The sequence below is a fragment of the Tasmannia lanceolata genome, unplaced genomic scaffold (assembly GCF_043159265.1).
Source record: "Tasmannia lanceolata isolate RefF3 unplaced genomic scaffold, GAP_Taslan_0.1 ptg000006l, whole genome shotgun sequence".
In the NCBI taxonomy this organism is placed as follows: domain Eukaryota; kingdom Viridiplantae; phylum Streptophyta; class Magnoliopsida; order Canellales; family Winteraceae; genus Tasmannia; species Tasmannia lanceolata.
The window spans coordinates 2036021-2180199 of record NW_027518683.1 but is presented as its reverse complement, the minus strand read 5'-3'; the positions used below and the strand labels follow the sequence as shown (position 1 = coordinate 2180199).

Sequence of the window (144179 nt, the reverse complement as noted above, 5' to 3'; positions counted from 1 at the left end):
CACTTGTGCTAAGATGAGGGATCTAAAAATCCAAAATCCTAAGCTCCTCAGTTCGGAATTGCTCTGCACTCCTGCTCATACTGACTTGAGTGTCGAAGCGCCCGTCCGGAGCACCACTCCGGACTGGTCTTCTGATCCTTTGTGTTCTTTTCTGTGCCCTTGTGCAGCTCAGGACTCCATCAGCCCTTCAGCTGTGGCCTGCCAGATCAGCCCTTCCGGCCCTACCATAACCTGTTACCAATTTTAGACCTAACACCGAGCATCTTGAAATTGGCGCCAAATTGTCCTAGAAAGAGAGATATAAACCAAACTATGAGTTTTGATTTTCTGAAAAAATACATCTAGAGTAAGAAATAAAGAAGAAGCAAAACACACACAAGGAGACTGTTGAGAAAATCCATAGGTCAAATCCGATCCGATCATGCACAACTAAACACAAGTAAAAATTAGAAGCAAAGATTTTACATGCAAAGATCCCTAGCTATATCAAAGGGTGAGAACACGATCTTCACTATGAGAAAGCAAAATTACTAGGATTACAATGAATTTATCCTAAACCTACAAACCCAATCCTTTCCCTTGCTCTCTTAACCAAGATCGTACACAAAGAGTAGTCCGAGAAGAAACTCGAGAGAAAATTCTAAGAAGAACACCCTATTAGAGAATGAAATCAAATCAAGATCAAATATTCTGAGATTAGAAGATTTGATTTGAGTAGGCTATATTGGTTGGTTGGGTTACATTAGACAAGTGAATTAGAAGAGGCAAGTGTCTTTCCATAATTATCTTATTCTCTTGCTGTGTTTATCATTTGAGTGTTCTATAAAAACACTCTTTGTTCTTAATGCAAGATTAATATAATTTTCTATTATTTTACATGGTATCAGAGCATGGGCAGAAATTCAACTAGGAATTATATAGAGAGCGGAAGAAGGTGAAGAGATTTGGGCCGGGTGGGAGGGGGGGGGGGGGTTGTTTATTTTCTCCGTGTAGAAGATATTGTTGTTTCCATTACTCTTTTTGTATACCGGTAAGAAAATGCAAGAAAAGTACAAGTAGGCAGAAGTTCAAGTGAGGCCCGCTTGTCCATTTACAGGGGTTACTCGAGAGGGATTTGCGCGAACTTGTGCGGATTTCACGAATAACGCGTTAGTCGTGCACGACTTGTTGTCCGCGTCTTAAAATTAGGTGTTAGTGGCGAGTCCCCAAAATCGACGAAATTCGTATTGCACCGGACTTATAGTCACCGCGTATAAGCTAAAACGACCCACGCTAGAGTTCCGCTCAAACAGGTGAAACTTCAAATACACCCCCATTCTCAGCTATTTCGTCCCGTGGAGAAAAAAACCCAGCCTCTCCTGGTACGATTTCCCCCTCTTGAACATCATAACCATTTTCTCCCCCAACATCAGGAGGCTTCACCCAAAGGCCCCTCCCTCTCGTATCCCACATGTCTGCTTCTCTCTCTCTCTCTGCTTGTTATTATTGGATTTGCTTTTGATGATTAATTTGTGGTTTTTCTTCGTGGTTATGTCTTCTTGTTATTTCCATGTGGTATGGTTTAATGGTATTTCTCTATTGGTTCTATATTTCTCTGTTTAAATGGTGGTTCAAACAATTTTTTTAGGGTTTAAAAAATGCAGGTCCTTAGCAATTCAAAGCTATAACTGAGTTTAATAAAAAGCCCTGTTCATTTAAGATTTAAACTAACTGTGTTTAAACTCTAAAAAAAAATTTAGGTTTTAGGCTATAAAAGGTTGTTCGTTTTCATACCAGTATCTGTGTTTTTTTTTTAAAAATCTAATGCAAAATATTAAATGGGAGATTTGGATCCATTGTTTTTTTTAAACCCAACTACTGTCATGAAAAATAAAAAAAGGGTGTTCAGTTTCATACGACTAGCTGGGTTTAAAAAATCCAATGGGGGTTTTGGATCCGATGCTTTTTTAAAACCCTTTCGAAAAAGAAAATTGGGGAATTATATAACTGGGTTATTTTTTGTAAGCACAAAGCTATAACTGGGTTTTTTCTACCCAGCTACAGTCAAAGAGGCTATTTTTCTCCATCTTATTCAAATTTATGGATTCTGAAACTTGAGATATGACTAGATTGTCGCACATTAAAGTTCCCAGAGTCCCAAGTGTCAGAGTCCCAAGTGTCTGCACATTAAAGTTCAAGCCCCGAAGAGTCATGGACCATATAGAAAAGTCCACACATCAATGTCCGCACATTAAAACCCCGCGCTACTAACCTTACCTACCAGGCCTTTCTGTAGAAAGCTTCCACAACGGATGGTTCTAGCCCTTTAATTTGTTGAGGCTTCCTCATGAATATAGACTGTTGCTTTTTATCACCAGACATCCCGTTTAAAACCCACAAATTTGGGGCTTAAAATTCTCTCTCAAGAATTGGATTTTGTAGCATGGCCCAATCCATAGCAAAGCCTCTTGGATAAATTAATGTTTTGGGTCATTGAACAAGTAGCCTCCAATTCAACTTATTTTCCTTTATAAACCATGCAAGTACATCAGATATGGAACAGCCCCACTTTAGAAATAAGGTTGGGGGTAAACATACACAAATTTCGATCATCATGTGTAACTACTAAACAATATCCATATAGAACCAAGCAAATGTTAAACAAATTTCAATCTACGCATATAACTACTAACCAATATCCATATAGAACCAAGCAAATACTAAACAAATTTCAATCTACACATATAACTACTAACCAATATCCATATAGAACCAAGCAAATATCCCACAATATGTCACTGAATTAAAGGGCAACCTTCAGCCGAAATCCCGGGGGCTGTAGGACACGCTGCTAGAGGGCAATGATCATCCTGCTGCTGCCCCCACCAAGTTATCCCATTGACATTGTTATTTTGGAGAGCATAAAATATAAGGAGACCCATGAACGCAATTCCAGCATCTAGGCCAGCTGAGAGAACATAGTTATGCCTTGCCCACCACCCCTTGAACCTCTTATACACAACCAAATTGAAGAAAAGGCCTACTGCTCCCCACGTTATGTAATTCACTGTCCTAGCGGGGGGCATCATTGCTGTGCCCCCTAAGATGATGGGCATGTTTACCAGTTTTAGCCACTTCACGTTTGGGAACATTCGCGTGAGGACCCAAAAGGGGATAGGTAAAATTAGACCGACGAGGAAGAAGTAGTTCATCTTTTCGTATAGGCCTTGGCTTCCGAACATGCGGAGTGGACCCACGAGACCCCAAATAATGGAGGCGTTGTAGAAGACTCTGTCTCCGGGGCATGTCCAGGGGCTCCCAATTGGCAACTTTGACCGATCACATATGTGTTCGACAGATGTCAGCAGCCACCATGCCGTGAAGAAGTAGGTCGTTGATGCGACCACTGTGCCCACCAACTGTGTCAAGGAAACCAACACTTACTTGTAAATTAGCTGTATAAGTAGTCAATAGGGAGGAGACAGACATTTGATTAACTTAGCATTTATCCCGTAGAATAGTGATAAGTAGTGTTTGGATGCCAGCCCCCTAGAGTAGTGGGAGGGGGTGTCCTTACCAGTATATATATATATATATATATATATATATATATATATATATATATATATATATATATATATGAGGAAAATGATTGTGAAATTGAGGGCCCAAACACATCGGTCCCACATTTTTTGTGGTGATCCAAACCATTCATTTACAAGGCCTCATCATAGATAGGGTGTACCAAAAATCAGCTTCATTGGATCATCCTACCAACTCCAAAAGCGAAGGCCAAAAATGGGCAGATTTGTGGCAAACGGTGTCTGTCCATTTTGCCCTCCACTTTTGGATGGGTTAGGATGATCCTATGGAGCTGATTTTTTGTACACACCATATCTATGTAAGGGCATTTCAAATAAATGTTTTGGATCATCCTATATATATAGAAAATGATTGTGAGCTTGAAGCTCATATAGCTTATATGAGCTTGAGGGCCCAAACACATGGGTCTCACATTTTTTGTGGTGATTCAAACCATTCATTTGCAAGGCCCCTGCAAGAATGGATAGACACGTTTTGCCCACAAATCTGCCCATTTTTGCCCCCACTTTTGTAGGGGTTAGGATGATCCAATGGAACTGATTTTTTGTATACACCCTATCTATGAAGGGCCTTTCAAATGAATGCTTCGGATCATCCTAACAATGTGGGCCCCTTCTGTTTTGTGAGAGCCACCTCATATAAGCTTATATGAGGGCACCCTCAGGAACTCTATTCTCTCTCTCTCTCTCTCTCTCTCTCTCTCTCTATATATATATATATATATATATATATATATATATATATATATATATATATATATATATATATATATATGAGAAAAGTTTCTCTAGTCCGCCGACCCAAAACACAGTGGGCCCACAATGTTTGGATGATCCAAAGCATTCATTTGTAGGCCCTCACATAGATAGGGTGTGCCCAAAAAATCAGTTCCATAGGATCATCATAACCCTTCGATTTGTGGAGCTAAAAATTGGACAAATTAGTGAAGTTTTATACCCATCCATTTTAACCTCCACAAATCGTAGGGTTGGGATGATCCTATGGAGCTGATTTTTTGGGCACACCCTATCCATGTCAGGGCCTATTAAATGAATGCTTCGGATCACACAAAAACTGTGGGCCCGCACGTATTTTTTGGCGGACGGACTAGAAAACTTTTCTAGTCGGCCGACTAGAAAAATCAACCCCATATATATATATATATATATATATATATATATATATATATATATATATATATATATATATATATATAGAGAGAGAGAGAGAGAGAGAGAGAGAGAGAGAGAGAGAACATTTCCTACACACTTGTGTAGGTAAGTTACCTACACACTAGCTTAAAATATAGTGGGGGCCCACATTGTTTGGGTGATCCAAACCATTCATTTGAATGGTCCTCACAGATATAGGGTGTCCACAAAAAATCAGATCCATAGGATCATCCCAACCCTACGATTTGTGAAGGTAAAATGGACGTGTATAAACCTTCACAAATTAGTTCATTTTTTGCCTCCATAGTTTGAATGGTTGGGATGATTCTATGGATCTGATTTTTTGTGGACACCCTATCTATGTGAGGACCATTCAAATGAATGGTTTGGATCACCCAAACAATTGGGCCCCCACTGTATTTTAAGCTAGTGTGTAGGTAACTTACCTACACAAGTGTGTAGGAAATGTTTTCTCATATATATATATATATATATATATATATATATATATATATATATATATATATATACAACGTTACGTTGGCAACCAGACAAGTGACTTTGCTTGTGTGACACCCAAATGCAAAGCAAAACCCCGAAACTCACCTGGCTTTTGTGCAACCAAACATATGTTATAAATGCAATTGGGTGACATGGATCTAATGAGGCGCCCTTTTGGCTGGATTTTTGCATGGCCATGCTATGCATGGGTGTAAAATGGGGGCCCTTGCTTCATCAAAACATGAGGTGTAAAATGATGGGCCCAACCATATGCATGGGTTTGGCTGGAGAGGTGAGGACCCACCCATGACAACATGAGGTGTGAAATGTGGGCCCCATACCATTAACATGATGTGCAAAATGGTGTACCCAACCCTAGGCATAGTTTGGGTGGAGAGGGTGGCCCACCCCATCAAAAAATATGAGATGCAAAATAGTGGGCCCACCATATGCAAGGATTTGGGTGGAAATGAAGGGACCCACCCATCAAAGATGGGTGTAAAATAGTGTGCCCTATCTCAGAATGAATGAGGTGTAAAATTGTGAGCCATAGTCTATGCATGGTTTGGATGGAGATGGTAGCCCCACCCCATCAAAACATGAGGTGTAAAATGGTGGGTCCCACCCTTGATATGTAGGATGTGCAAAAAAATTCCCTGAGAAATAATATTCAACGGAAATAATCCAAGGTCTAGTATGGCAATGGAAAGAATCATGTTTAGTGTATGTATGTGTCTGCGTGAAAAATTGCTAAGACTCTCCATTCTATAGGATATAAACATATACTTGTTCATACCGATGTAAACCAATACCATGGTTTTAAGAAGCATCCATCAACGGCCTACGGAACTCCCAAAGGCTTTGATAAACTAATTCGGATTTAGTTAAAATAAAAAACTTTACCAAGATTACTCTCTAATCTTCAACCGGCAGAAGCATGGACGTACCTGAACAAGGAACATGGATTTTGGAGGAATCTTCATGTAGTGGCCTAGTTTGAAGTCCGACAGAAACGTTAGAGCTTGGGCCATGCTAATATAGCCATACGTCTTGAAAGCCATATTAGCAAGAGGCCTTCCAGGGTACATGTAACCTATGATCATCTCCGTAATCACATTTAGCCCTGGGGTCTGCACAGCAAATTTGCCAAATTTATTGGGAAAATGGGTGTGAGACTCAATTTTCCATGCCCCCAAAAAAATTCCAAAAGTGATAAATGATTCAATTTATAGATTATACACCAAGTCCAATGTGAGAAAGAAAGTATTAGTATTGCATAGATCATTTCTTTCAACGATTTAGAGGGATACTATCATAAATTGAAGGGCCCTAAGTAAAAAAAATTGAATCGCGTTGCTTCTGGTCATCGTTTTTTGTGCGTAAAAATGTAGGAAATTTTTGAAATATTTTCCGTTCCAAACAATTTCTAGAAAATTGTTATAATCTCAACATGGCCTCATGTGGTGCACAAAAATGCATCTTTGGCTAAGCTAAAAAAGCTTTTCTTTGAATTTTCAATTTTTATTCTGTCTTTTTTTTTTTTTGAATAATGATATGGTAACCGAGTAGGGAACCAAGAGTGGAACCGAACAAATAGCCTCTTAACACATTAGCAATCTTTCCCTTGCTTTTTGACTGTTTTATTCATGAAAATGAAAAACCTACCCCTCCCATGCCATGTGGCATGTGGCGATTTGTTAGGTTACACTCTCAGTTCCACTCTCGGTCTCCATAGCAGCGCTCTTTTTTTTTTATTCATGGGTATTTTTTCAGTTTTTTGTTTCCAAGAAAAACTTTTACCTGAAAAAATGGGCTAACAAACTTCGTTACACCAGATTTTGAGGAAAAAGGAATCCCAGGATAGCCTAGTCATTCCCTAATTAAAACTTGCCTGGTTTGTGGTAGCTGTAATGATTCCAATGGGCAGGGTGAAAACAAGTGCCAAAGCGCATGCTAGTAGGATCCCCCAGGAGGGAAGTTGGATTTGCTTTCCAAAGCCTTCGCAAGTGAGAATGGAAAGAGCGAAGACCACAACAAAGATTAAATGAAACCACCATTGAGGAACCCCCTCATAATTCTTCTTCATCAGCCTCGTATGGACATCACCCTCCTGATCGCCCAAAGCCGCCTTCGTTTGTTGCCAAATTGTTCTATAAAAATGGAGACAGGGATATTGAGGTGAAAGGGAGTCTTAATTTCCATGCATAACATGCTTACTTATCATGAAGCTTAATCATCCGTAAGTAACATGAAACTTTATCATAAAATTGAGAAGAGAAATGAAACCATGAAAAGAATTTGTCACCATGCATGATCATGACCGTTCACCTGGTAAGCCCGATCATTAATATTCGCTCATTCGATAATCCTACCCCTTGATTGTTATATTGTTAGAAAACATTGAGTGGATCACACTCAAATCCTTTAATCAAACGGTTAGGATAAAGGGGTCCATTGGTTGACCAAATGAATCACCGCATGAGTGGGCCCAATTACATGTTGGCCTAAGAGTGGCAATATTAGAATAAATGCTTTTGGGTATAAGTTGGGGAAATGAAAAAAGAGATCATACATTTAAGTATATATGAAAACCATCATCCCCGCCATGAGACACACTTGATAAACAAAGGACTCAAATGATCCTAAAATACTAGAGACCTATAAGCGGCGAAGAAATAGATTTTAAGCTCATCAGATTGAGTTTGACCCCAAAGGAGCTAGATGTGCCCGTTTTTCCACATGGCTGTAGTTAGCTTGAGCCAGATTTTGAGCATGGGAGGGATTAGTACCTTCCTGGCATGATTTTCCAGGTTTGGGAGAGAAATTACCTTCCGTGAAAGAGGGCAACATGAGAGAGAGTGGCGGCCAGTGTTGCGAAGCTCAACCCATAAGTAAATGAGAATAGGACACTGAGATTGATTTTGGTGTAATTGTTGTACCCTTCTTTATTTAATGTGAAATCTTTAGAATTAATTACTCGTGAAAGATTGTAGGGTTGGCCATTGGCATCGAAGACGTCCGACGAGTAGATAGGAAATTTCTTCGCTTCGTAGGCATTAGTCCAATAGGCAATGGGGACGACTATATAGATCATTAAGCAGAATCCGACCATAATGTTGACAATGGCAAAGGCCGGAGTGGCTAAGGGACTTCCAAGGAAAGCAACAATTTGAGACCAATCCAAAGAGAAGGAGCCAATGCCTAGGCCTTGGAGACCGGACCCGATTTGGTGAGCAGTGATGGACTTTTTCCAGATCAAACAAACCAAAGAGATGGCAGTTATGGATCCAAAGAGATAGCCTGGGACTATATAGTAGCAGAAACTTGTGATGAGGACCATGAGGAAGAATTGGAGCCTCGTAGATCCTCCCTTAGGCCTCTTCTCCTCCTCATGCAATGCTCTGCACAAGTTTATAAGAAACAGTTAATTAATAAGCAAGAGGGAAACTCAAATTGGATTTTGAGTTTTGGGTATTTTTTGCATATATGTACTCAAATAGGAGTGAAATACCTGAAAAGAGAGACTTGAACGAGGTTAAAGGGCCACCACATGTAAGGTGAATCAATAAGGAACTTCCTAAAGAGACCAGCCCACCCATATCCAAGCAACTAATCCACCATCAAACACAAAGAAGCTTAGAATGGTCTTTATGATGAACTATACATTTCAATTTACTAGTCCTCTCTCAAGAGGCCAAAATCAAGGGACTTTTAATTACTATAAGCCAGGTGGACCATACACTTTTTTTGTACTTATATTCAAGTAAGGAAAAAGATGACAGTGGTTCCTTTCAATTTGTAGGACACACTATCACCACAACTTGAATATGTTGTTTTGCAAATAAATAGGCAATTTTGTTGCCAAAAGCTCACCTGTGTGGTTTGTACTAGTAACAGAGCAGCACCACGGTTCAAGCTCCTTTTGTAGAAAGCCATTACTGCAGTAATAATACCCACTGCATAAACTGTACCTGCTCCGCAATTAGCAAAGATGGTGATCAAGACATGCTCTTTTATGTTGAAAGGCCCCGGATTCATTGAAAATGCCCATTTCGTCATTGGAACTCGAATGGGTTTGCTCGGGAGTGTGGCCGCCATCAGTTTTCCAATTGGAAGGACTACAATTTGTACTGGAACTGATGATATGAAGATTGGATTTTGGCGATAACCGAAGAATTGGTTCAGGAATGCGAGCAGGGCACAAGAGATCACCCCCAAAATCCATGTTCGGAATGTCAAAACAGGCATCGTTGGATCATCATCGATGGGAACTGTGAGCCTGACTTGCTCGATCGGATTATCGTTAACTTCATCACAATTCATTAGAGTTATGATTTCAAATCCGAAAACGCAAGCTTGGCACTAAAGAATCAAAACTTGACGACAACAAAGATTCAAATGTATAATGTGAAAGAAAAGATTTATTCTAATCATGAATGCCTTACATAGAATCAGGGTCCTTGATTTTATAAAGCACTTGGGTGACAAACATAGAACCAAATAGAGATACTATGAGTACAACCTAGTTGACTAATCTGCTTAGGTTACCTTATCTACCCCACTTGCCACTTCGTCTAGGTAACCGTATCCAACACACTTGCCTAATCAGCCACAAAGATTAACTAACGGTGAGATTTCTCACTCTAACAGGGGGCCCCCCTCAAATGTATGTTAAATCAACAGACATTTTTATATATATGGAAGTGTTATATGCTCTCTCTCTCTCTCTCTCTCTCTCTCTCTCTCTCTCTCTCACACACACACACACGCACACACACTTTTTTCCACTACTTTTATATTTTCTTTGAAATTCTTTTCTGTCTCTGAGATTAACTTTCCGTGAAATTGCCTAGCAAATCCCGTTTTAGCATGATTAATGTTTGAGCATAATTTTAAAAGAAATAAAGATGCTATAAATAGTAAAAGTGGCACTGGCATTGATTTTCTGCCATTCTGTTTGAATCCAAGCAAACAAAATAAAAAATTATTTTACTACCAGTAAAATATAATGCAATGGGGACTGACTAGGCAATTTCGCAGAAGATATTTTATTGTCCCTCTTTTTCAGAAGAGAAATGCCACCAGGTATGAACCTCATTTGAATTCAATGAAAAAGATAAATTCGGTTAAAAAGGTCTCTTCTCTCCTGAAAAAGAGCACCAGACGAAATGGCTTTTGCATCGTGCAATGCAGTATGAGATTTTATATGATGAGTGCGATTCGCTAGGCAATTTTGCAGAACAGCCACAAAGGCTCACAATTTAGCAGATTTTGTTTAAAGTGCGCAGCGAAATGGGAAATGGCTAACTGCAAAATTGCCTTGCAAATCCCATGTTTTATATATAGAAAACATATTAAATTTATGCAGGGAGCCCCGTTATCATTTTCATTTGTTTCCTAGACTAGATCATTACCTAATAATAATGGCGTATGCCTAATTATTCAAAGGGAGTCCGGCACATTGCCGTTGAACCGACCTCGATACAAATGACTAGAACCCTTGATCCATTGATTTTAGACCCTGTTTGTTTTGGATTTTGAGAAACAATTGTGAGTCCTTAACTGATTATTGGACTCAAATTTATGTTTAATTTTGAGTTCAACAATAAATTTTGGACTCACAATCGGTTTGCAAAACCCACAACAAACAGGGCCAAAGTGGTCCGGTGTGGTGGCTAACTGTCACCCCTTTGAAATGTTGGCACACAGATTGGTTTGTGGTGGCACCTTACACCCTTGCCAACGTGCACTTGGAACATCAAGGTGGGAAGAAAGCCAGGAGACCAAGGCTTTGGTATGGCTTAGAGCATAGGTGTGGGCTATGCACAACTTGCACGGGCAAGCATTAGTGGGAACCTAACCTAACTCAAGTATGGACTAGTTGGGCACTGAACTAGTTGGGCACTGGATAGTGGGCACTGGACTGGTTGGGTTGGATACTGGATTGGTGGACACTGGATTCGTGGGCACTGGATCGTTGGGCACTGGATGGTTAGCACTGGCTAATTGGCCCTGGCTAGTGGGCATTGCATAGTGTGCACTGGTTGGTGGGCACTGACTGGTGGACAACAGATAGGCAAAACCAGGGCACCAGTATGCATGTGACAATTGGCAAGCGCCTGGGTGTGTTGGCACATGGAGGCAACGGTTGTAAACGGTTATGATTCAAACCAAGGCATTGCTTGGTCGTGTTCAAAGGTTTGGGCACAAGGAGGGCAAAGCAAAGGCAACTGGTGGGCGTTCTTGCACACATGGCAGCAAGGCATTGGCATGCACTTGCACATTGTGAAGACTTCCAAAGGCAATCATGGCTGGGTGATTAGGCAACTGTTATGCCACATGGCGGCTTATCATTTGTAAGTGTTTAGATACACGGATTGTGCAATTTGTATGTAATGGGCGTTTTATGTGCAAAATGCCCAAGTTTGTTGATAAGCAACAACAGGAAGGAAGATAGGCTGTTGATATGCAACAGGTAGGTTGTTGATAGGTAATAGATACGTTGTTGATAGGCAACAGATAGGCAATAGATAGGCAATCTGTTGTGAGTTTCCTTTGTAATGGCTTTTGCCTAAAGAGTTTGAGAAAGATGATGGCAATGGAGTTGCCCGTGGAGTAGGCATTGTTTAGCCTAACCACGTTAAAAAAGTCTCTTTTGTTTTTGTTGTGTGTGTTTTCTTGTGTTGTTGTGTGATCTTTGTGTGTGCAAACTTGGGTGGTTGACTAGTGTAGTGCTAGGCCATCACGGACAACCCCTTATCAAAGGAATTTTTATTTTTGGTGAGTCGCCCCGTGACACTAACCATATCAGAGTGCCCCAATCACCCTTAGACCCTGTTTGTTTTGGATTTTGAGAAACAATTGTGTCTCCTTAACTGATTATTGGATTCAAATTTTAGATTAATTTTGAGTTCAATAATCTAGTTTGCACTCACAATCGCTTCTCAAAATCCACAACAAACAGGACCATAGTGGTCTGGTGAACTTAATCAACGGTCGGATCAAAAGATATTGGACGGCGTTTAAATCAACGGTCCACGTTGATTACTAACTTTGATTTATTTGGCCTTTTTTTATTTGAATTTGAATTTTCTAAGAGTCAGTCGTATGAGACTTCTTTTTAGAGTAGGATTTGATTTTGAGAAATTGTAGGAAAAGATTGAGTTGGACGAATTTTAGTTTAGAGTTACAAAATTTTAGGACGTTGGATATTGTTTAAGAGTTTTAGAATTTTAGAAAGTTTCTTTTTTTTTCCTTGTTTGAGTAGGATTAGGAAGCTTTTACAAAGTATATAAATAGACTACTCGGATAGATTTGATCAATAAAATTTTATTTTGGTCCCTCAGTTGTAGGGTTGCAACTCGAGCCGGGTTTTACCCTACCCGCATCGACCCGACCCGAAATAGCCTGGGTTGGGTTCAGGTTTCATGGGTTTCGGGTCGAGCCGGGTTGAGCATTCAAAAGCCCGCATGAATCTCGAGTCGAGCCGGGTTTGAAGGGGCCCGACCCGACCCGAGTTACATAAGTTATAGTATGTACATTTTTTTCTATTGTTAATTAAAAGTTAAAAGTGAAAACCCACGCACTCATTGTTATTGTATGTGAGTGTAATTTCTGCTTCTATGAGTTGAGTTGATTCAAGTGTTTGATTCAGCATTGTTTGATTGTAATTACAACATTGTTTGATTACAACATTGTTTGATTCAAGTGTAATGTGAGTGTAATTACATCATTGTTTGATTCAAGTGTAATGTGAGTGTAATTACATCATTGTTTGATTCAAGTGTAATGTGAGTGTAATTTCTGCTTCTATGAGTTGAGTTGCCTTGCCAAACAAGAATCTTCCTTAAAAAATTGCGTCAATGTGAAAAAACCTGACCCGACCCGACCCGAGATTTATCATGGGTAGGGCCGGGTTTGGGAATTGTGGGTTTTCCGAAAAAAAACCCGACCCGACCCGAGATATTTCTCGCGTAGGGTTGGGTTCTCCAAAACCCGACCCACCCGACCCGAGTTGCAGCCCTACTCAGTTGTCCCTCGGATTTGTCCCTTTTCTGCTCGCCGGATAATACACAGCCATCTGCTGCTTGTGTTGCCGTTCTTGCAAGCCACCCGCTGCTTGCTATTGTTGCTACGAAAGATCGTTCTCTGATTTCAGCCCATTATCTTTAGTTGAAATTCCCCAACCATTTAGCCGTTCACCTAGCAGCCCATCCATCCTTGAATTCCATAGTTTTCTTTTATTTGTCAACCAAGCAACCTTTTGATAATAGCCCTCCCTCCAACCTATTAGCCCCCTCACTTTTATTCCATCCGAGAACACCTACCCAACATATGATAACAGCCACAAAATACCCTCCAAAGCACATCTAAAACCAGCCCACAATCTTTTATTCCCAGCCAGCCGATTCCCATCCCTTCAATCAAATATAATTCCCTCTTGCTTAGTCTATTCTCTCACTTTCCAAACTCAGCCAAAACCCTCCTTAATCCCCATGATTAATAGCCTATTAATTTAATCCTATACGCCCCTGCATTACTAACCATATCAGAGGACCCCAACCACCCTTAGGCCCTGGTCGTTTGAGATTGTGGCAACCGATTGTCACCCCCAAATCTGATTATTGGACCCAAAAGTAATGAAATTTTTGGTCCAATAATTAGATTGGGGGTAGCAATCGGTTGTCATAATCCCAACATGTATATGTTGAGCAACAGGCATGAATAAACTGATGGCATCACATAGATTAAAAAAATAAAGAACTAAAATGGAGAATGGCTAGAATTTGATGGGTAGAAAGAGAGCTCTTACCAATGTCCTTATCAATGACGTTCTCCATTGAGAGAGAGAGAGACTTGGAACCTTGAGGAATAGTATAGAACTAGTGGGTGTCCCGTGCGATGCACGGGGCGAGAAAAAACATGCTTTGCAAAAAGGACAGATATTTCTTCTGGCTAATTTTTCTTATATTTGAAGTGGACACCTGAACAATGGTATAGTTAAAATCATCTTATAAAATAGAGCTGAATATTTGAATAACCGAAATACTTATACAGTAAGGACTGAATAGAAAATGAGAAGGTGATTGGCAAATTCGGAAATAAAAGATCATAAATTTTTTTCTGAATTTCACTTTGTATAAAAAGAATAACCGACGGCATGTGTGTGCTAAGTGCCAACAGCTGAATATAAAGGCCCATAGTCCCCCTTCCCGTTTCAAGTTGCGAGCAAGAAGAATAAAGGACAAAGATAATGACAAATAGTAATTTTTTTAAAAATGATTTACACTTTAATTTGATTCCATTGAGTCAAGAGACGCGGTATCACCCTGGTCACTTTACTACAGAATGACTGAAATAAAAATATTTGAACGTGTCCAATGCTGTGGTTGTTTCATGAAATGCAAAGTATTAGAAAATGATGGATAGGAATGTAATAGCTAAGAGATTAGCATAGTGATTAGCATAGTATAAAGGAAATTCATGAGTACCCAACACAATTCATGAGTACCAAACACAAAATCAAAAGAAACTAAAAACCATAAGTTGAGAGTCGAGGCTCAAATCAAGCTTGATAATTTGCCTCTGTCATTTCCTGATTTGTAAAATATTGAAGATTTCCACTAATCTTTGCTTATATTACAATCAAGCCTAATGAGTGTTTCAACACTCAAGAGGATAAACATAGAAAATAGTATCACGAGATTTATGGAAAGAGATTTGACAAGATATGAGAAGATAATCTCAATACCTAATCTAGCTTGCCTACATAATCTTCCCCAATTAATCCAAATCAAATCTTGGAAGATGTGATTTTATTCTACCTAATCAAACCATAGTTGCCTAATCTAACTTATTGGTGAGATCTCACATATTCTAACATGATTCATGCCCAAGACTGGTCGTTGTTTCATGAATAGTAAGTATTAAAAAATGATAGATGAAAGTGAATTGAAAAGAGGTTAAAAAATGATTTTTTATGAAAAATGTTTTTTTTTAAATGATAGAGTAAGTATTAAAAATGATTTTTTTTATAAAAAAACAAATATCCTTAGGGCCCGTTTGGATACCCCTTGGATTTGGATTTGGAGGTGAATTTGGATTTTTAAATCCAAATTCAACATTTGGCAAGCCTTTATGACATCTGGATTTGGATTTGAGTGAAATCCACAAGATTTACAAATTCCTCATGTTAGTGTAATTTTTTGGATTTATAAATCCTTTCTGCGATAGGTTATTTATAAATCTAAATCTAACCCGTAAGGGGTTAAAATGACCAAAATATACCAAAAAAGTGTTTAAATGACTTAAGTACCCACATGATATTAAAAACTGATCAAAATACATCGTACTAGGTAAAATGACTAGAAAACCCCAAGTCAAGCAAAATGACCGAAATACCCCTGTACAAGGTAAAAATGACAAAATACCCCCGAGTCGTGCAAAATGACTAAATACTCTTATGATATAAAAATGATCAAAATAACCTCATACAAGGTAAAATAACTAGAATACCCCAATATCATGGAAAATTACTAAAATACCCCTAGATCAAGTAAAAATGACCTATGGCTCATAAAATGACTAAAATAACTAAAAATACCATCATGAGATAAAAATGATAAAATACGCCATATTAGGTAAAATGAATAGAAATACCCCTATACCCGGTAAAAATGACAAAATACCCCTAAGTCGTGCAAAATGACTAAAATACCCTTATGACTTAAAAATGATCAAAATAACCTCATATATGGTAAAATGACTAAAATACCCCAATATCATGGAAAATTATCGAAATACCCCTATATAAAGCAAATATGACCTATGGCTCATGAAAAATGACTAAAAATACCTTCATGAGATAAAAATAATATAAATACGCCATATTAGGTAAAATGACTAGAATACCCCCCCGGGTCATGCAAAATGACCGGAATACACCTATACCGGGTGAAAATGACCAAATACCTCGAGTCATGGAAAATGACTAAAACACCCTTATGACATAAAAAATGATCAAAATACCCTCATATAGGGTAAAATGACTAGAATACCCCTGGCTCATGGAAAATGGTTGAAATGCCCATATATCAAGTATTTTAGGGCTTTTTAGTTTTGTTAGATTTCAAATTCAAATCCAAAGAGCATCCAAACAAAATAATAATAATTTAGATTTGGAATCCAAATCTATACATGGTCATCCAAACGGCATTATTTATAAATTTATGAATTTTAAAATTCTTGATTTCAAATCCATGGATTTTGGAAATCCAAATTCACCCTTATGTCCATAATCTGTTTGATTAAAAGCCTCTAAGTGTCGAACATTTATTTGAGTTTTTTCTCGGGCCATCTTAGATGTGCTGATTGTGATTTGAGGCTCTATTCTTTGAAGTCATAATACTTTTGTCTTTAAATTGTTAAGACGAGAAAACCATCTATATTACCATGTACTTGTCTCTTTTTGGATGTGTGCTCTCATGCCTCCACCAATTTGCTAACTTTTGCCATCATGTACATGTCCTCCGGTTTTATGTCTAGTAGTATTGGAAGCTATTATCTGTGTTCGGGGTCTTCTTCGGTTCTTCAGGATTTCTATCGCCTTTTCGGAAACTCCTTCTCGGGCTAGGGCGGTGACAGAATGTTTCTTGAGCCACCCCGTTGCCCTTCATGCCTCTTTGCCTAAGGATTCACTTCTTCCCCTCTTCGGGTTCGTCTTTTCACACGTTCCTTGGGATTCTCCTTGCATTTCGGGATCCCCATCGATTTTGGGAACACTTCGTCGGGTTTAGGCTATGACGGACGGCAACCTCTTGAGCCAAAACCCCCTTTCGATCAAAAGGGATAAAAATACATACAAATCAAATAACAAAAACAACAAAAAAATATCAGAAAACAACAAAAGCGTTTTTCGAAAAGCTGTTTCGAACTACGTTGGCTTGATCCCTTTTCACAGGGTACGTAGGCAGCTTGGGACCGTCATCCCAAGTTCAGTCAAACTTTTCAATAAAATTATTTAAACCCTTCAAAAAAAAATCATTTCAGCATTTGAAAATATCTTTCAAGCTTTTCTCAAAAATACAAAAAACCAAAATGGGCAAGGATGGTGATTGCCAGGTCACTCGGAGCCTTCTTTTCATTTCATTACCGATTTCGATCGTGGTTTTTCGGTTTTATCGGTTTTCCGACGTTTTATCGGGTTTTGGGATGGGCGACGACGTAGCGTGGCCCATTTACAGGGATTATCCTCGCTGAGCCCAACGATAGGCTATGACGGTCGCGAGACTTGTCCGATCTTTAGCGGATCAGGATCACTGAGCTCGATTCCTTTAGAATCGCTCCCTGAGTCTATCGTACGTCCCACTTTCTTTTCCCTGGCATTTTGAGTTTGCGCGCATCGTCTATTTTCTGATCCCTTTCTTTCCCCGCATCTTTTAGCTTATTGTGTGTGTCTTTGGTTCCTTGTGTGTTTACTTTCAGCTTGCTTATTCCTTGTGCGTTTAGTTTCACATGCTTAGCTGTAGATATTTACTGTTTTTCTGCTTATCATCTCTGCTATTACTTGCTTAGCTGTAGCTGTGCATGCGAATGTTATTGCTTTCCTAGATGTGATGGGTTAGGATTAGATGCAGTGAGTTAGGATTTGGATGTTTATTTTCTTTTGCCCATCCCCGGGTCATGCATGCTTAGATAGACGTTTCTTCGGGGATACTCGTTCCCATTTCATATGATTTTAGCCCAAAACTCTTCAAAATTAATTAAAAATGGCATAAGAGACCAGGTGCTTGCACTTGGGCGAATTGGGGGCGCTTAACACCTTCCCCATTCGTCATCAGGCACGGACTCTTGTATCTCTGGTTATCCGTTGCAACAGAGTATTTCATGGGATCCAGGGCCTACTTCCTTGGATGGCGACTCTTCTTTGTTATAGGTACATCTTGATTCCGGGCTGGTCCTTGAATCGAGAGGTATCTCATTTACTTCGCCACCCATGCTGTGAGTGGCACCATTTCGAGAGTTCCTTGGTAGAGCTCTCCTTCACATTGTGGAGATCTTAGAGGACCGGCGTGGGATCTCGTGTCCCTCGCCTCATTCGTCCTCGGGATCGGGGTCCACAGGCCGTGTCCCTCGCCCACCCGTCCTCGGGATCGGGGTCCACAGGCTGGCGACTCTGCTGGGGATTGAATTCTTAGATCATTGCCTAACTCTGTGAAAATGCCATTTGTACTAATTTTGAAGAAATTTGACTAAAATCATTTTAAATGGGAACACTTTCCGTTAGAATGCTAGGGGCACCAGATAGGTGCGTAAATAAAACAAGGGTTCACACACCACTTTCATCCATGCATATATTATCTGTTTTGTGGTTACTTTCTGCTATGGTTTGCTGTGGATATGCTATCAGATTACTTACCTCGGAGAGATACTATGAGTAGGAGCCGTGAGGGCTATACCCGCCTTCTAGCGCCACTGCACCAGTAGTATACTCAGCACCTGGACACTTCGTGTGTAAAACGGACATAGTTCGTACATTGGACTCTATGTCACAGTGTACAAGTAACTATGCACCCGGCCAGGTGGACCTCGCACCAGTACCCCTTCTATATATTGCATGGTCCTTTTGTTTGCATTTGTGGGGATGAACATGTGTTGCTTACACATGTGGAGCCTAGAGTTAGGAGCCTTGACCCATTTATAGACTAGGGTAGTTCACCTCGTGTGACTACAAATGCGGTCCCCTAGTACACTCACTTGTCTGTCATGAGTCGAGACTTCCTTGACTCCTCTAGATTAGACTAGGGTTGGTGCCCCTGGTTAGGATGTATATATATATCTATATATATTTATTACTAGATTAGGGCTTGCTTCATGGTTAGGTTTTCTTTCCTAATCTAATCATTTTTTTCCCATTCATCCGTCTTTTGGATTATGATCAGATCATTGGTTTCACATCATTATCTTTATAGCCATGATCTATCTTTCCTGAGCTGGACCCTTTTGTCGATCTTGATCAGATCGCTCCGCATGCCAATCATGAGTCTACTTTGCCATTATCACTACCAGAGTATGTGTTCTTGCTGAGAGCCCTGTTTCATCTTGACCTTGCCGGCGTATTCTTTATGCTTGGTTGCCGAGACCCTCCTTGTACAGTCGTTATGCTGCCGGATTTTCTCCAAAAAACCTTAAGCGTAATCATTATCTCTTAGGGTTATTGATAAACCATGTGCTTACCGTACCACATCTCCATGTACTGCTATTATGCTGCCGGATTTTAGCCAAGAGAAAGATGTGCTTGTGTTACCTTTTGTTTCAATTTGCACATTATATTGCCATGTGATTACTTCTCACTAAGCCTAATGTTTGTGTTGTCCATGACAAGAGACTTGCCCAGTTGCCTATCATATCTCCCAAAAGAGCCTCTCCATCTCTAAACTTTCCTGGTCTAGCCAGTCTGCTGTACCTATTTCCTCTCACCTTGCTCAGATGGTTGAGTCTACTGAGAGTCTCGTCCTGGCCGAAATGAGGGAAATGATGATGAAATCCAGGACCGGATAGATGGGGATCCCCTCATTCTTCTCGAACTCAAATGCTTCCGAGAACCTTGCACCTAACCATGTTGCACCTCTTCCACCCACCATGGGAACCATTCAACTCATTCAACCCTTCACAGATCTTACCACCTTTACCTGTACCACATCGGGGCTGGAAAATGAACGGGAAGGAAAAGGAAAGATGTCATAGCTTGAACCCCTTGAAAACATCACACCAGAGAAAGCCTTGCCATTATCAGGTGTTGAAAATCAGTTTGAGCCAGGTCTATAGAAACCAAAGAGGCTGCCCCTTCCGAGATTCCTATTCCAAGATCGAACTCCAAAGTCATCACCATCATGGAGGAAGGCATGATGTCCATGAATTTTCAGCGCTAGTCCATTGCCTCCAAAAAGTGTCATTTCTTTGAAATTTGTCCTTGTCGTGTGTGTAACCACTCTCTTGTCCAAGTTGGTAGGTCAAATAATCATGTTAGTGTCAAGTCCAAGTATTTTGTGTTTGCTCGTCTTTCTTATGGTGAGTCAGTATTCAACCCATTGTTATGTCTGATGTAAAGCCCAATGTTGCGTGTCGAGTATCATCAATGTACGTAAACGTCTCCATTAAATGTTCATGTGTTTTAAATGTCAATTTTCCTCTGTGTTTCCTCTTGGATCTAATGTTGAACAAACTAAGACACCCTTCTCGGAAGAGGATGCAGACGAAATTCCCCTCGAGATCTGAAAGATGGTCAAACGAGAGGAAGAGCGTCGAGTAAAGCCACTTGAAGACGAAATCGAAACTGTCGATGGGGGTATCAAAATCTGAAACTCGGGAAAACGGATTGGCAAAAAAATTATCTCCCGAAGAGCGCGAAGAATCGATAAGTCTACTAAGACGGTTCAAAGTAGTTCTGCTTGGTCCTACGAGGATAAACGGGAGCATGCCCTAATGCTATTCAATGAAAGAGTCCCTCAGCTTTAGACATCAGGTCGGAGAAGCGAAAATTTCAAAGGAAGAACATTAGACATCAAGTGAAGATAATGAAAAGATTGAGAGAAAACTCTCGGACAACAAAGTCACAATCATAGAACATGAGCCTCAAAAGAACACTTGGGCTATACATTGCGATGTAATTTCAAGTTAAAGCATTCAAGGTGTAGGGGCATTCCCCACATCCAAAAAAAATATCAGAAGAAAACGAACATCCAAAAGAAAGAAAGATGGAATCCAGAACAAAAAGGAGAAGGGAGCGTGCCCCTATGTCAACTCCTTAGAAATATCAGGATCCCAAGAAGTGGAGTCAGTTTTAAAGCATCTCCAGCATATAGAGAAGACCCTGAGTCTTAGAATACTGAGCATCAGTGTAAGATCACAAAGACAAAGTGGGAATTCAATCAGTCAAGTTTGCGCAGTACAGATGAAGTCTTGCCAGGAAATGCCGCCAGACTCCTAAAAAAAAAAATGAAACGAGAAAAAGATTCAAAGCCGTTGAACCTCAATCACTTCAGAAGCCTGTACACCAGAAGGCCATCATTGGCTGTTTGAACCTTCAAAACCAAAAATCCCAAATTCGAAAAATCCTTTTGCAAACTCCTTTGGGCCTTAACAAATCAACATTCTTTTCAAACACCCACAAACCAGGGGCACTTTGCCTTGAACTACGCGCAACCTGATCCTCATCTTTTGGGGGTACGTAGGCAACCTGGTCTTCTAGGTTCGGTCAACCTTTGAGTTAAAAGCTAAATCATTCTTTTCCAAACCCCAAGCGAACTGCGCGGACTTTATCCTCCATTTTTTTGGGGTACGAAGCCCAGATCCAGTCGAAATCGTTTGAACCAAAGAAATATCCAACCCTTTTGAACCCACGCCCACCTAGAAAGTCCTTCTGGTGAACAAGGAAATGTTCGAGGCAAAAGCAGAAAGAAAAGAGAAAAACGATGGAGTCTGAAGACCCGCTAGGCTGAAAACCCGAAAGGGCGGCCTAGGCAAAAGTTAGGGTCATTCACTCGCTAAGTTGAAAATCAAAAAGTCGGCTTAGGCAAAAGTCAGGGTACTCAAGCCCGCTGGACCGAAAACCCGAAAGGGCGATCCAGGCAAAAGATAGGGCACGCGGTCCGCCATATTGAAAACTTGAAAAGACAATCTGGTCAGTGGCAATGACTTCCTGCAAGGCGCGAATCAATGAGGCGGAGGAAGATTCTTCAGTCACAGCAAAATCTCAGAGTTCAGGTAGCGCTGGCAAAGCTTACTTTGACACTCCTCTAAACTAGGGGCATTGAAACCGAGCAATCCGAAAGGGATAATAACCTCAATGGAAACACCGAATGAGGAGAGTAGTGCCTTTTGACACGGTATTCGAAATACTCTAAGAGTGGCTAGGCCATACCCTTAATAAATAACACATTAGATCCAAAAGTCAGCCCTCAGTGAGTTGAGTCCTTGGAGTTATAGTCGTCTTTGGATGAGTCCATTCAAATCCATTCATACTTTTCCATTCGTTTTCTCTTCCCTTCGAAGTCAAAGTCATTGGCGTTGGAAGAGTGGCAGCATGCCCTAAAAAAAAAAAAAACAAAATCATCGGAGTTAGTCCTGGTTTAGGTATAAGAAGGGGCAAGAGTCATCTTATTCAAACCTACCAGAGACCTTAAGCCTCCAGAAGTGAGCAATGCAAGAAAGAGATTCTCAGACTCAGCCATCATGGTGATTGTCCTACTCTCTTCAAAAAAAAAATACAAAAAAAAAACCTGCAACTTCAAGCCTTCACAGAAAGAAGCATCTTTTCTTCAACCGCCATTGTTTTACCTCCCTAAGACTCTCGTCATGGAAGCACTAGTACACTAGGGGCATCTTTTATGAATTCCGTCATAAAAGATGTCAAGCACACAAGGACAATCAGAATAAACCAATGTCTCCAGCAAGTTGAGATAAGAGGGGTACAAGCACATCTCGAGCCAAACCTCTAAACTCCCAGCAAAACCAGTTCCCCAAGGGAGTCTAACATCTATCTCCCAGAGAGTCCGTTGTCAACTACTCAAAGCATTCAACTCCCAGCAGAATCCAATTCTTTCAAAAAGGGTCAATATCCAAAATCCCAGCAAATCATGTGAGTCAAGTCCTCATCAAGGAACTCACAATCCCTTTTTCTCGGCAAGAGACAAGGCAGTGCTCAAGGGGATCAATCTGAATCAATCAATCGATCCAAATCAACCAATCAATCCAGCAAGCATATCAAAAAAAAAGAAGTTCCCGCTTCTTTGGAGAGACAAAGCAATCTCCAAAGAAATCAATCCCAGTCAATCTATTCAAATCAATCAATCAATCAAAAGCGTGAGAGTATCAATCTTTTCATAAGAATTTTACTCTTCAATCAAATTTCCATCGCTTGTTACTGCGTGAGGGTTCCGCATAACAACGCTTTCCCTTTTGATTATTGCGTGAGGGTTCCGCCTAATTAAAATTCCACCTTTTGTTACTGTGTGAGGGTTCCACATAACAAATTTCCATCGCTTGTTACTGCGTGAGGGTTCCGCATAACAACGCTTTCCCTTTTGATTAGTGCGTGAGGGTTCCGCCTAATTAAAATTCCACATTTTGTTACTGTGTGAGGGTTCCACATAACAAATTTCCATCGCTTGTTACTGCGTGAGGGTTTCGCATAACAACGCTTTCCCTTTTGATTAGTGCGTGAGGATTCCGCCTAATTAAAATTCCACATTTTGTTACTGTGTGAAGGTTCCACATAACAAATTTCCATCGCTTGTTACTGCGTGAGGGTTCCGCATAACAACACTTTCCCTTTTGATTAGTGCGTGAGAGTTCCGCCTAATTAAAATTCCACATTTTGTTACTGTGTGAGGGTTCCACATAACAAATTTCCATCGCTTGTTACTGCGTGAGGGTTCCGCATAACAACGCTTTCCCTTTTGATTAGTGCGTGAGGGTTCCGCCTAATTAAAATTCCACCTTTTGTTACTGTGTGAGGGTTCCACATAACAAATTTTCATCGCTTGTTACTGCGTGAGGGTTCCGCATAACAACGCTTTCCTTTTTGATTAGTGCGTGAGGGTTCCGCCTAATTAAAATTCCACCTTTTGTTACTGTGTGAGGGTTCCACATAACAAATTTCCATCGCTTGTTACTGCGTGAGGGTTCCGCATAACAAGGCTTTCCCTTTTGATTAGTGCGTGAGGGTTCCGCCTAATTAAAATTCCACCTTTTGTTACTGTGTGAGGGTTCCACATAACAAATTTCCATCGTTTGTTACTGCGTGAGGGTTCCGCATAACAAGACTTTCCCTTTTGATTAGTGCGTGAGGGTTCCGCTTAATCAAATTCCACCTTTTGTGACTATGAGAGCATCCAAGCCCGTCTCATACGGCACCCAAGCCCGTTCTCGCACGGCAGTCGCCATCCTGAAGCATTCTTTCCAACGTCCCCTGAGGCATCCACTCTGAGTAAGACCCTTGTGGCATCAGACCCTTCAAGAATTTAATCTTTACAAAATCATTTTCTTTACGTTTTCCTTCTTTAACCAAGTTTTCGGGGCAGGTCAAAATGCATTGTCCTTTTGGCTTTGGCATTCGTGTGACAGGCACCCTCTGCCAAAGAGGGGCATCTGTAGACACCCCATTTTGACCTAGCCCTGATTTCAAAAAAATAATAAAAAAATCCTAAAATCGAATAAAATCCCAATCCCGAAGTTGAGTCCGAACCGAATCCCAGAATTCCTGAAGGAGGTGGGCCCTAAGTGCAGAGAAAACTCAAAATGGTACCCACCCACTGCAGTGCAAAATCCCTAAGAGGCTGCTAATATCCCTAGGAGTGCATTTATCAAAGCGTGCGTGTGTTAAATCACTTTCCCATGTTAAGCAGGAGGGGAGTGAATTAGCCAGCTTGGGGTTGCTTGGAGAAGAGAGAGGGAGGAACTCGAGCTGTCACCTTAAATTGTATTTATATGAAATTTAAGAGTTGTCATTAGATGATTTGATGTGGCACACCAAAGAATTCTGTTGCATAAAAATTAAGCAACGATCTAAACACAACTTCCATACATAGCATCAGCAGCAAGGCACCAATAAAATAAGTTTGGGACATTGGAAAACTAAGTTTGATCCGATTGAAGATGGAAGAAAAGAAAACTTATTTATCTCAGATCATTTGTTCTTTTTTGTTGTTAATAATTTAAAGAATTAAAACGGCCAGGAAATTAAAGAACAGATCAAAATGCAGGACAATTGATAGAATGACAATTAAGGAAATACATTGAAGATGAAACAGAAGTTGCCAATACCCCTTGCCTGAACATACACATCATAAACAGAAGATGCCAATATGAAAAAAAAGAAGAGGAAAAGAATGAAAATAATATACGCAGCAAATACCTTTGTGCTCGACATTTCCCCTACAGGGGGAGGAACCTTTCATTAATCGTTGTTGTCATAGCAATGGAGGCTTTTGGGTTTTTGATGTGGTAGATGGATCTTGTGAAAACGCCATGGAAGGGCTTCTTTTAATATGATCGGTTTGTTTTAATGCAAGGTGTAACGGAAAAGGAAGAAAAAGTATTTATAACCGGATATAGAGTTTCTAATAAAACTCTACCACTAAAAGGAAAGATAAGGATGACCAATCCATCTTTAGCTACGCCTTATCTCTTCCAAGTCTTGTGATGTTTCATAACATCCAACGAAATTGAGTTGGGGTAGGAAATTTATTAAAAACTTATCTTTTCCCAAGATTTCACTGGTCTCCAATTAAGGCCCTCTCTGTTTTGGTTTTTGAGAACCGATTGTATCCAAACGGCCTATTAAGGTTCTCTTACATGTTTTGAGGTAGCAAAGATTTTATCCTTCATCCAGGAGCTGAATTTGGATTGACATAGATCTAAGATAGAATGTTATAGCCATGGAAATGTTGGAGCCCCTAGATAGAACTTGGAAATACTTAATCCTCCTTAAAAGGAAAATTAACAAACTCAATTATTAAATGTCGGTGTCATTTGTAAAATTTTATCATTTTGCAAACGGGGTGTTTGGAAGTGGGAAATTTTCTTTCCTTCATAAATGAGTTTTCCACCCGTGTTCCAAAAACAGAACTGTGTCTCCATGTTAAAAGACATCAGATATGTGTAGCCCATAATGAAAACAATTTAAAGTGTACCCATGTTCAAGAAATGAGGCAGAAATATCAAGCAAGAAAAAGTAAATGCTACCAACATGAAAAACACACAAAGGTTTTCCTTTCCCTATTTTAAGAGGAAAAGGAAAAAAACTCAAAGAATGAACCACACAATTAAATATATAGCCCTTTAGAAAATATTTTTTTGTGCTGTAGTTGTTTTGTTAACAACCAATTAACATGGGTCGGGTTGGGTTGAGCTTTTGCTAAAATGAATTGGAATCTACCCGAACCCCTGATTTTAAGCTAAACGCTCAACCTGAATTCCCAAAGTATCAACCCGAGTTGCACCCCTACAAAATGGAGGGCCCACCCAATGCGTGGCTTTGATGGAGATCATGATCGTGTGGCATGGGAGCCATAATAAAAATACAGTGTAAAATGGCGGGCCAAAACAATCATGGCCTTAGTATTTTGATAGTGTTCTGTCCACCACATTATTGCCACTTCAATTGAAGGTCAGCGTGAATTAAACTCGAATTGTGGTGACGTTACTTTTTTCCATCTCAAAATGCAGGAAAGAAACTCTGGAAAAACTTTTCTCTTCCAAACTTTCGGAGAAAAATCTTGCAATCTAAACATTGCCTTTGTATATTTGCCAAACAATGAAAGCAAGTAATTCTGGAATATTTTTTCTGTCACAAACTTATAGAGAAATTTTCCACAATCTAAAGAAGGCCTCGGTATATTTGCAATTGGGACATTAGGACCACATTAACTAAGCTCAACCTAAGACCATAATAACCATCAATTATGTACATTAAGGTGCTATGATGGCAAATTAAAAACAATAAAAGAGAGAGAGAGAGTTTTGGTGGTAGTAGTAAGTGATGAAGAGCTCCAACATGGCAATAAAGTTGTGTAGGTATTCTTTTTCTTCCCATTTTTAATAAAGAGTGATGCATAATCTTTCTAGAGGGTACATCCGTACAAATATGTTATTTTCTTATGGTTCAGAATTCTAGGACACATATCGTATTCCTTTAGTTTGTGGCATTTTATAGTTCTAGACATATGAGCTTTTCCGTTGATTATTTTTGGGAATGGTAATGAATACCATATGTAGAGGGATAATAAGATGTTTAAAGCTTTCAGACGTGATTAATGAGTGGAATCTACTACAATAATAGATTTTTCTTGCGGCACAATTGAATCATCTTCAAGTATGGAATGCATGTACCACATAAAATGCTTTTACATTGAATGATATAGTTCACACTCTTCTCTCCAAATTTCCTCCTCCAATCCATCAGATCCATCTAGAGTTTGTCAGTCATTCCCGTTCATCGCCTATGCAAGTGTTCGGAGTGTAAGATAAGATATTTTGCATCCATGAACCATAGCTTGATGCAAAGACATTAGTACCATACCTATGAGCTAAATTCCTGTTTTTGATAACATAATCTTTTCGGGCAATTCTTTAAAAAATGTGCCCTCCTGCTCCGAGACTATTATTTCATCTCACTATGCTTTTCTAATTATTGGATTAGTGTGTTTCGTTGATGATATGATGCAAATTATCTGCATGGGCCATTCATTTCTTTTTTAAGAATAGGATGGGATTGGATATTTGTTTAAAGTTGAATCGAATGTAATCCAGTTATAAACCATATTGTCTCTTGACAACCATCGATTGTTCCTCTCGATAGCCTTGTAGGGCTGGCAATTAAACCTGTGAAAAGGGGGATCCGCCCCGCCCCGTATTCCCCGAACAAAATTGAATTTTTCGTTATTAAATTTGGATTTCTCGCTTTTAATTTGGGTAGCCGTACTTACCATAGCACAAATTCCATTTAGTATTCCTAAATTTTACCTAATATCATTCTCAAATAGAATTTTCTAATAAAAAATCCATGAAACACATTTCCTTGTAGTGCGTGAGGCGGGGGCGGGGCGGGGATTAGATTTTCCCTGTGGGGCGGGGAAGGGGATTCCCCACAATCCCCGAAGCGAGGGCGGGGATGGGGAAGTTTCTTTGAGGCGGGGACGGGGAATGCAACATCCGGCCCCGCCCCACCCCGTTGCCACCGTATAGACGTGCGTCCAAACAGATTGATACTAGCATCAATTTCAATCAGTTTCATCCATATACAAAAACATCTTCTTCTCTTTCTTTTTTGAAAAAACCAAATTCCAAAATATACTTTTTAATGTCACCCCGTGCATCGCACGGGTGACGTGTCACACTAGTATTATAATAGATAATTAGATAATTAGATATTGAAAAGATTGCTTACTTATATGATATTTCTTCCAGAGACCATTACAGCTGTATGTTATGAGCTTTCTCGTTTAATTGTTGGCTATGGTTGAATGAAAATAGCCATTTTCTCTTATTGTCATCTTTTGTAGAGCAAAGTGGGATGTATTTCACAGCAAAATTCAATTGAAATTACCTTAAAAGGTTTTCCCCCTGCTGTTTCTTTCTCATACCCATTCATTGTATCCGATCAATGGCTAGTAGATAGTAAACATAAAATACGGTACCCGAAACTCTCCATACATGACCTAAATAATTCACTAACTAGTTTCTATAATGGATGGTTGAGCATTGAGTTTTTTTAATCAAAAGATCCTAACCCTCAGTTTCGTTTCATTCTTTTCCTTATAATTTTCTTGAACCGGTTAATACATACCAAAAGTTTTCTTTTTTGAAAAGGGCAACAGAATATATATATATATATATATATATGTAAAAACAGAACCGAGGTGGTCCTGAAGGAACAAAGATAATACAAAGATAGCAGTACAATAATTCAAGGAGGTAGATAGTCAAAGCACTCAAACGCGGCCCGAAAGACTCCTTTCTTGGCAAGGGTGTCTGCTTCCGCATTGGCTGATCTCCTGACATGGCGAAAAAGTATTGAGGAGCCCTTAGCTCTGTCCTCTATTTCCTCTAAGAGAGGCAAAAATCGCCAAGGGGGAGAAGCGTTACCCGAAAGCCAGCGAATAACATTTAAGGAATCCCCTTCGACGATAATTTTGTCGCACTCTAGACGAGGCATCGAGAGAAGCCCGCTATGAACGGCTCGGACCTCTGCCTCGTTTGAGTCTGCCACTCCGATAGGCCCCGAGTAGGCCCAGAGGACTTCCCCTTTGTGGTTTCTACATAACCCCCTTACTCCTGCCATTCCTGGATTGCCGATAGACGATCCGTCAAAGTTAAGTTTCAGGGACCCCGGAGGAGGAGGAATCCAGGAGGGGAGGATTTTCACTTTGGTAGCCGATTCCAAGCATATGATTGACCATCCTTCCCAGAGGTCGAAAGCTGAAACAAAACGAAACAGAGGAAGGCTTCGAGCCCAGGATATGACCGCAGCTATCAACTGAATATAAATCCAATAGGGAGATCTAGCCTTCCCTTCAAAGATACGAGCATTCCTCTCTTTCCACAAGAACCACCATGAGGCCAGGAGACACATCTTCCACAGCGTTCTGCCTTTCCTTTTCCAAGGAGTCCAGGTCCAACTCTAAATGAATTCAGCCATAGAGTTGGAGGGGACCCAACTGATTCCAAAACGAGAAAAAATAAGACCCCAAATATGGCGAGCAACCTTACAGTGTATGAAAAGGTGGTCAATGGATTCCCCAGCGGATAAACATAGAGGACAGTGATCTACCAACCACATTCCTCGTTTCCTCAAAAAATCCATAGTTTGAATGCGGCCCCAGCTAACCGACCACCCAAAGAAAGCAACTCTCGGAGGGCAAGATTGTCTCCAAACCGAGGATGACACATGCTCCACTAAAGAAGGGATCAGATGGTTATAAAAAGATTTGACTGAAAATATCCCCGAAGGATTCCAAATCCAAATCCGACGATCTACGCCCGAAGACTTGATGAAGCAAGAATCCAATAAGGAGAGGAGGGCGCTGTAAGAGTTTAACTCCCTAACAAAGAAGTCTCTGCGAAACTTAGGAGACCAAGCCACCTTCCCATGTTCCCTTGCAAAACATTCCGATACCCAGGCCTCTTTCTGAGATGAAACGATGAATAAGTCAGGAAACATCACTTGAAGATGATCGTCCGAACACCAAGGATCCTGCCAGAACCGAATCCAATCCCCCCTATATAATCTGAATCGGACGCTAGGAGCAAATAACGACTTCAACTTTAAGATGTCCCTCCAAACCGTGAGACCTTTGAGTTTAAAATTATCAACAGAGTCCCAATGCTCATGATCTGAACCATACTTACTTCCAATGACCCGGACCCACAAAGATGATTGTTCTTCGCCAAATCTCCACAGCCACTTGCCCATAAGGGCCTGGTTAAAACTCTGAACCCTCCTGATACCCAAACCTCCATTTTTAGTAGGCAAGCAGACCATATTCCATTTAATCAGGGAGACCCCCTTGGAAGACCCTGATCCGCCCCACAGGAAGCGTCTCTGAATTTGTTCGATGCGTTTAGCAACCGAGGCGGGACATTGAAAAAGAGATAGAAAATATATCGGCATATTGGATAGAACGGCCTTTATAAGCACTAATCTACCTCCTTTGGAAACCAACCGGCGCTTCCAGGTGGCCAAACGTTGCTCAATCCTTTGAATAATAGGAGCCCATAGGTTGTGTTTCGGTCGACCCACACCAAAAGGAAGACCCAGATAGGTTGCTGGAAAGACATCTAAACCACACCCCATAATTCCGGCGAAAAAGGATGCATTGCTCTCAGAAACGTTGATCGCGAACAACCGAGATTTTGCGAAATTAGATCTTTGACCCGAAACCATCTCATAACAACGACGCATAGCTTTAAGGTTAAGAATCTGGGATATGACCGGAGAACAGAACAGAAGAGTGTCATCCGCAAACTGAAGAAGCGATACTTCCACCTTACTCTCGCCAATAAGGAACCCTTGATATAGCCCCAACTCACTTCCTTTTTTTAGCAGTCTGCACAGTGATTCGGCCACAATCAGGAAAAGCAAAGGAGAGAGAGGATCGCCCTGCCGCAATCCTCTAGAAGATTTGAAGAATCCTTTTGCTGATCCATTGATGAGGACAGAAAACCAGGCGGACGATAAGCAGTTCCGGATCCACCCTCTCTACCGACCCCCAAAGCCCATACGACCCATGAGAAAATCTAATGCTGCCCAATCCACTCGGTCATATGCCTTCTCCATGTCAAGCTTGCATAGAATGCCACCTTCCCCCTTCCTCCGATAATAGTCAATGGCTTCATTGGCTGTTAAAGAACAATCAAGAATTTGCTGGTTGCTTATAAAGGCACTTTGACAGACCGATATAATTGAAGGAAGAACCACTTTGATACGATCCGCCAGAACCTTTGCGAGGACTTTGTAAAGGCTGCCCACCAAGCTAATCGGGCGAAAATCCGAGCTTTTTGTTGCTCCTTCAATTTTTGGAATGATGACGAGAAAAGTTGCACCTGTCCCTTTGTCAAGGATGGCTCCCTCAAAAAATTCTATGAAGAATCGAAGAATGTACGATTTTACTGTTTCCCAGCAAGTTTGAAAGAAAGCCAAACAAAAACCATCGGGTCCAGGGGCTTTATCTTTTGCCAGAGAAAATAGTGCTGATCGGATTTCCACCTCAGAGAAAGGGATTTCCAATCCGGCTGAGGCTTCCAGGCTTAAGCTAGCAAAACAAATGTCTTGAGGAATTGGGCGTAACATCCCATCAGCTGAGTATAAAGATCTGTAGAATTCAATAATTTCTTCAATAATTCGCTCCGTGTCAGATACAATCTCCCCCTCCACTTCTAAGGATTCAATTCTGTTCCTTCTTCTGCGAGCACTAGCCATGGCATGGAAGAAGGCCGTGTTTTTATCTCCCTCCAACAACCACTTGACTCGAGATCTTTGGCGCCAAGAGATTTCTTTAAGCATCAACAACTCTTTATGCTCTTGAATTAATCTTCCTTGTTGCTCATAATCCTCCGCCGAGGCCAAACCACTCTCTGCCAATGTATTTATCTCCATCAATCTGTCCTCAAGAATCCTCTTCCTGCCTTGGTCCACTTCTTTCTGCTCCTTATCCCACTCTTTTAATTTCCCCTTAATGAAACGTAATTTTTTGCCTATAACTACGTCCCCTGGACCTTCAAAGACGTTTTCAGACCACCATCGGACTAAGAGAGCCTCTATTTGGGGATTTTCCAGCCAAGCTAATTCAAATCTGAAGGGGGGCGGGCCCCAGAACTCCATTTTAGGAGACAAAAGGAGAGGGCAACGGTCGGAAACTGAATGGGGTAAAGCCTGCTGATAGACTTCAGAAAGAATTGCCAACCAGTCACCCGAGAGAAGAAATCGGTCAAGCCGACTCCGGTTCGAACCTCTGGCCCAGGTGAAAGAGGAGCCACCCAAAGGTAAATCTGCGAGCTCGTTGATTGCGATGAAATCAGCGAAAGATCTCATGCCCGCAGTGACTCGCTGACCCCCAAGTCGATCTCTTGATCCTAGAACTTCATTGAAATCCCCCCCGATACACCAAGGAGCAGAACATAGGCGTCGCGTCTGATTTAATTCTTCCCAAAAAAGACACTTCTCAGAGGATGACAAAGGACCATAGACGCCTGAGAAGAACCAGACTGAATTATCATTGCATTTTCGGAAAGCAACGGAGAGAGAGAAAACTCCACGCCAAACATCCGTGCTGTCCCACAAGACTGAATCCCAAGCCACCAAGATGCCCCCTGAAGCTCCTTTGGATGCTAAGAAAGCAAAATTCCAGTCACTATTGAACCCCATGCTTCTCATATCTATGTTACAGATTTGCTCCATCTTTGTTTCCTGAAGACAAACAACCTCAGGGCGCCGATGTTTAACTAATGCTTTGATTTGAATTCTTTTCTCCCGAGAGCCCAAGCCGTTTATATTCCAGGATAAAATCTTCATTAACAACTGTATTCCGATGAATTCCTCCCCGCCCTGATACCAGACTTTCGTCCTTTTTTCTGGGATGTGAGACCTTTACTATGCGATCCAGAATCATAATTGATATCCGATTGAAGTCTCACCAATTCGCTCCGTGCGTTTCAGGTTTACTTCGGATATGGAGACTGGAGATGACACTCCAGCGACCTCCCGTAGTTCTGCTGCCTTTATGCTAGACCTATATTCCTCAACGGGACCCGGAAATATTAGACCCAGATGAGAACTAATGTGCATGGTATGATCCACCATCAATTCAAGCACCTGTTGGGAAGAAACCAAGCCCGAGTCATTCCGTGGAGGGACATAAGAGAGTTCTGAGGCACAAGGCAGGAGCTGAAAATCCGCCTTGCTACACCATCTCAGTGGACAAAGATGGGAGAAACTTCTAAGCGATACCCTGACGAGCGAGCGAAAGGACCACTCCCTAACTTCACCAGAGAATAAATGCTTCATACCTCCCAAACCACTATAATCAATGATCACCTTCCTTTGCCCCACCCGGCACTGAATGAAGAAACGGTCATCACGAGAGATAAGGATACACCTACTCTTGTGACGTTGCAGACTATACCCCCACACCCGGTTGTCACCGAGCTCCTCCTCAGTCTCAGAATACGTGCGAGTAGCGCCCATTGTGCTTGAGTCTTGGAGGAGGCTCTCCTCCTGGTTCCCAGGGCTCACCAGTGGAGAAGCCCAAAGGTCCTCTGAAGCAACTTCTCTTTCAGAAAATTCCATTGGACCCGAATCGGGCACGTAGATTACATCTACTCGAGGAGAGTCGCTGTGGTGCGGAGGGGATAAGGCTGAGATAATATCTTCAAAGCTGTTGACCTTAGAGTAAGGAGTAGCTGTTGCTGATGAGTCTTGACTAGGACCAGCTACACTGGACCACCTGTATGCATGTGGGGGACCCCCTTTTTGAAATTCAACATTTTTGCCAGGTGAGATGCTGCTAACCGGTGCCGCTTTCTGCGCACAATAGGCTGAATGTGAAGGAATCTCCGACTCCACCAACCCGACGACCCCAGCATTTATCTCCGGCACAGACAGCAATGCTGAGGCTTCATTGATGGCATTGAAGACATCATGGATTGCAGTTATGGGATGGTGAACTACTTCAGCTTCACTTACCCCTTCAGTAGGAGTATTTAAAGGAAGACCCAACTCTTCTTCGGAAACCATCTGCCCAGCCGGAGAAGGAGAGGAGATTTTTGCAGAGTTCGGGTCATCGTCAACTCTTTCCCGGGAGGCTAGAATCCAACGAATTGTGCCATCGATAGAGCTTTGGAGAGATAGTTCACTTCCGGGGCGTCCTTCAGACATGATCAGCATCCTACCCACTTCATATCCGAAACCCGCATAACACGACAAATCTACCTCCACCACCTGGCCTATTTTCCTCCCTATACGCTGAAAATTATCGGCGCACCATGCTTCAGGCGGAACTCCTTCTATTTTCCACCAGGAAGGCTTCCCCGCCTTAGGAAATTTTGTATCCCACTTCTGTAGATCTTCCAGAGGAGAATGGGATGGAGAGCACCAATCTCTGATTAAGTGAGATCGATTAGCGCCCGCTGGGATGGAAATTTGGATTTCTAAAGGAGCAATTTTATACACCACAGCTTCAGTCTCTTGACTGCTATTGCGAGAGAGCCAGTCTTCCAGCACATCCAGATCACCATCCCACCCTTCCTTCATCTTCCCCCATAAGCCTAAGTCTGCATTACTAATAGACTTAAGGGGGACTACTTCAAGGTTGAAAGCTACACCTTCCGAAGTTGCAGGAAGCAACGGCTCCATTCTAACATTCTCTGCTTGAGGCGCTGTTGGTTTAGGAACAAGCCGCCTCCTCGCCACCGGATCCACTGACTGTTCTTGGTGCCCTGGAAAATTGAAGTCCGAACTGGACCAGACTTTATGACACTTCCAACATCTAACCCTCCTTCGAAAATTCCTGAAAGCACATCTGCAACATCTCCAATCTCCCAGTTCTCTATTCTTTCTTTTGTGGAAGGCACTCTCCATTCGTCTTCCCTTCTTGCTTCGGACGGGTAGCCACTCCTCCTCTTCAGATCGGTGAGCCAATTTCTCTGCCCAACTGCCGGCTCAGAGCCAAACTTCTTCCAACCTCCTACAGAATCGCCCAAAAGGCCTGCTTCGGGGTTGATCCGCCGGACCCCAAGAGGGATCAAATTCGCCCCACTGGCCCATCTAGGGCGATCTCCCCCAACACCTCTCACCCCGACGGAGATCATAATTGTCACGGAATCCTCCTCCACTCTGCAAAATGTGCCGACCACCGAGCCGTGAGAATCCACCGGATTCTGGATCAGAAACCCACGCGGAGACCGAGATGGAGGAAGACACCGAATCTGAAGGAGCTGAAGAAGAAGAGGTAGAGGATACAGATGAGAAGAAGATCCCTCTCCCTGCAAAATTATCCTTGTATGAGAATCCTTTTGTAGATGGCGACCAGATTTAATGTCGTGAGGTCCACCTGGCCGGGTGCATAGTTACTTGTATGTTGTGACTATCGCCCAGCATACGAACTATGTCCGTTTTACACACAAGGTGTCCAGGTGTTGAGATACTAATGGTGCGGTGGCACTAGAAGGTGGGTATAGCCCTCACGGCTCCTACTTATAGTATCTCTCCGAGAGTAACCTGTATTAAGTGATTCCTGAATGACCGTCGGCAATCCGTGGTGCAATCGGCTGAGATTGGTGATGATGAATGGGCTATATAAAGACCAAAAAGGGAAGAGATTATATGGGTTTGAGGGAGATGATCGGAGGGAACCGGAGAGGGTGGCTGTTGGGTCGGATTCGTCGGGGCTCCGGCTAAGCAACCGGAGAAGATGGATACCCTCTCTCTCTGCAAGTTTTTCCAGAAAAATGAAGAACTCCTCCCTTCTGCAATTTTCCTTCCTCCCTCTCTCTGTTTCTCTGAGCTGTGAAGAAAAATGAACTGGGTTTGGTAGTAGCAATGGTGGTCGGAATTGGTTTGCCAAAATCGATGGAGACAAAAAGCCGAAATCTCTCCCTCTCTGCTCGGATCTTTATGCTCTTCTCAATCCTCCTTCCCGAATTATCCGATCCAAATATGAAGACCCAGAAGTTGATCTTGATGGTGAGGGTTTTAGAGGGTATTAATGGCGGCAAAACGAATTGGGTTTGCAGTGAAGGTGATGGCTGCAATGGCAGAGGATGATGGAAATGGGAAAAAATGGGAGTGGGTTTAAGGTTGAAACAAAAGGATGGGGGATTGGCCGGATTCCGGCAATCCGGCCGGAGAAGAGGGGTTAATGATGGAGGTGGCTGATGGGAGATTTGCACAGAAGTGGGTTTCAAGTGAAAAACAGGGGGTAGTGAGGTGAATGGGTTTGTAGTGCAGAGAATGGGGTTTCGGATCTTGGGGGTTCGTCGGAGAAGAAGGAGATCGTGGTGGAGATGGTGATGTTGGTGAGAGACTCCGGAAGTTAGGGCTCCGGTGAAGGTGGACGGAAATGGTGGCCGGATATTGGAGAGGTGGCTGATGATGGTAGCTTAAAAAAGGAGAAGATGGAGATGGCTGTGTTGGAAATGGGCAGAGGCCGGCCGGAAATGTGGTTGGCCGGAGGTAAAAGTGGGATTGGGAGATGAGAAGGAGGTTTGATGGTTTGGGAAAAAATGGGAGTTGCAGAGAAGTGATAATCGAAATGGGTTTGGGTGGTTGGGAGTAGAAACGGGTTTGTAAAGAGGGGAGGAGCTTGCCGGCGATGAGGGATCCGGCGGCAGAGAGGGTGGCTGGTAGGGATGGTGGAGGCGGTGGGAGCTGGAGAAGGTGGCCGGAGTTGGTCGGAGGCGCCGTGGCTGGCCGGAATGGGGGAGAGGTTGAGAGGTGGAGGTGTGGTGGTCTTCTGGGTTTTTTTCTCCTCTGTTTGAAAAGGATTCTCAGGTCTTCTTATTCTTATTCTGATGACTCTTCTCCGGAGTTTCTCCCTTCTTCCCTCCCCATACCCTATTGTGAGGTTCAAACATCAAAATATTAACAACTTTACATACCAAAAGTTTTATAGTCATCAAATGGTAATAATCTCTAAGCCGTACGCCAAACCCACCATATGAACGATATAGTTCAATAACATGTCATTACCCACCTACATTTTCTCATGTTATGCTCTAATCCTGTTATTTTTATGGAAGAAATAGGTCATCTTATGCACTACTCATTTGATAATAAGCACAGGATTCTCATTTGCATCTGCCTTCACGGTAATTATCTAATTAAACAGTTGTAAATTTGTTAGGAACGTAGGCAAGGGTTGTGCGTACTTCATAGTTTCCAAACAAGGAAGTTCATGCCCATTTGTGTTGCACACTAATTGATGGTTACTTCACGTTTTCCTAAAGAAATGGAATGTCTAGATTAATCCGGTTCATTCACATTTGTGCTGCATCTACGTGGCTTCGTGGTTGTTAAGTAATAAAACAAGTGTAAATAGATTAAAAAGGTCAAATTGAAATGGAAATGATGTCTGCCCTCCTGCCCATATTATGTATGTGGTCAAGAGACAAATTAAATCAGCATGGCTTTGAAAATTTGGGCGAAAACTCATTTCTTACACTCCCTGCACAACTTAACCTTACTAGATGCGTAGGATCCATGGGCATATTTCGGATCATCAAATCTGGGATCCGAAAAAGTTTGGATTGTGTATGGGCACGCCACATATGCCCATTGGATAGTCACGATCCGAAATGGTTTACAAAAATACCCTCCAAATTTTGTTAATGCTAACCGTTCTATAAAGGGTATTTTGGTCAAAACCTCTCTTATCACTTAATGAATCGTATGGGAATGCGATTTCACTCATTTCAGTCGTTTCATTTCATACTTTCACGAAGGAAAAGAGAGAGAGAGAGAGGGGTTTTGTTCTTTATGCATCATATTCTTTGATAATAGTTATACATTATATTTGTGGGGTTTTTATATGGTGGCCGACCGTCTGACATAAAGGGCAGAGAGAGAAAAAACTCTCTCCCTTGAATTTTGATCCAGTCAAACTCCCCTGTTTTTTACTTTCCCCCTGATCAAAAATCAAGGGGGCTGATATTTTCTCTCTCCGCCCTTTATGTCAGACGGTCGGCCACCATATAATTTCTCATATTGGTGTATGTAATTTTGATTATTTTTATTGTTTACAAGCATTATTATACACATAGATTAAACATAGATAAATTTTTAATTTAGTTGAAGAAAATGCATAGAGACACACCAATAGTGAACTTCCATTCTCTCTCTTTAAAAAAAAAAAAAATTGTTTACTTAGTTTAGTGGGACATAATAGGACACTCCGATGGACGGTCCGAATTAAAATGGATCGTGATCATGACATGGAAAGTGCCAAAGTGGGATTCGAAGAACAATCCGCTTCCGACCCGACCGATAAGGAATTTGAATGGATCGTGACTGTGACATAGGTGGATCCGACCCGAAGTGGATCCGTTGACACCCCTAGGTCCTAGACACTAAACATCTTTTTGTCTGGTAATTGTTAAGGAGGAGCCTAACATCTTTTTTCAGTATTTTTCCAGCTGGGTGTCTAATTTAGATTCGACCATTTTAGTAATTCTAAAGAAGAACGGTTAAGAATATACACTGAACATACATTTTGGCTGGTAATTGTTATCAGTCATCTATCAACAGTATTTTCAAAACACGGGGGGTGATATAAAAAGGTCTTGAATATCCATTTAAGAAGAAACTTAAAAAAATTTCCCCTCCTCCTGTATGGTCCCAACTTTTTATATATAAATTTGCCGATCCGCCCGGGGTCGTTTTCTTTCCGGGTTACAAAAATAATAAGAAGAAGAAGAAACTTAAAAGCTTTTTCTTTTGGGCACCAAGGTCACCAACTAAACCCAAAGTTAAAAATATTTTGCTAAAAATGGTTAGTTTATAAATAGGGATATGTTATCAGCACAACTAAATATTTGCACATACCCAGTTGTCTTTTCTTTAATTGGCCTGTGGGAGCTTTCTGACAGCTCTTTAGATACTAAAATACAAGTTGGTTCGTGAAAATATCAAAATATGGTTGTGCTGATATCATTTCCCTGTAAATGTTAGGACAATTGACCGTGATATGTACAAATTCTACTTTCTCTAAAGTTATGGAAAGAGATCAGTGATGAACAAATGGTTGAGATCTCTTGTGATGGATGAGCCCTTCCCTTCCAGATAGAAAACATACTGAACCAACGGTCGGGCTGTCAACGGATCCACTTACGATATGATCCACCTATGTCTCGGTCACGGCCCGTTTGGATCTCTTATCGGATCATAATTTTTAAGCTTGGATCAAGATCCATTTCAAATCAAATCGTCCATCGGAGGGTCCTAGGTGCTACTTGAGTTGTACACAATTAGAGCTTTAGGGTTAAGATAGAGATGAAGGAAGAAAGCCAAGAGAGAGTAGAATCATCCTCCAAATTGTGGACCCCGATCCGAGGACGGTGCCGAGGGACGCGAGATCCCTCCTGCAATCCTCAAAGATCTCCACGAAGTGAAGGAGAGCTCTACCAAGGAACTCTCGAAACGGATGCCACCCTCACAGCATAGCATGAGTGGCGATATAAAAAAGAAAGAGATACATCCTGATCCGGAGCCAGGGCTCGAAACCGAGATATATCTAGAAATAACTCAGAGTCGCCATCCATGGACATGCCATGGAACCAAAACAAATGCTCTGTTTGCAATGGATAACCAGAGATACAAAAGGTCTGTGCCTGATGACGAATGGAGAAGGTCCGAAGAGCGCCCCCAATTCGCCCGAGTGCGAACACTTGGTCTCTTATGCCAGTCATTATTAACCTTGAAGAATTTTAAGCAAAAATCATATGAAATGGGAACAATGCTCAGGAGTCGTCTATCTAAGCATGCATTTCCTGAGAATAGAAATAATAAGCACACAAAAAATAAATGAGAGAGGTGCCACCTAAATATTGCTAGGTTATGAGTGACATACCTAACTGGTGTCTAAGTTCTGGTGGACGAACACATGCATGTGACAGCTAAAGGTATAGGTCTGCACAAGAAAATAAGAAAACACAACAAAATATACAATATAACACAACAAATTCTAAGACTCTAAATGATTTAGCCCGAGTCCTCGGATGGTCTGGTGTTCATCCAAAGAAGCCTACGTATCCCCGCCTCCACGAGAATCAAGGCAACGTAGTTCTTCGCACCTATTTTAAGCTATGATGCCTAAGACACCTAGACCTCTATCCTAGACTCGATCTAAAAGACCAGACTAGTTATTAAAGCTTCATGAACGATTATTCAGATTTCAGTGAATTGTAGATTTTAGGACACCCTATATGCCCTAGCTAAATGCAGGTTAGCCCTAAGCTAATGCAGGTGGTTCCTACAACCTATGTGTAACTAGGCTGTGTGTCCTAAGGAAAACAATGGGATCACTGACGCATCCTAGACCTAGTCATCAGTCGGCGATGTGAATCGCCAACTGACCGGACGGAGGCGCAACAGACTCCTAACTCTAACACAAACACAAACAAAACACACAACAATCAGACAACACACCAAGGACGAAACTCTTAACTCTAAAACAAACATAAACAAGCACATAACAAATCAAAGACTAAAACCAAAAGACAAAACCCTAACTCTAAAACTCTCCTTCTAGGAGAAACTCCTAACACTAGAGGAAGAGCTTTTGAAAACACGGTTTTAAAGAAAAATGGTTAAAGCATTTATTTACAAGGGTTTGGCTAGACCTGGGATGAGAATCCCAAGCTGCACTACGTACCTCGTGGAAGAGGATCAAGCCAACGTAGTTCGAAACGAACTCTCAAACTACGCTTCTAAAAGAAACACTCAACACTTTAGATTTTTTAAGGTTTTTTATGTTTGTTAAATGTTTTTGATATTTTTGAAGTTTTCAAATGTTTTTGAATTTCAAATTTCTAATGTTTTTGGATTTTAAAGCTTTTCCAATGCTCTGGACCTTTAAATGTTTTCAATCTTAAAGGGAACACGCAAGAACACCTAAGCATAACCACAAACTAGGGCAAAGCCCTAAAGCAAAAGGGGAAACCCCGAATAAGCAACTAGCATCTCAAAGAGACGAACCACAACAAGAAAGATAGTGCCCAAGAACAGAGAAAACGATCCAATATCCCAAGCAAGCAAAGCTCTAACAAGACTGAGTTAGTCTCTAATCAAAGTGAAGAAAAAGGTTATCAAATAAACTCAGATTTCCATTCAATTATTATAAAAATAAATCAAGTGTTAAGCAAAGAAGAATTTTTAATTAAAAAATACACAACCTATAGCAATCATAAAATGATAAACAACATTAATTAGCCCAGACCAGCCGCTGGGTAGCCTAATGAATAATAAAAAAAATGATATTAAACACTTCAAAGCCAACCACAAACCCCAATACGGGGACTCCAACGAAATCAGATGATGCCAAAGTAATCATCTGATTTCATACACATACAATATTTCTACAAACCGCCTTGAAATCAAACAGTACTCATGTCGATAACATCGAATAGAGTAATCATCTGATTTCCTTCTTCAATTAAACAATTTATTTAAATAAAAAATAAGTATGATAAGCTTTCAAGATAGTCTCACCTGAACAGTCCATTCATCTTCAGAACCTAACTCAAAACTTAACATAAAAAGAAGAATCTTAAATTTTCAACAAATTATACAAATGCATGCACTGATATTTCTGATTTTTATAAATTTTGGTGCATAACAGGGGGCATCAACTTGTGTAGATTCAAGTGCAAAAACGGTGAGTCACAAAACACAAAGACGGGCTCCAAGTAACCTCATCATTGCCCAGAGAAGGGTTCTTTTTAAAAAAAAAAAAGGTTAAAAGAAATCCAAAAGGTTGGGTAGGCCTACTAAACAAAAGAGGGGAGCACTACTTGGATTAAGCGAGTCCCCTAAAGATGGGCTTGGGCTAGCGCCTTCATCGCCCCCAAGGCAATGAAGGGGCTACTATGTCTAATGGCATATAAAAGGCTGGACTGACCCGCTAAATAAAAGAGGGGATTGCTACTTAGACTGAGCAAGTCCCCTAAGAACGGGCTTGGGCTATCGCCTTCATCGCCCCCCTCCATCCAATATAACAATCAACATTATCACAGATTTCAAAGAGAAACTTCCAAACAATCATTCTAACAGAGGGGACAAGCTAAGCTCAATTAGCATGGTCGCTGACATGCCTCAGATTCTTGTAGACGAATGCAGCTGGACATGCTTTGAATTCCATAAACAAATGTAACCGAGCATATTTAGAATTTTTATGTACATGTGCGTTAGAACATTACTGATCTAACAAGAAAAATATCCTCAATCAATGGTAACATTACACCAATTATATAGCCATGACTACAGTGATTCTTCTTATCTTCCATTCATCAGCACAATCAACTTAGGAATCAACTTGTGTTATCCAAACCATTGACCGCACTGCTCATTTAATCATACAGGTATCAAAACCGCAAGGAATCTGAAAATGAAGGTTTTGAAATCCACAAAGCTTAAGAGAAGAATATTTCAAAAAAATGCAAATGAGCACCTCCCATTGTTTAAACAAACGTATCACAGACAGACTAATATAGTGCCAAGAATTTGTGAGTGAAGAAACTGTAGAAAACCAAAATTAGTTTCATGTTTCAAAACCACATACTTATAATCTGCAAAAATGAAAAATTATGATAATACATCATCCAACAGATACTCTCAAGGAAGAAATCACACAAATCTTATAGAACTTTCATCAATTCACAAACAAGATTAAGATCCCCATATTGTCAAATGAGCATTATTAAAGAAGTAAAACAGGTAATATACCTCAGTAAAAAAAATCTTGAAATGCAAGGTTTGAAAATGAGGTAACGGATTGATTTTTAAAGCCAGACCACGTACACAGATATTAAGAAGAGTGAGAATCAACACGGTAAGGAAAGGAAAATACCTTGAATGTGAAAAGATGAGAATAAAGGTTAGAATAAAAGATTTGAGATGAAGCCAGACCTCAACCCTCCTCCCTTTTCCCGTGCTGCGATCGATCGATCAGATGATGTGGATATGACGATTGTAGCCGCGGATTTGCCGGAATTTGCAAGGAATTTGGGATTACTAGAGAGTACAGGGGTCGTTGAAAACAAATGGGTTTCTAATTGGATCTAGGGGATGATGGCTAAAATGGAGAAGAGAGGGTTTGGGTTGATGGAGGTGGCTGCTGTGATTGAGGGTGTCGGCTGAGATGAAGATGAGATTTGAAATGGGTTTTGGTTTTGGGGAGGTGGAGATGATGATGGGAAGGTTGTAAATGGTAAAGGTGGGTTTATTGGGTTGATCTGGACATGGGTAGTGGCTCGGTTAGGGTAGATTAATGGGAAAAAAGGGTAAATGAATAAGCAGATAGTGGTGGGATGGTAGCTGAGATGGAGGTGGCCGGAGGTTTGGTGAAATGGGTTTTAAAACAGAAAATCATAGAAGAAGAAGATGAAGAATAGGACAAAATTGGGTGGTTCGGCTGGTGGTGGGAAGGGGATGGGTGATGACCGGTGGAGAAGAAGAAGATGGGGGGGAAGATTTAATGGAAGGTGGCCGGCCGGAGTTGCCGAGAAATGGGAGGTGGGTTTGGGAGATTCTGGGTAAAGAACGAGATGGGTTTGATGGGAAGAAGATGGTCGGAGATGGGGTATTGGCCGGAGAAGATGGGTATCGGCCGGAGTCCGGTGGATTTGAAGAGGGTTTGAGAGATGAGATGGTGGTGGGTGGTGAAGAAAAATAAGAAGAGGCTCTTTAATGGAGGTGGGTTTGGGAGTGGCCGCCGGAGATGGTGGTTAATGGAGGAGGTGATGGGGGTTTACAGAGATGGGTTTTGGAGGTAGAAAATGAAGAAAAAAGAAGGGTTTAGGTGGGAGATGGTGGTTCGGTTGGTGGAGATTGAAGTTGTGAAGGTGGTGAGGCCGGAGAAGGATGGGCTTTGCCGGATTTCCGACGGGAAATGGGGCCGGAGAATATGGGTTTGGGGTGTGTTCCCGGATTCAGGTGGGGTTTGCCGGAGATGGAGGTGGTTCGGATTCTGGTGGTCGACGGAGAAGAAGAAGAATGGAAAGGGGTTGCAGATGGTGGGAGATGATGGTGGTTCCAATGGCTTTGCCGGATTCTGGCGAGGATTGGTTGGAGAAGATGGGTAGGTGGAGGAGGAAAGAAGAAGAAGATTAAGAAGAATAAAAAAAAAAAAAAAAAGAAGAACCAGAAAATGGTGGTGGCTCGTCTTCTCCTCCTCTTCCTTTCTCCCTCTCTGCAAATGAGATTGTTTTCCTTCCTTTTTTTCTAATCGGTCGAATCTCTCCCCTCTCAAAACCCTAATTTGCTTGGGTTTTAAGGAGAAATTGAGACGATATATTCGGCCCCTTTTCCTTCCCAGGCCACCCCCCTTTGCAGTGCATTTACAACTACTCAAAAATTACGGGGTGGCGCCTTGAGTAAGACCAACCCAAGAAAAATGAAATGAGTTTGATACCCCTCCTTCCCCATGGACACCAACCCTAGTGTATTTATAATTACTTTTTATACCAGCAGGAGGGGGATCAAGTAGAAAACAGGGGGAAATAAATTTGCAAAAAATATCTTCTCTTGAAAAATGATCTCAACCATCAAAATCATCTTTTTTATTCAATGGTGAGGATTGGAGCTCTCTAACCACCTAGGAAGCTTCCAGGAAGCTTCCTAAGATTCTCCCATAACCAATTATGCTGCACACTAATCCGCATACCCCCTTGTTTCTGCCTGGACAACCCATTACGGAAAATTTGAACTGGTTTTCTAGATTCCTGCGCACCCTTGCTTCTGGCTGAATCGCCACTCTTATTCCTACACTACACTACTCTACAAATGCCGTCCGTTTGCTAAGCAGACCACGACGGATTTTGATGAAATTTTATGGGGATTCTAGTGGGACCCTAACCTAGCTCTAAGGTAGAATTTGGGGTTCCAATTTAATGATTTGATGCGGTTGTGCTCAAACAGGGAGGGATTAGGGTACGGTCAAAATGGGATGTCTACACAAATAAAGGGATTTGCTGGGTCCTAGGGACCATCACAACAGGCAGTTCGTGAGATCGACAGCTGTTGCATGAGAGAGCAGCCACATAGGCTCACTTTTCAACAGATTTTGTCTTATTCATTTAACTCATCTGAGGTGGCTGCTCTTTCATGCAACAACCGCCCGGGAAATGCCTTCTGTGATGGTCCCCAGCAAATCCCCAGAATAAAAGGTGAAATGAAATGCTATTTGTCTTGCCATTCCAAAAAAAATGCAATGCCATTTGTCATTTTGAGTAGGTTTTTTAATGTTACAAAAATACCCCATAAATAGACATAAATTAAGAAGCAAAAAAAAGAATGGCAATTACGTACATTTGAAATCTAGGATGCTCAATCGGGGCTATGCTTGGGTCTTGGTCCAAATAATTTCAGATCTTAGGATATGGATCCAGTAGACACATGATTTAGGCACAGTAATTGGTCATGGTCCAATTACTGTGCCTAAATCCTGTTCATTAATGTTTGGATTCATCGGATGTTGTAGGTCCATTGACACCCCTAGCAATAGGTGAAGCCCTTAGATTGAATGGTTGGGATCACTGAAGCAACAGAAGGGATGTTGATGCCTGGAACTTCTTAAATACAGCATTTCTAAGCAATATATAACAGGATCTGATATCATCACAACCATATTTTGATATTTTCCCTAACCCATTTTGTCTTTTAGTATTTATTAAAAAGCTGCCAAATGGTTATTACATTTCCCAAAATGCTCTCACTAGCCAATGAAGGAAGAAAGACTGCCTGAGTTTGTGGAAAAGGGCGGCCCAGTGCGCGAGGCTCCCGCCATTGCGGTCTGGGGAGGACTCCCACCATTATTCCCTGAGCTTGTGTAAATATCAAGATGTGCTCATGCTGATGACATTTCCCTGTATAAATCAAAAGGAAAGAAAGACAAGATAGACAAAATGATAGATTGGCTCCCAGTAATTTCTTTTAGAAATGTAATTGGACGTAGTTCCACTTTTGTATAAGTGTGGGGACATCTTGTCCCAACCACTAATCAATAAAATATTCAATAAAATGTCAATTTTCAAAAAAAGAAAAAGAAAAAAAGAAGACTGTCTCCCAGTAGAGAAGCTTACATTTCTTAATAAGATGTGCTACACTTTTGTTTAATAAAAAGGGGGAAACTCAACCTCATAAGGAGGAACTTTCCGCCTGCATAAATGAATGACATCTCATTAACTGTAAGGAATCTTGTAAGGAATCGCACGGGGCGACAAATAATCACCAAATCAAACAGGACTTAATTGATAAGGATGATGTTATCGGAAAGAAAGAGGAAGTTATTAACTACAGGTTGCTTTTTTATATCTGGCACAATAATATGAAAATACTGATCAATTACATCTGGTTCCTTGTACTAATGCACAGAAATAACTATCAAAAGAGATGTTGAACCAGGGGAGCCAGAGGGGGGCACTTGCCCCAGTGCCCCCCCCCCCCCCCCCCTCAAAATTGAAAAATTCTCAATTTCTCAGGATCTATATAAGTATGGACAAAGTGAGGGGATGAGAACATAGTGTTTTTTTCAACATCGAATAATCTGTCTACAAAAGTGTCCAAAACTGTAATTGTCAGAAATTGACTCTTGCAATTGACACCTCTCTCTCTCTCTCTCTCTCTCTCTCTCTCTCTCTCTCTGGGATGAGAACATAGCTTTTTTTTCAACTTCAAATAATATGTGTACAAAATTGTCCAAAATTGTAATTGTCAGAAATTGACTCTTGCAATTAATATATATATATATATCTGGGATGAGAACATAGCGTTTTTTTCAACTTCGAATAATCTGTGTACAAAATTGTCCAAAATTGTAATTGTCAGAAATTGACTTGCTCTCTCTCTCTCTCTCTCTCTCTCTCTCTCTCTGGGATGAGAACATAGCTTTCAACTTCAAATAATGTGTACAAAATTGTCCAAAATTGTAATTGTCAGAAATTGACTCTCTCTCTCTCTCTCTCTCTCTCTCTCTGGGATGAGAACATAGCGTTTTTTTCAACTTCAAATAATAAGTGTACAAAATTGTCCAAAATTGTAATTGTCAGAAATTGACTCTCTCTCTCTCTCTCTCTCTCTCTCTCTCTCTCTCTCTCTCTCTCTCTCTCTTCCTTTTCTTCATCGTTTTTTCTTCCTGTAAACTTGCCACCCACCCTCAACAAGGATTAGTTACTAGAAAGTTTTATCGACACGCACCCTCGAATATTGGAGTTCTTTTCAAAAATAAAATCATATTCTTCATCAGAGTCATAGGTTGTTATCAGATATGGTGACTAATTCTTTTTTGAATTGAGGAAGTTTTGAAGTTCATTTCAAATGGAGAAAGCTGAGATTTTTTTGTTGTTTTGTTAGCGGGACCTACTAGGACACTACGATCGACGGTTCGATTTGAAATGTATCGTGATCAGGACATGAGAAGTAGGATCCGAATCCGATCCGACCGATAAGGGATTTGAATGGATCGTGACTAAGACAAAGGTTTTAAATTTCGGTTTTGGTAGTAATTTCGGACCCCTCCGAATCCTAAATTTCGTATTTCGTGAAATTCAAAATTTCGGTCGAAATTTAAAACCATGACTAAGACATAGGCGGATCCGATCCGAAGTGGATCCGCTGACACCCCTATCAAACGGTGCTCGTTTTGAAAGAGTTCTAACTGCTGAGCACTGCTAGGAAAACGGGATTCCGTTTTGTGAAAAAAAATTCGGGCAACAGTCATTGGGAACACGCCACTAAAAGGCAAAAGACAACAGTCATTTTTAGCTGTTCATTCCCTCACCGCTAGAACTGGTAGCTTACCTGTCACTACTGCTTATTTCCCGCTCTGGGTAAAGTGGGTTACTCAGTTGAGTATTCAAGTTTATTAGAGTTCCTTAGTTCCTATTTGTGGTGTACAATTTCGTGGAATGTGGGTAGTGGTTATGATCGATTTAATAGAAAAGGAGTCGTGTGTATTTTTTCGTTGGGGCGTGAAGTGCAATGCAATTAGATCAATTTATTTGTTGGTTGGGGATCAATATTCTCAATTAGAAGAATAATATTTTCTTAAGTTGAAGTAAATCAACTTTATTTCATAGTTTTATTTCATAGTAAATTAAAAAAATGAGTAATCAGCTGTGACGCGTTCACTAAAAAAATCCTTGCAACTTGGATTATGGAATCGCGAAACATAATTTTTTTTGAGTTGGATTACTTTTGAAATCATGAGGGTTCAAGTCCCTCTATTCCCAATAAAAGAAAAGGCCTATTTTACTCCATTCTATCCTCTTTTTTCGTCAATGGTTCAAAATGAGCTTAGCTATGTTTCTCACTCACTCTACTCTTTCACAGATGGATCCGACCAGAAACTGACCTAGGGAAATCCACGAGTTTGATTCGATTATTCCTTCCTATTCTTAATAATAATCTAAACCCTGAACATATAGTATTATTTTGCGTTTTTTAAATTTGATTTGAATGAAAAAAAATAAAAATTGTAGTGCTATTAGAATCATTCTCAACGAATCCATAAGATGTGATCCAATTTTTTTCATCGGATCTGGAAGTGTGAGAATTTCATTTACAGGAATTTTTTATCAATCCATTTCTATTTCTATCTATCGACTAATAAACAGTCATTGGGACCATGCCACTAAAAGACAAAAGAAGGGAGCACAAATGCCCATAAAAAGCATTAGATACATCTTCGAAATGGTCACATCAACAGTAATGTCACTCCCGTTTTTATTTCCCACACGGTATCCCGTTTTAAAAGTGTTTAAGAAGTTTTTACTTTTGTTTGCTGCCAAGAACAGACTTTTTTTTTGTATAGAGACACGAAATTGTAATCGGGCTCAATCTCCACCGTACATTGGCGCCACTGCTTAGATGGGTTGGATCATCTTCTACGTGCAATTTTAGCACCATGTAAGGTTTGAACGCCCACATTGATATTTCGGTCGTGTCAGAACCATACCAATATATCTGCCAATAGTGGCCATGGGACCATGACCCATTCAGAGTGAGGGCCAAAATGGACAGATCAAACCTTCAGGTATAATGGACATGATTTTGAGTAGGGCTGCAACTCGAGCCGGGTTTTACCCGACCCAAAAATAGCCTGGGTTGGGTCAGGTTTCATGGGTTTCAGGTCGAGCCGGGTTTGAAGGGGCCCGACCCGACCCGAGTTACATAAGTTATAATATGTACATTTTTTTCTATTGTTAGTTAAAAGTTAAAAGTGAAAACCCACGCACCCACTGTTATTGTATGTGAGTGTAATTTCTGCTTCTATGAGTTGAGTTGATTCAAGTGTTTGATTCAGCATTGTTTGATTGTAATTACAACATTGTTTGATTACAACATTGTTTGATTCAAGTGTAATGTGAGTGTAATTTCTGCTTCTATGAGTTGAGTTGCCTTGCCAAACAAGAATTTTCCTTAAAAAATTACGTCAACGTGAAAAAACCCGACCCGACCCGAGATTTATCATGGGTAGGGCCGGGTTTGGGAATCGTGGGTTTTCCGAAAAAAAACCCGACCCGACCCGACCCGACCCGAGATATTTCTCGGGTAGGGTTGGGTTCTCCAAAACCCGACCCCCGACCCTCCCAACCCAAGTTGCAGCCCTAATTTTGAGTGTTCTTGTGGGATGTGAATTATCTGTAATCAAGGGACCGTTTGGATACATGATTTTTATAATCCATGATTATAAATTCTGGATTTTATGAAATGGACGGTTTAGATTAATCCGGTTCATGCACATTTGTGTTGCATCTACGTGGCTTCATGAGAAAAATTATAAAATTAGAAAGTAACAAAGGGTGATGATATTTTCACCCCCAGCAGTACTTGCACACCCCCCTTATAACGTGATTTGACATAAAGTTGCTCACTTTTCACGTCAAATCAGGTTACCAGGGGGTGTGCACATAATGCGGGGTGTGTGAAAATATCATCTCCCCAGATAAAATTGTAGATAAAAGCATTTCAATGGGCATTTAAAAACATAATCCAATTGAACAAAGATAAAATGAATTGCAATCAGTTAAACCAATGAAATACTACGATGGAGAACAATCGTAGTTAGAACAGTAAAAGAGAGAGAGAGAGAGAGAGAGAGTAATGAAGCTAAAGCATGAGTGTAAACCATAAGTTGTTATTTTTTTTCAATAAATTCTCACCTAAGGATCTTGTCGAAGATCTTACCCAAGGATCTTGCTATTACCATGTGAAGAATACCCAGACGATGATCGGAAAAGAACAAGTGTTGTGAAAAAACCCCTCTTCTTACCCAATCTGAGATTTTAATGGGAAAGTAAAAGGAAAGAATAAACACAAGCAATCACACAAAGACGCAAAGATTTACGTGGTTAAGAGGCGATGAGAAAATCCACTATAAGATTAGAGATTACAAGAGAAGATCAGTCTCTCTCTCACTAAATTCACTAGAAACCCTAGCACACCCTTTTCCTTTTCTTTTGAGCTCTCAACCCTCTTTCCCAAATAAGCCCTAAAAGCCCCTTTATATAAAACGGGCCATAAGTTAGTCTTATCAGGCCGAAAAACACATAAAACGGGCTGGGCCAAGCGGTTGCCAAATAAAAGGGCCTAATCCAGGTTGCACTCAATATTTCGGACCCTAAACGGGTTTGAATTCAAGACACCCAACTCAATGGGAAATAAGGCAAAAAGAAGAGGAAATAAAAGGGGGCCCGGAGAATTTGGTGGTCTTTTTACTACCGTTTCTGGGTGGCCTTTCTGCTACCGTTTTTGCTAATAACGATGGTGGTTTTTATATGCTTTCATAACCCGGGGGGGAGGAGATTTTTATATGCTTTCATAAGCCAACCTAATTTATTTTTGGGTTGGGTTAGGGTTGAGGCCGTGGAAACCCAACCCGACCCAAACCGAACCCCACCTCTCTTCTTTTTTTCATGATTTTCTTAGGATTATGTATTATTCCTATTTTATTTTTTTTGTTTGGCCCTAGATGAACCCGAACCCAACCCAACCCGATTTGGAGTGGGTTGGGTTAGGGTTGACAATCCTCAACCCGAGGCTCCGGTTGGGTCGGGTTAGGGTTGAGGAAATGCTATCTCGGGTTGGGTTAGGGTTGGGCTCAACCCGACCCAAGTTGCACCCCTATTTTCTAGCCCTTTAAATTTTTTAGGCTTCCTCATGAATATAAACTGTTGCTTTTTATCACCAGACATCCCGTTTAAAACCCACAAATTTGGGGCTTAAAATCCTCTCTCCAGGGTTGGATTTTGTGGCATGGCGCAATCCATGGATTTTGTGGCATGGCGCAATCCATAGCAAGGCCTCTTGGATAAATTAATGTTTTGGGTCATTGAACGAGTAGCCTCCAATTGAACTTATTTTCCTTCATAAACCATGCAAGTACATCAGATATGGAAAAAACCCACTTTAGAAACAAGGTTGGGGTAAACTTACACAAATTTCGATCAACATATATAACTACTAAACAATATCCATATAGAACCAAGCAAATATTAAACAAATTCTACACATATAACTACTAACCAATATCCATATAGAACCAAGCAAATATCCCACAACATGTCACTGAATTAAAGGGCAACCTTCAGCCGAAATCCCGGGGGCTGTAGGACACGCTGCTAGAGAGCAATGATCATCCTGCGGCTTCCCCCACCAAGTTATCCCATCGACATTGTAATTTTGGAGAGCATAAAATATAAGGAGACCCATGAACGCAATTCCAGCATCTAGGCCAGCTGAGAGAACATAGTTATGCCTTGCCCACCACCCCTTGAACCTCTTATACACAACCAAATTGAAGAAAAGGCCTACTGCTCCCCACATTATGTAATTCACTGCCCTAGCGGGGGGCATCATTGCTGTGCCCCCTAAGATGATGGGCATGTTTACCAGTTTTAGCCACTTCACGTTTGGGAACATTCGCGCGAGGACCCAAAAGGGGATAGGCGAAATTAGACCGACGAGGAAGAAGTAGTTCATCTTTTCGTATATGCCTTGGCTTCCGAACATGCGGAGTGGACCCATGAGACCCCAAATAATGGAAGCGTTGTAGAAGACTCTGTCTCCGGGGCATGTCCAAGGGCTCCCAACTGGCAACTTTGACCGATCACATATGTTTTCGACAGATGTCAGTAGCCACCATGCCGTGAAGAAGTAGGTCGTTGATGCGACCACTGTGCCTGCCAACTGTGTCAAGGAAACCAACACTTACCTTGTAGATTAGCTGTATAAGTAGTCAATAGGGAGGAGACAAACATTTGATTAACGTAGCATTTAGTGTTTGGTTGCCAGCCACCTAGAGTAGTGGGAGGGGGTGTCATTACCAGCAGAGAGAGAGAGAGAGAGAGAGAGGGTTGAGATAGAGAAAAAGCATCATCCTCCAAGCCAAATTCCTTCTTTTTTGAGAAATTTAGCTTGGAATTAAAGGTACAAGGAGGGGACGTGGATGACACGTCACTAGACATGCAATGATTACCTATGAAACTTGTTTGGTAGTGTTCAGGGATTTCAATGTTACATTGGCAACCAGACAAGAGATTTTGCTTGCATGGCACCCAAATGCAAAGCAAATCCTGAAACTCACCTGGCTTTTGTGCAACCAAACATATGTTATAAATGCAATTGGGTGACATGGATCCAATGAGGCACCCTTTTGGCTGGATTTTTGCATGGCCATGCTACGCATGGGTGTAAAATGGTGGGGCCTGCTTCATCAAAACATGAGGTGTAAAATGATGGGCCCCACCATATGCATGGGTTTGGCTGGAGAGGTAAGGACCCACCCATGAAAACACGAGGTGTGAAATGGTGGGCCCCATCCCATTAACATGATGTGAAAAATGGTGTACCCTACCCTAGGCATAGTTTGGGTGGAGATGGTGGCCCACCCCATCAAAAAACATGAGAAGCAAAATAGGGGGCCCACCATATGCAAGGATTTGGGTGGAAATGATGGGACCCACGCATCAAAGATGGGTGTAAAATAATGGGCCCCATCTCAGAATGAATGAGGTGTAAAATTGCGAGCCATAGTCTATGCATGGTTTGCGTGGAGATGGTAGCCCCACCCCATCAAAACATGCGGTGTAAAATGGTGGGTCCCACTCTTGCTTTGAAGGATGTGCAAAAAAATTCCATGAGAAATAATACTCAACGGAAATAATCCAAGGTCTAGTATGTTTACCATTTTCCTTGAAAATAGGAAAAAAACCTTCTTATTTTAGAAAATCTTTTCGGTGGAAAAAATATTCCAAAACTGTTACGTATAAAAAGGTTTCATGAAAAGAAAATTCATGGCAATGGAAAGAAACATGTTTAGTGTATGTATGTGTGCGTGAAAAAATTGCTAGACCCTCCCTTATATAGGATACAAACATATACTTGTTCGTACCGATGTAAACCAATACCATTGTTTTAACAAGCATCCATCAACGGCCTACGGACTCCCAAAAAATCTAAGGCTTTGATAAACTAATTTAGATTTAGTTAAAATAAAAAACTTTACCTAGATCACTCTCTAACCTTCAACCGGCAGAAGCATGGACATACCTGAACAAGGAACATGGACTTCGGAGGAATCTTCATGTAATGGCCTAGTTTGAAGTCCGACAGAAACGTTAGAGCTTGTGCCATGCTAATATAGCCATACGTCTTGAAAGCCATATTAGCAAGAGGCCTTCCGGGATACATGTAACCTATGATCATCTCCGTAATCACATTTAGCCCTGGGGTCTGCACAGCAAATTTGCCAAATTTATTGGGAAAATGGGTGTGAGACTCGATTTTCCATCCCCCCAAAAAAAAAAAAAATTCCAAAAGTGAGAAATGATTCAATTTATAGATTATACACCAAGTCCAATGTGAGAAAGAAAGTATTAATATTGGATAGAACATTTCTTTCAACGATTTAAAGGAAATGATATGATTATGGTTACTTTAGAGGGATACTATCATAAATTGAAGGCCCTTGAGTAAAAAAATTGAATCGTGTTGGTTCTAGTTATCATTTTTTGTGCGTAGAAATGTAGGAAATTTTTGAAATATTTTCCTTTCCAAATGATTTCTAGAAAATTGTTACAATCTAAACATGGCCTAATGTAGTGCACTAAAATGCATCTTTGGCTAAGCTAAAAAAGCTTTGCTTTGAGGCGGGCTCCCGGCTGGAAGGATTGGATGTGTGGAAGGTTATCGAATTTTGGGTGAAAACACAGGCAACACGAGTAATACGAGTAATATCACCACCAGATGTTTGGATCTTGTGATGAGTGCACAAGTACAAACTAAATGATTATCTAGATGGTGATGATGGGCACTTAATTTACCCTATCCCAATCTACCATGGAAGGATTCGAGACCTCAAGCAATAAAGACTTGGGAAGGAAGGGAGCTGCCGTTGTTGGGTGTAGGTCCGAGGTGGTGGATGCCGGAGATCGAATGATGATGTTGGGTGGTCGGCCATCGAGTACGGTTAAGAGGTGCACAATTACTTTTGCAAGATTCGACTAAACTGGGATTATTGGGTATTGTAAGGGGAATGGGTTTTCTTTTGGGCCAAGGAGACTGTTCCTGGGCATCTCATACTATGTAAAACTAGTGGGACCACTGGTCCCCATTGTAATGTTTGGTGGTATGAATATATTTGTCAATTTTCCAAAAAAAAAAAAAGGAGTTTCCTTTGAATTTTCATTTTTTATTCTGTCTTTGTTTTTTTTTTGAGTAATGATATGGTAACCGAGTTGGGAACCAAGAGTGGAACCGAACAAATAGCCTCTTAACACACTAGCAATCTTTCCCTTGCTTTTTGGCTGTTTTATTCATGAAAATGACAAACCTACCCCTCCCATGCAATGTGGCATGTGGCGATTTGATAGGTTACACTCTCGGTCTGCATAGCAGCACTCTTCTTCTTCTTTTTTCACGGATATTTTTTCAAGTTTTTGTTTCCAAGAAAAACTTTTACCTGAAAAAATGGGCTAACAAACTTCGTTACAATAGATTTTGAGGAAAAAGAAATCCCAGGCTAGCCTAGTCATTCCCTAATTAAAACTTGCCTGGTTTGTGGTAGCTGTAATGATTCCAACGGGAAGGGTGAAAACAAGTGCCAAAGCGCATGCTAGTATCACACCCCAGAAAGGAAGTTGCATTTGCTTTCCGAAGCCTTCGCAAGTGAGAACAGAAAGAGCAAAGACCACAACAAAGATTAAATGAAACCACCATTGAGGAACGGCTTCATAGTTCTTCTTCATCAACCTGGTGTGGATATCACCCTCCTGATCGCCCAAAGCCGCCTTCGTTTGTTGCCAAATTGTTCTATAAAAATGGAAACAAGGATATTGAGGTGAAAGGGAGTCTTAATTTCCATGCATAACATGCTTACTTATCATGAAGCTTAATCATCCGTGAGTAACATGAAACTTTATCATAAAATTGAGAAGAGAAATGATACCATGAGAAGAATTTGTCACCATGATCGCGACCGTTCATCTGGTAAGCCAGATCATGGAGATTCAACTAAACAACTCCACTCATTCGATAATCCTAACCCTTGATTGTTATATTGTTAGAAAACATTGAGGGGATCACATTCAAGTCCTTTAATCAAATGGTTAGGATAAAGGGGTCCATTGGTTGACCAAATGAATCAACGCATGAGTGGGCCCAATTACATGTTGGCCTAAGAGTGGCCATAATAGATTGAGTTTGACCCCAAAGGAGCCAGATGTGCCCTTTTTCCACATAGCTGTAGTTAGCTTGAGCCAGATTTTGAGCATGGGAGGGATTAGTACCTTCTTGGCTTGATTTTCCAGGTTTGGGAGAGAAATTACCTTCCGTGAAAGAGGGCAACATGAGAGAGAGTGGCGGCCAGTGTTGCGAAACTCAACCCATAACTAAATGAGAATAGGACACTGAGATTGATCTTGCTGTAATTGTTGTACCCATCTTCATTTAATGTGAAAGCTTTAGAATTAATTACTAGTGAAAGATTGTAGGGTTGGCCATTGGCATCGAAGACGTCCGACGAGTAGATAGGGAATTTCTTCGCTTCGTAGGCATTAGTCCAATAGGCAATGGGGACGACTATATAGATCATTAAGCAGAATCCGACCATAATGTTGACAATGGCAAAGGCCGGAGTGGCTAAGGGACTTCCAAGGAAAGCAACAATTTGAGACCAATCCAAAGAGAAGGAGCCAATGCCTAGGCCTTGGAGACCGGACCCGATTTGGTGAGCCGTGATGGACTTTTTCCAGATCAAACAAACCAAAGAGATGGCAGTTATGGATGGAAAGAGATAGCCTGGGACTATATAGTAGCAGAAACTTGTGATGAGGACCATGAGGAAGAATTGGAGCCTTGTAACTCCTCCCTTAGGCCTTTTCTCCTCCTCATGCAATGCTCTGCACAAGTTTATAAGAAACAGTTCATAAGCAAGAGGGATACTCAAATTGGGTTTTGAGTTTTGTTTACTTTTTTGCATATGTGTAGTCAAATGGGGTGTACCTGAAGAGAGACACTTGAACGAGGTTAAAGGGCCACCACATGTAAGGAGAATCAATGAGGAACTTCCTAAAGAGACCAGCCCACCCATATCCAAGCAACTAATCCACCATCAAACACAAATAAGCTTAGAATGGTATTTATGATGAACTATACATTTCAATTTACTAGTCCTCCCTTTTAATTACTACAAGTCAGGTGGACCACACACTTTTTTTGTGCTTATATTCAAGTAAGGAAAAAGATGACAGTGGTTCCTTTCAATTTGCAGCACACACTATCACCACAACTTGAATATGTTGTTTTGCAAATAAATAGGCAATTTTGTTGCCAAAAGCTCACCTGTGTGGTTTGAACTAGTAACAGAGCAGCACCAACGTTCAAGCTCCTTTTGTAGAAAGCCAATACTGAAGTAAGAATATTCACTGCATAAGTTGAACTCGCCCCGCAATTAGCAAAGATGGTGATCAAGACATGCTCTTTTATGCTGAAAGGCCCCGGATTCATTGAAAATGCCCATTTCGTCATTGGAACTCGGATGGGTTTGCTCGGGAGTGTGGCCGCCATCAGTTTTCCAATTGGAAGGACTACAATTTGTACTGGAACTGATGTTATGGCAATTGGATTTTGGCGATAACCGAAGAATTGGTTTAGGAATGCGAGAAGGACACAAGTGATCAACCCCAAAATCCATGTTCGGAATGTCAAAACAGGCATCGTTGGATCATCATCGATCGGAACTGTGAGCCTGACTTGCTCGATCGGATTATCGTTAACTTCATCTGCATCACAATTCATTAGAGTTATGATTTCAAATCCGAAAACGCAAGCTTGGCACTAAAAAATCAAAACTTGAGGACAAGAAAGATTCAAATGTATAATGTGAAAGAAAAGATTTATTCTAATCATGAATGCCTTACATAGAATCAGGGTCCTTGATTTTATAAAGCACTTGGGTGACAAACATAGAACCAAATAGAGACACACATTTTTTTCCACTACTTTTATATTTTCTTTGAAATTCTTTTCTGTCTCTGAGATTAACTTTCCGTGAAATTGCCTAGCAAATTCTGTTTTAGCGTGATTAATGTTTGAGCATAATTTTAAAAGAAATAAAGATGCTATAAATAGTAAAAGTGGCACTGGCATTGATTTTCCGCCATTCTGCTTGAATCCAAGCAAACAAAATAAAAAATTATTTTACTACCAGTAAAATATAATGCAATGGGGAGTGTCTAGGCAATTTCGCAGAATATGTTTTACTGCCCCTCTTTTTCAGGAGAGAAGTGCCACCTGGTATGAACCTCATTTGAATTAAATAAATAAGATAAATTCTGTTAAAAAGGTGTCTCCTCTCCGTTGAAAAAGAGGAGAGACGAAATGGCTTTTGCGTCCTGCAATGCAGTATGAGATTTTATATGATGAGCGGGATTTGCTAGGGAATTTTGCAGAACAGCCACAAAGGCTCACAATTTAGCAGATTTTGTCTAAAGTGAGCAGCGAAATGGGAAATGGCTAACTGCAAAATTGACTTGCAAATCCCATTGTTTTATATATATATAAAATATTAAATTTATGCAGGGAGCCCCGTTATCATTTTCATTTGTTTCCAAGACTAGATCGTTAACTTATAAAATCAAGGTAGATAACCTAATAATGGCGTATGCCCTAATTATTCAAAGGGAGTCCGACACATTGCCGTTGAACCCACCTTGGTACAAATGACTATAGCCCTTGATCCACTGATTTTAGACTCGGTTTGTTTTGGATTTTGAGAAACAATATTGAGTCCTTAACTGATTATTGGACTCAAATTTATGTTTAATTTTGAGTTCAATAATCAGTTTTGGACTCACAATCGGTTATCAAAATCCACAACAAACAGGGCCATGGTGGTCTAGTGGTGGCTCACCATATCAGAGGGCCCCAATCACCATTAGACCCTGTTTGTTTTGGACTTTGAGAAACAGTCGTGAGTCCCTAACTGATTATTGGACTCAAATTTATATTTAATTTTGAGTTCAATAATCAGTTTTGGACTCACAATCGGTTCTCAAAATCCACGACAAACAGGACCATAGTGGTCTGGTGATGGCTCACTATCAGAGGGCCCCAATCACCCTAAGGCCCTGTTCGTTTGAGATTGTGGCAACCGAATGTCACCCCCAAATCCGATTATTGGACCCGGAAGTAATGAAATTTTGGGTCCAATAATCAGATTGGGGGTGGTGATTGGTTGTCATAATCCCAACATATATATGTTGAGCAACAAGCATGAATAAACTGATGGCATCACAGAGATTAAAAAAATAGAGAACTAAAATGAAGAATGGCTAGAAAGAGAGCAGCTCTTACCAATGACGTTCTCCATTGAGAGAGAGAGAGAGAGAGAGAGAGAGAGAGAGAGAGAGAGTTGGAACCTTGAGGAATAGTATAGAATATTGAAAAGATTGCTTACTTATATGATATTTCTTCCAGAGACCATTACAGCTGTATGTTATGAGATTTCTCCTTTAGTTGTTGGCTATGGTTAAATGAAAATAGCCATTTTCTCCTATTGCCATCTTTTGTAGAGCAAAGTGGGATGTATTTCACAACAAAATTCAATTGAAATTACCTTAAAAGGTTTTGCTCCAGCTGTTTCTTTCTCATTTGGATGAGTTCCAAGAACCAAATCATATTGAGATATTCTAACACATGCACTGCACTCTTTTATGGCAAATATATAAGAGGTCTTACGCGTGAAAATCCCCCCATTCCTCGTTTAAGAACCAAATCATATTCTGATATTCCTTTTTAAGGCAGAGTAAATAACAGGTCTTATAGTGTGACAATCCAATCCTGGTTTGGCTTTTCACGTTTTGCAGGGGAACACTAATTCCCTCATATCGACATTTCTTTAAATGGCCAATTTACCCCATAAACACAAAAATCTCGCCTGCATTTTAAAATGTGAGGACGTTTCACCCTGTTGCAACTAATCAGCACATTCACTTTTCAATTAATAGGCTTTATAAAGGCTTGGTTGTCGACCCTTGGGCACCCTCCCCTTAACAGCTAGCTTTTGAGGGTGAGTTCTACCCAGGTCCAAACAAAATCCTGTCTTAGAATAGATACTGACTCAACATAAAAAATTATGATTTATCCAAAAAAGTATTTTCAATATGTCCCTAAATGCTACTTATGTTATATTAAACATTTCCTTTTGTCTCTGAAGGCTTGATTTTTCCAAAATAAAAGAAAAAAATGTTTTTTGTATCTCTTTCGAAGTGCGATAATTTTTAATTTTTGAAAATGGAAGGCTAAGGCCCAGTTTGATTTAGATTGTGACACCCAATTGTTAAACGGAATCGGTTTAGGGTCGAAATAGGCTGTAACAATCTAAAACAAACAGGGCCTTTATGATGTTTAGCTGAAAAAACTTCATTTTAGAAGTGTCCGAAACGCGTTCTGTCAAAAAAATAAAAATGGTTTGGTGTATTATGTAGGGACTTAAGAAATATTTTTCAATAAGTTGAATATTTTACCGTTTCAAAAGTATCAATAAATAATTAAGATGACATTAATAGAAACACAATCTGGTTTTTACAAAAGAGCATCCATGACTCAGTCTAGGGGTGCAGCTTTGAGGCAACTTGAGCCAGGTTGGGTCGGGTTGAGGCTAACCCAACCCGAGGTAGCATTCCCTCAACCAAAATTAACCCGAAAGTCAACCCAAACCCAATATGGCCCTCCATGCTAATCCGACTCATTTAACCCGTTTTTTTCCCAAATCGGGTCAGGTTTGCTTGGGTTGGGTTGGCCGTGGGAAAAAACATAACCCTGAGATTTTATAAATCACACTATAATTAGAGGATGGGATTGTGTTCGTATTCAGGTAGGGTTACACTAGTGCGAACCCAAACCCAAACAAAATAAATGGTTTTTTCCATCCCTAACCCAAACCAGCACGAGGAAATGCCAACCCAACAGGTCGAGTTAAAATCATGTTGAACCCATCAAACACGAACTCGATCCGAGTTGCACCCCAGCGGATTAACCTTTTCTTGGCAGAGCCTTAAATGTAATTTATAGATCAAGTGCATTTGGATCACCTGATCAAGTTGTTCACAATGGCATAGTTGCTAGTCAAATCAACGGACTCTATCACAATGGCAGAAGAGGCTCCCAAAAATAGCTGTTAACCAGTAGCCTAACATCTTTTTAGCATTTTTCAGCTGGGTTTCTAATTTAGATTCCATCCTTTAGGGAGAAGAATTTCTAAAGAAGGTCGACTAGCGGTAAAGAATATACGCTGAACATTTGCAAAACACGTATGCACCAAAATAGGTCTTGAATATCCATTTAAGAAGAAAGTTAAAGCTTTTGCTCTTCTTTACCATCATTTGGCACGAAGGTCACCAAATACTGATTATTGGACAAGCCAAAAATATCTTGCTAAAAATTGTTAGTTTATAAAGATAGACAATCTGATCGTGATATGTACAAATTTCTACTTTCTCTAAGTAATTGAAAGAGATCAGTGTTAGACACATGACGGTTGAGATCGCTCTTATGAAGGATGAGCCCTTCAGATATTTTCACCAATGCATACAGAAAAAATACTGGACCAGCAACAGGTAGGGCCGTAGGGGTGCAACTCGGGTCACGGGTTGGGATGGGTTATGTTTGAGTTGGGTCGGGTCGGGTTCTTGTTCGGGTTGAGAAAGTTGAACCCGAGGTGCGGTTGGGTTGAGATGTTGTGCAACCGACTCACATCAAATCTGACATTTTTTTTAAAAAAAATTACCATTTTTCAGTTTTGTTTTTTTAGAACATAAAACCTAAAGGGGAAAGAGATACACTTCAAGCATGATTACCAGCAAGATATCACCATAACAGGGTCAACCCGACCCGAATTTGGAAATCGGGTCTGGTTCAGTTTGGCGGTTTCAAGTTTTGGGTTGGCTTCAACCCGACCCTATTTTCACCCCTATTAGGTCCCTTATCAGTCAGATCCTTTTTGGAGTGCTTTTCAGATCATAATTTTTTAAGTTTGGATCAATTTACATTTCGAATAATTTCAGATCTCTGGATATGGATCCAGTAGACACAATTCGGATCCAATTACTGTGCCTAAAACCTGTTCATTAATGTTTGGATCCATCGGATATTCTAGGTCCATTGATACCACTAGAAATAGGTGAAGCCCTTGGATTGAATGCTTTGGGATCACTGAAGCAACGGAAGGGATGTTGATGCTTGGAAGTTCTTAAATACAGCATTTCTCAGCAATATATAACAGGAAATGATACCAGCACAACCATATTTTGATATTTTCGCTAACCTATCTTGTCTTTTACTATTTAAAGAGCTGTCAAAAAGGTAATTACATTTCCCAAAATGCTCTCACTAGCCAATGAAAGAAGAAAGACTGCTGGGTTTGTGCAAATATCAAAATATGGTTGTGCTGGTAACATTTCCCTATATAAATCAAAAGAAAAGGAAAAACAAGATGGAAAAAATGATAGATTGTCTACGAGTAGAGTAGCTTACATTTCTTCATGAGATGTGCTACATTTTTATTTAATAAAAAGGGGAAATTACAACATGCATAAGGAAAACCCAACCTCATAAGGAGGAACGTTCCGCCCTGACCACCGGCCTGCATAAATAAATGACATCTCATTAGCTATAAGGAATTTTGTTCAAAATAATGATGATAGCAACCAAAAAAAAAAAAAAAAAGTATACGTCCAGAAAATATAAGATCTTATTATTAACATATGGCTACTGATATTGGCACTACTATGTTTTGATGATTGCACAAACTCAGCTTGTCTTTTTTCTTCTTTAACTGTCTTTTAGAGCTTTTGGGGAATTTTACTAATCTTGACAGTTGTTTAAATAATAAAAGATAAGAAGTGTTAGTGCAGTTATCAAAACATTGTAGTGCCAATATCAGTTGCATTAACATAGTACACCACATTTATGTATACACCCGTGTGTTGTATAAACTCAATAAACTGGCCAATATCGTGTCCGATCGGCAGCCCATTTAACAGACTTCAACGCCCAATTCAAAGGCAACCATTTTAATAGACCACAACCAAAGAACTGCATTAGTTATAAGATCTCAACCATCCGATTAGTCATTTTCTTTTGAAGGAACAACAAGACAATAACAGCTTGTCTAAGGCCCCTATTTGTTTTGGATTTTGGGAACTAATTGTGAGTCCGAAACTGATTATTGGACTCAAATTTACGTTTAATTTTGTCCAATAATCAGTATGGGACTCACGATCCGTTCTCAGAATCCAAAAAAAATGAGAAGAGCTTGAAGAGAAAGACGGATTTTGAAGAACAATAAATAAAATTGAAATTATCAAAAAAAGAAAAGAAAAGCAAAGATGTGTAGAAGAACATGGAAGACAATGTTATGTTTCCTTTTTCCTTATTCGCCCAATCTTGAAGATGAAGCGTGGAAGATGAAGAAAATAGGCTCTATTCGAGAGGGCCTTTACTCTCCTAATAACAAGAACACAAAATTAACAATTGCCAGACGTTTTTTCCATTCATTGAAAGTGTTTTTAAAATACATACAGAGAATGTCCATATTGATAAGCTTTATCTTATTCTAGATGACTCCTACTATCCACCTCATCAATTATTCCTACTAATTCTCTACCAAACCCAACGACCTAACCCAATAGACATGTCCTAATAAACTGCTACTCTATATTAAATCTTAATCTTATTCACTCTCGTCCACCAAAAGAAACACCCGTATCAGACAAAGAGGCTGAAGAAAAAGGATAATGGATTTTAAAAGGCTGGGTTATATGGACTTCCATTTCTCAGTTGGACTACAACTGTTATCATCTGGTGCCCCTTTTTACTATGACAGAAAAATCACATCAATTTAATCACCCCAACTCTCAGCTTGCAGGATGTTGACCCAAAGATTTCAAATGTCAAATTGCTGTGATTTGGAGCCATCGCCCATCTAATAGTGGGTGAATTTTTTAAGTTTGCCAAAAAGGAAAAAAAATAAGTAGCACATTTGTAGCCTTGCAAGTGACGAGCAAACAATGATTGAACAACATTTTTTCAGGAAACCTGTCTTAAGACGATAATATAGAGCAAGAGAATCTTACCGAACAAAACGCTTACATGAGCTCTAGGGCAAGTGCAGATGCTCCTCCGCCTCCATTGCAAACGCCTGCAACTCCGAATTTCCCATTTTTCTGTCTCAACACCTGTCATACCATAACCAGTGTTAGATTAGTTAGTATTTAAACCAGAAGATCAGGACTAGCTCCTCTCAAATGAAAACCCCAGATGCCCCATACAATGGTTAAAAACATGTCAGCAAACTCATCAAAAAGAACAAACAGGAACAAGATGATGACAGGAACCCAAGTAGAGAAACTATATGATAAACGGCAGGCGGACATGCTCGTATTCATCATCCAGCCCTTGATATTTGGTCTGACAGCAGCAAACTTTTTAAGATGCTGCTGTCGGATCAAATATCAATGGTGGTACATCCGTCGTACGCTGAATAAGAGCTATATGAGAAGATTGCATACCCCTAATAGTGTGACCAAAATGCGAGCACCACTGCAACCTAGAGGATGCCCCAAGGATACAGCTCCACCATGCACGTTAATCTTGCCCTGCAAGAACAAAAGAGAGAGACTAGTCACAAAGGAGGCAACAGTTTAGACATGGCCCCAAAAGAGTATCCGTAGCAAACTAATGGAGATCTGCAACTAATGTTGAAGGATAGGCCTAAGAAATGACAGGTTTAGACTCAATAATCTCGAGTCTATTCAGCAAAGGCAGGTGGAATTATAACAGGCAACCTTGGTGGGGTTTCCATCTTAATTGGGCTGATGGCAATTGGCAAATAGGTGAATCACGTTTATTTTTTTATTAAAAGGGAGCTTGAAGAAATAAAGTAGGATTGTAAAAATAACCAAGCTTTTCGTAGAAGATGAACCTATGGCTACAACTTTCCTAGGAGTTTTGTCCAAATGTTGCAATGGATTCCCAAGGTTTCAGACCTTTTCGTTGCATTTTTAAAGCATGATTTTCTTTTCTTGTAACAGATTAATATTCCTGATTAACCAATTCAGAGCATTTTGCTCCCACGATCCATTTGTCTAGTTGTTTTATTTCTGTTAAGAGCACTGGTCATAAGACACTGCATATTATTACGCATTTCAATATAAACTTTCACAATCAAACATGTAAAAGCCTCTTTCCTTCATCTAATCAAAAGAATCAAATAAGATGCCTTCATTTAGAGCTGAATGGATGGAAACAAACAGGATTTTCATGGAATTGAGTGTACGTCCCAAAGAAGAAGAGTCATGCAACTATAGTTTGAAGAGACAATATTCTAGTCAGGTAGGAAAACTAACCGGATTAATACCAAGAAGTTTCTGGTTTGAGAGAGCTACAACCTGAAGCCAAAAATTAAAGAAAGGTCGCAAAAATAATATAATTAATAAATGTGAATTTACTTGTACATGCATGATATGCACAGGATTTTCTACTAATATTTAAAAATAAAGCACAAGAACTTACAGCGAAAGCTTCGTTTATTTCATAATAATCAACTTGAGAAGCCTGCAAGCCAGCATTTGAAATGGCTTTTGGTATTGCAAGGGCTGGAGTGGTAGTAAATAACTCAGGTGCCTGCATCGCAAATCTTATTTCAGTACCAATCACACACAGGAAGAGAAGGAAATCCACATTTTCCAGTTCAAATGATTGGCTAACCGAGGACTTCGAAGAGAAAAAGAATGGTTAACTTTTCCTTCTACCAAAAAAGTTCTCTACTCTTCCCAAAAATACCTGAGCTGCATCGGCATATCCTGTAATTTTAGCAATCACTTGTAGTCCTAATTTAAGTGCCTTCTCTCCACTCACTAACACTAATGCAGCACCGCCATCACTGCAAAGCATAATTAGATAGAGAAAACATTTAGATTCATATCCAAATAAGACTTGAAATACTTGCTATGGTCTGAACTTGCATCTCTACGAGAAAGTACAGAAAACATTACGAAGATCAGAATGTGTTATAGAGATGAGCAAACACAATGTATGTTATAAAATGTTTTTTTAAATGGTTCAAATTCTTAAAATAACCCGAACTCTTAAGTGATAATATAATAATAAAAATGCTTCAGAAATTTATTAAACCAAATCATAAAAGCATCCCAGCTAGAAGTATTCCGTCACTTCAATCAGGGAAAATCTATCAATTACAAAACTTTTAAGACTGATTCCTCAATGGCCAGCTGTGTGAAGGCTTCACCATTTGCATTATCCAATTGAAAACACTAAACAACCATGTCTAATAGTGACAAAAAACATTTGCTTTATTTTAGAATGCACTACGATGTTTCAATAACCTTTGACAGCTGTTTAAATGATAAAATACAAGATGAGTTAGTGCAATTATGAAAACATGGCAGTGCCAATATCAGTAACCTATATATAGATAGATAGATAGATAGAGATTAGCCGCCATCACACTTTCCACTTAAGCTGTGAGATTCTAAATTGCAATGGCAGCAAGAATCTCCCATATATATATATATATATATATATATATATATATATATATATATATATATATAGAGAGAGAGAGAGAGAGAGAGAGAGACACACACACACACATAAACATACGTATCCAAGAAGACATCAAAGTGTGTATAGGTGGAAATAGACCAACCTTATGCTAGACGCATTACCAGCAGTAACAGAACCCCCATTCTCCTTAAAACTTGGCCGGAGCTTCCTTAGTTTGGCAGGATCAAACTGGCAACACAGAAAGGCAACAAGTTGATAAATATCAATATACCTAATGCAGGAATGGAATACAAGAACAAACTCCAGCCTTATTATGTTTCTTTGGTAAATCATGTTAACATCCAAACACTTAATTGACAAGTTGAACAAGAATACGGAGAAACGAAAACAAATTTGAGAAGGCTACACTCCATCAGGTGATCAGTCTCTCTTATTTTGTCTCTACATGTACAGGGATTGTGTATGATATAAAAATTTCTACTTTATTGGCATAGGGCCATAGGCACATGGAAAATTTTGGAGTGTGCATAATCAAGCATGATAAAAACTAAGCTGCCAGATTGTTGACATGCAAAAAGATAAGAAAATTGCAGACACATTGGAAAATAATGTATTGTATAAGAAAAGATTGCAACCAGAGGGTTATGAAATTAAAAGGGAAGGCATCCGACCAAAGGCTCCATAACCATAAGGTAACACGTGGATAGCTTCTCAATAAATGTAACAATGTCATCAGAGCCATGTATAAACAATTACTGATAGATCAGCAATAAATTTGAGAGCATAAATCAAGGTCGAATTCTGAAACATAGCTGACTTGCAAGGGCTCTAGAATTTGATTAGTTCTTTCGATACAGTGTAGGATGTTATTGAGGTAGGATTACAGGGCGGACTTGGTTATCTGCTGGTACTAAATGTGGAATTCTTGTCTTCCCTCAATTTTTTTTGTTTAAAATGTTTCTTCTGTCATTCTTCCAAGTCCGTTGAGTCTCTTAGGCCCGATCACTGAAGTGTCAACTATAAACTACAAAAAGGTAGGAATGCTGTGGCAACCTAGATCCCAAAAATCTAGAACACACAAACAAAACCCCACGAGAGATTGGACTAACCTTCTTACCCTTTTGTCATGTTTTCAAACAGTTTCATAATTAAATGTGTTGGTACATAATCATATTTATAAGGTGTGCTGTATCCTAAAATAAACCATTTTTAAATAAGCAAATGTGCAGGGACAAATAAACTTCTATTCATTTCTGCAGCCTATTATATTTAGTTCCATATAGATATTATCAGTCTTGTCCCAATATTGAAAGAGGGGAAAGAATCTGTAACAAAAGCAATATTCCTTCCACATACAAAGAAATTAACTCTTCATGAATTAACATATACATTACCTAGAATTTCCCACAATGAGAAAATCACTAAAAAAATCTGAATAAACAAATATTTGATCTACAAATTGCAAGATAGCAAAGGAATAAAATTGAAACACGCTACTTTGATAATGATCAAATGTCATTACTTTTTGTAGGCCTTCATCCTTGTCAACGAGTGTGGATGGTTTTCCTCTTCCCCCAGGAATTTCAACCTGCACAGTATAAACCATGGTAATAAATGGGAACTGGCCGTAAATCAGAACTTTTTATCCATTCACTTTAAAGGTATAATTCTAACCGGAACTATTTCCCACGCAAAGGCGCCACTATTTTGAGCAGCGATGCCACGCTCAAAGCTTTGAATGGAAAAAGCATCCTGAAAGAATCATAGAGAGACAACTTAGTCGAAAGGCTTCTTGATAAACTCAAACCAGAATTTGCAAGATGTTAGTTATCATAATTATTTTGACTAGTACAACACAAAGATCAGCAATCACATAATTCAATTTCACTTAATTGAAAATGAAAACTCAGGAACAAAGTTCTATATATAAAGAAATAGAAGAAACCAAAGCAAGCAGAGTAATGCCTAACAAAGCCCCAGAAAAAAGAACCTGCCAATTGATGCATAAAACTACTCCAAACACTTAAAAGTGCCAAAGCCTTCTACGGTAAGGAACTTCAGTTCCATGACCAAAATTTCTAAAAGGTGTGGGGCAGAAGTTGGAAAGCAACCACAGTCAAATTCTGGTATCTAAGATCAAATGTCCGCCTTCCTGATTTAAGTTATAAATCATCCATCACAAAACAGTAAAACCAACATGAGAATGACATTATGCACCGAATTCTTAATCATTTAAATAGTGTTTTGAGATCAAAGTAATCTTCAAATGATTCAATAAGAGCCAGAGGGGGGGGGGGGGGGTTCATCTCAGATAAGATTTAATAAAATGTAAGTAAGCAAATTTTGATGTACCATCTGAGTCTACAAATATCCAATAGCACATTTTGCAAATGCACTGGCCATGGATGTGCTTTCGGTTTTAACTAGGCAGATTGATCCACAATTGAACATGCTCCTTATCTGTTATATTTATACCTGAGATAGTATTCTAATGGCTGGACAAGGAGATCCCTGAAGGATTCTAAGAAGCAGGAGTTCTGGAAAGAAGAGCACAAGAGGCTGGAGCACCTCCCTTTTGGAGACCTGGACGCTGGAAATGATTTAAGTGCAACTATGTGAACTTCTGTGTGAGACCCAGAAGCAGACTTTGCAGGAGAAGAAGATCACTGCCACGGCTGTTGCACCAGGAGAACTGCAGAAAGGCAAGGCTTGGAGGGATACGGCAGATGGCAATCTGACAGTGAGAGTTGGTGAAAAGGAAGCAAAGAATAGATCTTTTACTATTCTCATGTTTCATTGGAGTTTTTAGAAGGGGGTTTTTGTATCTCGAAATCATGGTGTGCATGTAGGTGAAAGGAAAGCAGAGTGTAATGTAGGTAGACTGGTGGCAATGCCTCTCTTTTACATCTGTTGTGGAAAATCTTGTCCCATATGTACACCTTGTATAAGTTTTCAGGTTTATCAAAAAATCATCTTATTTCAAAAAAATAAAATAAAAATAAAAATAAAAATTGTGGAGTGAATGTAGTTTAGGGCATGGAGGCACCTCTCTTACAAACTTTTAAGGGGACCACGGAGGGTCTTGATTTTCTCTATGGTTTCATGAGAAAATTGTCTTAGTAGTGGGTCATTTTATTTCCTTGTCAGATGGTCGTCAATTCATCTCATTTCATTTCAAACAACTTGGTTTAGACTTTAGACTCTCGATATCCTGTTGTGCGCCTAAAAGAGTGAGACCCCTAATTATGCTTTTCCTTGACATTCCGAGAAGACCATTGAGTTATGCAAGGGTAGTGACACTCATTATTTATATAGATAATATTATGGTAACTAGAGATGATATTGTGGTAGCTGAAGATGATGAGGAGATTTAGAGGCTTAAAAGTTATCTGGGGAAAGAATTTATGACCAGGGATCCAGGCAAGTTAAAGTACTTGGGATTGAGATAACCCATTAAAAAAAGGAGATATCATTATATCCTAAGTACATCCTAGACGATATTAGGAAAAAGCCAACTGACACCCCCATTGAACAGAACCATAGACTACATGATGAGGAACCACCAATTCAGTTGGGCTTGGTTGATATCTTTGTAATAACTTCAAGGGGAGTGTAGAGATACAGAGGTGTTTTTGCTCTATTATGAGAATTGGATAATTGGATCATTATAGATGTAGATGAGGGTATATATGTCTTCTAATTAATAATTTATTTCCCTTATAAATCAGAGTAAGGGAGGTGAGAGCAATAAATCACATTTTCCCTTCCTCTATTGTTCTCTTTTCTTGCCTTCTGCCTTTCTTCTTCTCCTCTTCCAAACCCTGGATCTAATCTATTAGCGTTTCAACTGTACCCAAGCATATGCGCATTTTGTCTCCCCATTATGCTAAGAGTTCTGGTGGATGCTTTTGATCTTTTCATTACAAGGTTTTTTATGGACTTTGAGATCATTGAAAGTGATTGCATATTAATTAAAATGCACCTAAAAACTTATATATCTGCTCAAAAATGTGGCGGGCTTACAAGGGTAAAATGAAGGTAGAAAAACTAATATGTGGCCGGTCAAAGATAATAGGGTTGATATATTTGGCACAGAAACCCTGAAAGATTAAATTATACATTATAGATGGCTGTAAACAATACCTGTTCATCTCTTGTTATTTCATGTTGATCCGCACACAGTTCAGCACATGATCCCATGGCATAATCATTATAAACATCCCACAGTCCGTCTTTGAGCATCCCATCAATAACAGAATCATGCCCAAATCGTGATCCCTTCCTGTGTGTATGGAAAACAATAGGATAGTTTAGTAATTGTATTTCATACTCGACACTACATGTTAATAATAAAATAGTAGCATTTATCGACTCCGAAATTACTAGATTAAACCCACATGTCATCACAAACATGACAAAACATACAATGACAGGGCAACAGTGTCAAAATGGGATGGTTATTCACATGTTTTGTGACCTGCATCAGGTAGCTAAAAGAAGAAGAAAAATTCATGTAACCCTCGAAATAAGAAACAATTGGAATAATGTTCAGGTTAATCTTACTTATGTATTCCTCTGACTTCACATTTCATGCTCATATGCTTGAATGATATACCAGTAGCATGCATAAATTTATTTCTTCTATCTATTTGGATACATCTATTATGTTGTCAGTGTTGCCTTGGCCACAAATTAGTACAGACTACAGAGTTAGCTCAATTAAAATTTCGATGTTGGACACCATGCCTAACAGCTTCTATTGAGAGGACAAGGTATAGATTACAATTGGATAATTCTCTCCTGCTAGCTTGCATTCCTTATGGTTTATTTTTGTTGGAACTTTTAGGAATTCAGGATACCATTAAGCATTTACAAATTTTCTTCCTTCATAATGCAAGTTTTCACCTATATCCATCGAACCCCAAAAAAAAAAAAAAAAAAAAAAAAAAAAGGGGGGGCAACTCAACATTTATAAACGGAAGAAAACAAACCTTGTCTCTGTCAGATACTTAGGAGCATTTGACATGCTTTCCATGCCACCAGCCACCACAACATCATTAATACCCAACTGAATACTCTGTGCAGCAAGCATTGTTGCTGTGGAGAGAGAGAGAGAGAGAGAGAGAGAGAGTTATTATTATGCTTTTATCAGTGGGATCTCAAAACACAAACAGCATTTTCAAAAGATAGCGGCATACCCTTCATTCCTGACGCACAGACTTTATTAATGGTGGTGCAGACCACTGTATTAGGTATCCCTGCACCTAATGCAGCCTGTCTAGCAGGAGCCTGCCCCAAATTTGCACTTAAAACATTTCCAAAGAAAACCTCTTGCACAAGTTTTGGATCAACATTTGCCCTTTTAAGAGCGCCTACAAGTCAAAATGCAACAATATTTCAGATGAGAGTTATGGTGATGCCAATATGTTTTTTTTTGTTGTTGTTTAAACATTAAAAAGCAATGCCAGTATGTTACAACAACAAAATGAACAGAGAGAGAGAGAGAGAGTCTTACACTCAATAGCAATAGATCCTAGTTTTGTCGCAGGTAAAGATGAGAGGGAACCAAGAAAGCCTCCCATTGGTGTACGTGCAACACCAACAACACAGACATCTGCCAAAGACAATCAAGGAAAACTAAGCATATCTACAATCAACTAGGAGAATGAAATCCTTCTATGAAATTGTGAAAACTCGATCATTTTGTTTTTATATTGATAAATATTAAATAAGAAAGTACCATTATCACATTACCAGACCAAAGAAGTTGTAGGTTTGACAGATAAGACGAAAAGAAACAAAAACATGCAAAGAATAAATAAAGAGTAGAATTAAATTATGATGACAAAGTGGTGACTATTTCATCAATCTACTACAGTTTTTGACAAGATTACAAATGCTAAACAAAAAGCCAAGGCTTGATGTAAGTAATGAAAATGAAAGTAAGAAAAAACGCATGCAACCCAAAAATCGTCCCTATCAACAGCCAAGACCAAGATACCAGTTGCAATTTCAAAAAATATATATATCTGAAACCAACCCAAGACAAATATTCATAGAAATAAAAAAACAGTAGAATTAGATTATGATAAGAAAGTGGTGACTATTTCATCAATCTAGTACAGTTTTTCACAAGTTTACAAATGCTAAACAAAAAGCCAATGCAGAGAGGTTTGGTGCAAGTAATGAAAATGAAGGCAAGAAAAAAACCACATGAAAACAAAAAATCGTCCCTATCAACAGCCAAGACCAAGATACTAGTTGCAATTTCAAAATAATTATATCTGAAACCAACCCATGAAAAATATTCATAGAAACAAATAAAGAATAGTAGAATTAAATTATGATAACAAAGTGGTCACTACTTCATCACTCTAGTACACTTTTTGACAAGTTTGCAAATGTCAAAACAAAAAGGCAAAGCAAAAAATTTTGGTGCAAGTAGTGAAAATGAAGGTAAGAAAAAATATATCTGAAAAATCAATTGTCCCTATCAACAACCAAGACCAAGATACCAGTTGCAATTTCAACAAAATTATATCTGAAACCAACCCAAGACATAGAAATACAAAGACATTGTATCAAAAGGGAAAATCAAAAGATTAAAAGAAAAAACTTGAAGGTAAAGAAATTATTAAGCTCAAGCTTATTTACTAAAACAAGAGGCTTGGAAGTTCTACACTTTCTAAAGTTGAAACAAAAAATAAAACAAATATCCACAGAAATGCAGCAGTTGAACGTTTGATATGTGGGGGAAAAGAAAACAAGTCAAAAACGAAAATCTGAACAAAAGGATAGATAAAGTCCAATTACTAGACTAAATCCGAAGATTATCTTTTTCAATTTAGTAAATTTTTCTAAATTTTAAACAAAACTTTATGCAGTCTTAACAGAAATAACAGGTTGTTAACTAAACTCTAGCACATCTTCAGAGTAGTTTCATTTTGATGTCAAACCATATCCAGCACACATCTATGAATGTACACCTAGTAAAGATTCGCCAAGTTGAAAATAAATACTAAAATCCAACCCATGGCCACTATCTCATCAAATTCAGAAGTAAATTTCTTTAAGTTAGAAAATTTTGGAACCAAGAACAGAACAAACTCATAAAGGTTTTATACCTCGAGGCTTTAATGTATCATCTGATGCTGCTGCTGGGGCCATGGAAAAAAGCAAATATCTTAAACAGATCTGCACAAGAAATTAGAAACAATCTATCAAATTCAGATACAGCCCGCGAAAGTAGTACTAATTACAAAAATTCCTCAGAAATTAGTAAATGTGAGCTCTGAAATCGCAGTAAAATTAAGGTCGTGTTTTTGTAATGAATCACAGGAAAAGCATGAGACATATTATATATGAAAAATAGCATTGGTAAAATAGTATTAGAAATAAAGTGGAATGTTTTGGATTACTAAAAATCATTTTCAAAGATGAGAAAAAGTTCAAAAGAAGGGGAAATCAATACGTAAAGTGAAAGCACTTATCGAGAATAAATCACTTATAAAACGGGAAAAATTTGATAAATAAGTAATGATGAATTTGCAAAAATTTCAATGATCCTTCCATGATTTCGATCCGTAATTCAATCGATTTTACAAAGAATCAAATGGGAACATGAAAGATCTAATAAATAAACGGAGGAAATTAGGAAAATAAGAAGAACCTTGATTACAGTCTTACAGAAGTGCGAGAAAATTAAAATTTATATGAAGATCTATAATAGAACCATCGATCGCCAGAAATGCATGGAATTAACTAAAATCAGAAGGGAGATTTAGTTGAAGTACAAGAAAAAGAGAAGAATAAGAAAGAAAAAGAGCTCAAGAGTTACAAGTAGAAGATTTCAGTGGAGGATTTGTAGGGATTCTGAAGAGAACAGAGACCTCGCCCTTTTTTTCTTTTTCCTTTTTTTTTTTTTGCGGAAGGAGGGTCAGCAAATCATACAGAGCTATGTAGGAAATAGAGTTAGGTAAGTGATATATTCGTCCCCTCTTCTTACCTAGGACAGCCCCTGAAGGCCAATGATGGTGTGAAACAACCAATTAAGGTGTCAGAGTTGGTGTCTTTTTTATACATCTTTACAGTGTATGTGTTGTAGTTGCAAAGAAGTTATTAGAGAGTTACTTATGTAAGGTTATGGGTATTAGTTTCATTATGTGTAATGTTAGTGGGTAAAGTTTGTGGTAGTGGGTTGTGGAAGTGGACAAATGGGTTAGTGACGTGGCACACCTTTGTGCTTCTATTTAAGTTATTTGATTCAATGAAATGAGAAGAGGAGAAATTTACAGCAAAGGAAACTTATGTTTCTTGGAGAGTCATGGTTCCTCTCGATTTGAGCCACTTGGAGGTCCGGTTGCCTCGAATCAACCATTCCATTACCTCTTTCTATCTTTTTTCTTTGGTTAATTCTGTTACGGCCAATTAGGCACGTAACACATTTAGTGTAATTTAGTGTACACGTTGGTTTAGCGTACAGTGGCACCTATGTTTCAAAATGCAGATGCATGTCAAAATGAGGTCGAAGAAAATCCTAGTCGACTCGACAACACCGGTCGAGTACTCAATTGATGCAGTCATAACTCAAGAGAATCAAAGGAAATTGTATTGACTTTATAGGGCAAAACACCAAACGCGGCCCAAGAAAAGGGAGTCTACATTGACGTGGGGGAGTTTTAAAACTACACATGGCACACATGGCCTTTTGTTGGGTTGGCCATATACGTAGAACTTTTTTTTTTACTAGTAAGAAATTGTTGGGTTAAATCATGATTTGCTATGAGGCAATTGCTGGGAACAATATATTACTCCAAAAGCTTAGGTCCTGTTCGTTTAAGATTATTCAAACTTACGTTTAATTTTGAGTCCAATAATTGGTTTTGGACTAACAAATCAGTTGGCATAATCTCAAAGGAACGGGCTTTAAGGCCCTCTTCATTTGAGACTGTGATAACCGATTATGTGCCCCAAAACCGATTATTGGATTCGTGTGTAGTACTCAATTAATCATTTATACTTCAATAATCGATTTGGGGCTGCTTTATGGTTGTTACAATCTCAATTAATCATTTATATTTCAAACGATGGTGGCTTAATCACCCATATACGTAGTGGAGCATTAGAGAGGTGGTGAGCCAAGTAGCTATGGTGTTATTTGACCCGCATGAGGACATGAGTCACAGCGGGACTCGAAATAATGGGGCTAGGAATTATGTATTTTTTGGTAATTTAGAGCATGGAAATGCCATTAAAAACTATTGTTTTACTGTTGGCACGCCTTTCTAAGTATTATAAAAATTTGTGCTTTTGATAGTGCCCCAGCTCTTCCATTTTCATGGGCAGACTACTTTCAGCCAAAGACTAAAAAGTGGGTGGGGTGGCACTGTCAATGCAGCTGAAATGTGGAGAAGAATAATGAAAATGGTAGCGTGTCAAAGCGCGTCAACATTCTTGGTGAAAGGGAAGCTATTTAGATTAAAATAAGGGCGGTGATAAATTCACCCGTTGAAAGAATAATACAGCCCCCTATATCTGTTAAGGGGTTGAAACTTGAAAACCCCCTGTATGATCTGTTAAGTGTTTGAAATCTTCTTCAACTTGGGGTGTATTCTTCTTTCAAGAGGGTGAATTTATCACTGCCCTAAGATAATAAAGATGTAACTCTTAGTAAAAAGAATACGAACTCCACTATCAAGACAAATCATGCCTTACGTACCAAACAGAAATAAAATAAAATAAAAAGTTTGAAATGGCCTGGCACATGCGCACATGAGTTGGTTGTGAATAATCAACGGCTTAGGGAAACCTAGAAAGGGCCTTGATCACAGCTCCTACAAGATTTTCTCAAAAGAAATTTAATAGCTCCGAGAAATTCAAGAACAAATTTGTAAAATAGAAAAAAAAGAAGTGAGGGAGAGAGAGACCTGCTTTGTTGTCTCTTTCTAACTTCTTCACCTTTGGCGAGCTGATCTGCTTTGCTGAGAAATGAGAAGCCGACCTTGCGTGGGATTCTTTGCCCTGTTTCTTCTTATATAGATACAGTAGATGGGCTAGGAGGCTGCACACGTTGTTTTTTGTTTCGTTTTTTCTAATCTGTATGGTGCAAAGAATCGTTGATCGCGTCACTGGCATTAATGTCAAAGGCGGGGTGGGGGCCCAAAAATATAGTGAAATACACAAGAAAAGAAGCGAGTGTATGTGGGTGCCAAAAGAGACTAATAATGGGGCAGTGGTTGCTCAGTCGCCAGTTATGACCGGTCACTCCTATTTTTTTACTACAAATTCTGACTCCTAATATCACTCGTGCGTGTGAGATTCGGCTGTGCTATCTACTCTTTACATGTGGCAATTGAAATGGGCCCCAGCAGCCCATCCAGTGGGTTCTAACGTTAAATTTGGATCAATATAATGATACTTTATATGATCGGACTCACATTAGTTTACTATCAAATCACATGGCTGAGATGAGCTTTTGTACATACTTCGCACCCGACTAAGTTAGGACCCACCAAATGGATGTCCAGAGAAACAGATGACGGTCATTTGTGCTAAAGATCAGAGGTCACTATTCTCCCCAAAACTGGCTCTCGACCATGATTTTAAATTTCGACCGAAATCCAAAATTAACACCGAAACCGACACTGCCAATACTGAAATGGTACTGAATTTCCGCCAAATTTTCGTCCGAAGTTTCGAGAAATTCAACCCAAAAATCTCAAAATTTTAATTATATAAATAAAATTTTATTTTTTAATTGTGTACCTGATTTCGGCCAAACTTTCAGTTTCTATGAGGGGCGAAACCAAAATTTAAAACCATGCCCTCGACAACTAACTAACCATCATTAGTAATCAGCCAGCCACTTTTTTTAACTAAGAAATATTACTTTTACCATCCTTCGAGCAGCTGATAATGCACGGCACAGTTCGCCGTATGGCCTGTATCAACACAACAGGGAGTCTCGTCACTTCCCATGGACCTACCAGAAAGTCAATTTTACAATAAATGGTTAGAGATAGCATTTGGGCCCTACGAGGGGAATATATGTAAATCAAGACTGCTGGTCTTGAACATCATGAGGCAAACCACATGGTCTTGGTCCCACCCAAAAAAATTCAACAGTTCAGCTTTATGGTGGAAAGAGGCCTCAAGGATCATCTCATCAATCTGTTCTCAATAGCATTTGCCCATAGTTATGGCTGCCAATGGGATCAATCGAACCGATCATACAAACAAGGCAATAAGTGGGCCCAATAATTTAGGAAGGAGCAGAAGAGATTTCATATGATGAGTCCATGTGAAGTCTAGTATTTTTCAAAAAGTACAGAAGGGCCCACGTCAAAGGATGATCCAAACCATAGATCATTTCCATAGGATTATCATAACCCTCTGATCTGAGGAGAGAATGTAGAGTATTCTATGAAGATGATATACCAGGTAAAGAGGTAGAGCCTATTTTCGCTGTGGCCCAACAAATGAACGGTTTAGATCATCCTATAAAGTGGGCTCCAATGTACTTTTCAAAAAATAAATGACTTCTCCCCCACACAGCCTATAAAAACTCGAAACTCTTTTAACATTTTCCAAAAATAAAGATTCTCCGGTTCAATCACGCAACCATGTGTCACACGTGCGCCTACGATAGGAGGTGGGCCCACATGTTTTGAACTGGGTTGGTGGGTCAATATGTTTTGTGTGGGTGTGTATGTGTGTGTCAGAGGGCGAACGCCCCCCTCTTTTGACCACGAGTATGCCTTTTACGACTGAGCCATCATTGCCTTTTCACGTGCCATCGAGGATTCGAGGGCAAAACAATCCAAACCAGCTTACCACAAATGAGTGAATGACTCTACGAGTAAAGCTAGAGTAAAACGCGACCTCATTGCCACTCACACAGTCCCCTTTAGTCGATCTGAACCGTGCATTTGGTAGGCCCTTGGATCCCAACAACCTAAAAATCAAGTTGGTTAGTGGTTACCCAATCTTAGCTAATCCAATTGTTTGTAAGGTTTTAAATTTCGACTGAAATTTCAGGTTTCGGTCAACCCTGAAATCGAAATCTGTGATGTCCTAAACGTTACATTATTTCGACCGAAATTTTGAAATTTTGGTCGGAATCGGTCAGAATTTCGATTTCCTCAAATTTCGGTCCGATATTTAAGGAATTTTACCCAAAAAATCCGAATTTTATTCATTCTTTAATATTTTCAACCGAAATTTCAGATTCTGTGAGGACCGAAAAGCATTCCAAAATCAAAATTTGAAACATTGATTGTATGCAAGGTTTTAAATTTTGACCGAAATCCGAAGTTTCAATCCAAAATTTCGAGTTTCAGTCAACCCAGAAATCGAAATCTATGATATCCAAAACGTTACATTATTTCAACCGAAATTTTGGTTGAAATTTCGGTTTCCTGAAATTTAGGTCTGAAATTTAAGGAATTTCACCAAAAAATCCGCATTTTATTCGGTCTTTAATATTAATTATGGTCGAAATTTTGTACGGGATAAAATATTAGTTTTTTTTTTTTTTTTTCATCCCATTTCGACCGAAATTTTGGTTTTGCTGAGGACCGAAACACATTCCGAAACCGAAATTTGAAACCTTGATCGTATGTACCTTTAAGCAGTATGAATGTGGACCAATGCCTTAAGCAGTTTTCAAATATTTATTTGTAAGGTACTGTATGGACAGCTAAGGTCTTAATATCACTTGACCAGCTTGGTCTTCGAGGAGGTGGATGGCAGAGATTGATTGATCCATTATGAGATTTGAGATCAGAGGTGAGATGGATGAAAAAAAGTAATGAATGCCAACACCAACAGTTCTTGAAAACATTAACATCAGGGGAATGAGATTCACATGAAATGAACATTCCTTGTGCATGTTTCACAATGGCTGGGTCATTATCCTCGAAGTCGACAAGATGTGTCGGACATGGCTGCAAACTATAGCAATCATGTAACTTAAAAAAATTAAAAATTACAGAAGCCCGCTTGAGATTCATTTGAAATCGACAATTCTCTTCTGATTAACTACAGAAGAAACAAAAGTTTCGGGTTTTGCTATCACAAAAGGGCTTCCATTTCTCTGTTTCTGTTACGAAGCCGTTAAAACTCACATTGCTTTCAACGCCCACATAAGACAAACTGCTTCTGTCTCTCTAAAACGATTTTATTCGAATCTCTCTGCCACCCTACTCGTTATCATCTCTCAAAAATACCAAACCGGAACCCACGCCCCTCCCCCCCCCCCATTTCACAACCGGAAAATGACCTCATCATCCCGTGAAATCATTCTAGCAAGCTCTCCCGACGGCCCCATCACAGCCTATGATACCTTCACAGGCACCAACCTCGCCGGTTTCTCCGGCAGCCGATCCCCTCGAAAAGGCCTCGCTCTCGCCGGAAAAACCCTCATCGCGGCTTCTCACATATCTTCAGCCACAGGCTCCGGCTCAATATGCCTCTACAACTGGTGGTCCTCCGCCGCATTCTACCACATCCTCACTCCAGAACCAGTTGCACCCCTCGCAGTCACTCCCGAAGGACTATACCTCTTCTCCGGCGGCCTCTCCGGCCATATCCACGCCTTCTCCCTCCCCTCTGGCAACGTCCTCCGGTCATTCCCCGCACATTGTAAGCCAGTCACATGCCTCGTCATCAATGATGACGCCTCTCTTCTCATCTCAGGCGGTGACGATGGCACCATCATAATATTTCCGATACTCCGTTTGTTAGACGCCTCTTCCAAAGAAAATTCTGCTCGACTCTCCTTATATGAGATCTCTGCACATACATTGTCTGTCACAGACATAACAACTACAATGGGTGGGTGCAATTCAACTATAATTTCATGCTCATTGGACAGTACTTGCAAATTCTGGAGCTTGGCGAATGGTAATCATGTACGCACAGTGTGTTTCCCATGTGTGATTTGGTGTTTGGTAGTTGACCCAACTGAGTCTGAGTTTTACGCCGGTGGGTCAGATGGGCGGGTCTATGTTGGAGCTTTGAAGGTCGGAAGGAGACAATGCGCAAACACGGGGGCAGAGGTAGTGATAAGTTTAGGGATTTGATTAATCTGGGTTGATCTTTATTATCAATAATCAGTGCTTCTCTAAGTGCTTACAGATAAACATCATAGAAGATAAAGACAAAGAGATAAGGATAGTAATTCTAATCTAAATAACCTACTGCAATCAAATCCAACTGATCTGATCTGATATTCTCTAACAGGTGGCACCATGGATCCCAGAACATGGAGGGATGGTGACGGCGGTGGAGATGGCGAATCAAGGTCGGAATCTGGTGTCGGCATCGGAGGACGGGTGCATTAGGGTTTGGGAGGTGGAGGGTGGTAGGGTGGTTAGGGTTGTTGGGCAAGGGAGAGGTGGCATTAGTGATCTTGTGGTGGCAAAGGGGGTTGGAGGTGGTGGTGGGGGTGGTGAGAACATTGTGTTTGGTGGGCAGAATATGGGGTTTTCTGGTAGGGAGATATGTAGGCCAGTGAGGGAAGTGGGGGAGATGGAGGAGTGGTTGGGTGTGGTGGTGAAGGATAGGAGTAGGGCTATTGACACGCTCGAGGCGTCAATTGGCACGTACGAGAAGCTGTTGGGACTCTTTCTTAAAGAGGCAAAAGGAGGTAGGATACAGGAACCAGAAGACACATCTTCATGCCCATAAAAAACAGACCCATCTTTGTAAATATATGCTGGTAGTCCATGCGAAGAAAGTGCATGTAACATGAAAATATAGATTACACACAAGCTAAACCAAAAAGTTTCTTGCAATTAAAACAGTGCTGTATACATGATGGTACTGGTAGTAGGATTTGAATAAATAAATAAATAAATAACTGTTGGTAGGATTTAAAACTGAACCCAAAAAAAGTTGTGTGGTGTCGCAGACCATAGCGTCGACCATTGACGTTCAAGGTTCTTTCTCTGTCAATTCCTTTTTTTCTTTTTACAGCATGATCAGGGAAGAAGGAAAAGGTAGCAACTTCACTAAGCACTTGAAAGTTGGTGCTCCTACATGGGAGACGGCTTTTGCCTGGACAATGGCGGAAAAAAAAATTAACACAAGCAAACATCACAAAAGAAGGAAACTACACATTTGAGAGCTAGTCTGTATACATTGCAAAAAAGGAGTCTTTGGACCATCTCATGATCCAATGCCCCTTGGCTCAAAGATTGTGGAATTCCATCATGAGGAGCTTTAGATTAACATGGGTGTTCAACGATCAATCAAGAACATTATCCTTCATTAGTGTGGTGGACCATTTTCATGAAAATTTTCTAAAGGATTCATTAGCCGACCCCAACTGGTTTGGGACAAAGGCTTAGTTGAGTTGAGTTGAGTTGACTTGAGTGTGGTGGACCATTTGGCAACGCGGGAAAAGTCTTTTCGGGTTTAGTATCTTATGAAATAATTTGGCAAATTTGGAAGGTGATAAAACTATAGTATTTTCAAGGAGAAAGAACGGCACTCGAAAGGGATAATTACAGACAACTTGGGCAGAAGATATCATTAAAAAAATAGGATGACTGTTATTCAAGAAATGAAGATGAGAGTGACATGCACAAAGATGAAACCCACCCCCATTAGATGGATCACACTTAGCAAAGATTTTGGAGGTATTTTTCATAACTTTGATGGACTAAAATTGATGTCTTTTTTTCTGGATCAATGGGCTTTGTGTGATTCCAACAAGGCAGAAGCAAGAGTACTCATTGTGCAGATTGAGATGGTTTGCAAAGTCAACAAGCCATCTAGTTATCTTCTAACCTTATTGAATGAACGTGAAATAAATCAGTTAGTCTGTGGAAATTAGGATATATCATTGCGGAATTTAGAGGTTTGTGCCTCAAAATACGCACAATATTGCAGCATAGATTGCGGTCAGCCAATGAGCAAACGGATAAATTGACAAAAAGGAGTAGAGGAGATGGTCATCCTCACATTCAGTTCCTAGAATGAAGTGAGGTGGGATAAAAGAGCTTTTCTGGTGAGTTATGCTGTTTTTGTAATTGGTTCTCGTTGGGGCTCCTCATCCCATATGAGATTAGCATGTGTCTATAATGTATACTTTCTTCATTAATAAAGTCGTTTATGCTGTTTAAGTTGCAACTTAAACACTGCTGTGTACATGATGTTATTAGTACTAGGATTGAACACCAGCTACAGCAGAAAAGTAGCACTGTCAGATCTCTTAGTTGAAAAAGTTAAAGAAAGACAGTGAATGGGCATATTTTAGTGTGGCACCAAGCATATCAATATTTTGCATTGCTTTTTCCTATTTTATTAATCAAACCCGAAAGTATCAATCCTCGATGAGTAGATACTAAATACCTTTTATGTAATGGCCACAAGCAATTGGTTCCAGAATCGTCCTTACATCCAGCAGAACTAGGGGTGTTTTGAATTGGTATGTTCCTGAAGGTGAGGTTGATCCTGACAGCATCTGCTTTTGCACGCTTAGGTACTGAATGATACCAATCCCGCTGGGTGTACCCTCTCATTACTAACAATGAGCCATGTTTTAGCAGAAAAGAGTGCTGATCCATGCGGTTTTCTTTTGCTCGCTTGCCTGTTAATTGCACTGCACAAATAAAGATAAAGACCAAAGACATTTAATCAACCAGGTTGTATAAAAATGCAATTCAGAAACGCAAAGGGGATTTTTGCTAATTAACCATGGTCTTTTAAAAAAATACTGTTTCTACAGTGGATTGGTCAAGCACCAGAATCCAACATACAAGTCACAATAGCATCTGGCACTTTATCATTTTCAAATGCATCTTGGTACTGGTTGAGTAGCAAGCATTGAGGAACAATCTGGTGTAATTAATCCCCGTATGGTTGTCACATCCAGACCACTACTAGTGGATTGGTGAGACCCACACCTGATTAGCTCTATACTTTCATGTGGGTGACTTCCACATGCGACAATTGTCTGATACTGATCTGACGGCTTATAATAATTTGCTATGCTAAAGATTCAGTGTATGTGCTTACACCAGATGATTCCCCAAGGATAGAAGAGTTTCCATCTTCTACTGGGTTCATTTAATTTTGTGTCTGTTTCTTCAAAGGAGTGTTTATAAGTTAGAACCAAGGATACTGAATTACTAATGTGGTCTGAATTGTACCTTGCGATGTTTTGCTGGGTTTCCTTCTTAACAAGAACTCCCGCTCACATCCGAAGGACACTGAAGCAATCTCTGGTGTGGATCCATACAGCTTTTCATCATCAGAATGCCATGCCACATAGTCGGAGCCGCTCTTGTATCGATTCAGGAGCAAGCTATTAAAATTACTCCCAGGAAGAGCTTGGTGAACCTGTACTATGAAATGGTAAGAATATGTGCCGACAAGTATGCAAGCAAACACAGAAAAGGCGCAGAAACATGGACATAGATAGTGAGGCCACCATGACAAATGATGTCATGATGGTGGGGGTGGTGAGGAATGATGCTGGTGATGGTGAATTTCAAGAATCTAAGTTGATAACTGATGGTGGTAATGTTTATGGTGGCAATGAGGGAATTTGTTATTTCCTGGAGCCATGCATTTCCAACTTATTCCAAGTAAAAGGAGGGACTTGATTAACTTGCAGTTTAAAATTAGTTATTAATTACAGGATCACAAATGTTTACCATCAACATAATTTCCAAATAAGTATTCTTACCGCTGCCAAGATGTCTTTAAGCGGAGGGTAATCATCCCAAGAATGCGCGTGTGGCTGATATCCGCTGTATTTGAGTTCTGGCAGCCCTTCGTTGGCAAAGTAGCACGTGTCTCTAGGCTGCAGAAAATTATATATTACTATAAATCAAGCTTTACTGGATTACGTTCAAGCACAAGGACTCGTACAGACTATGATCTGGTGTTAGCTAGTGAAAACATCATGACTAAATAAATGCTCTGTTCTCCGTACTCATGAAAATGGATGCTGCACATACGGTTATACCAGCAGAGGGAAGATGCAAATAGGCAATGGGTATCTTCAACTTACTTTAAACAAAAGATAAAAATTAATGGAGTTAACATTCACATGGTAAATGAATAAAACTTCAAACTTGTTTTCGCATGGATGAGGATTCTCCAAAATTGTCTCCTTAGGTGGAATGCCCCAACTCATGTTATCTTTAGTGAGGATTATTCGATTCCATTCTCCTTCTTCTACTTATCTTCTTCCAACCTGCAACCTTCTTGTGCTTACATTCAGTTTTGTTTGTTCTTCATTTCCTTCAATTTGAATTGCACTGTCATCTTCTAAAAACATCCATATTCACTTGGTCGCATCCGTCAACCCGACCATCCGATTCAGACGACACTCTAAGACTACAGACGAAGACCCATCAAATTCAAAATCCAACCTTATCCAATGGTTAGATCGTAACTTATGATCAGGTCCATTCCTAGGAATTGATTTTATCTGCAGAATTGATAAAAACATTCAAATCTGAGTTTTGTTGCAATAGTGCTTCTGTCCAGAATTTGTCTCCCTCTATGGCTCTAACACAACTGCTATAGTTGAATAAAATCAACTAGCCTATGACTTTTTTTGTTAGGTAAATTGGGATTGAACCTGTGGCCTCAAGATTGAGACAAAAAGCCACCACCAACTGAGCTACAGGCTCAGCCCCAAGTAGCCTATGACTTTTCTGATGCACAAAGCCATCACTTTGGCCATAATCTTGTCCTTCCATTAGGGTTAAAAGGTAGAGAAGTTTTTCAATAGCATTAATAGATTTATAAATCCAGGAATGAAGAGGTGCAAAAAGAATTAGGCACACTGATGGTGGTAAATTTAATACATAATTAGCAACTCCAGCATCACTTGATCTATGACAGTAATACACATCAACCATCATTAGAAACTCAGTGAGAAAAGATAGTAAAAAACCATCATGTCAATGGGTGTAATCTTTTTAAAGGACAAGCACCCAATTCACCTTGTTCATACACCATAGTAAAGGGAAACTCCTATCTCATGTCCTGGAATACATGGAATTGCCGAGTCCAAATGCAGGGGTCAACCTGGACTAACAGAAAATTAAAAAGTAGAACAGTAATATCCTCTTCAAAATCCTCACCAACTCAATGTATGGTGCCTCAAATCATTAGGGTCCGTAGCAATGTTTTTTCACCCTCAAATTTGTAGGCATGTAATTGTAAAAACCACATTTTTGTCATTGTAAATTTCCCTTGAACACTTTCCCAAAAGACTTTTTTCTAAGAGAGCAACCTATGCCATTCTTGCCCAAGGCTAACCCAAATCGCAATGTATATGACACAGATACGATGTAAGTACAACAAAATATATCAACACTAGTGGAAGCATTGGCTCAACGCACAGAATCCAATTTGTAGAGCTCAGATATAACTAATGCAGGTCCTCAGCGAAAAATGTGAAGCAGTGTTGCCATAATAAAAAGTGGCACAAATCAAAAGGCATGCCAATTGACATATAATTTGTCTTCAATCTGCTGATAAAGGTTGATGGTTCAGGGGATGAAGCATCAAAATTGCCATTATACATAGACAACAGAGACGGATTTCAAAATAAATAACTAACCCAAAATGGTAGACTTTCAATCAATAAAAATGATAAGTGTTACATAGGCAAGGAAGACTCAAATACCCCAAACAAGTCAAGCTAAGTTCCCAAAACAATGGTATTACATGTAGGACATATCTAGGGCTTATTACAGCAAGCAATCACACTCTCTCAGGAATCTCTCCATTCATCATATCTTCTTTTCACAATTTCAGACCTAAATGACAAGGTAATAGATCTCTACATACAAAAAAAAAAAAATCCATTATTTTTAAATTCCCAACCCTAAAAAAGTACCATGAACATATGAATATCTATCAATTCACCAAGAAAGATTATTCAACAAGATGACAAAAAGAAAACCCAAATGCTGATTTTCATGCTGGATATTTTCGCGATAAATCAGATCGGGAGAGAGAGTGCCTGGATGCAAGATCTACCAAAGACTCTTATGGAAGGCCTCGTCCAGGGGATTTGTTTGTTGAGATAATCAAACCAATTCCATGATTCATCGAACGGTAGAAATCGAGGAATGTAGATGATCTCGCTGTTATTGCCAAGATCAAGGGTGCGTTTTTTGCCCTTTTTCTCGTTAGGGTTAGGGTTAGGGTTAGAGTTCGTCGTTTCAAACCCTAGAGACTTGAAATTCATTGAAGACAGAGGGAAGAAAAGAGAGAGCAAGAAAATCACTAAAAGCGATTTATGTCTCTCTCTCCCTCTCTCATTTTATACCTATATATTAATGAAAACGTCCTGGGACTTGTCAGAAATTACAAGCATGTCCTTACGGAGCGTTGTCTATTGCCAATATCTGGAATGGAAGTGAATTTGCACAAAGTGGACCCCACCATCCACCAAAGTGAGACACCCAGTAGATCTCCAATGGCCCACACTCCCATTGGACGAGCCCAAAAAATTTGGGATAAATGAAATTTCTGCCAAAATAAAGACTGTTTCGGGTATTACCGATTTCGGTTTCCGTCTCAACCGAAACCCAAAATTTTGGATTTCGGTTGAAATTTAAAACTATGTTTACAAGTACTGTAGTTCTGCACTAGAAGGGGCTGTCCTAAGTTAAAAAAAGGGGCGAATATATCATTTTCCCCAGAAAAATGCTAAAATAATGTGGGCGTAGTTGTGCCACATATACGTGACATCATCTATTAATCCAACCGGCAACAAAATATACAACTCAATGCCATTGAGAACACCAGCATTGTATGATTATACGCTCTTGATACATCAAGACTCGCCGGTGAGCATTTCCTTTTAGATTCTATTCTCTATCAATGCACTGGTGCTTGTCAGTGTTCTTTGTTGTATCTGACCGAATGGCTATTTGCTTTGCATTCATACATTCCTCTGCATTTTGGTAATTTAAAGTCCTCCTTTGTTGCTCTAACCTATAAGTTATTGGACCTAACCTAGAGAGATGCATGATACAGGAGGGATGTTGGTCTTAAGAGATTTAACAATTTCTACTTCGCATGCATGTCCCTATGTGGGACCAAATGTTAATCATTAATAAGCATTGGTCCCGAAGGCGATTCTATATATAGTTGTTCCCGTAAACTTGACGGAAAAATGCAAAAATACAAACAAAAAAAAAGAAAAGAGAAATTGGTTTTTAGACTCTTTCATAATGACTGGTTTTTGAGTCACGTGCGTCGTGTGGGAGACAAGTGACTACAAGTCTAGCCAAATGTCACTGAGAACTCCTTGATCAACTTAATGCTTTAAGCACCTTTTTAGGCTAAGGAAATAACGTTTTCCGTGGGAACGTATAACAAGTCAAAGAACAAGAAGATAGGCCCTTCCATTTCAAAAATATATATACCATTTCAAAAAAAAAGAAGATAGGGCCCTACCCAACTATCAAAAAGACAATATCTGCACGGTGTGGGGCCAGGGAGTGATAATTCTTGGATAAGGGTTGCATTTTGATGAAAGTAGGAGTTTGAGTTGGTTTCAAACAGAGTAGCTTGGAGCTCTGTAAATGATGGACGAATGGTTTGTGTAGATGATCTATCATTCTTTGAAAAAAGTTTGGGAAATCGGTCGATCATGCACATAATGAGGTGCCACCTGTGGTATATATTTGAACCAACAACAGCCTCTAAAAAAAGTCAGTTGTTGCTGGATCAAATATCAAGGGCGCCTCCATTATGTGTATGTATGTGCGAACACCATATAAAAACTAATAATATGTCAACATGGTCTTGATCCCTCCTATGAGGACCCTCAATTTGGAGATCTCATAACTTAAAATTAATTCACTATGTGTAAACATTCATCCGTGGAATTTATATATATATATATATATATATATGGGGAAAGTGATTGTGAGCGGCCCCTCATATAAGCTTATATGAGGTGACTGCTAAAAACATGGTGGGCCCACATTTTTGGGGTGATCCGAACCGGTCATTTGATAGGTCCCGACTTAGATAGAGGGTGCCCCGACTTATATACGAGACTTATATATATATATATGGACCATTCTCGTGTTTTTTAACCATTCACACTCGTGTCACTGGTCTAAGATACTACTTAAAAACTCATCTGGGTCAGCTCTATTTTACCTTAGCCGAGTCTAAGTTTTGCCCTACCAAGTGAATCAAAATTTTCAACTCCTTACGTATCAGAGTTAACAAAATTTGACCACATCAATCGTTAACCCGCCCGAGTCCACTCGTTTTTCCTTGCTGGTAAGTCTCGTATTGCTTTGATGGAGGAAGGTACTAAATCAACGGTTCAGATCACCATTTATCAATTAATAAGTTAACTAACTCGCGGGTAAAATTCACAAGTCACGAGAAGAAGGGGATTTTAGAAACAGAAAAAGATTCTCAGTGAATGACTCGTGAGTGGTACGAATTAAATTAAAAGGATGCTTGGAAACCCTAATCTCTTTTTCTGTTTTCTCATTTAAGAGCTTGTGTTTTGTATTTGGAAAAATAATAAATATGACAGCTGAACCTAGCTTATTTTAGAGGAATCTCTCTTATACAGTGAACCTGTAAAATAGTGTCAAATATAGCTTTGCTTACTAGGACCACCATATACACTGTACTCCTCGTAGTCTATAAGAAGAGACTTCCCTCTCCATGAAGTTCCATGGCGTTGAGTTCTCGTTTTCCTAATTTTTTGTATTAAAAGTTTTTTCAGTAGACTTTTTTTTCTTCTCAGATATTTTGTTGGTGTTGCATTTTGTAGATTTACTAGGCTTTTTTTTTCAAATTTTTTAAAGAGACCATTCTAGTAAAAACATTTTTATATTATGTTTGTGTCGTCTTGAGAGAAAAATTAGATTTTCTAAAATTCCTTTTCATTGATCATCAATCCTAGGAGATTTTCATTTTATGGGCTGTAAGGCATCACAGGCAAGCTGTAGCAGAAAATTTCTATGCATGGAGGCAAGTTTTTCTTATTTCATGCACATATTTTTGTTAATGGCATATACCCATGTATGTAAAAGGGATTCTAATGTTGTGTAGCATGTTTTTTGTTGCAGGCAATTGAAGACATGCACATGCTAATGGCAAAATCGGGCTATGATTGGGATGGATTTGTTGACAGAAGAAAGAGAGCACAACCCAACATGAGCTAAAGAGAGGCTTTGCTTTTGCGGGGAGTGTGCTCTCTATTCTTTCTGTCATCATCTACATTTCTCTTCCATAATATCGCTGTGTTTTTTTAGTGTTGTGAATATCTTTCCCTTCTACCCATCTAGAAAACGACCTAAAATCACGTACAGGCAAGCCAACCGCACATAGTTCACATACATACATGCATGTTTTCTTGTTCCATGCTACACATATCCACGCATGATCATCTCTCTCTCTCTCTCTCTCTCTCTCTCTCTCTCTCTCTCTCTCTCTATACTAACTAATCCTTCGGATTCATCTGTGCAAGGGATTTAAATGACATGCAAATGTGCGAAATCAGGACGGGATGACAATGTGGAGGACTTTATTTGCGATATCTCTACATTTGGTATTTGGTTGTAACAGAGTATCCTCCTTTTATGTACACTAGTTTGATATTATGTGCAATGAATGTGGGAGACTGGGTTGGGATAAGTATGGAGGTTAGGTGCAAAGTATCCTCCTTTTATAAGGTAATTTTGAGAATAAATTATATAAATACTACACTCCGTCTGGGCAGAAAGTCACTCCGTTGTCAATCTTAAAAGAAATTTTTTTGTGTTCAATTCGCTGTGGAACATATCCACTGAATCAAGACCATTGATCTTGTAGCAGATTTTATATGATGTGTGCACGTGAAGTCCAGTATTTTTGGGAAAGTACGGTGGGGCCGGTTCACTTATTAGGATGGCCCAAACAGGAATCATATCCATAGGATGATACTAATTACCCTCCGATTTGTATAGGTTTCTATAATATTGTGCAGTTCCTTTACTTATCAGACAGTTAGGTATCATCCTATGGAGATGATTTTGGGACATCAAATGAACGGTTTGGATTAACCTAAGAAGAAGGGCGCGCCACTGTGCTGTCAGAAAAATTATGGACTTCAAGCTCACATCAAATGAAATCTCGATCTTTAAGAATATAATAAGGTGGCCTACCCACAAGGTCTTCGTCCCATCCTAAGTGGATATTTTATGTGTGTACAAAATCAATGGATTGGCTTTTCATGGCAAACCCTTGAAACAGTTGTGATGAATCAAGGTCGTAGGATCATTTAATCAAGGTGTTCCTAACAACATTTGGCCAGACTTCTAGATAAGCAGATATGATCGTGTAAATGAGACAGAAATGTGGCCTAATATATGTTTCCTAGTGCAAATAATTGTAATACAAAAGTAGAAGGAAAGATAAACAGGTTCCTGGTTTTGTTTTTTTTTATTCTTGATTTGAGAGAAGAGTCGAACACTAAAAAATGGATTATATTTGGAAAATTTATGATCGACAGGAACTGCCGTATGAATTGTAATTTGAAACCAAGCAATGCTAGGAAAAAGAAAAGGAAAACATGTCTTTTAGCTTTGATTTTCACTGTTTTTGGTGCAACGAAATAGATCCCTGGTAAATCATATTTCCACCAATTTCTTATTTCAATCTCTTGTACTTGTCTTTTATTACTGCAAAGGAAGATAATGATAAACAATGGAGGTAAAAATACGCAGGAATTTTTATTTGGGATTTGCTAGGGAGTAGGGACCATCACGTATTAGGTGGACCGGCTGTTGCACCAGAGAGCAGCCAGATAGGCTCACTTCTCAACAGATTTTGTCTTATTCATTTAATGCCTATGAGGTGACAATGCATTCTGCGAGATGGTCTCTAGCAAATCCCAATGGGTTGCAACTGGTGATTCCTGCATTTGGAATGAGGTAAACCTAGAAATCATAAAAGTAACTTACCTTCTATTTCATAAGAGTGGTAATAGTGCAATGAACTAAACCTAAACCCAGAAGTCATTTTGAGAGACAACAGGTTTGAGTACCACGTTGCTATCAAAGTAGCAAAAACAAGGGGTTGGGCTTCTAGCTCAATGCTTGAGGCTTTGTATCTCAACGTTGAGGTCGCAGGATCGATCCCATCATACCTACCAATAATAAATCCATCGCAAAGGACACGAATTGAAGCAATACTTTTGGTAGGGCGAGACCTCATTGTTGTCCAAGTATAAATGATTAAATAGTACACTAACTCTAACAGCTAAAGCTTTTAGAGTACATTGAGGGAGGCCAATCGTGCGGCGGATTTTCTAACCAAAGCTGATTGTCCCTGCAAGGGCCTTACTGTCACATGAGAGGAAATCGCTCATGAACTTGCTTCCATTTTGTCTGATGATTTCTCTGGCTTATTGTACACTCGTTTATAATCGTCTAGATGAGCTCCATGTGCCACGTGTAGGGCCAACCCAAAAAAAATGAGCCACAAGTGAAGATTGCATAAAGAATAAATGATTAAATAACTCCAACTCTAATAGCTCAAGCTTTCGGAGTAATTTGTTGTTTTCACGATTGTTTCGTGATGTCTTGTAGAGTTATAGCATAGCGGGGTTCCAGCTTTGATTGCTCTTGAGTCTTGACTGGCCTTGCTATATATATATATATATATATATATATATATATATATATATATATATATATATATATATATATACATGGGGTAAAAATCACAACAATCATCCAATCATAAAAAGCTAATAGGCCATGTTTGGCAGGCATGAAACTATGAAAGCTCTTTCCATGGAATAGTTTATCAAGCGGTGGGAGAAGGGCAAAAAGGGTGAGGGAGGATTAGAATTGAGAGGGCATGAGTTTAGACAGGGTGACAAATGGCTGAAAAACAGGGAAAAGAAAACTCTAATCAAAACAGTTTTTGTTTTCCTTATTTCCCAAGCCACTTCTCACCATATCTCCTCAATCATGCCCTCTCAATTCTCTCCATCTCCCACTCTACCTACGCTACTTTCAACACCTATAAACAAATATTCCATGATTTTATTTTCTTGGTTGTCAGACATGCCATGGATGTTATCTGGTCCTTTCCTAACAGCCACTTGTGAAACATTTTCCAAGCGGATGTTATCAGGTCCAATGATCTGACCAACGAGTACCAGTCCAGCCAATTAAGCTTTGAGAACAACTGGGCGGATAAAAGCTAAAAACCGTTGATTTTTGTAGATGTTAGTCTTTGGATGAAATATTTTTTCCGACATATCATAAGGGAAATGCCAGAGCTTGGGACTACTTTGTAATATAGTAAAAGGAAAATGCTGCTTTACGCTCATTCCTAACAAACACTCTTTTGGTCCCACTTATGTCACACCTGTCTAAACGGATCCTTTGGTTCGACCCACCAGAAGAAGTCCAGCCAAACTAATAAAGAACACCATCAATGCTCTTTTAGGCCCTGTTCGTTTGAGAATATGATAACCGATGGTGAGCCCCGAACCAATTATTTGACTGACAAATGTAATTTGACTCCGATAATCAGTTTGGAGGCTTACCATCGGTCGTCATAATCTCAAACGAAAAGGGCCTTAGAGTTCCACCAACAAATGCTGAACCGATGATTTTTGAAGTTCTTTATCATACCCACGAGATATCCCTTCTCAACTCAGCCTCAACAGATGATGGGGTTCTCCTGTTTGGACCCACTGCAGTCAAAGAAGTACTAAGTCTTTTCTTTTTAATGGTGGTAATATTATTAATAATCACTAAAAATAGGGGAACGAGCCCAAAAAACTGAGGTGGTCAAAGTCCAAGCAAAATAACTAAAACTGGAAAAAATTACAATAGAAGGAATGCAAAAGAAAGAGATGTTAGGACGAAGTCAAAGAACTCCAGGTTTGGTGATGACATCAATCAACATTAGCAGGCAGACCTCCACACATGCTTAACTCAGGATTTCTATGACCACATCTGCAAATTTCTAAGGCCCTGTCCGGATGACGTTTAAAGAGTCTCCTTCAACAATGATGTTATTGACCGCCCGAAAATTAAACAAACATTTAAATTTTCCATTGAAAGCATTCATCAAGCGCAAATGCTAAATCAGCTATATTCCTTCATAAATTATCGATGCAAAATCTCGTACATGGTGAGAACTGAGAAGAGAATGCAGTTGAGAGAAATGTAAATGCCCACTTTAGGCTAAACCGTTCATTTTACAGTAGCAGTAGCCGCAGAGGCGGTAGTAGGAGGAAGATCAACCCATTTGAGCTTCAACTCCAACTCACCAGACTCAACATCACAAAGTCTCAACCAAACATCCTGCACAATCTCACCATTCACACACTTCACAAAACTATCCCTCAAAAGGCAATTGTCACTATCTGGGACCACGTTCCTTATCTTGGTCTCCCCCGCCGAACCCTGTAGAACCCTTCTCAGCCTTGCGGCTAATGCAAGAGGTTGAAGGTTGATATATGCATGTCCCATCTTGTCATCTGCCTTGAACCGATCCTTATCAAACACCTCCTGTTTAAGATTTCACGAAGTTCAATTGCAGTGGAAGATCAAAAGGCAGTAAGCAATTGGTAATAAGAACAAATAGAGCAGAACTAAATCTCTCAATAAAAAAAGCTAGATTAGTATAACCCATTCGTGATCGCTACGACACTGGTGTTTTCAATAAAACATCACTTAGGCCATGTCTTGCAACCATGAAAGAATTATCCATGGAATATTTGTGGGTCTAGTTGTGAGAGATGGGCGTCAGAGGGAGAGACTTGAGATTGTGGGAGGGGGTAGGGCATAAAAAGATCCTAAAATCTCCTAAAAACCAGGAAAACAAAAAACTAATTTCAAATAGGTAATTTTTTTCACTAGTTATTAGGGATTTTTTATGCTCTCTCCACTCATGCCCACTCAATTCTCTCCCTCTCCCTCCTCCGTCCCTCGCGCAATTGGGCCCACAAGAATTCCATGGAATAATTTTTCATGGTTGCCAAACAAGGACTTAAAGTTGATTAATTTTTGACAAGCCACGAAATACTTATATTTGTTTTATGGACCTTTGACGGTTTAGAAAATGGCTAATCAAAGCTATTCAACATTTTGTTTGTATGTAGACTGTCATTCTCTGAGCACATATTTTTCTGCGGAAGATTGACACTTATTTTAATTTCTTGTGTCTTAATAAATGTCCAAGAACTGGTCAAAAGAAGCCAAAGAAGAAAACATCAAAGTTGCTCTGGGATGGTCGACCTATAAATCATTACATGGAAATTGCTGAAAGGATCAAATAATAAGTGGCATTGAAAAATATCAATATGGCAGACATATAAAAATAGAACATAATTCCAGTTGTAGATCATGCTTAGACTCAATGTAACCTAAGGAATTGGAAGTTGAATCTGTCCTACTGATTCGTGACAGTCAAACCAAATATGATATTCCAAACCAGTGAAGCAACAGGATAATGGTTGGTATAGAAATACATTAAGTTCAAACAGCTGTAGATAAAACAAACATGGTAGTAGGTATATAAATAATCCAATTTCAGATTTTAAAATAGAAAAAAAGAAAGGAGAATCATGCCAGGTGAGATGCAGTGGGGACCAAACAGAAGACATTCCGATTGCATGTGCACAGACCATCATATTTTTACTACTACTAGAAACTTTAGATGCCCCTAGGGGCCTATCAGTTTAAAAATCTTCTCTAATAATAATAACAATAACCACTTTTTACATGAATTATATATAGATGGTACTTACATAGGTAGAAATCAGATAAAAAATGCTATTAACAATTGATATGTCTAATAAAATATTCAGTCATTTTACCATTCAAAAAAATTAGATGTTTTTTGCTTTAGATTTCGCTATTCCTCCTCAATTTTTTTCTTTTTTCAGTTCTATTTTTTTTTTTAAATTAACTTTTTGGGAAAAATTTTGCCACACCCTTTCCAGGGAAAAAGACCTGAACGGGTGAAACACCAAAAGGAAGGCCCATTAGAAGAGACTTGGCAACTAAGTACACATGGATCTATGGGACAAAAAATGGTGAGAAATTGAAAAACTCGCAAGATTTTGATTAACCACACATAATGGTGAGAAATTTTCCATTGCCGAGAAATTCCAAGAACAATATTTGTGACACAGACATGGATGATGATGATGATCTAGAAGCCAACCATGCGTAATGGTGAACTCATCAACATGATGGCAATCAAATGTTCCTAACATCTCAAGAAACCTTTATCCCATTTGCAGACCAAAGATGGATGATTAATATCATTCACTAATGCCATTCTTAGGTTATAGTCAGCAGCTTCAATCACCATGACGGGTGGAATGTGTATGGTGGGGCAGGCAAGGCATGGAAATTAAGCTCCAGGAGGCTTATTTGCATACTCAAAATAAAGAATGCGGGAAATAGTAAAAGATGAAAGTGAAGAAAAAAATGTTAGTGCTTCCTTGGAATACCAAAGTTGTTGACGTGCCCAAATCTATGGATTCTCCCTGGTAAATCCAGTGGCGCTCACATGGGATGGACCACTACCCAAATATTGCAATAGTATGATCCAAATCATCTATTCAGTGACCTTAATAGACTTTTGCCTTTTAAAACGTGAACCTTTGACCATATTCTTTTAACCACCTGTTCGTTAGGAACTGGTTATATGTTTAAGATCATCTCTGATCAGCCATACCTCATCCACAGAGGGCCCATTAAATAATTGGTTCCCATCGTCGGATACTTGCCCTGCAAATGGTGTAGAATGGGCAGACCACCAACTTGGGTAGTCTAGGAAATAAAAACTGAACTGTGCCTCAAAATGTAGATGCAATTTAGACTAGCATGAAAAAGCATATTGCATAGTTGAGATTGAAACATCCAATAAAAATGAACTTACCAGTTTTAAAACTCCAACAGGTTCCGTAACAGATAAACACAACTCTTCATTCCAAACAGGATTAAGACAACTGTTGATTACCTTGGTCTTTGCAGTCTGGTGAAGATAAAAATTGGTAAGTACTTGAAAGATTAAAAAAAAAAAGATAATACGGAAACATAGCAACTATCACGGAAATTGATAAGCATTTCGATATCACGTCGGTGAGGGGATCTTGAATATTTGATGTCAGTACAAGAATAACAATCGCACCGGGAAATGAAAAAAGAATCAAGTTAACAGGATAATGGAATGAGATCACGGTGGCTTCAATCAATATTCTACCAAAATTCACTGCTTAATTTGTAATTGAATTGGAATGATAAAGATGAATAATTGAAAAGGTCAAGCATATTTCTGTTTTCTAATAAGTATAATGTTTCATCATGTAACTAGGAGTAGATTGTATTACTGTTTGACATGGTCAGAAGATGTTAGGTTTTGGGGATCCTAAAATGGTATTATGAGAATGGGGAAGTCATTGGTATCCTTCAGCCTTGCTGAAAGCAGGTATCCACCATGATATAAACAATATATGTCACACTCATGTAGAAGACATTAGACCATCCACCCAAAAGGCCCACAAGGACGGGCTAGAAGGTCCTAAACATTCCGATTGGATGATTTTTGCCCATTGAATGCTGGTCGATAGTCCCTGTTTTTTCTCTTTTTCTTTATCATTTTCAGGCCAGCAATCAAACTACTAAGATCATATGATCGGTAGAGGTTTTTCTAAGGTCACAATCCACATTGGGATCTCGCAAAGTGTACTGAATGTGCAGTTTGGTGCCCGACTGAACATCAAATAATAATGGGTATCCTTACGGAGCTATGCTATTCCAGTTGGTCAACTTTAAACTAAAGAGTAACATGTATAGTTACAGCATACCAATCAAACCCTACTTACTATGGGGAAATTTATAATAAAGAAAACCTCCTAGAGGGATCAAATAGGGCATCCTACAAAGAAGTAAACACACACAAGGTAAATTAGATGGGACGCTAGAGTGGCTAATTTGAGGCCAGAATGGATTCTCAAATCTACGGAGATTATGGCACTTAGATCTGGAATAAAGCTTGGTTTCCCCTGCTTTTGGAGACTTTAATCATTGAAGTCAATTCTCATAATGTGATCAAGTGGCTGATGGAGATGGGCAGGGTACCTTGGCGGTTCCTCGATATTACTGACAAGTTGATGGACAGCTTGTCTGGGCACTCTAAGTTTTCAGTATGTGTGATGTTCCACTAATGACATTGCAAGTCGGCCAAAGAGGGTGCAAATGCCCCTCATTAGTTATCTCTGATTCCTATCCTATGGTCTAGCTTAGGAGGCTTTGGTGCTCTCCTTTGTTCAGTTTAATGTTATGAGACCATCTCGAACTGCCCAGAGGGTGTTTCTTTTCTCCTTTGAATATTAGCATCATTTAAAAATGGGTTATAGCAGATTAATTTCAACAGATTATAAAGTATGATGCACACTTACTAAATATCCACAAAATGGAAACAACAGAACAAATGAAAGGTAATTCACTAATTCTTTTTTCCAACACAAGATAAGACAGACACACCAAATCCCAGAAAATGGAGCAAATACCTGATTTCCCAGCTTGATCACAACATAAGGGTCACTGCTTGTGAAATCTCGGATCACTAGTCTTTTCCCTTGTAATACAGTCACTTTCAGCAGACCAACAGCCTCCCCCATATACTCCACTTCTATAGACTTCAACTTTGAACACAATAAAAGACCTGCCTAAACAAGAAGCTTAAGAAATTTCAGGGAAGCATGGTAAAGTTCAAATGTCAGTAGCAAATATCTATACGAAGCACAAATACAACTAGAACAGTGACATGATGGGAACAATCAAGTAGTGATACACAGAAAAATAAAGAGAGCAATTGTATGATCTTAATATAAAAAGTGTATATAAGAACTTGACTGAAAACCCAATTGTGTAGAGTTTCTTTTGTAGTTGCAAATGCCTTCAACATCCTCAAGGATTAACTGTTATTCTTTTAGTTTTTTGTTGCCTTGCTGCATAAGACCAGCCCTTTTTCTTATGTTTCAGGTTCTCTTCTTTTAATAAAGAACACCATCAAAACAAGAAATGAGAGAGGAACTATACACATTAACTGTTCAATGAAGGACTAAGAAAACCATAAGTGCCTTATTAAAACATAAAAAATATAAGCCATTTTGAAATAAAGAAGAAAAAAAAAGAAAGAAAATTATAAATGCAAAGACTAGCAATGACAACGACAATTACCTGATACACAATCCCTTGCATTAAGACAAAAAAACATGAGAATGAAAACAAAACAGGGTTCTCATGAAGTATTAAAACTGAATTAGTGAGAAGCAAAGGTAACAAAAGGGAAATATGAAAACTCTTTCTATTGGAGGGAAATTATGAAAAAACTCAAATAACCCAATTAAGCTTTAGGGAGAAAATCAATTGAAAACCAAAGAAAAAAAAAACCCAAAATTATTGTGTAAAAAAGACAAAGCTACTGTAGAAAAGGGGGGCGAGAATAAAATTAATAAATGGTTAAAATTTTGAATATAATAATAGTCATAAATGACCAAAACAACCAATGAAGAACTTGCATGCAGATCACATAATTATTAAAACAAACGATTTACTTGAAATTCAAAAAATGGATAAAAAAATTCAGTTTAATTGGATTACTTATTAAAAAAACATTAAATTGATGAGTTCTACTACACAAAAAAAAAAAAAAAAAAAAGGACAAAATAACCAGGAACGGAAATAAAAATAATAAACAAAATAACCAGGAATCAGAAGTAATTTCTCGAACAAAAAAAGAGAGAGAAAAAAAATCTAACTCAGAAATAAAGTTCATATAGAAACCCTAAATCCAAAGTAAAAGCTAAGAAAATCACCATTGAAACAGAGGACAAAAACCACAAAATAGGGGGAAAATGTTTTCCTGGAAAAACAAGTTACTGGAAACCGGTTTCCAAAAAAGGCAAATAACCGGAAACCGGTTTTTACTTAAAAAAGGCAAAACGGAAAACAACTTACCGGCGAGATATTCTTCCGTTCTTCCTCCCTCGTGTTCTTTCAGACTCGCTCCAAAGGAATTCCAGATGAGTTTTTGAACGGGTATTATATTTATTGGAGATTACCGGGAGTGGCAGCAAGAAAGGTAACGGTCGGTCGTAGTGACTGGCAGGTGCCGGTTGTCGTTGCCGTATGAGACAGGATGGAGTCTTCGGGTTTGGACCCTAAAGTTGAACCTATGGTGGGGGTTGTATCAGTTGAATAATTACTTTCAAACAGGTAAAATCAAATCGAACGATTAATTGAAATCTAGGCCGTTGATCCAATCAGATGAGACTAAAGAACGGCCAGAGTCTTGCCACCGAAAAAATAAAACAGAAAATCACAGGTGTTAACCCTTCGTTTGATTCAGTACGCGTCATCGTCATCGTGGAGATAACAACATCTGTAGGGTATATCAAACATGACATCATGTGAGTGGACCAAAGGCCACCTTCCCAGCTTGACGTTTGTGGGTTTGTACCAACATCATGTGAGTGGACCCAAGACAAAGTCTTGGGACCGTGCAACTATTAAAAGCATGGCTGTGTTGATTTCATTTCACTTTGATAAAATTAGAATTTTACTATTTATTATCCAATTATTATCTCTTTACTATTTAATTACAAAGGGTCAATGGTTATTTGTTCCCCGCGTGGTATCGTACAATGGTAAATGACAAGTGTAAAATAGGCAGAAAGCTGCCGATATCAAATCAACAAAGTGTGGATACCAGACTTCCCATTTGATAACTGTTGTCGAGTGATAAATCGACCCTCTAAGACCCTCTATAAAATTAAAAAAATTAAAAAAATATATCATCTATCCGGTTCTAATCCTGATTCTATTTGGGTACTTCTACGTGGATCATTTTCTTCTATTTTATCTTATCCAAGGTCATGTTTTCTGTAATGTTCCTAACTATCAAGTCTTTCCTCACTGTTTCTACTCAAGTTATTTTCAATCTGCCCCTACCTCTCTTCACTCCAAACCATCTTAAGTGGTGCTCTCTCTCTCTCTTCTCCTCAACTGGTGCCACCATAAATCGACCAACATTTATCTTGAATCAACCCCATATAGGGCGGTGGAGAGAGAGATAATAGGGGGTCCATTTACCACTGCCCATGTCAATAAAAGTAACAAGAGGAGTGAGAAAATCTTCTGGTGGTCTCTTCGAAATAGAGCAAAAGTATCTATCCTGAGGTACTCATAGCAGCACTCACTTGGATTACGAACGAGGTAGGAGCGGTTCCAAAATACGCCCAGTGGGCAATACGCACCCACCATCCTACGCTTTCATTTTCCGACAAGACCACCAATACGTAAAATAGTGCGATATGACGTAAATGACACTCTCGCTTTCATCCCACTTTCTAAGCTCCTCTCAAGTCTTCATACTCGTCTATGCTACGGCTACCGCCGTCGTTTTAGAATACTTCATTCGGATAACGCTTTGGTCCAATACTGTAGATATGATTCATCATTTCAATCCTGGCCCATGTCTTGAGTCCCAAAAATGAGTCCAAAACTAACGTGTCGGAATTTGCGCAAGTTAAGGCCCACCTTCTGCACTCATCCGGACTCGATCATTGAGTCCGGTATGATGTTAGTGTGTTTTGCGTATCTATGTATGAATCTGGGAGAGAGAAACCACTAATAATATATTTTTATTTCTACGGAGAAATCATTAGCGTTACATCCGCTGGTAAACTTAACAATTACACAAACGTGGCCCTAAAGAAGCACTTTAATTACTGGTATCCCATGTGGGTGATAGAGCATTCATCCTCAAATTCTTCTCGAAAAATCAACACAGCATGCCACAACACCCACATACGTTTGCGCCTACTTCTTCTTAGAGAGGACAACATTGCAACTTTAGGCTATACTTTGGCAGCTCGAAGCTTCCACACGCTCTGCATTGACAGAATAGAATGTGATTCAGGTTTCAGAGAGATAATAGATGTAGGATGCCAAGTAGTTTGTGTTAATAATAAGGGGTAATGAGAGCTCACAAGGGGCTCATCGTCTGAATCCCTGGCACCGCTTGTGTCTGGAGAATCTGGTTTTTGTTTCTCTTCTGTGTCGGAATCACCAGCCACGCCTGAGCCAGGAGAGTCTGGTTTCTCTTCTCTGATTGAATCTCCAGGACCACCAGCATCAGGAGAATCTGGTTTCTCTTCTCTGTCTGAATCTACGGCAGCACCTGCATCAGGAGAATCTGTTTTCTCTTCCTCCGAATCTCCGGCTTCGCCTGCATCAGGAGAATCTGGTTTCTCTTCATGTGAATCTCCGGCACCGGCAATGTCCGGAGAATCTTGTGTCTTTCCTTTATCTGAATCTCCGGCACTGCTTCTCTCAGGAGAATCCTCTTTTTCTGATTCTTCTGCGCCATCTTCTATCCTTTCTTCACCTTCTGAAAGGGATGCATGTTTCTCTATGGCATCATCTGGAAGGGAACAAAGCAGAAGATGAAAACCAACAAACAAATAAGTTCTTCATAAATGCCTTGGGACTCCAATGCCTGTGTGTGTTCATTCACCACTTAAAACATAACTGAAGATTCGGCAAATTTAAACTTTTTTTAGGTAACCACAAGAGGGTTTATAAATTAAACATTAGAACCATGAAACAAGACCTACTGCCTTTGAATTCCACTCAATTACAGCTATGATTAAACCCTCATGTCTCATTGGTTTGGGCCCCACCTTGTATGCATTTGAAATTTGACTGTTTATATCAACATGGCGCTGGCTGAAAGGTGACGGATAGGATTACCTGAGTTAATTCCATCAAGTTCTGAACCAGGATGAGGGCGGGCATTCGATATTTCAGAGATCCCTCCATTCTCAGCTTCACTACCAGCATTTATGTTACTCTCTGACACTCCATTGTTGAGATGACGTACACTTCTCTTTGGAGCTCTTTTCCTTTTGAATCTAGAACATGCCAACTCATAATTTACTAGAGGAGAAAGAGGCTTTATAGAAACCAACCCAAAATATAGTATTTTGCTTACTTCTTAGTGGAATTATGATTTTGTCTCGAGGCACCTGGTATCGTTCCATGTTTTTTCTTTTCTGCTGAGCTGTAACATTAGACCATGGATTATATGTTAATGGCATTCTGAAACACAAATAAACAAATAAAACTAGGCAGAAACCACAATAAGCATCATATAAAACTGGTGTACACAGACTTCCCCCCAATTAAACGGATAAAAAAAGAAATACTATGCTCAGGAAAGCTGAATGATACTTACATTCCTTTAGATGGGGAGACATTTGATAATTTTAGCCTCTGTTAAAAAATTGAATACATTGGACACTAAATTAGAAACTTCCACAGCTATCATAAATCATAAACAAAATTTCAGCCATGAGGCAAAGATGTGCTTAGAATGAGAAGATCAAGACCTTTCCGGGCTTGTAATCATTACTGATAACCTCCCACTGCTCCTTGTCTAACTGGAGTACTTCCATGTCTCCATCATCGTACAAGATCTTCAATAAAATATTTGTTAAGAAGAAATTAGTCTTACACAAATCATGATCATAGAAAAAATGAAAATTTGGAATCTGCAGCTCACCACATGTTTCTTTTTTCCCGAGTCATAAGATTGCACCATGCCTCCATAAAACCTGAAGATGAGCGCATTAGGGTTTATAAACATAGTGTCAAACTAATGTGTGTGGTTTTAAAGATTCAGAATGTATCTCAAAAAAAAAAATTTCTCTTTTTGTGCATTATGGAACAAAAACATTTGCAGAGTGTTTCTTGGTTCTGCTAAAAGTGAAAAGCCACCGATTGGTCGTTTTTTGTGCACCCTGCATAGGTGGACCCGCTATACGAACAAATCGGTGACTTTTTAAGCCACTTGTGCTTAGGGAGCTCCCTAAGCACGTGCTTAGAAACTCCTCTCTCTCTCTCTCTCTCTCTCTCTCTATATATATATATATATATATATATATATATATATATATATATATATATAGAGAGAGAGAGTCATCATAGATAGGATGTCCACAAAAATTCAGCTTCATAGGATCTTCTTAACCCTTCGATTTGTGGAGTTAAAAAATGGACAGATTTGTGGCGGTTTATAGCCGTCCATTTTAAGCTCCACAAATCATAGGGTTGGGATGATCCTATGAAGACTCCACAAATCGAAGGGTTAAGAAGATCCTATGAAGCTGAATTTTTGTGGACATCCTATCTATGATGAGGCCTATCAAATGAATGCTTTAGATCACCACAAAATATGTGGGACCCATGTGTTTTTGGTCGGCGGACTAGAGAATGATCTCTAGTCGGCCGGACTAGAAACACTTTCCTCATATATATATATATATATATACAGGCCTCACAGGCCTCTCTGCCCATGAAGATTAGTTAACAACGTTATAGTTTCCAACTTCAGAAGAAATTGCAGAATTTGTATTAAAATGTAAAAAAAAAATAACATAAAGCCCTACAATTAGAAGAAAATGCTTACTGCTTATCTATCGGCCACCATACTTTTATCCTGCACCCAATCAGTTCTGTATTTTGTCTTTCAGTATTCTCCAATGAACACTGCATAGAAATAAATCCTGGCATATTTTATGACAGTAACAGCAAAACTGCAGGGAAGTTGACTTGTACCCACAAGTTAATAAAGATACAAAAAGGAACAACATAAACTAGCAAATGCATTCATGGACGGGAATATTCACAGCGCAGTGAACAATAAATATATATGGCATACTGACACGATAAACATTTCATTTTTTTACGATGCATGCATGCATGACAACACATAATCATTGTAAACTGCAGTCGTTTTCAATTAGGTGAGCCATTGGTTGTTTGTTGTTTAGACTTTAGAGTAGGAAATCAAGGTCTTCCACAAGATCACTACTAACAAGTTCACTCCATGATAGGGATGTACCATATTAACACTGCAATCGAATAATATTTCCAAAATAAAGTAAAAATCAGAAAAATGTATAAATAAAAATTTGAAAAGAAACAATTATCTAAAACCAAGAATTTAGATCAATAATGCATCCTTAAAATTTCGCTTGTGCAAGTTGTCAAAGTTACTTGAAGTCTGGTAAAATGTGACTTGGTCATAAAAAGATAGACAAAATGTAAACAAAATAGGGAGCTGTTAGATTACAAATTCTGGAAGGGGAGGCAAATAATATCATTGTAAGAAGAATACAATGACCTACTATTCAAAAAAAAAACAAGAATACAATGACCTTGGTAAATGGATTCTAATCATGAATATTAAATAAATGGAAAGCAAACAAATACACATTATTAGTGAAAATTCCAAGAATCCAACTAATAAACAAAGGCGTCTGAGATCCACACAACCATGTTTTGATAATGGGATGAATCAATTTGTTTTACACTTTTTAACCAGCTGTCAAAAGCCATTATAATTCACAAAAAGCTCTCAGCATCCAATTAGACAGGTGTAGAACAAATTGATTCATCCCATTAACAAAACATGGCCGCGCAGATATCAGTCCCCTGAATAGAATAATAATAAATGGAAAATATCATATCACAAAAAATATTTAAAAATCAAATGATGTGCAGAATTTAAAAAAAAATAGAATCACCACTCATAATACATAAATGAAAAATATCATATCACAAAATATTTAAAAATCAACTGATGTGTGGAATTAGAAAAATAGAATCACCACCCATAATTCATAAGTTTATAAATTAAGAGGAATACTTCTCCTATATGGGAGGTTCTAAAGTGGTGACAAAACAATGGAGTGGCCTCACATTATGATAGGCAGGTCCCACCAACTGCCCAGCAGAAAGGGTGGAAGACGCCCACCCGCAGGGGACTTAGCTTTTCTATCATTAAATCCTGAATGTAAATGACAAAAGGTTAATGAACATTACTAGTTACATCATTTTCGATTAAATATCACTTTGCTCTAAGATAATCCAAAAGAAAAACAAGTTATATTTCATGTGTACAGTCCTCGGTCAGGTTTCTCTTCAGCCAATCACAGGTTTACTTGCAACAATCCTCAGACAATACATAGGGAAACTATCCAGTGTTAGACACATCATTCTCTATATGGTATCAGCGTCTATCTGGTATATGTGACACTTGTATGCATGCTCGGGACCCTTCATCTAGTGAATCGCACCATGGATGGATCAGAACCCAATCCAACTGGACAATCCTAACCATCTGATCGGAGGTCTTTGAGGACTGCAGACACACACCATTCAGTTGGTAGAAGTCCTCTAATCGGATTATTAAGACAACGAAGGGACCACCAAATGAACAGCTTTTCCATACAAGCCACCCCACACACACATGCACGCGTGTGTACACCATGCGTGGTGGAAGGCCACACGTTTACTACGTATGACCCCCCCCACAACACACCCCCACACACACACACACAAAAATTGGTAAAACTCCTTAGAAAACTTCTGATTGGTACTACGTTTTTACCAGGTTTCCAATGATTCAAATGGACTTGGGCAATCCCATTCCTGATCCAGGTACAGGTCAGTACATGAGAAATGCATTTTAATTCCCATCATGCCTGTCCACAGTTTTTTTTTTTTTTTTTTTTTTTTGAGAGAGGGAGAGAGAGAGAGGGAGAGAGGGAGAGAGGGAGAGAGGAAGAAGAAGAAGAAGAAGAAAAGAAAAACAGAGAAATAGTTTTAGAAGTTCTTTAAAGTCTTCATTTCCCCAAAAATATAAACTTTGGCAAATGTAGCTTTCACATTCTCTAAGAAATATCTATGAAACAAGTACAGACAAGACCCAAGCATGTGAGATTAGTGTTTATGTTCTCGTGAATTAATAATTCTCCAAGTTCTATGAAATTTTCCATAAATTTGATAGAACTAGGTGATCCAAGAATTCATTATTGTTTGCCCAGCTAAATTTCACAAACTTATCCAATTTTACTAGACATGGAACGTAATTCTTTAACAACACACAGCGTCATGAATCTAAATATAAAATATAAAAAAGCAGTTCTGTAGATAACATCACTGGGCACAGTAAACTGTACCACAATAGCTCATTACACAGATCCAGGTCTGATAATAAAAGACCATAGCTGTTTGATGCAAAGTATTGTTTAAAAACACCCAGGTTCAATCATTAACTCATGCAATTCCACTAGTTTTTAGCCAAACCGAGTCAATGAAAAACTCTTTTGACTCAACTGAGTGAAAAAGAAGTCATCGCATCAATCACTGACTCACCCAACTCGACACAGTTTTACCTTGGGTGAGTTCTTTTCCAAGTACAAGTTTTAAACATTGATATGAAGAGTAAGACAGAAAAGCCACTGGAATGTTGACTATAAACTATAAAGAAATGAAAGGGATTACCTTGGCCAGTCCTGCGATACTTTTTTTGCGCTTTTTGATAGATGCAACGGGGATCTTCGCATTACCAACTGAATTCTTCTTATCGGCATCCACTAGCTCAGGGAACTTTATTAAACATGGTGAAAATGAAATGTACACTTTAGACATACGAAACCAAAGTAAGAGAAATTTGGGGAAATCTCCATTTCTGTTAATGGTGATATAAGAAAAAGCTCACCTCCTCCCCATGGTTGATGGTTTCTCCAACTACATATGGAATGTGATTCATACTCTGGATGGCGCCTTTTTCTTTACGCCTTGATGAGAAACTTTTAATTGCTGGCAAGGATGATACCAGCAAATCTGACTCAGTGGGTTTTACCATGCCTCCTTCCATAGATGATTTTACACCTGATTCCATTTCAAGAGATTGCAAGGAGGGAATTATGAAGTTATGAGAACTTGTCCGCGAAGCTTTTCCCCAGTCCTTTGAGGTGTTCCTTGAGTTGGGGGATACGAGAACATCCTGGGCAAAAGGTTGTCTCTTGCGTTTTGGAACTGGCGATGATATTGCAAAGCTAGTTTTTCTCTTCTTACTTTTCCGCGAAACTGGAACTTTCTTATTAATATTTTGATCAGATGCATCTCCACTTACAAAATATTCATGATCATTGGCAGACTTGCTAGTTTTCATGTCCGTGGATCTTTCTAGGTTGTCGATATTTATTTCCCTTACCATTGCAAGAATATCAACATCATTTTCTGGATTACTTCTTTCAGCTGATAAAATATGCCTTCTCACTGCTTTCTTATTCTTGGTTCCCTGAGATTTCAGACATTTCATCATCTTCCGAAGTGGGACTTCAGTCCCATCTCTATCACTATCCTTTAAAACATTCTCATCCTTTGCAACATCTGGATGAACCTGAAAATGCATCCCAGAAAGGATTCATAATGAAAGAATAAAATGTATAATAGAAAATAACCCAGAAAATTTTCCATAATCCCTAAAAATTCTGCAAGAAAATCATCCATGGGTCGTAGAACTACCACTTCTTTATCTTCAAGCTCGAGAGTTTCGAAATGGGCAAAGACGCCATCACCAGCCAACCATGTCTGTTCTACATTTGCCTAAAAGAAACATGAGACAGAATTAAATACATCATAAAGTCAAAAAAAATATGTTCATATGAACACAACAGCTAAAATCTTAACATGGAAAATAAAACCCCAAAACTAAATGCCGAGGAAATAAAAATCCTAAAAACTAAATAACATGGACATAAATTCCTAAAAGTCCTAATGGACAAATATGCCACTTATTAGGTCTACAATCCGCATCACATGTGGGGCCCAAAAAGTGGCAATTAGGAAAGAGCCTAACGACCACTGTCTTTTGAGCATTTTCATTATAAGTTTATAACAGATCCAATATGTTCCAGTCATGTGATCTGACTATGTCCTGTGTGAAATGAAAATAAAGACTTGAATATTAAGTGGCCAAACAGAATTGCTTGAATGCATGTCCATTTAATCAACTTCAACTGGTCATCAAAGTTTGGCATTGAAAGACATGGGTCCAATCAAATCCAAGGTTTTAAATTTCGGTTTCGGTGGAAATCCTGTAAAATCAAGGAAATGTATGAAAACACATGCAAATCATAGAATTTAAAGATGAAACTTCAGGGAAGGCTAGAATAAGCACAAATACATACTTAGAAATCATCATATAACCAAGACAACCATCCATAATGGTTTAAAGACATCAAACACCTAATGACATGCATTGTCGCACATGTCAGACAATTTAGTACCTGCCAAATTTGACATTTAATTCATATGAATATTTATAAATAATGCATGCACCATTCTTGAATTCTCTTCGTATAATATAATTATATAATACATCTAATATAGCATACGACAATTACACTTAAAATTTTAGTTTATGCATTTCAGTCATTTCGGTTTCGGTTTCGGTGGGGATGGAAATGGAAACATTTCGGTCATTTCATGTCGGCTTCGATGGAAATTTAAAACCATGATCAAATCTACTGAAGATAAGCAGCAACTTTTACAGGGTTATCAGCCCATGAAGAAAATACCATGCAGAAGATAAATAAATCTTTTTTTTAAATTAAAAATAAATAAATCTTAACATAACAAGAATTCACCTCGGAGCTATCATCTTTATTCTTCTCAAGAGGCTTGTAAAGTGATGGAGGCGATGGAACTGATGTGGTTAGACCTATAAAATCTGCCGGGTTACGAACTAGATGCTTGGTGATTGACAGCCCAAGGTCGCATATTGCATGTGAGTTCTGTCAATTTTACAGTGACCACATCATAAAATTATTTAGAAATGGTCAACAAGATAGAAAAAGCTTTGACATGAGCAGACAAGAATTTATTAAAACCTGGTTATGTTATGAACCAACACATCAGCAGAAAAGCCAGAGATAATAAAATAGATCTCTTACCTTTGACTTTGCTCCATCAACTACATCTTCCGAACACTTGATACTTTGGAAGATGGAGATTATTGCAGAAACACCCTCCAGTTCCTTGTTGGGACTAACCTGTGATTTCCCATCTTCATGTCCGTGCATCAGCACAGAAAGAAACAAATGCAACATCCTGAAAAATTCAAACTTATTATACATGAAAAAAGGTGCCTATGTTGTTTGTTCACATCTCCTGCCGAAACACATATAAAATCCATTGATCATTTCCAAGCAACAGACGAATAAAATAAGGAATTGATATTTTATTTTTTTTGAATGGTAACTGAATATATTAAGAAGGGGATAGACCGAAAAAGGCCCCCCGCACACCACACTATGACAGAATTACACAAAGGAAGAACGGAAAAAAGGAAAACAATACAAAAAGAAATTACGGAGGGAGAAAGTCGAAAAGCTCCAAAGACTGCTTGACCGCACCCGCTTTAGCCAACTTGTCAGCGACTCCATTGGCTGATCTCCTAACATTTTGAAAATCAACAGAGCACCCGACCGTTATATCCTTTATTTCATCGAAGAAACGAAGAAATCTCCAGGGAGGAACTACCGAACCCTTAAGCCACCTAATGACATTTAACGAGTCTCCTTCCACGATAGTGTTCACTACCCTCTCGCTCCCTAATAGCAGAATGCCTTGATATGCGGCTCTAACTTCAGCTTCGTTTGAATCTGCAACACCTATAGGCCCGGAATAAGCCTGCACAACATCCCCATCTGAATTCCTTAAGACACCCCCGATCCCGGCTGGACCAGGGTTACCCAAGCTTGATCCGTCAAAGTTCAGCTTGGAAAATCCAACAGGAGGATTGACCCAATGCTGAGAAATTCTAGGGACGGGTACGTGACTGTTGCAAACCACTTTCCATCCCGCCCACAGGTCGAAAGCCGAAACAAATTTGAACATGGGCAGTGCCCTCGCCCAGGAAATCGATAACGCAACTACCTTGATATACAGATAGTAAGAAGAATTCGCACACCCAACGAAAATCCTATTGTTTCTTTCCGACCACAGAACCCACATCGTAGCCAATAACGAAATCTACCACAAAACTTTACCTTTTTTCCTCCATGGACTAGAAGCCCACCCTTCAAACAGATCCTTCACGTTGGAAGGGAATACTCACTCGATACCGAATCTCAACAGTACCCTGCCCCAAACCTCTCGAGCCACTTTGCAATGAATAAATAAATGCTCCACAGATTCTCCCGCTTCTATACACATAGCGCAATGATTGACTATGATCATATTCATGTCCCTCAAAAACTCTACCGTTTGAATACGGCCTTGAATCACCGTCCAACCAAAGAAACAAATTCTTGGGGGAACCTTCATCTTCTACACTTTTGCAACAGGAAGATTTTCCGCACACGGATTCAGTCTTTTGAAGAAAGATTTTACCGAAAAATAACCCGAAGAATTCCACACCCAGATCCTTTTATCCGCCCCTGAAGAACTAATGTAGTTACCTTCCAAGACCTGAAGTAACGAGACCAACGAGAGCAATTCCCTGTCAAAGAAATTTCTGCGGAACAGCAGCGTCCAGATCACCTTATTGTCCCTAACCTCGAAGCAATCTTTAACTAAAGCTTGCTTGTCAACGGCCACAGCATATATATCAGGGAACAAATCTTTTAAAGGAATGACGGAACACCATACCATATTCCAAAAAGAAATTCTAGCCCCCGAGTAAACTCTATATCTTATTCCGCGGTCGAACCATGGCCACAAACGCAAAATATCCCTCCACCGAATCACCCCTGATTTGTTGAATCGATTTAGGGATCTCCAATTACCCACATCTACGTCATATTTACCACAAATGACTTTCGCCCACAACTGTGACTGTTCTTCGCCGAACCTCCACAGCCATTTCCCCAAGAGAGCAGCATTTACCTGTTTGATCTTTCGAATCCCCAAACCTCCGCCAAGTACCGGCTTGCATACATCCTCCCAAGAGACTAAAGAGAAGCTCCTCTTTTCCTTCGATCCTCCCCACAAAAACCTCCTCTGAAATCAATTCGATCCGCTTTGCAATAGAAATAGGGCACTTGAATAAAGATAATTGGTAAATAGGAATATTAGACAACACTGCTTTAATCAAAGTCAATCTTCCCCCTTTTGATACCAAAGTCCTTTTCCATGTATCTAGTCTCCTTTCGATTCTTTCCACAATGGGCGCCCACGATCCTATTTTTGGTCTACCGCCTCCCAAAGGGAGCCCAAGATAAGAAGAAGGGAACCTATCCAAAAGGCATCCCAATAGATTGGCCAAAATCGTTGCCTCCTCCTCCCCCACATTCACAGCATACATACGAGACTTTGAAAAATTCGATCTTTGACCAGTGATGATTTCGTAGCACCTCAGCACTGCTTTGAGATTCAAAATTTTAGAAATCTGGGGGGAACTAAATAATAGAGTATCATCTGCAAATTGCAGATGAGACACTTCAACTCTGTGCTGGCCACATTGGATCCCCTTAACTAGTCCCACGGATTTGCCTTTCTCCATTAAGAGACTCAAAGCTTCAGCGACGATAACGAATAGGAAAGGAGATAACGGATCCCCTTGCCTCAAGCCTCGAGTCGATCTAAAAAATCCTTTTGGAGAACCATTTATAAGGATGGAAAACCAAGCCGACGATAAGCAACTTTTTATCCACCCCGCCAACGATTCCCAAACCCCATTTTCCCAAAGAAATGATCCAAACAATGCCATTCTACTCTATCATACGCTTTTTCCATGTCAAGTTTGCACACAACCCCCGTTGAACCCAACTTGACCATCCAATCCACGGTTTCATTGGCCACCAACGAGCTATCCAAAATCTGCCTCTGGCTCACAAAGCACACTGATTCAACGAAATAATCGTAGGAAGAACCACTTTTAATCTATCTGCCAATATTTTTGACAGGACTTTATAAAGGCAACCAACTAGACTGATAGGTCTAAAATCCGAGACCTTCACCTCGCCTTTTATTTTTGGCAGCAGAGCTATGAACGACGCTCCAGTGCCTCTGTCCAACTCCATGCCTTCAAAGAAATCCGTAAAAAATTTTAAAGATATCCCCTTTAACATACTTCCAACAGGATTGGAAGAAAGCTAGACAAAAACCATCCAGCCCTGGAGCTTTATCACGGTCCATCGTAAAAACCCCATTCTCCACCTCTTCGTCCGAGAACGGCCTTTCCAGCGCCAACCTGCTGTGCTCATCTAGAGCCTTAAAAGGCACGTCATCTAAGACCGGTCTCACAATAACTTCCGACGAATATAAAGACCTATAGAAATCCAGAATTTCCTTGGTGATGACTTCCCGATTGAATGATGGAGCACCGTCGATCTCAAGAGCCGCTATATGATTGTTTCGCCTCCTCGCACTAGCGATGCTATGAAAGTAAGCTGTGTTTTTGTCCCCCTCCTTTACCCACAAAGCTCTTGATTTCTGCCTCCACGATATTTCATCCTGCAATAAAAGACATCTATGTTCTTCCTTGTATCGACCCAACTCTAGCAGCTCTTCCTCTGAAGCAATCCCCTCCTCATCCGCCAAAGAGATAGCTTGAATACTGTCGAGTAGCTACAATTTTCTTTCTGATCTTTCCCCCAGTCTATTAGAGTTTCATTCTTTGAGTTTCTTTTTTACCGCTCTGAGTTTTTCCCCTATTACAAAATCCGCCGCCCCTTCAACCTTGTGCGATGCCCACCATCCCCCCATCAACTCCTCCATCTTAGGAATTTCAAGCCAAGTCAGGTCAAACCTAAACGAAGAGGGACCCCAAGAATCCAATCTCGGATCCAGCAATAGCGGGCAGTGATCCGAGACAGAATGAATAAGAGCCTTTTGAAATGAGTCCGGAAAGATGGATAACCACTCTGAGCAAAACAAAAACCGATCAATCCGACTCTTCCTGGAGTTTCTAGACCAAGTAAATTTAGCCCCCGACAAAGGAATATCAATCAATTCATGCCTAGCAATAAAATCTGAAAAATCACCCATATACTGATTGGATCTTCTGCACCCCATCCTTTCTTCCACCCATCTAACTTCGTTAAAATCCCCCCCCCCCCCAAGCACCATGGATGTCCCCACTTATTCCTAACTACGGCTAATTCTTCCCATAAATGGACCTTGTCATTCCTCACTGTAGGACCATATATACCTGTGAAGGTTACCAAGAGAGGTTCCCCCAGCTTCCTTAAGACAATTGAAACTGAAAACTTACCTATCCATGATTCTTGAACTTCCCACCTTGATTGATCCCACATCACAAGAATGCCCCCTGCAGCTCCAATGGCATCCAAGGCTAGGAATTCCCAATTCGCATTCGCTCCTAAGCTCTTAATTAGAGACCTATTCACCACCCCCAACTTAGTTTCTTGAATACAAACTACCACAGGTTTATTATGTTTTACAACTGCTTTAACTTGGGCCTTTTTTTCCAAAGACCCCAACCCATTCACATTCCAAGAAATTATCTTCATGGACACACCGATTTGAGAGCTACAAGACCCCTTGGACCTCCTCTTCTACTACTTTTCCGATTTGAAGATTTGGAGATTCTACCATTAGACCCATCATAATTAACATCGGATTTGAGTTTAGCTAATTCCCGCAGCATCTTCTTGATCCCCTCCAAGGTGGAAGGGTCGGATAACATTCTCTGATCTAATTCTCTTCCCTCTGCAACCCTGAACAAATTGATTAACTGATCCTCAGATCCAGAGTAAGTCAAGCCCAAAGCTCTGCTCGTGGAAATAATGTGGTTAACAAACACCTCCAGAATCTGAGCTTTAGGATCAATCCAGCAAATGGGTCTTGGCTCTTCCTCCTGAGTAATAACCAAAGCCAGGTTATTACGCTTGTCAACGGACCAAAATGATTCTTCGTAGTCCCTACTATCCTCCCCACCGATACCCTCCCGCCTATCCATCTGCACGCAACTATCAGAAGATGCATTTGATGGAGGGATAACATCATTCGCCGCCTCACTTTGCAACAGTAACTGGCCCTGACTCCCCCTTGTCGAACAAACATCACCCTGAACTCCCACCTCGCAGTTACTTGCTACCAGGGAGGCTTCTGCAAACTTGTCCAATAGATTAGAGATAAGATTAGATTCACCCAAGATCCCTTCTTCCCCTCGGGACCCCAAACTTGGTGTTAGAAAGGTCGAAAAACCCTTGGCTCGCACAGACCAATTGACTAGAAGAGAAGGAGAAGAATTTTCAGAGGCTTTCAACTGAAATTGGGAATCTTCCGCGCTTTCAACCCCACTTGGATAAGCTATAGAAAGCCCATTGACCGAAATATCCATAAAGTCCATCAGATCCCGTGGGCTTTGGGCCTCCAAATAGCAGAGATTAAAGATGTCCGCCGAACGAGATAACTCTAGACTACCCAACGGAGAGGATACGATAGGAAGGATTGGACAGCTAGATCCACAAATCCGAGGGATAGGCGAAGAAACAATCTGCGATAACGGGCCCATCTGCCAATATTGCTCATCCGACAGTTGAGGACTCTCTAAGCTTAACAGAGGGATATGCGCCTCCACCAAAATCGAGAAACCTACTTCTGACGCTAGCCGAACTGTAGACGAATGAGAGCCCACCACGCAGTCCCTCTGCATGGCAATCTTCTCAACGTTCAAATCGCCGTAGGCTATCCCCTTATAGCTCAAGCTACCTCGACGTAAAGAGGACACGTCGCAGGGCATGCTAGAAGAGGAAGAGGCGTACGAAAGTTTTTCTCCTCCTTGATTGCTAAACTGCGCACCTCTCTTCTCCGACGCGACTTCGTCATTATTCTCGATTGAACCAGACCAAGGTTGAAAAAACAGTTTTGTCGACTCCTCCGATTCTCGAACTTCATTTAGCCAAGGTCGAGTAGAACATCGTGCTACCACCACCCAGAAAATTGTTTCATCTATACACACAGGAATTTTGATTACATCTGGAGCAGAATTTGATACCATTAATAATATCAAAGCCGTCTCATACCCATTACCCTGTTCGCAAGACCCATCTGTCGCTAGCACTCTCCCGATTCTGCAACCCACTTTTTTGAAGTTGACCACCGACCAAGCATGAGGAGGCAAACCTTTAATCGACCACCACGCAGATAAGAACTTCCCTGAAAATCTATCCTTCCACACAGATATCCTTTCGAAAGGACTAGCTTCAGCACTTGCCCATTGATCCTTATACGAGTCCAGTAAGAGAATTTGTGAGGAGGTAATCGCAAACTCCTAAGGAGCCACCTGCGTAACCTTTAAGCTTCCTGTGTTTCCAGACATCATTTCCAACCACTTTTGCATCTCCTCTGCTTCAAGGGTTATTCCACCTTTAGTTTTCCCCCATAGAGTGCTATCAATACTGAACTGGGAAGCTAAAGCGATGGAGTCCGCCCAGATTTCTTCTGGACAAAAAACTGTAGCCTCATTAAATTCTGGCTTATCCGCATAGTCAGCAAATCCCTCCTCATTACAATCTTCGTCAGAGAAAACCCCTTTAAACTTTGCCTCCTTCACATTAGCAGCTACCTTAGGCATAGGTTCTGTCAACTTCTCCTTGGATGAGATGACTGATGAGTATTTTGAAAAAGAAGAGGGAACGTAATGTCAAAACCCGACCATACTTTCCCGCACCTGTATCATTCCACCCTTCTTCTAAAGTTGATAAACTTACACTTAGAACATTTCCAATCCCCTTAATTCCTTTCTTTTCTTCTGTTTGCCACCCTAACCAGTCTCTCATCTCTTCTACTACGTTTTACTTTCCAGGCCTCCTGATATATTTTCCTCCCAGATAGGTACTCTTTTGCCAGAGAATCCCTGTTGTTATTCCAGATACGGGGTTGAAAGGCATGCCGACCCATATTCCGCTCGTGCCCATTTGAGTTCATGTTCTTAACAAATTCCTCCATTAATTGAAGCTGCAAGCCACACCGAGCTTAACCGACTTAAACAATGTGCCTACCAATCTCACCACGCACAACTGAAGATGAGACGGAAGCACAAGGAGATAACGAGACAGAAGCGGATGAAGGTAATGAGATGGGAACCGATACAGAGACAGAAAGTGAATATGATGAACCAGAAGTGTATACAGTGGAGGGGACAGACACAGAACAGGAGAGTACTCCCACGAATACAGAAGAAGAAGAGGAAGACAAAGATGAAAAGGAAGAAGAAGAAACAAACGGAGGAACCGAGACAGCAGGAGCAGAGACAGCAGAGATGGGGGGAAATAATCCGAGCGCAACAGGGAGACCCCACCCCAGAACGACTTGGACGCGCCGGAGAAGACGCTCCTCACCAGACCCCCACCACTCAGAGACTTTTCTGGCACCCTATCAGAACCCACTTGTTCCCCCAAGGACTAGACCGAACCGGCACAGTAGAAGTCCGAGCCCCATGTTCTACTTAGCGTCGACGTCGGACGACGAGACCCTCTCACCGGCACAGTCGCCGTAGATTGTAAGACCCAATGCTGATGAGTTCCCCTTTCGTTTGTTGGCATGCCATAAAAAGATTATCACTGTTCATTGATTACCAAAATAAGGAATTGATATTATGCTAGTTTAAACTAGGAAAGATCCATGTGTGGGCCCACACCAGCCCGGCCCCTCCGACGCACGTGTTGCGTCAGCGATGACTCTCAACAATAATGACTCATCATACCAATTTGATAAATGGGCCTCTATAGGGCCCATAATTGACATTAGCATGATGTTTTAAGTTCCCATCTGGCCTACTCTTTAACCTTAGTCAATCCCCATTATATCTCGATCATCTTTATTGAACTATGGACTTCTTCGTGAATGTTGCTTGAGTCAAGTATGCATCTTAATTTTAAAGGTATGTACAGTAGTCCCTATATACATATTTTTTTTGTATAATAGATCATTTTATTAGAGAAAGAAAGGGATGAGCCCCGCGGCCGACGTGGTCAATACAAAGAAAACATGCCAAAAAAGAAACAGGACTTTTCAATCAGGTTGTGTTTGGCCTACATGTGTTTAAACAGATACAACTCCCATTAATCTCCAATACCGTGCATATATGTGCATGCAACATAGCCAAGTTGCATATATGGAACTGAGAAAAATAAAGATTCAAGATTCAAAACATAACAAAATCATTGCTTGTACACAATCAAGAGCTCGACATCCTCTAATAGCTGTTTCAAGAAACAAAAAATATACAGGTCAACAACTGCAAGAGTAAAGAGCAAGTTGTACCGGTAAACTTGTTCAAATGCCTGAACCTCCTTGCATTCGTCGATATTAGGACATGATGGATGGTGTGCCAAAGCATGGACCAAATAAGTGAGAATATATTCTGGATAAGTCACTGTGGTGTGTGAGTTTGTGTCACTAGGCATAGAAAGTTGGCGTGCCTTCAATTGTTGGCACATTTGAACAACTTCAATTAGGTTGTGTTTGGCCTGCCAAGTGAAATTTGGACAAAGAAAGATAAGGAAACATTAGCCAGCAAGAAACCTCATCCTTGTTCAAACTACCACAGAATAATAATATGGAATCAAATGAAACAAAGACAAACTTTATGAAGAGATTGATCTATATTTTAAACTATCAGAGTATTGACCTCTTTAAACTCGGGTGGGCTGGATCCATTAATGTTAAATACGAAGGCACATGCATACTTCCCATCCAAAAGCCGTTCCTTTATATATTGATGTACTTTACTGAGGAATAATCTCCTAGCTTCCGGGTAGATATCCTGTAAGGCAAGATAAGGCCAGCAATCACTACCGAAGATGATTCTCCCTCGAAACAAAAAGTTCATAGAAGAGTAAACATCGAGTCAATAACTACTTTTGCATTACATAACAACAGTAGAACCATTCAGCACATTAAGCAAGCAATGCCAAGTGAAAAATCATTCCCAAATAAACCTTTGTAGGAGAAAAATACTCAACCTGTGATGTTCGTAAGGTTAAATGGAAGACATCAGCAGTTATTTTATGATCCCAGTACTTAGACAAACGCAAGACTGATTTTGCTGAAGCAAGCCTTAGATGGGCCTTATCCACAGGACTGCATGATAAAAAAGAACTTCTGATTATGCAATCGTCTTAAAACAAGAGATACTTTATATGTAAAACATGCAGATAAAATGAAGGAAATGATATTTATGTCCCACAAAAGTCAGCCCAAACAATGTGGTAGGCCTTCAATACCTTGATTTTATTTTGTTTGAAACCTCTCCAAAAGAAAGTAGATTTACTAGGATTCCCAACAGGTTTTCTATCCCCACACGTAGATGGGCATCTTTAACAGGTAAGTAGCACTTCACCAAAGCTTTAATGCCAAAGATCTGCAGTACAGTACAGATAAATTTCAGGTAAGTACAGTACAGTACAATAGTTCATTACAGTTACATTCCATTTGGAAGGGCTCAGGGTTATGTATAGCAAACATCTATCACAGGTTAACTGGATTGTAAAAGAAATCATATACAAATTTTTGGGAATATGCTCACTAATTAAACAGATAAAAACACAATGAGACAAAAATAAACACTCCATATCCTGACTGACCTTCAATAGACAAAGCTCACTCCTTTCATCCCAACAGGTTTTGGTGTTATCTTCCACATCCTGAAAAAGTCATAAATATATTAAAATAAATTATGGTTATCAAAGTGAAAGAAACATTTGAAAGCAAGCATAAGACTAGTTAGTTTTGTGAAGAAGCCATACGTTACTGCACACCAAAATTTTGCTCGTTATAAACTCTAAAATTTCACCCTCTCTGGTTTCAAAAATTGGCATTGCAATCTGTGCTATGCATCCCAGAGATTGCAGTACGGCAGGCAAATGGGTTTTTTTCTCCAGCATATCCACAAGCCTCTGTATTTCCAGTAAAAACAAGTCCTTGTAAATAATTATTATATCTTCGTAAGAATCATTTTACATAGATTTGAATTGGCAATTGATGAAAAGTAAAAGCAAGTAAACCTTGTATAGAACAGAGAGTGACTTGAGCCCATCATCCATTGTTATCGCAGCTAGGGCCTGTACAGAATACTTAGCCTGCTTCCTGCTACCCTCTAAACACAGTGTTTCTAACAAAAGGTCTACGGAACTGCAATTAAACAACTAAGTCCTATCAAAAATATATTCCAAATAAGAAAATTAATTTCTACGAATTCAGGGTTTGGAGTAGCACCTGGAGGTCGTTGCCAGTTTTTCACGGATGGTTCCACCAGCCTTTGCCAGGATATGCACAATGCCTTCTTTGATTATTCCATTTTCCTCTTTAAGAAGATGAACTAGATCCTCTTCAGATCCCAACAGAAACAAGGGAGAAGAACTTGCAATAATCTACAAGGTTGAGTTAGAGTGGTTCAGTTAAAACTAAAACTAAGCAAAGCCAAGACTGCCAAATAATAGAAAACTAAGTGAACCACATATACAGGAATCATAGATTAGGAGTCACCCAACACATATACCATGGGAGATCAAGTATATACTAAGGCAGAGAGTGCAGCTCAAAAGAGTGGCAAAGATTATGCTCCACTACACGTGTGCAGGACTCTATCTAGACCTTGGGCTTTTCAGTTTCTGCGTGAGTTTATATACTGGTAGCAATTTTTCTTTTCTCAACATGACCAGTGAACAGAAACCAACTCCCTAACAAAAGAAATCAGATGCGTTGGATGCATTCTTTAGATGTGGTGGTTAATACACAACCAGACTCAGGGTGGTTAGTACACAACCAGACTCATCGAAGACTTAATTTTTTTTATTCCATATTTTCAGAATGCTGACAAAAGGCATTTGTTGCACAAAGAGGTTGCTGATTTCAGTGCAAGATGTATCTATTCAGTTTTTAGTTAGCACTTATTTATATAAATAATCGATGGACTTGAAAATGAGAAAAAGTCTTAATGATAGAAATTTGATCATTTTTCAGTATTGGTGAAATGATAATCACTTTGTGAGGGAAAAGGATGTAATGAAAGAAATTTATAGTTCATAGAAATCAACTGAAAATCAAATTGAATCAAAGTCCAATCTCATATTTTTGTTTTGAAAAGTGACAGAGATGTATTAATATTCATACGAAAGTTACAAAGAGAAGGGACCATGAGTCCCCCAAAAATTTCATCGTATGAGGGCCTAGCAGATAACTCCAGGGCCCAGAAGAAGAAGAAATTCAAAAAGCAGTTCCCCCTATCCCATCCCCTTTACATCCACCGTTCCCAAACAAACATTCCCAATTTTACGACCTTCCTAGAAGATCATTCTTAAAAAAACCTAATTAAACTACCAAAAAAACCTTTGCGATCTTCACCGAAGATCTTGAAAAGAAAATAAAACTTCCCACCACCTTGCTAGATCTTCCTCTAAGATCTTGATGACAACTTACCAGAAGTAAAACTCCTCAAAAACTCCATCAACCATACCCACATAAACTCCCTTTCAAGCGGAACACTTTCCCAACTCTCTCAGAAGAAACTCAATTTCAAGCTCCAGCTCGTCTTCTTTTGACAAGAGAACTGTAGGATCCTCGGGGTCCGATTCCTTACTTCCAGGAGCCTTTTTTGCAGCGATCCTTCCTTCCAACTTTTGAATCCCCACTGCATTGTCAGCCTCCCATCAAAGGCACCGCAGTTTCCTCTCGTCAACCAGAGTTTTGCCGAAAAAAGGGTGTTTGTACAAAGGCGTGTGAGTCTCCTTAACAATATATGACCCAATCAATCGGAAGAGATCCCCAGCGTTCCGATGGGCCTCCTTCTTAAACAGCTTGCATTGTCTTTTGAGAAAGTCCTAGATAATTTCCCTAGGGGTCGGATCATTCCTAGAGGCCCTTTCTTCGTCGTAAGCCATCACCTGCATCTTGCGAAGAACCTCCTCCAGCTCCAAGAGGTCCATGGGCCGTTTCCTTTTCCGACTCAAGGAACTGGAAGCGAGGGAAGAGATATCGTTCAGCTCCATTTTTGAACTTTGATGGAAAAAACGAAAACTTCTCTCTTTTAAACCTCCTGGGTAAGCCCAAGAGACACCTTTTTAAGAGAGAGAGACCGCCTGTGATGGCCAATAGCAATTCCCTACTCCCACGGTTGCGTGTGAAACAAGTTTTCCACACTTGGATAGTAAAACATTTATGTGACCAGATTTATTTCGATTGTTCCTTACAGATATCTAAAAATCCACTTCAGGATATTTGTTCATGATTAACGTCACTTTCGAGGACAACGCCGACTCCACGTTGCCATTTTCAATGATACAGTGAAAAAAACCTTGCTTCAAACGATATTGGATCGAAAAGCGCTTGTCAACCTTATCCCCACTTCCTACGGTAAGGAGGCCCACCAGGTATCCGCCATTCCTTTCAATTCAGTTCTTTACCTTTTATTCCCCCAATCCCCAAAAAGTCCTTTCCATCCAGCTTCATTAGAGGCAGAAGCTAGTGAAACCCCAATGACTTTTCTATCTAATCACCCAAGTGCTACGAATGCTCTAGAGATAGATTGGGGAAAATCATGATTTTTTAAAACCCACTCAACCATTCTTTCCTTCGGATGACTTCCTGAAGGTGGCTTTCTAATATAGTCTGGTTTGCTTTTGGATGTTTTTTTAGGGGTACTCCTCCCAAATTGGTCCCCTGATAGTTCTTGACCTACTCTCCGCTTCCACAGAGAGCAAAGATTAGAATTCCGAACCTTGAAGATCATTCCGGTAGGGCGCGGTCCAAAGATCCCATTTTTAAGAATACCCAAGATCTTATTTGATTTCGGTTTCATTCCAGTAGGATCCTTAGGTGTAACTGATCTATTTCGCTTAGATCCTCGATCGAGAGAAGGTCCCAGCTGCCCAAATACCCCTTTTGTTACAGACAAGTCATTTCTTTTAGAAAGTACACCAGGCCAATCAGGTAAAAGACCACTTTTTCCAAACCGACTGACTACAGATCCAGAGACATTTCCATCGGTCACTAGAGGATTCGAGATCGAGGGCTCCCTTGGGAAATACACCCTTTTTTTGTTGGTGATGAGATTTGAATTTTGAATTCAAATGGAGGGGCCCCAAAAGTTCAATTGTCTTCATGCAAGGGTTCCTCCAGTCAGTCAATGAACCATGGCTCACGACAGGGATCACCAGCGGTCTTGCACTATCGAGATTTAGACCCACAGGAGAATCGACCACTCGAACCCGTACCGGCGGATTCAACGGACTCATCGGGTTTAGGCTTCGGTGGGAGTCAATGCTGGGTGAATCCGAACTTGATTGGGACCCGTTACTTTCTATAGATTGGGCATTGTGATCTTCAATTCCAATAGTGAAACAATCACCCAATATCCGGAGATGAACGAAAGGAAGGGATAACCTCCATCTAGGAGTGAGGATTTTAGCCGACATATAACTCATACATTGATCATGACTTCCTTCCATCCTTACTTCCAAGACTGGACCAAAGATGTTTCCTAAAGCTTCAACAGTAGAAATGGCCCATGCGTGCAGCGAAATTCTATAAAAATTAACCCAAATTTCTTCTGCGAACAAAATTCTGATGCCAGGTAAAAAGAGAGAGCAAAGAACTTCATCCTTTGCTAAGGCAATGGGTCTTGTGAGGGAAGGAATGTCCCAAAATCTTTTAGCCAAATGCTAAAGATTATCTAAAGTCTCATTGTTATCCCTTCTCCTACCAATCAGACACGCTTTTAAGATATCAATTCGCACTTCCACTTCCTTTCCTGAAATAGATAAAGTCGGGATCCCTTTCTCAACAATTGTCGAGATCACCCCGGAGTCAGGCCACCAAACGCCCTCACCACCAGGGCTAGCCAATGGCTTCTGTGGCTGATAAAAGACAGGAGTCGAGACAATTGAGGGAGCAATATCTTTTTGTCCTGATAACACCACTAGCACTGATTCCGCCATTTGAAGTTATGGTAATCATAGGTTGAGCAAAGCCAATCCCCAAGCCACTTACCCGTTTTTGTCTTGTTATCCACCTTCATCCTCTCCAGGCCGGACCACTTTTCAAAACCCTGATCTTTCGTTTCTTCAATCCGGTGCCCCTTACAAAAACAAGGAAATTCCACTATAAAAGAAATTCTGGGGTGATCTCGGCAACTAAAAAACAATACTGAGATCCTGCATTAATCACAAAAACAATAAAGGAAAAAAAAAGCTGATGGAACATGGAAAGGGCATGAGATATGGTGGCACTAGGAGACCCTCTATGTCACTGAGTGTCTCTGCATGTCTAACTAGAAAAATGATGAACCAAAGTAAGATGAACCAAAAAAATGATGCATATTGTTGGATGACTCACCCAAAGCCATGCAGATGCTGTAATATGATAAAAATAATCCCCGAGAGTGGAGGCAACACTATAGGCTAAAACATTTGAAAAAATAGAAATAAGTACGAAAAAACAGCATATTTACCACCAGCAGATTCATGCATGACAGAATAAGGTTTGCATTTCCTGCAGATTTTTGTGCAGCGACCTCCAAAAGAATTTCCTTGGTAAACTCCTTGTTGAATAGTAGATAAGAGCACTTCAATGACAGCATATCCAGAAAATCATAAAGTGGGTGTTTCTCGCCCAGGATCTTAAGCAAGTCACCCTGCAAATGACAGAAAAAGTTGTCCTCTAAAAACTTTGTACAGAAACCATTTCCATCTCCAGCATATCAAATCTTGCATCTCACGTTGTTGGTTGCAGTTAATTATAATTCCTTACGGTTTTTATGTGAATATCCAACAATGAGGTGCAAAAGAAAATACCCGGCATGTATAAGCTTGCTGGAAACTTGTGTCAGGAGCCAGTAGACTAGTTAAAATCTTCCAAATATTTGCATCTTTTAATTGATTGAGAATCTGAAAACTCTCTTCAGCCTTTGCAGGATCACTAAACCATCGAGACATGGCACGGAAGCAACCAAAAATTCTCTTTTGGAGCTCAGGGGCATCACCATCCTACAATTCAAAGATTGAATTGTGATAGTTCCTTAAATCATTTTCAACATTATCAATTCAATTACCTTTCAAAAAACAACATTAGCACTTCAATTCTCAAATCGTACAAACCTGATATGTCTGTTTAAGAGACAGATACTTCTGCATTTCTTGCTGTAACCTGCAATCGAAGAGGAAATGCCCTGAAAATCCGCGCAAAATCTATCAAATACTAAAATTGAAAGGGAAGAGAACTCTATAAAATATAACATAGAATTGCATGCCAATCAAGCATATAAGACGAACCTCTGCTTCTGTGCAAGAAGTTTCTCAAGTGCCTTAACATCAACTTTTTCTAACACAGAGAAAACTGTTACCCAATGTTTCACTCTGTCTTTGACTGAGAACTCAGTAGGGGGCAGCGAACCACTGAGAACAACTTCAATTGTCTCAGACCTGTATGAAGTAATTCAAAGTGTTCTCAGACATGTTCTTTTTTATCCGAAAAATGAGAAAACTAGACTAAATACACAACAACAACAACAAAAAAAGGTTTGCAACACATCATTTCCCATACATTGCTAATATTTATACAGCTAGAAAGTCATTCCCTCAAATGGATTTAAAGCCTTTGAGGCATACGCCCTCAAGGAAAGACAAACCCCCAACATGCAAACAGGACAAGACATACACACACACACCAAGATGTATGCCTAGAGCACAGAGCTTGTTTTGATAGTAGAAGCATGTGTCACAGAATAATAGGTCGTGAGGCAACCCATTTGAGGCTCAATCTCATCTTCCTCTCTTCCACTTGAGTGTTTTCTTTTCTGATTAACCCCTCAACTATGTAAGGATTCTGGGTAGGGGACCATTACAATGAGAGTGTAGGCACATGTACAAAGGAATAAAAAAGGGGCGAAAAGAGAACCACTGGAAAGCCTTCCACAGTTTCCATTTTATATGATCTGCCCTTTCTTGAGCATGACTACGGAGAATAAACAAGAAATGAAATGAAAGAATCTAATACACAATGAAAAGAAAGAAGATTTGCAATAGTTTTCTTTTGGAAAGGTGCCACCAAAATTCTTTCAGCCCTTTTGGACATTTAAGTTGTGAAAAAAGAGCATGTAATGACCAAAATAACCAAAAAAAAAAAAAAAACTTGGACTCGAAGAGGTCTTGTCCAATGGACTGCGGAAGTCGATTCAATTGGGTCGATGATTGTTAAAGCTGCCTCTAACCCAGCAATGCAGGCTTCATACTCGGCCATGTTGTTTTTTTTTTTTTTTTGAAAGGTAACTATTTCATTTCATTAGTAAAAATTTACATATTGACACACGGGACAAGCTGTCCCTGTGAATGTACAAAATGAACAAAGCATGCAATCTTATGTGCTCCCCGCGGTATTGTTGAAAACTATTTCCGTGTCGAGTCGTCTTGCGCCCGCCTTAGCTAAGATATTTGCCATCGAATTTGTTGTTCATCTCCTATGCCTTAATGATGGGCGGATATCTCGGATTAGGTCTCTAATCTCTTCCACAGTACTTGCTAGCCGCCATGGCCCAGCACATCTGCTCCGAGCCCACACAATAACATTTGTGGAATCCCCTTCTAGTATTAAAGGACCCATGTTATGAGCCTTATACCATCTCAGCCCGAAGAGTAAGGATTTTGCTCAGCCTCATTTGCGTCACACATCCCAACTGGCCCCGAGTAAGTCATGATAACTGACCCATTTGCATCACGCAACACGCCCCCAATCCCTCCCAGATCTGGGTTTCCCAATGAGCTTCCATCAAAATTTAATTTATAATGTCCATCAGGAGGTGCGATCCATCGTGGGGCTATAATATTTGATACTTTTCTTTCCCGGAACACAATTTGAGCCTTCCGTGAGGTATGATCTATCGAATAAGGGAGTTCCCCCTTGCATTTCGCCCACTGAATGATGACAATCTTAACGGTAAGGGAGATATGTGGAGCTGCCCTATATTTACCATTGAAAATTCTATTATTTCGTTTCAACCAGATGAACCAAATAACGGCATAGGGTATAAAACGCCACAACGTTTCTCCTATACATCCCTTGAATGCACATCCCCAACTCTTCATAGTTTCAGATATGCTATGTAAAGATACCCAACCCATTCCACAGAATCTCATTATGTCCATCCAAACCGATGAGGAGAAGGGGTATAATAGTAGCACATGGTCCAGAGTCTCCACATTCTTTTGACACAAAATACACCAGTTGGCAAGTTGGACATTTCCTTGACTGTAATCTCTCGCAAGTATTAACGCAGCGATGTGAAACTGCCCATGCAAAAGCTGCAACACGAGGTGGAACATATGGTCTCCAGCAATTCCACCGGCGAGTATTTTGGGAGGTTTCCACGTCCAGCTTCTGAAAAAAAGATTTCACAGAGAAAACACCTTCCATATCCGGGGTCCAAATCCAAGCGTCCTTCACATATGCAGACATATAAATAGAATTCAGCGAATCTAGGAGAGCCGTGAAACTATCAATCTCATTATCCTTGAGATTTCTTCTCATCCCTATATCCCAGAAAATCTCGCCTGTCTCAGTGTTGCGAATTAAATAGTCTGATATCTTGGCATTACGATCAGAAGCAATGATGTATAGGATCGGAAAGGAGTCGCATAGACACGATTTACCGAGCCATAAATCACACCAAAACCTCACAGAGTCTCCCCGACTACCACCTTGAATCTGATGAGCACTAAAATGATCCCACACTGAGTGTATCGAGCGCCAAGCCCCCGACCCTTTTCATCCCAATGGTGCCCCACATGCCTAGTCACCCCATCCTCTTCCATATTTGTCCCCAATGATAGCATGCCATAAAGCATCCTTCTCGGTCCCAAATCTCCATAACCATTTCCCCATTAGTGATTTATTGCGTAATCTGATCTTTCCTATCCCAAGGCCCCCCTTTTTCTTTAAGTGACATACCGTTGCCCACTTTAGCAGGTGTTTCAATTGACTATTCCCCTCCTCAGATCCTTCCCAAAGGAAATTACGTTGTATTTTCTCTATCCGAGCCGCCACTTTTGCAGGGATTCTAAACATAGACATATAGTAGACCGGCATATTAGCTAAAGCCGCTTTTATAAGCGTGATTCTCCCTCCGAACGACAAGTACTTCTTCTTCCAGGTAGCCAATTTTCTCTCAATTCTTTGAATCACAGGATCCCACATTCCTGCTCTTGGAAATCCAAACCCCAGAGGCAACCCCAAATAAGTTATAGGAAAAGAACTTACAGTGCATCCCAGAGTCTTTGCGTATTCCATCGTTGTCTCAGGTGCCATATTTATTCCAGCAATAACACTCTTTGATAGATTGATTTTTAGTCCTGTTGCCATTTCAAACCACTGGAATAGCCTCTTTAAGTTGGCCATGAACTGTTGCCCCTCCTTAAAAACACCAACGTGTCGTCGGCAAATTGTAGATGAGAAATATGGGAGGAGCCATTGCTTAAGACCCATTAGTAATCCTTTCCTTTCGGCCAACAAAAATAGCTTGCTTAGAGCTTCAACCACCACTATAAAAAGCTCGTGGGACAGTGGATCACCTTGCCGAAGGCCAAGAGAACTCCTAAAGAAACCGCAAGGGAAACCATTCACCAGAACTGAAAAAGAAGCTGTTGAGACACGAGATTTTATCCAAGTTCTCCATTTTGAGCCAAACCCCATTTTTTCCAGCACATAATCAAGCACCTCCCACTCAACATGATCGTAGGCTTTTTCCAAATCAATTCTTGCAATAATACCGCTTTCACCCTTCCTTTTCATAGAATCAAGAACTTCATCGGCAATAAGGACCCCGTCCAATATCTGCCTCCTATTCACAAACACCCCTTGAAACTTTGATATTACTTGCTCCATCACCGTACTAAGCCTCCGAGCTAGCACTTTACCCAGTAGTTAGTTTATACAGACTATGAACAAGACTGATAGGTCTGAAATCTTTTAACTCGATTGCCCCCTCTTTCTTCGAGATAAGAGTAATAAAAGTAGTGTTGACCTCTTTATTCAAAACGCCACTAAGATGGAATTCGTTAAAGAATCTCCATACCTCCTGTTTTATCAACTCCCAATAGCGAATATAGAATCCCATTGGAAATCCGTCAAGCCCCGGAGCCTTATCCTTCTTTAACGAATGTAAAGCCATCTCAATTTCTTCTCGATAAAATTCCTTTTCCAGCCAATCCCGATCCCTTTCACTTATTTTGTTAAATGACAAACCCCCCATACTCGGCCATGTTATTGGTCACGAAAATTGCAGCTTAGTTGAGATAGGAGTCTGTTCCCTTCTTGGAGAAACCTGCAATGCACCAATTCGCTGACCTTGGGCATTTGATGCTCTATCAAAGTACATGGTCCACTTGGTTTCTTGGATTCCTTCCTCAATCGCCATTATCTCTTCACCAGTTAAATCTGCTCCTAATATTTCATTTTCTTCTTCCGGCAATTGAACTAATTGCCCCAGCTATTGCACGTCCTTTGATCGATTTTTGTGTGACATAGGTGATATCAAACTCTGATAACAATAACAGCCATCTGGCGATTCTTCCGGTAAGGGCCAGCTTCTCAAACAATTATTTAAGGGGATCCATGCGAGACAAGAGATAGACCTATTACAAGGCAGATAGTGTCTGAATCTCTAAGTGGCCCCAACTAAAGAAAGGCATGTCTTCTCCAAGACGGAATATTTATGGTCATAATCTAGCATCTTCTTGCTCAGATAGTACACAGCCCTCTCTCGTTTGGTCTCAGGGTCTTGCTGGGTAACATACATCCCATGGCCGTGTCGGTTATAGAAAAATACAATAGCAAGGGTTGGTCTTGGAAGTTCCCTTCACTTGTGTCTTCTTGTCGACCTTCTCACGATCTCTAGCATCCGCCCTGTCTCAGCACATCATATGGATTTATGTCCAGGTTTACATTTAACTTGGACCTGATTCCATAGGTTTTCAAAGCATTTCTAAAAGTAACTGCATGCTTTTCTAGGAAGACACTTCAGGCTCTCATGATGTAGCTTGTGATAAAGAAACTCAAACGTAATTCCTTAAATACGAGTAAATCAACAGATGAAATTCTGTACTTTTGGAATTCAACAGAGTCGAAACAGACCACAACTTGGGGATCCGATAAATGTGAAACAAGGCTATATACATGACATGGATTTCATGAAAAGACTCCTGGGTGACAATGAACGTGTGCCCTTGCATCAATATTTAGATGCTTCAACGGATAAAGGTCACTTCCAAAGAAGCAACTACATCCCGCCTTCAGCAAGGCAGAAATCTCCTTTCAGTCCTACAGCTCCATGGTAGCTCTGATAAACAGCGTAGGGTGTAGATTTATTCTCTGGAATGAGTCGGTGTGTAGATTGTAGCCTGTGACGTATGATGTACCGTATCTTCTTTTTTTTTTAGAGTGCACACTACGTCATACGTCAATGAGTAGATTGTAGTTTGATGTAGACATGTAGTGTGTCAGCAATATGTCCTATGCAGTTTGGGATGTTGTGGCTTAATGCCCTACCTTTTAAAAATAGATACCAGGTATGTATTTGTGACTCGTTGAAGTAATAATAGAATGCAATGGTATATCTTGGTTTTTATTCTATAATATTGTTAACTTCTAAATTTGTTCAGTTACAAGGATTCAAAAGCATCAAGCTCACGCCACAATGCATCAAGGATCCTGCAACAGCCTCAGCTTGCTTTTTGCATTTAATAACATTGGTAGCATCTCAATTTAAATATTAATAAACACTAACTGTAATAAATAGCAATTACACGAGTAAAGGATGTAAGATGATAAATCTATGCCAATCAAACCATCAGAAAGTGAGAAACGGGCCATACAATTTTTCTCAAGCTTAATGCCAAATATATGAAGCGGCAAGATATATGAAGCAGCAAGACAGACAAAATCATACCGTACCCAGCATCCATCGCATAATTCAAAACCCTACCTGAAATCTTTGTCATATAGACATCTCAGTATCTTTCCGGGCATCCAGTCAAATTCATCGGTGCTAATTGAACCTTTGGAGTACTCTAAGCAATAAAGTCGATATAGTTCCCCAAGCCTCTCCATAGTATACCTTTTAACAAGTAACTGAAAGTTTGAAAAGAAAACAACCAATTACAAAGATCGCTAACCATTGAGAATCATATAAACAAATAAGAGAGAATACAAGAATGTACACATACAGATTTGTCTCGAAGGCGTTCTGCAACAACTTTAGCAGTCTCAGCTGGAATGGACTTAAGTGTATGACATGATACATCATAAACTGCAGCAACTACTTGTTTGCGGACATTCTCATCATGGTCTAACAGACGGTCACAGAAAGCAGCTGGAAAAAGTTCATCCCACTCAAATCAATTTATGTGCACAACATGATTTATATTACCCTAAGGCCCTGTTTGGATTGCAATAAAAATATTTCTCAAGGAAAAATTTTCTAAGAAATTTTTTTCTTTCCACAATTTATAGGGAAATAATATAATTATGGTTATTTTAGAGGCGTGTTAGAATAAATTGAAGGTCCATCTAAGTAAAAATTTAATAGGATTGGTTGAAGTTACTTTTTTCATGTGTAAAAAGTAGAAACTTTTAGAAATATTTTTCCTATCCAAACTTTTCCAAAAAATTCTTGCCATCCAAACAGGGCCAAAACGCAAATAAAATGTCAGACAAGTATGAAATGACCTCCTTACCGATGATGTCAGGGGCTTCGGGTCTGAAAGGATTTGCCATCAGACAATTTTTGACATGTTCAATGACAGAAACACGAACTTCCACTACTCTATCAGTCAGTCTCTTCAGAAACTCGGAAAAGAGTGGCTGAAATGTCTCTGAGATTGCATGTCCAGGTAAAGCAAACAGGTCGCCCAGTAACTTCACCTCTTTCAATCGAATATCTAATTGATCTGTCTGCAAAAGTTGAAAATTAAGAAATCAGAACCAATCCATTATTCAGTAGTACTGGAAATATGTAGAGAGAAACATATGATAACCAGATTAGTACTGGAAAGTTGTAGAGAAAAAAAATATGATGAGTAGATCTGTCTAACTTCATATCATGCAGGTCATTTTCAGAAATCCATGAACATGACAGTGATCTAAATAGTTACATTTAGAAATATGTCCCATTCAAAAAAAAAATTTGTTGCAAGTTAAATGATATAAGAAGCTCCTTGATTTTTTATAAATTACAGAACTCTGCCAAGTTGCCACAAGGTGCTTATGGAAAATGATAAAATTTATATTTCATAGTAGAAATGCAGACAAATTCTACAAAATTAGTGATAAGGAATGATTACCAATAGTTCTCCTGTGATGTAGGGGATGATTCCAGAGAGGATTTGAGGAGCACACTGATATAAATCATAAATGACATCGTGATAATTAAGTTGAGTATTCAGAGAACTGTTATCTCCTGACATTGATGATATGAGGAACTGCTTTATGCAAGGTTCAAGTTTTCCTGCACAATGTTGTATAACATTCATAGCAAGCCTCCGTGCAGCCATAGAAACATCCTAGCGTCACAAATTCCACAAAATCAACTCTGTAAAAAAAGTCCCAGGAAAATTGAAGTCTTAAACGTGATGGAAGCACATATTAACAATGTGTAGCTATCACATTCTAAACAATCAATGAGCAAAAATCAACAACGTGGAGTAATTATTGGTAATTGAGATTAGGAACTCACACATTTTCCCCGGCCTAAAACAGAAAATATAGTAACCAACAGATTCTCCTGTATATCTTCACTCTCATCTAAAAGGAGGACCATGATTGTTTGCATTGACATAAGAACATTTTCTGGATGACTGTCGCTGCACATGTGCAAAGGCCAATAAGAGCAGTGAAAACATTCACAAGATAACTCAATCTGTTTAAGAAAGAAATGTAACTATTTCTGCAAATATTCATACATTTTTATTAACTACCGTCCTAATCGTGTGGCTAAGATTATAACAAAATTATTATTTGAAAGCAGAATGTCAATGGTTCTGATCCAAGAACTGTCACTAGATAATATAACATTAAGTGCAAAGTCATGCCCATGCCATAGCCAAGATGTATCAAAATGATAAATATGCACGAAATAAGTAAACGGAAAATAGGATGCAACTTGGGGTTGTTTTTAGGGTGTCCTACAGGATATGATGTTAGATATGAGGTAGTTTGGTGGCAGGGAACAAAGGAAATACATCAGCATTAGTGATTCAAAAAATCTTAGTGCACTTTAAAAATTACTCGGAGGCATCGCTAGTTGCATGCAAATCAACTTGCCACAAAGTAGTTAACAAGCACCTTAGTGATGAAGAAATGAGTAATATATCCCAAATAACAACAATGGAGCATATAAGAATCGGAAAAAAAAATACAAGGATAAGAATTTTCACTTAATCTTGGAAGATATTCATGTAGAAATCATGTGCAGATATCTAAAAATTCTATCTATAGCCACCAATTTAGGATAAGGGGGCCTTGTGGTGTACATTCAACGCAGTTAAGAGTACCAAGAAAACGGGAGTGTCTTTAGCACTACATATAGAGAGAAACATTTAAAACTGGAACAGAATGGATGCACATGTGGCCCTCCCACAACAAAGTAGTTGCAACTTGCAATACATCTGAAATATAACCAATTGACCAAAACATGTCATATGCAGATCTGCAACAAATTAGGGCGTACGAAACTGCTACAAAGTTTCAGGAAACCAATGATACCTAGCAACAGCAAAAAATGTACGAAACATTTCATTCACTAGATCATCACATTCGAGATCCAACATCACAACACATGACCTATATCTTGCAAGAGTCTCCAAGATAACAACCCTCCTTCCAAATGATGGAGCATTGATATCTCCTAATCCACTGAAGGTGCCTACAATCAAACGAAAAATATCCTGCAAAAGAGATTTCTTCGAATCAAATGGAGATAAATATGCAATATCAACCATTACCACAATATAGACTGCATGGAGGTGTAATATGCATATGGTAATAAATTAAATCCTTGCCAATACAATTAACCTTTGTCAAGGAAGAAAGGTACCCTTAGAACATCATCATTGTAAGGAGTTTCTGGGGCAGTGATGCGTGTTATTTCACAAATGCAGGTTGCTACCAGAATTTTGACATCCTTATCTTGGTGTTTCAGCAATTCTGGTTTGCCAATTGCATTAAGACAAGGCTTCATTGATTCTTTAATTGAAGGTGATGGCGACTGATCCAACTCAGAAAGACAAGTTGCAGCTTGCTACACAAACAAATGAAGCACTGGTATCAAAGAGAAATATAACATAGCGGCATAAAATTTGCCATAAATTATCACTAAATTTCTGTTAGCAGAGGTACACATCAGTTAAAGTAAAAGGACTATAATACATGTGGCTAGACTATAATACATGATGCTACTGAAGCGGGCACGCGCATGTGTGTGTACACACACACACACACACACATATATATATATATATGAGGAAACAGTTTGTGTGCAGCTTCATAGAGAAGCTATATGTGCTGCACAAACCATGGTGGGGGCCACATTTTTGGGGGGATCCAAAGCATTCATTTGGAAGGCCCTTCCATGGATAGCATGTGCACCAAAAATCAGCCCTATAGGATCATCCTAACCCAATCAAAGTTAGAGGGGAAAATGGACAGACGTTGTTTCTGCCCATTTTTTCCCTCCACAAATGGCAGGGTTAGGATGATCCTAAAGGGCTGATTTTTGGTACACACCCTATCCATGGAAGGGCCTTCTAAATGAATGCTTTGGATCCCCCAAAAAATGTGGGCCCCATGGTTTGTGCAGCCATCCACAGATAGCTTATCTATGCAGCTGCACACAAACCATTTCCTCATGTGTGTGTGTGTGTGTGTGTGTGTGTGTGTGTAATATATATATATATATATATATATGAGGAAAAGGAGTGTGCGGTCGAGCGCACCTAAGCTTAGGTGCGGTCGTGGGTCCCACATTTTTTGTGCTGATCAAGACCATTCATTTGCAAGGCCCCATCATAGATAGGGTGTGTACAAAAAATCAGGTCCATTGGATCATCCTAACCCCTCCAAAAGTGGAGGGCAAAAATGGGCAGATTGGTGGCAAACAGTGTCTGTCCGTTTTGACCTCCACAAATGGATGGGTTAGGATGATCCTATGGAGCTGATTTTTTGTACATACCCCATCTATGTAAGGGCCTTTCAAATGAATGCTCTGGATCATCCTAACAAAGTGGGCCCACATGAGTTTGGGGCCCTCGACCGCACCTAAGCTTGGTGCGGTCAACCGCACAATCTTATTCCTCTATATATATGTGTGTGTGTATAATATACACTTGTATATATGTATATATATAAGTATGTGTGTGTGTGTGTGTGTGTGTGTGTGTGTGTGTGTGTGTGTTTAAGTATGTATGTATATTTTGAGAAGTTCATCTTGCTGCTGAAGTATAAAACAATGATAATTATTACTTGTTAGAGGAGATAATTGTTAAATTCTTTAATTCTTACAGATATAGAACAGCTTGTTAGGGACAATGGGTATGATGACTAATTAAATAAAGGTGAAAAGGATTATCTAAGTAGGAAACACAAAATGGAGGGATTGGAAATTGGTTTAGGGAATGGACCCAATAGTAGAGAGCACAAAGCAAATATAAGATCAAGGAATTGGGGCAAGCAAAGCCACTTAAGGCTCTATCTTAAAGACTTTTATTTCCCCACTATTGAAGATGGCTCCCACGGAAATAAGTCCCTAGGATACAATGCCCAAGAACACCATCTATAAGCCCAAGTGTTAAAGTATAAAAGATTAAATAACGCCTTTTGGAGTAATTGGTTGTTTCACATGGTATCAGAGCAAAGGTGCTGGGTTCAAAACTCCTTGATATTAAAAATCCACATCTAATGGCCAACCCAAAAGAGGGGCCACATGTGCCAAGTGTAGGCCAACCCTAAAAAAGAGGGGCCACGCGTGAGGGGGAGTGTTAAAGTATAAAAGATTAAATAACGCCTTCTCCAATGGCTTAAGCTTTTCGAGTAATTGGTTGTTTCACACCAAAGATTGCAACCAAAAGAGTGATAGCTACCTCTACTGCCCATGAATTAGAAAGCGTAGACAATTCTAGAACATATTTGAAATGAGAACCTAAGCCTCCTTTTATGGAAAGTGAAAGGACACAAAAGCACTCCTTCATAAAAGAAATGACATTTGAATAATAGAAAGTAATTTTCATAATTTTGAAAATGAAAAAACATATTTTGAAAATACCCAACATGGCAACAATGATACGTCTTTACATTTGGTGAGTAGAAAAAAACTCATATGTTCAAGAGATCTTAGGTCCAATACAAATTGACATATTTCATACTGGACAAACTACGTGGAAAACACAGACATCATGACACACTTGATGTTTTAATCACTGTAAAAAAATCCTCAAGCCAATTATTGACTTGCACAAGTTGACCTGGTTTAGGCCTGACATATCTCAACTTACCCTCTATTTGTGTGCCTTTAGTGGGCCTAGTATTTCCGGCAATTGCAATGGTGTCTTTCTTTTCCCGGAGAAGAAGCAATGACAGTATCTGGGGAATAAGCATCGGCCTATGACTTTGTTTCCCAGGAAATCCGTGCAGCGGAAGATCCTAAATTTGAGACTTTCTACACCAAAAATATTCTCTTAAACGAAGGTATTCATGCTTCTCTTTGTTCCTACGAACGGAATTGTTAAATTATTACCAATGGAACAGAATAAATATTAACTCTTGCTTTGAGATCTACCATGTCAATCAAAAAATCCTTCACCACTCCAATCATTGACTCGTCAATTTGACTTGGTTTTACCTTGTGGGAGCTCTTGGAGTATGAGTTTTTAAAGACCGGTTTCATATCAACAGTGAAACAAATCAATACACATGGGGCTCTAGAAGGAAGATTTTACTATAGGCCATCATGTGAGGTATTTGGAAGGAGAGGAACAAAAGGATATTGAGAAATGAAGTTGCATCTCAACCTCTATCAACCAAGATCTATGGTCTTGTTAGACTGTATCTTTTAGTGATTTTTCAGTAAGCTTTTGGTGGAAGTTGACTCTTCCAATGTAATAGAGTTGGTGGTGGGAGATTGGTGCACTCTGTGTAGGAGGTATTGGATTTTTCTAGGAGCATCAGTCTCACTTTCTCGCTCATCCTAAGGGAAGCCAATGACGTCCAAACTCCTTATCTAAGGAGGGGGTTTCCATATTAGAGTTGTTTATTGAGCAAGTTTTTTTTTTGTTTGTTTGTTTATGAGAAAGTTAAACCCTTACTGTAATGTTTTCTTTCGTTTTTTTCTCGTTGAGGGGACCTCTTTCTTCTTTCAAGGAGATCTTCCTCTTCTCCTAAGGGAGACAATCTTCTTCCTCAGGATAGCTTCTCCTAGAGAAAAACCTAAAAAAGAAAAAAGAGAATTGATTTGAAGCTTTTCACGTTTTCTTTCTCATCTTCTTCTCTTTTTCTCTTATACTCTGAATGCTATATAGTGGCTTCCTATTACTATGAAGTATTGCGTTGGCTAGAAAACTGCAACCATTTTTTCAGATTGGTTCTGAGAGAGAATTAGATAAGGTTAGTTTTGTAAATAATTTCAACTCCATATTGGATTATCCTCTCTATTTGATTGTGAGGTGTTATAGTTGACAGCTTGTCATTTTAAAATTTAAATTTCATTTTCTGAAATATGGCAATGAATCATCTCATGCAGCCCTCGAGATTTTAAATAAAGGGCTGTATCATACGAAAAATATGCTATTAAACTTCTCCAAATCAGGAAGGAATCTTTAACTAAAGATCTTAAAGGAGCTTAAGTTCTTAAACTCTAATTTAAGGACTCTTTATGCAAAGACCTCGAGAGAAGCACAATCTTCTCCAACTTAGGAATGAATTTTAAGCTAGAGATTTTCATGAGTTTAGCTGTTAAAATTCTCCGCAGAATGGATCTTTAAGCTAAAGAACCTAACGAGCATAAGCTCTTAAACTGTCCAATTTAGAAAAGACTCTTCAAACTACGATCTTAAGGGATTAAGCTCTTAAACTTCTCCAACTTTGAAAGAATTCTTTAAGGTAAGGAAGATCTAAGGAGCTTAAGCTCTCAAACTACTCAGTTTAGGAAGGACTCTTTAAGCTCAGATCTAAGAAAATATTATATAAGACTCTTAAGAAATTGTCTACCAAGATAAGTTTTTAAAAGAGAGTCGATGACTTCCCTCAACGCTGATTGAGTAAGCACCATTCCCTCCTTTTTTATATGGAGAAATACCCACATTTTACATTAGAATAGTTTTAATTTTTAAGACTGTTCTCCAGGTACTGATTGTCAGGTCTCATTTCTTTTCCACCTCACATTTCAATTCAAAGGAGGTATCTCTCACTCATGCTCCTATAAGTTCCGCTCCGTTATGCCTGAAAGCTATATGGAATATTATGGATCCACCAATTCCCAAATCATGTGAAAAACTAGCCCAACAGCTCAAACAACAAATGTATATCCCACTCGTAGCCTTGGTTGTGCAAATTCAATCACGACATATATGGTAAAAGAAGTAAAGAACAGTAGATGCACCTCAATGTCTTTAGACTACCATCTATTCCTTTATCACAATCTACTTGCTACTATTCTTCCATTGAAGATTTTAAGATACCAAATTGAAGAATTCCAGCATTCAGCTTCAGTCTTGCAAGTCGACATAAGCTGCATCCCTTGTACTAGTCATGCTCCGCTTAGTCAAAGACGTGTGTCTTGGTTGCCATTTTGGCATCATATTCTTATTAACCACCACTACAAGTGTCCTGCTGTTGCTGATACCTCGTTCCCTTCATCACCCTCCCTCGTCTCTTTATGTGTTCATGCAATCATTTTTTTCATCATTCATTGTGTTTTGGCTCCCATATGCAGGGTTTAATGTTAAATTCACCTTCTAAATTAAAAAAAAAATTCCATTTTATCACGATCCTATCGCTTATTACTGTCGATTACTGATCATATCATGTGCATCAGTACCCTCTGGCATCCATTTCTAGAAAAAAGTATCAAAAGATTCAAAAGCCATGTGAATTCTTCCATGTGCAATTAATGATCTTCTCAGTTATACAAAAAACCATTGTTTTCTTCCATGCACAAAGTTGTAATCGAAATATCAGTATTTTTTCCTACAAACACATACTCTCTCGTTGATCAAACCCTAATGAAAACAGAATTTCATCAAACCTCCATAAAAACATGAAATTTCACCGACTAATAAAAATTTAACAAACATAAACTACGGATCCAAGCAAAACACCGCGACAGGTTCCAATAGAAATAAGAAAATGTTCTCGGATCAGAATTTTTCACAGAATTCAAAAAAGTCAAAAGGAGAGACGAAAGATAGAGCGAGATCCTTACCTTCAAGAGCTTAATTAGGGCATCCTTTGAAGGCAGAGGGTTTTCGAGCTTCGATCCGATCTCTCTCAGCTGCTGTTTGAGCTTCTGAGCCATTTTCGTTGCAGATCATTCGATCTAGATGGGGAAATGGGGCGTGAGGGCAGAAAAAAAAAGAAGGTTTTTCAGATATGAGCGAAATGAAGGGAAATGAAGTCAAATGAAATGAAATGAAATGACATTTCCTAGGAGGTGAACGTTTGGAAATGAGAGACGCGGTCCAAAGCACGTATTTGTATTGGTGGATGTCTGAAGTAGGACAGATCGACAGAGGAAAGTAGATCGAGATCTTACATCACATGAATAGCCCTTTTCTTTTTAGAATTACGATTATAACCTTTTGGTCACCTTTTTCTACCTCCTACAATCCTGCTAGTTCTTTCTACAGAATACAGAAAGGACAGTTGGCTATTGATATTCCCACTACATGTTTGAATAATGGAGCGAACTCAACTTGTCTTTTCGTTTGTAATCTGCTTCTCAGTGCTTGTTAGGAGTTGTGATAACCTTAGACCTCATTATTAGAACATGGTAGTGCGAATATCAGTAGCCCTCCTTGCCCCGTAAAAGAGGAGTTTTAATTAGACCTGGCAAACGGGTGGGCAAGGCCGGGGTGGGTCTGGGACAAACTGGTCGGGTAAAAAAAATGACCCAGAAATTTACGGGTCACAAATGGTTGACCCGAACCCCATCCGTAGGAACCGGGTGGACCTGCGGGTCACCTTTTTGGTAAATTTTTGTTTTTTTTCTAGATTCCTGTTGTTTTTATAGGTATTTGCTAGCCACATTCGCCAAAGGCTACTTCTCGCCCATCCTTTGATGTTAGCCATTTATGTGACTTTTTGAGATATTTGTTTTTTTCATGACCTGGTGAAAATTGCACCGTACCACTACTGCAAAGGTGGCTAGCATGATAACAATCATGGTGAATAATAATCATGTCAGAAAAATTACGGAAAAATGCTAGAAAGTAGAAAAACTACGGAAAAAAATACCGAAAGAAGGTACCTTTATATGACAACTACAGAAAAACTACAAAGAAAATGCTTGAAAACGTGACAATTACGGAAAAAAGCTCAAAATAAAACCTTGTTTCATTTCTCTACGGGCAACCACGGGTCACCAGGACCGGCCCAGTTTTCACGGGCTGAGTGGACCCGCGGGTCGTTTTCAAACGGGTCACGAATGAGTGACTCGGACCCCGAAAAATACGGGCGGGCCGGGTCGACCCGCAGGTCTGGGTCACTTCTTGCCTGGTCTAGTTTTAATCTTAACCGTTATGGACCATCAAATAAACGGTTTGGATCATCTATGATGTGGGTCCTACTGTACTTTCTAGAAAAATATTGCACTTCACACAGGTCGTCCATCCTACACATAATTTGGCCACTTTTACATTTAATCCTAAAAAGCAATTTTTAAATCCCATATTAAGGGGCACAGGGCAGAATGTTTTTTTGAGGTCGAGGCTGTTGATCTTGTAGAACATCATGAATGGACCCAAATGGTCTCGGTCCCATTCGATTGAACATCCTCAGATCCTTGCATAAGATAACTGACTAAATAAATCCACGGAGTAGATTCTCTCAATCCAGGCATGATGGATCAAGGGCATAGATGATCAGATCAAGAATCTAAAAGAGATTTCCCATATTAGAAATGGGATATTTTGCAAATTTTAATTTAGGTCATTAATTCATATTGAAATATCTACAGTGCCAAGCACATATTTTTCATTATTTATTTCCCTTTAATAAATTTAATTTAATTAATTAATTCATAGTGAAAAATCTGCAATGCCACACACTCCTAAATAGAATCTATTAAACCCTATCTACGACTGACGGAAGAAAAAAAAACTATTTCTGTTTGTTATAGTTTCATTCAACTAAGCTCGAGCTTTATCTCTGCTTTACTGGAAAACCCACGAATATACAATCCATCTCCGTGTGGGTTTGTTTTTTTATTAGGCCAAATAAACATTTTTTTTGTTTATAGACCCCTTTTTTATTTGACAGGCCTCTATTGGAAATGATGTTTTCACATCGCTTTTTTCCTATATTTTTACTTCTCTTTGATTTACTTAGAATTGAAATAGCAGTATTTATAACCAAGGTTTTAAATTTTGGTTTCCGGGTTAATTTCGGTCCCCACTGAAACCGAAATACCGAAATTTCGGCCAAAATTTGGTAAATGGGGTTGAAATTTCAAAAATTTGGGCTGAAATTTCGTTCGAAATTACTGAAATTTCTGTAATTTTGGTCGAAATTTGGTAAAGGAGTCAAAATTTGGTAAAGGATTTAAAAAATAATATTTTATCCCAAATTTCGGCGAAATTACCAAAATAAGTTACATTTCGGGAATTTTGGATTTCGCCCATTTCGATTTCGGTCTTGGGCGAAATCTGAAATTTTGGATTTCTGCCGAAATTTAAAACCTTGTTTATAACTCTTTTTTTTTGTCTTTCTTCTGAATAAATTTACTTTAAAGAAAAGACAAAAAAATAAGCGTCAAAATGGATCAATTAACAACTTGTTTTTTTTTACTTTTAAAGTACTTAATTACATAATAAAATAAAATAAAAATATTTTATATATTATTTTAATTCTGTAATAATATTTTATTCCTTTGACAGAATAAAAGAACAATAATCTTTGGAAATGATAAATGCACCCCTTTTCATCACTTGGGACACCTTGGTGTACTTTATTTATGATTACAGAGAGGCAGTTGTACGTCACATGGTAGGATTGAAGAGCCCTGATTGCCACCGTACACTGCACCTGAGTGTCCCAAGTAATGGAAAGGGGGCAAATATCATTTCCCTAATCTTTGGGTAGTGATATTTGCACTACCATGTTTTAATAATTACACAAAATTAGCTTGTATTTCCTTTGCAACTGGCTCTAAAAAGCAATAACATTTGATAGTTATTTAAATAAAAAAGACAAGATTAATTATTGCAGTTATCAAAACATGATAGTTCCAATATGAATACTTTGATATTTGCTTTTCTTGCTTTTATGTGTTTATCTCTTCTATGTATATTTCTTTTCTGTGTATTCTGTTTTCATGGCAATTATGATTATAAATTTTGATTATATCCCTCCCAAGGGAGCTTTTGATCTGTGCTTTATTTGTTTGGACGGAATGGTTTAACAACTCAATGGTATTTATTGTTTATACTAGATGATTCTGTTAATTAGTGAATTTGTTCGGTTATATTGACTGAACAGAGTTGAGATTAGACATACATATAAAATGTTGACCGCTATGTGAGGTAACTAAGTCCAGGTTATGACAAAATGCCCAAAAGATGATATCGATTACTCCCATTTGGCCTTTAAAACCCCCCTTCAAATATTAAAATAGAAAATGCAGGTAATGCAAAGTTGAGACCAATTTTCAGTCTAAAGTGAGGAACTGTTCAAATCAATGTTCAGCAAAGGATTTTGTAGGATGTACTGGTCAAACCATGTCAGTCAAAATCTATATAATCAGCTTAAGCATATACAAACTTCATTGTTTTCATCAACATATGTAGTTCCAACAATAATTTCCATTAGAACTGAGGTTTGTACATGCTTTTGATAGATTTATTTTTCAGATTGCACTGCACATTTATGGCTCCTCATATCTTATGCTTTTTCTGTATCATACATTTCAAAAACTGTATTAGCTCCATACTTGTCTTTGTTGCTTAAAGATTAATATTAAATTCATATGTTAATAGGGAATATTTCATTAAGACGCCGCACATGCGGTGCACGTGCGTTTTCACTAGTGACTAAAAGGGCGCTAATGAACTTGACGTTAGAAGAATCCAGTGGGCTTGATTGCCACGTACACTGGTTCTGGTTGTTCCTGATGACGAAAAGGGGCGTAAATATCACTTCCCTTTTTGAAGTAAAATATGAGAATGTGAATTGATATGTCCACTCCCTGTTATTAATAAAGACACTCCAATCTTTATTCTAGACATTTTTAAGGGATTTCCTCTCGACCATCGCAGAAGGCATTTTACCGGCCGCCTGTTAAATGAATTAAATGAATAAGACAAAATTAGTTGAAAAGTGAGCCTATGTGGCTGCTCCCTCATGCAACAGCCGACCCACGAAATGCCTTTTGCAATGGTCCCTAACAAATTCCCTTTTTAAATACAGGAAATCAATCAAGGAAAAATTGCCAATGGGGTACACCAAAATACAAGAATTGTGAACGAAATGGGGTTCTCAAGTCTCTAAAAGGGGGTTAACAACCCTCTTTAACAATTTTTCAAAATGTGTCTCCTGTTCACAATTCTTTTATTTTGGTGTCACCCAGTGGCAATTTTTCCATCAATCAAAAATCTCAATGTCAACTTAGGAAAGTGTTTTATGACTAAGGCATGCTGACTGACAACAGTGGGCCCAGTCGAGAGTAAAAAGCGAGACTCAAAAGAGAAAGTAGATGACTCCAAAAATGCGGCACATACCCACCTAATGAACGGTCTGGATCATCTTACGGTGCGGTATGGACCATACTTCTAATAAAGTGAGGAGTGCCCTCATCAAAATACATTTGATTTGATTGGTATTTATTTTTGCTTAGTGATTGGAAAGGAGGGCTCCTGGTTATGTTTAGACCTGGCAAAAAGTGACCCGGACCCGCGGGTCCACCCGGCCCGCACGTAAATTTACGGGTCCGGGTCACCTATTGGTGACCCGTTTGAAATTGACCCGCGGGTCCACCCGGCCCGCACGTAAATTTACGGGTCCGGGTCACCTATTGGTGACCCGTTTGAAATTGACCCGCGGGTCCACCCGGCCCGCACGTAAATTTACGGGTCCGGGTCACCTATTGGTGACCCGTTTGAAATTGACCCGTAGAAAAGTGCAATTGGCGGGTGGACCCGCGGGTCGGGTGGACCCGCGGGTGCCCGTAGAAAAGTGCAATTGGCGGTTTTTTCTTGTAATTGTCAGATTGTGTTACTTTTTTCCGTAGTTTTCTCGGTAATTGTCATATTTTATAGGTAATTTTTTAACTTTTGTCCTTTTTGCGGTAATTTTTCATTTCAAACTTACCAATTCTGAGAATCTTTCAAAAATCCGTAATGATTACTTCTCTTTATTCTCTTTATTGCGAGCCACCTTTGCCCCCGACCGTGCTTCACCCAATCTTTGCAGCAAAGGAGGGGCTACAAGCCGAAAAATAGCCCAGGAGAAGGTGGCTAGCAAATCCCTAAATAAAAAAAAAACTTTTAAAAAATAAGTCAAAAATCCGGGTGACCCGCGGGTCGACCCGGCCCGTACGGGCCGGGTGCGGGTCCAATGTCAATGACCCGTAGAATTTTCCGGGTCACTTTGACCCGGCCCGCCCGTTTGCCAGGTCTAGTTATGTTATACAAAGGGAAGCCTTTGAATGGGGTCGTACTTCGAATGGCGAAGAGAGGCGGCTCGGCAGGGAAGGAATGTAACCAGTGAGTGCTTTCTAAGAAGGGCGAAGAAGAAAATTAAATACGAACAACCGCGCTGGTCATAATAGATCGACCTGAATGCTAGTTCTTGCTCCAGCATTCGACGTTCCCCTATCCTGCTGGATCACTCACAATCAAATACAAACCTCCGTTGTTTGTAAGGCAAATCAAATGAGCACGCCATTCGTGAGCTCCACTCGGGGCTTTGTGGAGGCCATGTCAACAGCCAGATGCTCGCTAAAAAGATCATTCG

The 144179-nt window shown here is 39.6% G+C and overlaps 7 protein-coding genes across 17 annotated transcripts; 1 reads left to right on the top strand and 6 right to left on the bottom strand.

Annotated features, from left to right (window-relative positions):
* Window positions 1-2591: 2591 nt before the first annotated feature.
* On the bottom strand, window positions 2592-25370 carry LOC143879234 (oligopeptide transporter 1-like). Of its 4 annotated transcripts, none has more exons than XM_077381502.1 (8): window positions 25171-25329; window positions 14068-14239; window positions 9129-9562; window positions 8767-8864; window positions 8084-8656; window positions 7147-7405; window positions 6203-6385; window positions 2592-3398 (listed from the first exon to the last, which is right to left on the bottom strand). In XM_077381502.1, exons 2-8 carry the CDS (start codon window positions 14093-14095, stop codon window positions 2775-2777), a joined length of 2199 nt encoding a protein of 732 aa, XP_077237617.1. In that variant the 5' UTR covers window positions 14096-14239; window positions 25171-25329; the 3' UTR covers window positions 2592-2774. The 4 variants fall into 4 exon arrangements, with proteins under 4 accessions (XP_077237617.1, XP_077237618.1, XP_077237616.1 ...); XM_077381503.1 differs by having other exon boundaries at window positions 9129-9226; XM_077381501.1 differs by having other exon boundaries at window positions 9129-9570; window positions 14070-14239.
* Window positions 25371-51363: 25993 nt separating this feature from the next.
* LOC143878204 (oligopeptide transporter 1-like) lies at window positions 51364-58951 on the bottom strand. The gene is made up of 7 exons (XM_077380503.1): window positions 58876-58951; window positions 56863-57302; window positions 56524-56621; window positions 55848-56420; window positions 55074-55332; window positions 53572-53754; window positions 51364-52209 (listed from the first exon to the last, which is right to left on the bottom strand). Exons 1-7 carry the CDS (start codon window positions 58889-58891, stop codon window positions 51586-51588), a joined length of 2193 nt encoding a protein of 730 aa, XP_077236618.1. The 5' UTR covers window positions 58892-58951; the 3' UTR covers window positions 51364-51585.
* Window positions 58952-62015: 3064 nt separating this feature from the next.
* Window positions 62016-106787, bottom strand: LOC143879233 (acetyl-CoA acetyltransferase 2-like). Of its 5 annotated transcripts, none has more exons than XM_077381497.1 (15): window positions 106782-106787; window positions 73233-73304; window positions 71624-71722; window positions 71307-71480; window positions 71100-71205; window positions 70252-70390; window positions 67783-67860; window positions 67631-67696; window positions 66251-66336; window positions 65365-65464; window positions 65095-65205; window positions 64929-64970; window positions 64092-64178; window positions 63673-63758; window positions 62016-62164 (listed from the first exon to the last, which is right to left on the bottom strand). In XM_077381497.1, the coding sequence occupies exons 2-15, from the start codon at window positions 73273-73275 to the stop codon at window positions 62131-62133; spliced, it is 1251 nt and encodes a 416-aa protein (XP_077237612.1). In that variant the 5' UTR covers window positions 73276-73304; window positions 106782-106787; the 3' UTR covers window positions 62016-62130. The 5 variants fall into 5 exon arrangements, with proteins under 5 accessions (XP_077237612.1, XP_077237611.1, XP_077237610.1 ...); XM_077381496.1 differs by lacking the exon at window positions 106782-106787 and adding an exon at window positions 76035-76119 and having other exon boundaries at window positions 73233-73302; XM_077381495.1 differs by lacking the exon at window positions 106782-106787 and adding an exon at window positions 73946-74093 and having other exon boundaries at window positions 73233-73302.
* On the top strand, window positions 79343-82166 carry LOC143879230 (protein ROOT INITIATION DEFECTIVE 3-like). The gene is made up of 2 exons (XM_077381489.1): window positions 79343-80165; window positions 80350-82166. Exons 1-2 carry the CDS (start codon window positions 79383-79385, stop codon window positions 80794-80796), a joined length of 1230 nt encoding a protein of 409 aa, XP_077237604.1. The 5' UTR covers window positions 79343-79382; the 3' UTR covers window positions 80797-82166.
* Window positions 80372-86352, bottom strand: ALKBH2 (oxidoreductase, 2OG-Fe(II) oxygenase family protein). Its single transcript, XM_077381490.1, has 5 exons — window positions 86102-86352; window positions 83804-83920; window positions 83265-83454; window positions 82465-82714; window positions 80372-81165 (listed from the first exon to the last, which is right to left on the bottom strand). The coding sequence occupies exons 1-5, from the start codon at window positions 86327-86329 to the stop codon at window positions 81144-81146; spliced, it is 807 nt and encodes a 268-aa protein (XP_077237605.1). The 5' UTR covers window positions 86330-86352; the 3' UTR covers window positions 80372-81143.
* On the bottom strand, window positions 93195-99249 carry LOC143879229 (Calcium-dependent lipid-binding (CaLB domain) family protein). Of its 2 annotated transcripts, none has more exons than XM_077381488.1 (4): window positions 99108-99249; window positions 97655-97813; window positions 96022-96117; window positions 93195-93638 (listed from the first exon to the last, which is right to left on the bottom strand). In XM_077381488.1, exons 2-4 carry the CDS (start codon window positions 97763-97765, stop codon window positions 93321-93323), a joined length of 525 nt encoding a protein of 174 aa, XP_077237603.1. In that variant the 5' UTR covers window positions 97766-97813; window positions 99108-99249; the 3' UTR covers window positions 93195-93320. The 2 variants fall into 2 exon arrangements, with proteins under 2 accessions (XP_077237603.1, XP_077237602.1); XM_077381487.1 differs by having other exon boundaries at window positions 97655-97809; window positions 99108-99248.
* On the bottom strand, window positions 100774-138676 carry LOC143879232 (sister chromatid cohesion protein PDS5 homolog A-like). 3 transcript variants are annotated; one of them, XM_077381491.1, is made up of 33 exons: window positions 138436-138676; window positions 133060-133263; window positions 132729-132910; window positions 131701-131827; window positions 131309-131527; window positions 130703-130919; window positions 130193-130338; window positions 129952-130097; window positions 124250-124399; window positions 124076-124124; window positions 123773-123964; window positions 123430-123612; window positions 119199-119353; window positions 118988-119114; window positions 118730-118879; window positions 118568-118627; window positions 118208-118344; window positions 117947-118064; window positions 117613-117747; window positions 117246-117451; window positions 108962-109118; window positions 108656-108802; window positions 107532-107612; window positions 106720-107406; window positions 106503-106607; window positions 103621-103700; window positions 102715-102766; window positions 102542-102628; window positions 102388-102425; window positions 102145-102213; window positions 101904-102064; window positions 101141-101574; window positions 100774-101041 (listed from the first exon to the last, which is right to left on the bottom strand). In XM_077381491.1, exons 1-33 carry the CDS (start codon window positions 138526-138528, stop codon window positions 101009-101011), a joined length of 5127 nt encoding a protein of 1708 aa, XP_077237606.1. In that variant the 5' UTR covers window positions 138529-138676; the 3' UTR covers window positions 100774-101008. The 3 variants fall into 3 exon arrangements, with proteins under 3 accessions (XP_077237606.1, XP_077237607.1, XP_077237608.1); XM_077381492.1 differs by lacking the exons at window positions 132729-132910; window positions 133060-133263; window positions 138436-138676 and having other exon boundaries at window positions 131309-131556; XM_077381493.1 differs by lacking the exons at window positions 132729-132910; window positions 133060-133263; window positions 138436-138676 and having other exon boundaries at window positions 131309-131472; window positions 131701-131799.
* Window positions 138677-144179: the final 5503 nt, after the last annotated feature.

What these genes read in the sequence shown, in the direction of transcription:
- LOC143879234 (XM_077381500.1), bottom strand. Translation starts at nt 25,213, where the DNA reads ATGAAAGGTTCCTCCCCCTGTAGGGGAAATGTCGAGCACAAAG. An exon ending in GGGAAATGTCGAGCACAAAG is followed by an intron (nt 9,563 to 25,170) that starts GTATTTGCTGCG and finishes ATTGTGATGAAG; the next exon opens with TTAACGATAATCCGATCGAG. An exon ending in TTACAGCTACCACAAACCAG is followed by an intron (nt 6,386 to 7,146) that starts GCAAGTTTTAAT and finishes TTTGCTGTGCAG; the next exon opens with ACCCCAGGGCTAAATGTGAT.
- LOC143878204 (XM_077380503.1), bottom strand. An exon ending in TACTAGTTCAAACCACACAG is followed by an intron (nt 56,622 to 56,862) that starts GTGAGCTTTTGG and finishes ATGGTGGATTAG; the next exon opens with TTGCTTGGATATGGGTGGGC. An exon ending in GTTGCCCTCTTTCACGGAAG is followed by an intron (nt 55,333 to 55,847) that starts GTAATTTCTCTC and finishes CCATTTTTATAG; the next exon opens with AACAATTTGGCAACAAACGA.
- LOC143879233 (XM_077381497.1), bottom strand. Translation starts at nt 73,275, where the DNA reads ATGGCCCCAGCAGCAGCATCAGATGATACATTAAAGCCTCGAG. An exon ending in AAATAACAAGAGATGAACAG is followed by an intron (nt 67,861 to 70,251) that starts GTATTGTTTACA and finishes TGATTCTTTCAG; the next exon opens with GATGCTTTTTCCATTCAAAG. An exon ending in GCACTTGCCCTAGAGCTCAT is followed by an intron (nt 62,165 to 63,672) that starts GTAAGCGTTTTG and finishes TTATTTATGCAG; the next exon opens with GCCGGTGGTCAGGGCGGAAC.
- LOC143879230 (XM_077381489.1), top strand. Translation starts at nt 79,383, where the DNA reads ATGACCTCATCATCCCGTGAAATCATTCTAGCAAGCTCTCCCGACGGC. An exon ending in GCGCAAACACGGGGGCAGAG is followed by an intron (nt 80,166 to 80,349) that starts GTAGTGATAAGT and finishes ATTCTCTAACAG; the next exon opens with GTGGCACCATGGATCCCAGA.
- ALKBH2 (XM_077381490.1), bottom strand. Translation starts at nt 86,329, where the DNA reads ATGAATTTCAAGTCTCTAGGGTTTGAAACGACGAACTCTAACCCTAAC. An exon ending in TTAAAGACATCTTGGCAGCG is followed by an intron (nt 83,455 to 83,803) that starts GTAAGAATACTT and finishes TTCATAGTACAG; the next exon opens with GTTCACCAAGCTCTTCCTGG. An exon ending in TTGTGGCCATTACATAAAAG is followed by an intron (nt 81,166 to 82,464) that starts GTATTTAGTATC and finishes GCCATTGTCCAG; the next exon opens with GCAAAAGCCGTCTCCCATGT.
- LOC143879229 (XM_077381488.1), bottom strand. Translation starts at nt 97,765, where the DNA reads ATGGGGGAGGCTGTTGGTCTGCTGAAAGTGACTGTATTACAAGGGAAA. An exon ending in TGATCAAGCTGGGAAATCAG is followed by an intron (nt 96,118 to 97,654) that starts GTATTTGCTCCA and finishes TATCTTCACCAG; the next exon opens with ACTGCAAAGACCAAGGTAAT. An exon ending in CTGTTGGAGTTTTAAAACTG is followed by an intron (nt 93,639 to 96,021) that starts GTAAGTTCATTT and finishes AATCTTAAACAG; the next exon opens with GAGGTGTTTGATAAGGATCG.
- LOC143879232 (XM_077381491.1), bottom strand. Translation starts at nt 138,528, where the DNA reads ATGGCTCAGAAGCTCAAACAGCAGCTGAGAGAGATCGGATCGAAGCTC. An exon ending in CTCTTAAACAGACATATCAG is followed by an intron (nt 123,965 to 124,075) that starts GTTTGTACGATT and finishes TTTGAATTGTAG; the next exon opens with GATGGTGATGCCCCTGAGCT. An exon ending in GTGAGCTTTGTCTATTGAAG is followed by an intron (nt 118,345 to 118,567) that starts GTCAGTCAGGAT and finishes ACTGTACTGCAG; the next exon opens with ATCTTTGGCATTAAAGCTTT.